The sequence below is a fragment of the Sinohyriopsis cumingii genome, chromosome 5, assembly GCF_028554795.1.
Source record: "Sinohyriopsis cumingii isolate HCF-2022 chromosome 5, ASM2855479v2, whole genome shotgun sequence".
NCBI classification, from domain to species: domain Eukaryota; kingdom Metazoa; phylum Mollusca; class Bivalvia; order Unionida; family Unionidae; genus Sinohyriopsis; species Sinohyriopsis cumingii.
The window spans coordinates 62,177,282-62,319,981 of record NC_142965.1 but is presented as its reverse complement, the minus strand read 5'-3'; the positions used below and the strand labels follow the sequence as shown (position 1 = coordinate 62,319,981).

General features: G+C 36.8%; 2 protein-coding genes across 11 annotated transcripts; one reads left to right on the top strand and one right to left on the bottom strand.

The window, feature by feature from the left end:
- Positions 1 to 38,544: 38,544 nt before the first annotated feature.
- LOC149799297 (uncharacterized) lies at positions 38,545 to 51,702 on the top strand. 3 transcript variants are annotated; one of them, XR_016421146.1, is made up of 6 exons: positions 38,545 to 38,612; positions 39,387 to 39,457; positions 41,128 to 41,445; positions 45,378 to 45,526; positions 46,010 to 46,066; positions 48,486 to 48,503. XR_016421146.1 is itself a non-coding variant. In XM_089958603.1 (5 exons), coding segments are annotated over exons 1-5 (549 nt in total). In that variant the 5' UTR covers positions 38,545 to 38,610; the 3' UTR covers positions 48,587 to 51,702. The 3 variants fall into 3 exon arrangements, 2 of the variants coding, with proteins under 2 accessions (XP_089814729.1, XP_089814730.1); XM_089958603.1 differs by lacking the exon at positions 45,378 to 45,526 and having other exon boundaries at positions 48,486 to 51,702; XM_089958604.1 differs by lacking the exons at positions 46,010 to 46,066; positions 48,486 to 48,503 and having other exon boundaries at positions 45,378 to 46,003.
- An 8,368-nt stretch (positions 51,703 to 60,070) lies between these two features.
- On the bottom strand, positions 60,071 to 127,218 carry LOC149799296 (uncharacterized). 8 transcript variants are annotated; one of them, XR_016421144.1, is made up of 16 exons: positions 127,020 to 127,192; positions 123,021 to 123,149; positions 122,521 to 122,626; positions 114,142 to 114,232; positions 110,458 to 110,603; positions 94,986 to 95,124; positions 93,542 to 93,733; positions 89,022 to 89,219; positions 86,670 to 86,777; positions 83,264 to 83,377; positions 80,909 to 81,025; positions 75,542 to 75,655; positions 70,673 to 70,771; positions 61,868 to 68,831; positions 61,731 to 61,782; positions 60,071 to 61,643 (listed from the first exon to the last, which is right to left on the bottom strand). XR_016421144.1 is itself a non-coding variant. In XM_089958602.1 (14 exons), the coding sequence occupies exons 2-14, from the start codon at positions 123,142 to 123,144 to the stop codon at positions 68,610 to 68,612; spliced, it is 1,770 nt and encodes a 589-aa protein (XP_089814728.1). In that variant the 5' UTR covers positions 123,145 to 123,149; positions 127,159 to 127,218; the 3' UTR covers positions 60,071 to 68,609. The 8 variants fall into 8 exon arrangements, 2 of the variants coding, with proteins under 2 accessions (XP_089814728.1, XP_089814727.1); XR_016421143.1 differs by having other exon boundaries at positions 61,731 to 61,796; positions 61,882 to 68,831; XR_016421140.1 differs by having other exon boundaries at positions 61,731 to 68,831.
- Positions 127,219 to 142,700: the final 15,482 nt, after the last annotated feature.

The window sequence follows — 142,700 nt, the reverse complement described above, 5'->3', positions numbered from 1 at the left end:
TAGATTGTATCAAGTCAGTAATATGCTTTATTAGTGCTTGTAGATTGTATCAAGTAATATGCTTTATTAGTGCTTGTAGATTGTACCAAGTAATATACTTTATTAGTGCTTGTTTTTTTATCAAGTCAATAATATGTTCAACCTTCCAGTGTTAATCAGTAGTATAGCTTTATTAGTGATTGTATATTGTATCAAGTCAGTATGCAGCTTTATTAGGGGATGTAAATTGTATCAAACCAGTATGAGGCTTTATTAGTAAATGTAAATTGTATTAAACCAGTATGCAGCTTTATTAGTGGATGTAAATAGTATAAAGTCAGTAATGTGGTATTAGCGCGTATATATTATATCAAATCAGTATGCAGCTTTATCAGTGGATGTAAATTGCGTCAGATCAGTAATATGGCTTTATTAGTACATGTATATTGTATCAAATCAATATGGGGCTTTGTTAGTGCTTGTATTTTCTATCAAATCAATATGGGGCTTTGTTAGTGCTTGTATATTGTATCAAATCAATATGGGGCTTTGTTAGTGCTTGTATATTTTATCAAATCAATATGGGGCTTTGTTAGTACATGTATTCTGTATCAAGTTTTGCCTGTGCCGTATAATATTATTGCTGTTTACTAAAGCTGATACCATGGACAAATTTTAAAATTGGCCACCTGAAACAGTGTGTGTGTGCTTGGATTTTTAAAGTGGCTTTACCAGTTTTATTCATACCGCTACGATGTCTGCAGTGTGGTAGTTCATAGTGATGTCAAGCACTGAATCATCATGCTGCAGACATGCAATATCATGTCCCACCCAGTCACATTATCCTGACACCAGGCCAACCAGTCTTAACACTGATCTCTTAATGCTGAGAGCCAAGCGAGGCAGCTGCTAGTACCATTTGTATGAGTCTTGGGTATGTGTCTGTCGGGGTTGGAACCCGCTTCCTCCCGTATCCGAGGCGGACGCTTAAACTACTTAACCCAACGGAGCAGTCGGTGACCAGAAACGAACGCAAAACTTAAAAGCCGTACCAAAATATACTTTGATTGTTTGTAGACACAACAAAATACCATTTTAAATGCAAAGCTCCACTACAAATTCGAAACTTTGTCATGCCTACATCGTTGCAAAATATGGGAGTATAATACCCCTTCCCCATCTTTGCTAGCCAAGGTTCCGATATAATCTTATATACACATTGACGTATCGAGTATATATTTCTGTGCTTCGGGTCTTTGAATTTCAATGTATGCGGCGGCAATCCACCGTATCCAATAAAACTTAAGTTTTTCAAATTTGAGAACTGTTTCGACATGATCGAGACGAGGAGAACACACAACACGACTGATAAATAAGCAATTTTCCACTGCCGATCTATGTTTATACAAATACCTTTCACTCAAATACACATGTAATGACTTCCCTTTAGTACGTAATGGTAATTTCGATGTTAAACTTACAAAGTACCCTTTTTAAGTCAATTGCCTCCACAAGTTTCCACCGCTGTTAAACGCTATTGGTTAGTTGGCATTATTTACTAAGGGAGGCAAATCCTGAAGTCCAATAGATATATGTACGACAAAGTACTAACATTATCTGTTTGATTCGCTAATGTGTAGATAGTGTTATTATATTATAAACCTTGGCTAGCGAAGATGAATACCACCCTCCACAGACTGGATAACGCAGCGTAAACTCTATCGCTTAGAACCTCTGTGTTCCTGTTTACGATCTCCAAACTCAGGCACGGCAGTGAGGTCGCCCATCCAAAACTAATGGTTTCCTTAAAACATCCATCCATCCATCCATCTATCCATGCATGCATGCATACATACATACATACAGACATACAGACAGACAACATACATACATGCATGCATGCATGCATGCATGCATGCATACATACATACATACATACATACATACATACATACTGGATCAAAACATTTATTCCAAACATGTTTTTGCGCAGTTTCATGTATACGTATTTCTGTGCTTCATAAATGTTATGATAAATGATGTACATTTTGTAATTGTTGAGATTAATTTTGAAATTTGGGTTACACGTGTCATTAAAATTTGGTATTGTTGCAGTTCTTAAGTTAGATCCATGGACATGCTTTTCGTACGTGATAAACAGCATACATTTACCTTTGTAAGGACCGTTGGGGTAATCAAAGACCAGAGTGTTTCCTACACGTTTGTGAATGTCTAACAGTAATATTGTACAGGGTTGCATTAGTACTAAATACACAAGAGGAATTAAAAAAGGTTCAATTATTTCGACATATATTTCAAGACATTTATCCGAAAATAGGTCAGAGGAAAAGGGTAAAACTGCATTGCACATATTTTCCAACGACGTATCTAGCCCACAGAATTTTAATAAAATATTGGCTCGGTAGAAAAGCTAATGCAAGCTATGATCTGAAATTACCTCATTTTTATGGAAATATTTTCAATAAAGTTCAACCAAAACTGGGACAGAAACAAAACTATGAACCTATCTGCACATACGCTTCAGCCAAGTGTCTGACCGACGAAGCTTCAATGGAAAATCCATGTGGGAAAAGAGGAAATGGAAGAGCTTAAATTCCTGGTTACCTCCTTTTTAAGTTATGTCCGAGGAAAAAGTGAACCCTTATGGCGCATCCACATCGATCATCAGTGACGACAAGCTTTGTCATTGACAGACACAATGGGGAAACAACAGTATTCCCTATTTATCATGAAATGGCAAGGGGGTTGGAGAATTAATGCAATTCTTCAAAAAAGAGCAGTTTATGAAGAGCTATGAAAAGCCTAATTTCAACATTCTCATGTGAAGATACGTTTTCAAGAAATTTTCCCAACTCTGGGCAGTAGGACAATGCATAACCGCATTGCGTTTCTACACCAACAGCACACATAGTCAACACAATTTAAATCGAATCCTCCAATGGGCGAAGGAAGAAAGGTGACGAAGAACTGAATTCCAAAATCACTCATTTTCGCACAAGGTTTAAAACTTGTATACCCAACAGTGAATCAGAGGAAAAAGAGTGAAACCGTATTAGACATCTACACAAACTTCTTGTTAAGTGAACAAAGTTTCAACAAAAATCCTTCAACTAGTGTGGTGTGGGCACTGAGGCGATGTCAAAAACTGAATGCCTTAAATACCTTTCTTCAAAAACACATGCATCTATCAACCAGTGTAAGAGTAAAAGTCATAATGGTCTAAATTCTCAACAATTCTCCCTTTTGCGATGTTTCCCACAAAAATTGCTCAAACGAAAAAGTAAAACATTATTGCGCATCTGCACCAGTAGTATAAAAGCGGTTTTGTATTTTAAATGATCTTGGTTAACGCCATTCTACCAACGATGTGTTTGTCCTCTCGTCACACACACACACACACACACACACACACACACACACACACACGCATACACGTGAACGTTACCCATAGACGCATCTGGAAGCGGAAAGTCATGTGGTTTTAACCTAGATCAGTACTCAGCAAAACTTCTATTATCATACTAGTAAATACACGTCTCTGAGGTGGCAGACACAACCACTTTCAACGCCCACAGCATGTACGGTACAAATACATACATAATTTGCATCAATGCTTGCTTGGTCACTATTCCAGACACCAAACTAGTGCAACAACCGGTTGATGATCTGGCTATTCAAAATCCGTTTCTTCCCGAATTTTGCTTCCAATGTCTTCTGCCATATGTTGTCCTTCTTCCCATATCTTTGTTCTATAAAATTCTATACGAGTTTTGCAATAAAGCATCCGAATACTGCTGCAGTCTTTGCATGTATTATGAGCTAACTGAATGTCTCTAAAGGATTATCTAATATTTTGGGTATACTTTTATAGAGATCTGATATTAATGATTCCATATCATCGAATCCAAGCACCACTGATTTAAAACTCTTTGTATTCTTTGGTCGGTATGAAATGTTTGTATGGACTTAATACTTTGAAATATAGGTTGTAGATCTTTATGTTGGATACCAAATATTTTTATGAACTTAATACTTTGAAATATAGGCTGTAGATCATTCTGTTGGATACCAAATATTTTTTATAGACTTAATACCTTGAATTATAGACTGTAGATCTTTCTGTTGGATACCAAATATTGTTATGGACTTAATACCTTGAATTATAGGCTGTAGATCTTTCTGTTGGATACCAAATGTATTATAGCATTTGAGAGCATTCTGTGTCTGATATTATCAAGTTGATCTGATTTCATACGTTTCTTGGACTTCTTTTGTAGGAATGGAATCATGCAGGTGTTGTATTTCCACAATAGTGAGGCGGATGGTTTGCTTGTATATGCATTTATGTTTTAAAGGGAAATTATTCTACTTGTATTGCTTGTAAAGCCACTATGGCATGGTCCCATATCTGTGCTTAGAGTTGCTAGCGGTTTTCTTTTTCAGCCAACATAGTGTCGAACCCAGTTATGCTAATTATCTTCAGTAGCCATCAACGAGACATTATTAAATGTATTGAGTCTGCTTTCTGCCACCGCGAGACTTTCTGAATAGCCGTGACGAGATCATCTCACTAGTGCCGCCAGTCACACCAATTACTAATGATATGGCTCCAACAATTCCATTTAGTGTGTTTATAGAAGTTAAGGTAGTCGTGATTCCCGCCACGCTCAGGCCACTGGTTGTTTCCGCGGCGATTCGAGAAAGAACATCTACAACATTCATGCATTTGTATTTCACAAACGGTGCGGTTCTTTTATTGATTTAATTTCGCAGCCGTTGTTCTACTTCGATTGTTTTCTCGCGAATGCAACATTGAAGGTCTGTCATTGTTCTTCTATTAATAATGTAATTGCGTAGTGCAATTGCTGAACAGGTTGGCTTTGATCAGGTGCAGCACGCACAGCAATGTCTCTGTGACCACCTGTGACGGGATGGGGAGTGTCTTGATGAGAAGTTTGCATGCCCGTGTCAACGTTTTGATGTCGGTACAGTTACAACCATAGGTTATGCTATGCACGTGCGACTATCAATATTGTTAATGTTGACAACACAAGCTGGCTAGCAGCGATACATGTATTACGTCAGATTGCAGATTTGGTGGTGCAATTTCAGGTTAATATGACTATGTTTGGCCCCAAAACTAACACTGTGAACATCTTTGCAAAACCCAAATATGTGACTGAGCGAAATCGCACACGAAAACCTCAATGAGCATCCCTCAAGTTGTCGACGCTGTAAAATGCTGTGGTTAAATTCGGGTTCTTGTTAATTATCATGTTTTCTACGTTTGTTAAACGTTGTCAGCATTATTAGTTGTACGAGGTTACTAATGTGCAGAATCGGATTAGTCCTTATGGAAAATAAACGGGATAACAGATTTTGCATCATCGTCGCTGTATCTGGCGAGCCCGATATCGTCGTGGTAATGTTAACGTTGTCAAGAATTGTTCGTTTTCCTTTCTATCGCTGGAGTAAAGAACGTTGCTGAATAAAGTTATGATGTAATTATTAAGAAATCAAAACCATTTCATGGCACACTAATCTTTCTTCTTGGACTGTATCAGTTTTCCCTCGATTTCCAAGAAAGCTTCACAGGGAATCTTATATTTTTCAAACGATTCTCCGCAACATTTTTGATGCTATCAACGAATCGCATTGCAACATGTTCAGCCATTAGAACAGCGCGCGAAGACCAGGTCGCGAGCACCTTTTGTGCATCTGTAAACGATTCACGAACAACATAGCCAAGACGAGTTCCGTAATATGGCATGTAGGCTTGCTTTTTGTTTCGAGTTGAAAACATAAACATGAACGAATATCACGTACACGTACGACTGTAATTGTATTTAAAATCAGGTCGGTTTCTAATGTATAGTTGTATTGTCAATATCTCTCCGCAAAAGTCTAGCGTGCGTGTGCTCGTCCTGGTCCACAAGGGGAAAATGAATATGTGTCAACCGACCATTGTGACTTGGAAGATGCACTGGTGTGAGAGTAATTGATATCAGATCACAGAGAGACTCAATCGGGGCAATCAAAAACAGTATATAATCCTTTGACCCCTGCGTTGGCTGACACGCTATAACTACCAATGACTACTTCACAGGTTAGATTAGCTCGATTCATGGTGGGGATTCGGACAATGTTTAGGGTGACAGTGTAATTGGTACCGTCAGGTCCTATACACAGAATTTGTTTGTCACCTGGAATATTATTAATATCTTCGGGCAAACCAAGCACTGTACTCAGAGACGACTGAGCAATATCAGCTGCGTAGTTTATATATTTGATCAAGATGCCAGAGAGGTGTGTATGGTCATCTAAGAATATGCTGCTTTGGTAGCTTATGTATCATTTGTCGAATCTCTTCCTTGATTAATTCGCTCTATTACGCACCAGGAGAGAACATCCTACAACATTCCAGGTCGTGTAACAGTCTTACGAAAATACAAACGAGTTATTCGCGGAGAATCGCCCAAATGAGGGAGAAAGAATATTGTGACAATTGCAATGAACAAGCAAGGATACTAGTGTGATCTCGAGTGCGCAGCCTTTCTCCGCGGTGATTGGTATATAAAAAGTCACATAAAGTTGCGATTTAATTGATGAGGTCATGATCAACGAGATAGCACTTGGGGTTGTGTGTTTGCAATGATATGCTGCATTACATCATTAATTTCGCGTAAAACAAGAAGTACATAAAAATTCATCATGTGTGTTCTATGTCTCAAGGGTGTCTTCAATACATTTGTGCATTAAAGCGCAAAACGTCCCTGGGTCCATTATGTCATTGGTGAGCAGCCGTTGACAAATGCATGCAGCCTGATTAAGAACTTTTGATTTGGTTTTTACCGGGCGAACTAATTGACCACGACTATTTCCGGCCGACCCGCAAGGTAGTGATGGTGACACAGTCCACAAAGCCGTCTCCTTTTTTCCTCAGGCTTCTCGCGTCTTGTCCACTTTTTCTGTTGATGTTTAAGTAATTCTCGCTGTTTTGGAATTAATGGGGAAAGGTCAGCTTCAATTCTCTGTTGCCTATATAAATGTGTGTGCAGGTACCTGCTTGTTCAGTATTTTCTATTTGTCTTAAGATTTCATATAATTGTTACAGCGTGCATGATTTATGTCCTTGCATTTGTTGGGGAGGCACATATCTTGGGTGGTATATAGTTGTACGTTGTTTCGGTATGGGTACCGAAGGTCATTGTCGCTCATGTGCCCTTCTTTGTTTCGAGCCTTCTTGTAATTTTGTCCATGTAGCCCATTCTTATTTCTGGTTTTGCCCTTATCCACGTCTTTTTGTACTTTTGCCAATTCTTGATGTTGTTCCTGTGAAGGCTGTGCATATTTTAGTTTCTGTCGGGCTGCTGATGCAGGTGCATACATTTCCTTTTCAAAAGGTTTAGGTGGAGGCGCAGGTAAATATTCAGGTGCGGGTGCAGATGTTTCATTTTGAACCGGTAGAGACACGTATTCATTTCTCCATTTCAACAGGTGGAGGAGTAAATGTTTTCGTTAGTGGATCATACAGGTTGCGGTTCGTATGTTGGTTCGCGTGGACTTGCGAGATGTAGTTGTATAAGTCGCTCCATATTTACTTATTGCACACATGTTTTAAGCATTTCGTTGCTTTCGTCAGCATTTCCGTCTTTAGCTGTTTTAAGCATTATGCAAAAAAAAATCAAATAGTTGGTCATTAACTTGTTTGAACCTAGTATGTTCCCCGGTATGCCCAGTTGGTCATATACATTGTTTAAATTTGATGATGGGTCAGCTTCAATTTAAGTACTCTTTCTATTTGGTGGGTATCTCAAGAGCGGCCCTAAAAGAAGCTTCAAAGATCCACTAACGGCCTTTTTCATAAAAAGTTTGCGGATCTGTTTTTAACATTGATTGGTACATGGCTGTGGCGATTAAGATTCTCAAGTGCTGCTCTAATGATTTCATGAAGTTCATAGGCCCCTTATTTGAATTTCTTCATCTGCGCTGACAACAATTCATTGAACCAGGATGTCTGGCAACCGGACCCACCATCTTCGCGGCTGATTTCGCAACAATATCTACATCTTGCAGTTTCATATGTGGGCAGGGCCAGCGCCAGACTATCTGGCGCCCTAGGCAAGATTAGTCTGGCGCAACCCCCCACCCGGGAAAATATCAATTTCAAAATTTATAAACAAAAAATTATTTTAAAAAATCAACATTTGAGCACAGAAATTACCCCTCTGTGCTCAAATGTCCGGACACCCCCCAAAAAGCACTACTTGATACTATTCTATTTGCAAAATTAAGACAAGAATAAACAAACATAAAGACGGACATTTAAATACCCCACACAGGTGATTTCTTTCCTTGTTTATACCATTAAAATAAGTAGTTACTCCCCTCAATTTGGTTTCCGCGGCAAACTGAAGGTTTCGTATACGGTGATTCCACGGAAAAACTCGTGGCCTATGAAAACACGCGAACGTAATTACCTCCTGAAAGTTTCGTATACGCGCGATTTTCACTCACTCATTTTGCTTGTTTCGGTCAGCCTGGTGTTTCGGTCAGACTGAATCTACCCGAATATTTGACTCTGTATGAAATTAACCAGGATAAAAAACGACCCTCAAAAAAACTGAAATTTATTTATTTTTCAAAACTGTTGTTGATTTGGAGAAATGCGCCCCCTGAAATTAGCGCCCTAGGCGGCTGCCTAGTTTGCCTATATGGTAGCGCCGGCCCTGTATGTGGGTTTGTGCAGTAGTGCAAACGTTTGTCCGAAGCCCTCTGTGAGATTTTCACGTGTCTTGACTGTCTCTCGTACCTTTGACACATTTGCGGCCAGTTATAGCATTACGAATCAGTTTTTTTTTTTGTGTTCACAAGCAGCTTTACATAATCGCTCATCATACTCTGCTATGACATCACTTGCAAGGTTCAGCATCATATTTATCTTAATTTTTATATTATCGTGTTCAAACCGGATCCATACCTGTGTGGTCCACAGGTCAATCCAATAGTGAGGAAACTGTACGGCTCCCGATTGGCCTTCGCGAACGTATTTCCAAAACTCTTCCAAGTAGTAATCAGTAGAACACCAAACCCAACGAATGTTTGCACAGCCATGCGCGTCAGTCACCCAAATATCATTAATATGTTATAGTTGTCCCGAATTACTTAAGGGGAGTGTGCGTGTTGTTGAATGATATAAATAACATCTGTGTTTTAGTGTTTGACATCAGGAGCGTATTCATGTAGGGTTGTCTTCGTGTTCAAGCATCACATCGTCGTATAGCACAATATTTCGCATGAGTCAAGGTCGTCAATAGCAGGAGCTCCAACAATTGTGGAAAAGAAATCAACGATGAAAAATTATCTTCTTGGCAACGAACGAAGCTCAACCGTAAGATCTGTGAGTCATAACGCAGTTGATAATCTTCCGCGGACGCAATTATGTACAACCGATCGCGCGTTCACCAGCTAACAATCATATTCAACAATAGTTGGTTTTACCAAATCCAGCTAGGTTGTTTTGGCTTTGTCTGCGACGAGACGTCAATGACCTTGAATGTTTTCTTTCGTGACGCCTTGTTGAATATCACCTGTTGAATAACAAATATTTTGTGCAAAGCTGCATGAAAACACATACTGTAAATCCAATGCGAGATCAAACACGTAATGGCAGAGCAGCGATCACTGTAATTTGGGTTCCATGTCGCGCAAAGTAGTTCAGGACCGTGGGTTTAAAAGCATCAGTGGTGATGTGGCTGAGTTAGCGAATCTATCGGGAACACACTGAAGTAAATACCCCGATAAAAGGCACATCACCTTAATTAATGCGTGCTGGATATTCGACTTGATTTTAACAACCGAAACTGGGAGAAGCACCATTAAATTGCGTCGATGATGCTTGTAGCTGATATGATCTTGCTTATAGAGCATCAAATGATATTCGTGGGCATCAAGGAGCTGATATAGATCTCATCAATGTCTTAAACGCGATCAGTCATACACTCAGAGAAAGAATTGCCAGATGCGTCATCAAACGAGGTATGAAGGATAAATTCTCCGAGTCTGGTACTGGTTATTGTTCACGGGATGCAAAGTAAACAAGAGCGCCGGCTCAAAACAATGATTATTTGAATATTTTACATTGATTACAGCTCTCCGCTGAATACATGATGACGTCAAAACAGACCTCAATGGGCGAATCGCATTTAATGGGGAAATATGTATCTGAACTTCTGCAAATCTGTTTACAGACCATCTTGATCTTATGCAGGTGAATTTTACCAACGTCTCAAAAATCCTTGCAAACGTTTTGTCTATTTCATCTTTAAGGACAGCGGCGTCTTTACGGGTCAGAATTCCACGAGCACCGCTATGACTCCACAGATTTATGATTTTAGATGCATTGTTAATTATCATAATCAAATGCACATTGAGAATATTTCATCTTAGCAGCGGAGGTACATATGCGCTTTTATATTGATATGTTTCCAGGACGTATATTCGCTTCTTTACCTGGCTCGTATCCAACCGACATAATTGCCATTTAATCTTGCAAATCACCACGGCTTTTATGCAACTCAAATTCAGGTACTTCTAATTGTCATGCTTTTGCGGCAGCCTCGGTATCAATTCTATGTGCAATATCGCGACAATGGCTCTTGTTAATCACCAACTATCTTTGATATTTCAGCCCGCTTGGCTCGTGTAGGAATCTTAATATAATACTGCACTGCCATTTCACCAATGTGCTTTATAGTTAACCATGGCTCCTCTGCATAATGTCCTAACATTTCAAGTATGTAATCTTTTCTCATACCACTTGGTATAAGTATTGCGAGTTGCTTTTGCCGAATCAGTTGGCGTGATTATACAAGCTTATATACAAGGAAATCATTGTATATTTGAGGAAGGTTTTTATTTAATCTTTAGCAGGATGAGAAACCGCAATAGCTTCAATCATGGCTATTATTTAATGGACTTCCGTGTCTATTTCCTCAACAAGTGAGTCGTATCTACAATATGAGATTTGGCGCGTCTTTGCCTGCGCGAGCGATAATACTCACAAATAGATCAGCCTGGTCGGTAAAGCTGATTGCGCGACTTTAGCTAGATATAGTATTTAAAGAATTGGCGAGCACCGAGACTAACACAGAGAGTTAACAAATGTTATTTACATTATTCATATGTTCCGCCTCATAGTTCGCGTTTTCCAAAGCATATAATTTTTCAATGGTTGCCTCCTAATCCCATGGAACCTTTTTTAAAATAGGTACAAAAGTGTATCTAATTGCGTAAGAACACAGTTCGATGTGGAGTATTCTCTTCATTTTTGGTAATATGCAATAATTTTCAAGGGTCCCATATATATGCAGGCGCGCCGTCAAAAGACTCAAATTAATAAAATCTTATAAAATATCGATGTTCGCCAATATCAGCTTGAATGATTCACTAAGGGCTGCACCAACTCTCATCCTATGTTAACAGCGTCAAAACTGTTAATTCTAAACGTTTTGAATATCAGATATAGGTTCAGCTTCTCTGGAATTGGAAAGGGGTTCATAAATCTCTCCCAATGGTATATCATCATACAAAACTTAAAAGTATCCTTCTAATTGTCATGATCCTAGCTACATTCATAGTGACAGGTGAAATATTCTCTGTATTGGTAGCTAGGTTCACTAATTAGTGACTAAGTTAACGTCGACGATTTAAAGTTTTCTTCCACGATATCAAATGATGACTTTTCTTGCGTTTTGTTGCATTCTGCGTCAAGTTTACGTTGCTGTTGTTCGAAGGTAACTTCTATTCATTTATCAAGATCGCCGAATACGTATTTGAAAAATCAAACAATTTAGCAGCATCTCTAACAAATCTCTGTTACGCATTTAAGCCAAATAGCGATTTAATCTCTTCTGTAATGTTAGAAACACTCCATTGGTTTGGCAAGATGATGCCAGCATTAGATATGCTAATAAATCCTTTCAAAAACTATCAGCACCAATCTGTGATTTAACTTGCATCTTAGCATAATATTATTCAGCACAGTAAAGTTACAATTTTAAGTTGTTAGCATCATTCAGCTTCGAATATTCCTACCTTACATAATTTCAGAATGTTTCTTATATTTTCTAATTCATGGTGTTTGTTTTTTGTAATCATATAATTATATATGATTTTATGTTATAGGTGTTGTCTAATGTTGTGAAGCGTTTAGACTCAGAACTTCTAAAGATTAGGCGCTAGACAAAGTCCTCATTATTATTAATTTATTATTATGATTATTATTATTATTATTATTATTATTATTATTATTATATGGATATCTTGTAGAGAGAGAGAGAGAGAGAGAGAGAGAGCATTCTTATTTATTATTTATCGTTTACAATTTCGGTCCACCTATATTGGGAAAATGACATAACTCTAATCTACATATCAAAATGCACTGAATCTAAATTATCTAATCCCAAATAAAGCCATACACACTCTTTTCACACTGATATTGATGTTAGAATTTCCAAAACTATTATTTTGAGTAGGAAATTACTTGTAAACTTTATCCTATTTGAGCAAATTAACTCAAAATTAAACTATGACTACTCAACTCTATTTTAAGCACTTTATACCTACTAAAAGAGATTCAAATTTCCCTTCAACTGGTCACTAATTTTAATGTTCAAGTATTAAAGCAAACTTGCTATAATTGATTTTAATTAGCTTTACAAACACATCATCCAACTGTCCTACTGACTCCTTTGTTTCAATTGCTCAGCACTGTAACCTGACACCATAGCATTTGAATAGCTGTTGATAACATAGTACTGACCACAAATCTCTGCCTCTAAATCTAACAGCAGACTGTAGAGTTACTCCTCTATCATAGACATACTGTTATTAAATTTTTGTAGAGAATTTAGAAAATTTAACACAAATATTTCTTCTCTTCTAGAACTTACATAAATATCATGGCACCTAAAATAACTAAATTTAGCCCTTTAATACTAATATGGAAGTAGCCTGAAGAAATATCCGGTTCCTCGTGTCACCCTTGCACTAAACTGAACGCCATACAATCGGGGATTATTGACAACTAATAGTCTCTACATGCCATTGTGTAATGACGGTCCTCCCCCTCAAACAAATATATTTATGATGCATAGTTAGTTTATAACAATTCTGACCGACTAACTTCTAATCGAGAGGTCACCCAATCACATTTACAGACATAACAATATATAACATCACTAAAACAAAATCTTAAAAGTAAATTTGGTACAGGATTATAAACACACACGCATCTTGTATGCGCTCTTAATTGGACCATTATACAGAAAATAAAACCCTGATAATTTAAAGTTTAGTCTCGGGTCTCTAGTTTGAAATTCTTGAAATTGACACTCCATTATAATTTATGTCAGTATCAGAACTTGAATGTATACACGTGCATCGACCCATTCGTTGATCTAGTCCAGTAGGTTGATGGGTGGGATAGATAAATACATGCCTCCTAATTGTAGCATTCATTCTGTATTCTTTTTCCTTTTGTTTATTCACCGGCCGTGACATAGCGAACTTGTCCTAGGGGTACCAGGCAGTTACTTTTAGATGTTTGCTCCGTAAAAGTATGAATGTATTTGAACAACAACTGAACAAAAATAAAAGAAAGTCTGGAAAGTTCAGTTGGTTTAGGCCTATTACCGGTATTGGAGTGGGGTGGGGATGAGGAATGGACGAGGGTTGGTAGTACAGATTTTCCATCTTTTAAAGTTTTCTCTTTATCATTATTTGCTTGGGTAAAAATTGCAATGCATATCTATCTACACTAGTTTGTAGAACCTCCTACTGAAATGTCATAGTCATTTTCCCCTGCGCTCTTCAAAAAAAAAAACCAAAAAAAAAAAACCAAACAAAACAAGTGAGAACGGCATGAATAAGCACGTAATCTTGTTTTAACTTTAGAAGATGCAATAATAATGTCAAAGTATGTATCCTAAATTATTTCAATAGACACGTTAACATTTTTTGGGGGGGGAGCAGAAAGTTTTATTACTTAACATCCACAGTCCCTTACCCCACCATCTTGCTTCACTCCAAAAATGAAATGGTCGTCCCTAATGTGTTGGCAGCTCAGTATACACTGATCATTACAAGCAAGAAGTGTAACTCCTGATATACCGGTTCATCATATGACAACTGATGTTCTTGCTTGTTAGATGCCCAATATGCGTTGATCGCATAAATATGAACTAACAACGGGTTTAGAATCCTTTCAAATTCTAAACGATTTTCAAACAGTGGATCGGTAGGGGAATATGAAAATAAATAATGGCCAAGACCCATTGTTACTGGTTGCTTTTCAAATTTCTTCCCGATTTCAAATACAAGGAGAATACAACGCTGTGCTATTTATTGACGTATGTCACGTGAAGTTTAGTTACAGATACTTAACTGAATGGAATGTATGTGTAGATTTCTGCATATGTCACTTACCGCAAAGAATGATCCAACTCCAAAGAATAAGTCCCATTATTACCAGACTGTACATAAAATACGTACATCAAATAGACGAATATAAGTTGTTATTCAAATAAAATTAAAAATTTATCCTGTACTGGCATGCACTTGAAAGACACCTTAAGTTACAGTTGCTTAGTCAACCAATGTGCAGTCTTTTCAAAAATTCACAACGGATGATAGCCTTGAGTTCTGCACACCTGGGGGAATATTATAGTCGTTTGAGTTTATTTAGTTTCAATAATGTGGATTGGATATAATTTGGTAGGCATGGTTATCAATGTAAACGAACGGATGTATCAATGTAGGGACGTACGTATGTACAAATGTACATATCTATTCTTAATCAGGTCAAATATATACATATTGCCTACAAATAAAATTGCCATATCTTCTACAAATGCATCTTAATTAGGAGCTGGTTATATTTATCAGATAATTTATATAAAAACAGTGATAAAAAAAATCTTATATTAGTTAAAGGAATTAAGTATACCCTTTTTGGTTTGTGAACAGGAGAGATTCTATCAGGAAAACCATTCATTTCTTTTATATCCTCCATCATTATATATCTATCTATGTATCTATCAGACCGCTCCGTTGGCTTAGGTGGTAAGAGCGTCCGCCTCGGCTGCGGGAGGTCGCGGTTTTGAACCCCGGCCTAGTCACATCAAAGACTTATAAAAAGACTTATAAAATGGTACTAGTAGCTGCCTTTAATGTTTGCAAATGTTGTATTTATACAAGTAATTCTTAATAAATAAATGATATTAACATGCAATAAATAAATACTTGCTGTGAATACTCCTCCCTCCCCCCAAAGTCACCGTCATTGCACTTTTAAACATTTGCACTGAAACGAACCACTAAAAATTTAAATCAAAATAAATTTTTACAAATATTTAAATACAAAATTGCCGTTCGAGTCTTTTTTTTGTACCAAAAAAAAAAGTAGCGACATCAGCAATCAGGCATAGAATTTCACAATACTGACCACTGTTGTAGTTTAGAAGAGAACAGAGCAGAACAGAGCAGAACATAATCTTTATTTGATATTGAAAGCTCAAGCCACAAACAGGCGGCTTATAAGAATACCGTATTGCTTAGATATGTTATATGTCAGTATGTATAGTTATTACATATTTTAAGGTGAAAAAAGATATATGACAACATGGAGCGTGAATTACTATTGCATCATGTAAAACATTAATGTTGTTGTTGCTGTTATAGGGTTTTTCAGCATAAGATAGGGTATACATGGCGGCCAGTATAAATGGTGGAGGAAAAACCCAGTTGATCTATGTTGTGGTGTTCCACAGGGGTCTGTTCTTGGACCTGTTTTCTTCATTCTGTACACTCAATCGCTCTCAAGTGTCATAGATTAGCATCCAGTGTCTCGCCAATTGTACGCTGATGACACCCAAATATACAAATCTAGCCTCCCAACTGAAGTTGATGCTACCATCCAAGGTGTAGAGAGGTACACTTCTGATGTGAAATCATGGATGACATGTAACAAGGTGCAGATGAATGATGATAAAACCAAGGCCATTTTGAACACAACAAAAAGACTTTCTCATTCACATCCTTTACCTCAAACAATAAATATCAGCAGCACCAACATTAAATTCACACAATCAGTACGAAACTTAGGTATTACTCCAGACAGTACTCTCACATTGCACCAACATGTCATGAACATATGCAAGGCTGCATATCTTGAGCTGAGACCCATCAGCTCAATTCGCAAATATCTTTCAGTTGATGCCACTAAAATACTTGTGTGTTCATTAGTACTTTCAAGACTGGATTATTGTAACTCAATTCTGTCTGGTTCATCTCAATATCTGCTCCAGAAACTTCAAAAAGTTCAAAACACACCTGCTCGGATCATACTTAGAGTACCACGATCACAGAACACCACCCCGCTGCTCTGTACTCTACACTGGCTATCCATTCGATCCAGAATCAAACACAAAATTTGTTCTACGTTTCACTGTCGGACTCTAGTCCAACATACCTATCCGACCTCACCCATGTGTACACACCAGCATGATACTTACGCTCCTCTTCTGACAATCGTATACTCATTATTCCCACTATGAAAACAAAGTCACATGGACAGCGTTCTTTTGCATACCAGGGCCAAGCAATGTGGAATGAATTGCCCACTGATCTTAGACACAAAGACACAGTGATCACATTCAAGAGTGCTTTTAAAACTCACTTATTTCGACTGCAAGAACAAACTTAAAGACCTAATAATGTTTCCTACCTTAAATATTCTCAGCATGTATTTTTTATGTTTTCTAATTTCACGGTGTTTTTTTTTTGTAATCATGTCACTATAAATGTTTTTTATGTTATAGGTGTTGTATAATGTTGTAAAGCGCTTAGAGCTTCTAAAGATTAGGTGCTATACAAAGTCCTCATTATTATTTTTATTATTATTATTATTATTATTATTATTATTATTATATGGATAACTTGTCGCGAGAGAGAGAGAGAGAGCATTCTTATTTATTACTTATCGTTTGCAATTTCGGTCCAACTAGATTGGGAAAATGGCATAAAATTTCTTTAAAACTTTTGCTTTCAATTTATATTTTTATTTATTGATATATTTCTTTCTCTTGGCAGACTGATTCTGAAACAGGGATTATTGATTTCAATCTCACCAAAATCGGATAATCATAAGATAAAGATACTCATGTATAACACGATGTAGAACACGTTTCATGTATATTACGATCTAGAACACGTTTCATGTATATTATGATGTAGAACAGGTTTCATGTATATTACGATGTAGAACACGTTTGATGTCAGGGGATTCAAAGAGTTCTTCCTTCTGTCTGTTACTAAAACTCATTCTAAAATTACTGCTGGAAATTCACCAAACTTACTTCATACGTTGTTGGTTTTGCAAATACATCTATGAGAGTAGGGGTGTATGCTGTCTGTCCGAGCTAATGAAGTCACGTATAGGACCTAATCTGATACTAAGACTTCTTAAAACTAATAGCATATTTTAATTTATTTAATATTAATTTATTTGTCTGAATCGGTTCAAGTCAACCGCAATTAAAACACAGGAATGGTGTTTTGTTAAGCGGCTGTATTGTGACATGATGTATACCCATCTGTAACATCGCAAATGCCTTTTGGGTCCTTCCATAGCCCACCCCAACCCTTCTTTTCAAGAACTTAGTTAAAAAATATTGTTTGTTTGCTTATTGTTGAGGCTTGTTTTCGTTTGTTTGTTTGGGGATTTTGTGTGCTTATGAAACACACTGGTATTGTGGCATAATTTGGACCGAAATATTCCTTGCTTATGAAACACAGTGGTTTTTTGCCATAATTTTGACCGAATTATTCCTTGCTTATGAAACACACTGGTATTGTGGCATAATTTGGACCGAATTATTCCTTGCTTATGAAACACACTGGTTTTGTGGCATAATTTGGACCGAATTATTCCTTGTTTATGAAACGCACTGGTATTGTGGCATAATTTGGACCGAATTATTCCTTGTTTATGAAACACACTGGTTTTGTGCCATAATTTGGACCGAATTATTCCTTGCTTATGAAACATACTTGTATTGTGGCATAATTTGGACCGAAATATTCCTTGCTTATGAAACACACTGGTATTGTGGCATAATTTAGACCGAAATATTCCTTGCTTATGAAACACACTGGTTTTGTGGCGTAATTTGGACCGAAATTTTCCTTGCTTATGAAACACACTTGTATTGTGGCATAATCTGGACCGAAATATTCCTTGATTATGAAACACACTTGTATTGTGACATAATTTAGACCGAAATATTCCTTGCTTATGAAACACACTGGTATTGTGCCATAATTTGGACCGAATTATTCCTTGTTTATGAAACACACTGGTATTGTGGCAGAATTTGGACCGAATTATTCCTTGTTTATGAAACACACTGGTTTTGTGCACATAATTTGGACCGTAATATTCCTTGTTTATGAAACACACTGGTTTTGTGGCATAATTTAGACCAAAATATTCCTTGCTTATGAAACACACTGGTTTTGTGACATAATTTGGACCGAATTATTCCTTGCTTATGAAACACACTGGTTTTGTGACATAAATTGGACCGAATTATTATTTGTTTATGAAACACACTAGTTTTATGCCATAATTTAGACCGTAATATTCATTGCTTATGAAACACACTAGTATTGTGACATAATTTGGACCGAAATATTCCTCGTTTAAACATTTTTGTAAATTGTTTTGTGAAATGCCTAATTTACCAAGCGAAGCTTCGTCAATAAATAAATAATAACTCTAGAAGTTAATTTTTAAAATAAATGTATTGCTAAACATAAAACAGTTATGTATCCTGAATGGATTATCATATTACTGTGTAAGAAATAATATTTTAGTTTTTCTTCAAATTGTTAACGCCGTGAACAAAGAATGAAAACTATATGAATATTGGTAAGTGTTCATTTAGTTTCATAAACCGATTAAACACTTTTGTGTCATAAATGTTTTCAAAATTTTTTTTTTTCTGAAAAAAAGAAAAAAATCTATCACATGATGCTTTTTTAATGAAATTCATGTAATGAGTCCCACGGAAATTTGACGAACTGTTTGATTTAAAATGGATGTTTTAGAGTATTATGGGTACAGGGAGTTAAATGGCTGTTTTGCAAGGCTAGCACAAGCTTATAGAACTGAAATGGTACGTTTCTGACCAAACAATGCTTCAAATGCATTTTATCAGTGCTGTTGTCATGTTAACCATTTATTTTAGCAAGGGCCTGCCTTGCTAATATATGTACTCAATTACATACACATACATTAGTAGTGAAAGGGGTGAGATTAGCGTCAATGGGAATTAGCATTAAAAACACCCCCTGGGCGAGATTAGCGTCAATGGAAATTTAACATTAACCACCCTGGGCGAGATTAGCGTCAATGGAAATTTAACATGGGCAAAAAACCCTGGGTAAGATTAGCGTCAATGGAATTTAACATTGGAGAAAGGAAAAAAAGGAAATATTGAGATTAGCGTCAAAGGCATTCGAACAATGGAAAAAAAATATCGATTCTAGGGACAAAGGCAATTGAACATGGGGAATAGAGTTTGGGTCTGTCTAGGGACAAGGGGAATTGAACATGGGAATAAAGTGTGGGTTTGTCTAGGGACAAAGGGGAATTGAACATGTTAGAAAAAAAAACTACTTTAGGGACAAGGGGAATTGAACATGGGATTCTTTTTTTAAAAAAAAATTATAAAGGGGTAGGCAATTGAAAAGTCATTCTCTTTTCGAGAAATATGGCTGGCCCTGAAAAGGGCCTTTGGTTTCTTCTTCTTCTTCTGCTTCTAATTTCTTCTTTTTCTCCATCAACTTCTTATTTTCTCACCTACACTCTTTTTCTTCTTTTTTTTCTCCTCCTCTTCTTTCTTCTCTTCCTCCTCCTCTTCTTTCTTCCTCTTCTCATTTTCTTCTTCTTTTTCAATTTTTTCATTCCATTTTCTTATTCTTATCCTTTCCTCTTCATCCTCCTTCTCCTCCTTTATTTCCTTCATCACACCACTTATCATGTCCTTTGCTTTTCTTAAGTTGTTAATCTCCATTTTTACTCTATGCGGACTATAAGAATAGTGGTCTTCATTGAGTCGTACTAGCATTTGTTCTATCATGCCCAAATTGTCAAGGACGTCTTGCAATGTTTGAAATTTATCGAGGTGGTTCGAAGCCATCTTCTCTGTAGAATGGTTTGAACGACGAATACTGTGGGTTCTTATACGAAAAGCGTGGACGTGAAGGAAAACATCCCCCTAAAACATAAAATTGATATTACCTAGATCATAACCTAACATCGTGCGGACGTGAAAGAAAACATCCCCTACTTTTCTCATTTCATGTAATATACTATCCACATAAGTGAAGCAACAATAAACTAACCCGAAATCTACTATTTACACACGCAAATCATTAAAACAAACCCAAATCTACTATCCACACAATCGTACGTGAGCTGTTACAAAACCCAAACTATACTCTCCACATACGCTAAGAAACAATAAACAAAATCCATAATCTACTATCCACACAATCCTACGTGAGCGGTTACAAAACCCAAACTATACTCTCCACATACGCTAAGAAACAATAAACAAAATCCATAATCTACTATCCACACAATCGTACGTGAGCGGTTACAAAACCCAAACTATACTCTCCACATACGCTAAGAAACAATAAAGAAACCCATAATCTACCATTCACACAAACTTACGTGAGCAGTTACAAACACAAACACACAAACACATACACTCGCACTATGAAAAAAGAGTTAGTGTTTATATTCACACTACTCTACCTACACACACACACACACACACACACACACACACACACACACACACACATTGGCAAATGGATGGTTATTTCTTTTCTAGAGTATTGGGTAGCCCTGAAAAGGGCTGTTTTTTTTTGGAACTTCATGGACACCTGGTTAATGGTGGCACCTTCCAGGCCTGGCGCCACATACACATCTTGTTCCCCAGTTGCTTTTTACTTTTTTGGGGGAGAGAGCAGAGGCAGGATATGTGGCTTCAGAATCCCAATTTTCGGTTTCTGGGATTCTGAAATTTCTTCTTCTTTTCTCCTTTTCCTCCTCCTCTTCTTTGTATCTTCTCTCCTCCTCTTCTTTGTACCTTCTCTCCTCTTCTTTGTATCTTCTTTCCTCCTCTTCTTTGTATCTTCTCTCCTCCTCTTCTTTATTTCTTCTATCCTCCTCCTCTCTCATCCTTCCTTCTTCCACAATGGCCTCCGCGGCCAGTTCGTTCAACAGGCGCCTGGCATATTCCAGATGCACATGAAGTTCCAACAGTTTCGCCAGTCTCGTGTTCATTCTGGTGTTGATCAATCAACAAGGGTAGCTGGACTGCCGAACGAGTTTCAATTTATACTAAAACTGCGGACGTGAAGGAAAACATCCCCCTGAAAAACATAAAATTGATCTTACCTAGATCATGACCAAAAAAAAAAAACGCGCGGACCTAAAAGAAACACTCATTCACTTTTTTATACTGCTCATCACTATTCTAAAAAATTTTTTCATTAATCACTCCAATATACTATTCACATACGCAAAGCAATAAAATCAAACCCCCAAATCTACTCTCCCCACACCTCCAACAGCCAAAAAAACAAATATCATCTTAATCTACTATCCACACCAACGTACGTGAGCACTTACAAATACACATTCTTATACACAAACACATAGCCTCACACTATGAAAAAAGAGTTAGTGTTTATATTCACACTACTCTACCTACACACATTGGCAAATGGATTGTTATTTCTTTTCTAGAGTATTGGGTAGCCCTGAAAAGGGCTGTTTTTTGTTTTTTTGTTTGCTATGGCAATCTTTTAGTTTCTAAGAATGCGATGTCCTCTGAGGATAGACTTTCTGGCGATAGGTCTGCTTCTTCGGAAAGAGAAGAAGAACTCTTTGGTGTCGATACGACAATCGACAAAGCCTCTCTCAGGTTCAGGTTCCTGCTGTTGTTGTTGTTGTTGTTGCTGTTGCTGCTGTTGCTGATGTCTCTGAAGTCTGTACTTCTCTGTCCATTCTTCTTTTTCCCTGTTCACTTCTTCTCTGAAGAGCTCTTCTACCAGGTCTTCAGTGACTTTTAACATTCTCACATTCTCTATCTCTTCTGGCTTCGGTATCAGACTGTGTCTGACCCTATGCAAATTCACGTAGGCTTCGTTGAGCTTAGCTAGTTTGGAGCACATCTTCGTAGGAGGATGAGTCGACAATGGATGGTTAGACTGGAAACAACCCGGTTCTTAAAGTCAAAGCGCGGACGTGAAGGAAAACATCCCCACACGGTTTTCGAGTCGCAACGTTCAGTGAGTGTCATGAGAGGGATAGTAAGAAATGAAAGAGCATCAATCCAACATTCTTATAGCTAAACAAACCACAAAGGCATTTTTTTTCAAAACACAACATTTTTAATTCAAAAATCACTTAACACTAACCAACAACAACTCTAACATATTTTAAACAATAATCCAACATTATAACATCAAACATTTTTTTCTTCAAATACAGTCTACATTAAACAGGGCTGACAACGTTGTGAATGAAATTGTGATTTCCACTGTTGGAAATCATTAGGCCATTGATGGACACTACGTTTCCTAGCTTGAGACAAAAGATAAGCATAATGGTCACAAAACCATCGATCTACTTTCACATCATTTCTAGAAGAAGAACGAGGATCAAAATGAGTTACTAAATGTTCTAAGGAATAGCCTAGGCTGCGATGATGCAGAAAATACACACAGTACTGTCCACACACCAAGGAATCTGTGCCTTGTAATTTCACATTATTGAATCGGGTGGTCTGAGCATTTCTTCTCATAAAGTCAATGATATCGTCTTCCAAAGGGGGCAATCCGTACGAATCGAAATATTCCACACATCCTTCTTGAGGAAAGTAGACGGCTACCCAGTGGGTTCCTGGGAGATGACTGTCGTCCGTGTTGATCACGTAAGCTTGATGGTCTTTACGTTTGCGATGAGGGAGTTCATCTTTAGCACAGACGACAGGATTCCAAGAAGCCGTATACGAACTGTGGTTCAAAAGGTAATAAAGTTCACAAGTATCCATTGATTTGTGTGCTTTTTTTTCTTCTTCACAGGTAATAATACGTTGTCAATTCGATCCTGACTTTTTGCTTGAAAATGTCTGACAAGTAACCGTTTCTTCGTTTCGTCTCCTCACTCTGATTCAGGAGAGCTTCGATACGATGGATCTCTTGAGTGGTTAATGGTGGACAAGAATGTTCACGCAAGTCTTTATACCACTGGTGCAACACGACTTCGTCCGAGATGAGACTCCAAGCCTCGTCCAGATACTCGTCCAATTTTTCTTCTTGACTCAACATCAGGCATTTATCGTGTTGAGTTTGACTGGGATGATCGTTTTGACATCCATAGCAATTTTTCTTGATCAATTCCGTTATTTTTTCAGCCAAGTGTTTGGCAAAACAGCACACTAAATGGGCTTCTTGTTCTGGCCATCTTGACTTCATCATGATCACTTCTTCTTTTTCCATGGTCTCCTCACATTCCATCTCCAAAGTTTCTCCACTAGGTAAAGAGGGAGAACAGTCTTCCATGGCTTCTAGTAATCTAGAATGACTTCTCTCAAACTGTTGATTTCTATGGTATTATCGAATTCTGCATACAGGATGACGTTCACCGTCTCTGTTAGATTTGTAGTAAACTGAATTTCCACACGAATCTGGCCAGATTTTATAGGGTGGAAATGTCCCTCGTCGCTGCCTTGGTCTGGAGTGAAATCGAAAGCCCACAAAGCGTAGCCTCCTGCGTAATCCTCGTACGTAATGCCGTGACTGGTGTTGGTTCCTAACTGACCAGTGGCTTCGTACAGGGACAAGTACGACCTCAAGTAATTCTTCTTGTCAAAGTTAGGTTCGAAAGGTCGGGTACACAAGGTCTTGCCATCGCGACTGACTTCGATCTTGGACACGTCAAAGTGTTGAAAGTGGAAAGGATTTTTAGCCAAAGCTCCGTTGAAGGCTGCATTCTCGACGATACCAAGGATCAAACGTTTGGGTAACTGTCCTTGGAACAGATGATCTTCGATCATGGATCGCAGCCCCGTAGGAATGGTGAAGGTTTTCACTTCCACGCGTCGTATGGGATACTTGGCGGTCGTTCTGCTCAACGTCTGACTGATGTCGTTATCCACTTTAGGTAACACTTCCACGCGTCGTACGTAGAGCCTGGCTTCCTCGATGACAGTTTTGCAAGCACTAGTACCTATCAAATGGAAAACGGCACTACTACGATTCAGTCTCAGGCGGAGATTCACTCCGTTCAGCAAATACTTTTCTTGTAACCACATGTCCAAATGCAAACGATCCATCAGTTCTAAACTTTTGTTGGCTCCCATGATTCTGTCTCTTCGTTCTACAAAGCCCGCATTGTGTTCTTTCTTTGTATCAATTTCGAATTCTTCAAACTGGCCTGCATCGTCAGCTTCCCATACCACACAGGCATTGAGATGAGTGTTCTTGGCGTCTATTCCGTACGTCAAGAGATTTTCCAGGTAGGCACGATAAGGGTAAGTATCCATGCTGCTACTGACTAGTTTGTTATTCAAGTACAAGTCCACTCCACTGAACAAGGAATGCATGAAATTGTTGACGGGAGCTATTACCTCATCACCATCTAGGGGCGTATTATCCTCATCGACAACTTTGACTTTCAGGTACAAGTAACTGCTATTCAGATCGATGTAATCTTCGGGCTGTCCTTTGATTTCAAACTCGATGGGAGCTGAGGCTGTCAAAGAGGAGACGGGGTGAAATTCCACCCACTGGGATTCTTGCATGGTCATCATGGTTGGGGGCATGGCAAACAGATCCAGTTCCGACTTGGAACAAGCGCAAGACTCTCGGTGCATCATTTTTTTCTGTTTTTTTTTGTTCTTTCTCAATAATCGAAAACGTCTAAGTCTCGAACGGTTCTTCTTTTCTTGGCCTTTCTAGCTTGAAGTCTGGTGAAAGGGTGTTTTCTTCGTCGTCTCTTTCTGCCTTGTCCTTGCTGAATGCCTGACTCGGTAGCGTGCAGGGCATTTATAGGTGTGTCTCGTCGGCCTAAAATGTCTTTGCCTGTTTGCAGCAAGACATTTTTGCCTGCCCTCATGAAGGCTTCTTTAGGGTTTTGTTTGTCGATGATGACATTTTGGAGAAATTCTTTGCCTTGCGTCAGTGCCGCATCTTTCAAGGCGTGCAATCCGCGTGTCACCATCGGTTTCAACACTGGGGCCAGCGAACGAAAGGCCGATTTTAACATATCTCCTAAACCGTGTCCTCGCTGTCGAGCAACCCCTCGGTACATTGGATACATGACTTACGAGTCGTGAGAGAACCGTTTTCGAAAATGGAGTTTCACTGTGACTTTTCCTTTGGTGAATGAAATATTTTGTCCCAAATCTCCTTTTATAGCAATGTTGACCGTGTCCAAATACGACTTGCTGACAGGCAAATAGTGAGGATGGACAAATTCGCGGTGAACGTGGTAAGTGTTTCCACCTTCCTCGTCAGCGTTCGTGGCAGAATCCACTTTGAAAGGAATGACACGCAGTAACGGTACAGAGGTGTGTCCCACCACGTTGTACTCCACCACATCGGAGTACACAAACATTAAATTCAGTCCTTGATTCATTTCTACCGGGGCACGAAATAACTTGCTAAAAGACTCGTTGTCGTAAACGATGGGTAATTCGTTTTTCTTGATCATGGCCATTCTCATGTCCATGTCTCCGCCCAACATGTCAAACAATTCAGAACAAAATAAAATGGACAGGATTTTACTCCCGTCAAATTTCATCAAGAAGCGACGAGCTGTTTTGTGGTATTCCATGGTGACACTTTTTTTGACACTTTCCAAAGCTTTCAGAAACACGACATTAAACCTGGAGGTAATGGTGCTCACCAAATGTTGACCACTAAAATAATAGCCTGGGGGAATGAACAAGTGATAGGTGGTGTACTTTTGATTTCTTATGCTAGGGGTTTTCTTGTCATATTTGCCATGGGTATCCAAGTACTGTTGCATTTGCTCGTCATAAACTTCCACATCAAAAAAGTTTTGATTGGGAAGGACATTGAGGACTTGGGTCGGGTGAATCATTTCTACTAAAGCCACTTCCCAATGGGCTTCGTGATCTAACTGGATGGCTTGAGGTAATTTAGCCGTGTAACAGCACAACGTGTTGTGGGGAAACACCTCCATGGAACTGTCACTGGGTAAGGTTAAGTAAAATTGGCTTTCGTGACTCATAATTCCAGAGTTCTGTGGCTGTCCGAGGGGTTACTGGACGTCAGAGGCGTGTCTCCGCCCAAAATGGGGTTCTGGTTGTGATTGTTGATGGAGTGGTGACTGGCACTGGCACTGGACACAAGGTTCCCGTTGTTCCCGTTCGAGGAGAATTTCAGGGAGGGATTGGGAAGCAGGTAACCGATGCAACTGCTCAATAAAATGGTCCACAATTGTTTGTCTCCTTGTTGCAAACTCAAATTGGCAATGGCTACCCCGATGACACAATACACCACGAAGATTTGGCAGAAAAAGACGATTTGCGTTTTAGGCACACGTTCTCCACACCACACCCACAAGGGTTGTTTTTGTAAATCTTGCACAGAAGAACTAGGTGAAGGAGGAGTGGTTGACGTAGCTGCGTCTGTGTGAAAGGGCATGATGGTCACTTCTTTTTATAGTCGATGACTTGCGAAGCGTCGATCCAAGAATCAAAACTGGATGGATATACTTTCCAACGTACTTTGACTTCTTTGACACGTCGTTTGCCCACTTTACGGGTTCTGCGTTCGAGAATGCATTCGATGTCGTACACGTCGTCTTCTTTTTTGGTGACACGTTGTAACTCGGGCAAATAAAACGTTCCTTTGAGCACTTCTCCGTTCATGTCTTCCAATTTATAGACGGCAGGATGACGGCCATGCACTCGTCCAGTGACACGAAACAATTCGGTCGTCCAGTTAGGTAAGTAACCTTTGTCGAAAGTGCGTTTGGTTTTGCCAATGCGCACCCAATCACCTACGGTCAACACTCCACTTTTCTTGGGACAGCCCTCGTCGGGGACGTACCAAACAGGCGCTCAACCACCAGCACTTCGTTGTCGGTAGTCACTTCTTGCGGGGCACGTCCAATGCTTCGATGGTAAGATTGGTTGTACGCTTGCACCAGGTGCGGTAAGATGTCGATGTACTTCAGAGTGTGGTGATGCGTAAAATATTTCCACATGCGTTCTTTCAAAGTGCGTTGAAAACGTTCCACAATGCTGGCTTTGGTTTCGGGATTCTCGGTGGTAAAAAATGAATGTCACGTTTCTTTAATTCTTTTTGGAAAGCTTGGTTCAGAAATTCGGTGCCTTTGTCCGTTTGCCATCGAAGAGGGTGACGACCGCTTTGTTGCAGCACTCGTTGCAGGGCTCGCACTAACTCGCTGCTCGATTTGGAAGTCAAGGGTACGACCCAGGCAAATTTGGAAAAGACGTCGATGACATAAAACAAATATTTGTAGCCACGATTGTAGATGGCCAAATGAGAGACATCGGCTAAATCGGCTTGCCATTGATGATCGATGCCTTCCACTCGGGTGCGACTTCTGGCAAACTTGCGTCGAATGGGTTTGTGTAAAGTGTAGGTAGCTTGTTATTGTAACCATCGTTGCACTTGAGGTAAACGGAGACTTTTCAGTCGCATTTTGGCAGCACGATACGATTTTTGAACTCCTGCGTAACCTGCAGGATGAGAGGGATCGTAGTAAATGCTGGCTAAGACTTTTTCCATTTTTTGTGTTTGTGTGTTAATAAGACACCCACTCTTGGAGGATGCTACTCTTTTTCTCTTGGGGTACTTTCTTGGATTGCAATGCTTTGCGTGTGCGACCGGCAATAGGTGTTGAAGAGGAGGATGTCTGAGCGGGGGATATCGGTTCTTGTTTCACTTCTGTCTTCACTTTCTTTTTCTCTTGTGATGAAGAAGGGGCGGCCATCATCTTTTTAATCCATCCAATTCTGGAGGTAGGTGGTGTTGTTAACTTGCGTACTTTTTCTGGTGGAGTTTGAAACCCTTCTTCTTCTTCTTCTCCTTTTTCTGTCTTGGTCACTGGTAGTGGTGGGACTGGTACTGGTACTGGTGATGTTGCTGGACTTTTCATCAAGGTCTTAAAATCTTTCAGAGTGGGTAGAGCTGTTTCGTCTAAAGCTTTCTGGTGAAAGAGTTGCAGTCGTTGCAAGAGTTGACCGTACTTTTGCGATTTTTCTGTTTCGGACAAATCTTGGCTATCCATTAAGGACTGCAATTCGGGTTGTAACTGGGACATCTCGCTCAAATGGGGATTGGGAGGTAAATGCGGGGCGCGTTGTTCTTGCCACCGATGGTATTCCATCCATCGTTTGTAAGGCACTAAAGCTAGTTTTCGTCCTTCCATAGGGTTGTCAGGGGTCGATTCTGAGATCTTGGGACTTCCGAGGGCCTTTTCATCTTGCTCCCACCAGTCCTCCCAACATGGTTCCCAAGAATCCTTTCAGTATGGGGCCTAACAAGAGAGGCAAAATGCCTCCACGTTGGACTAACATCTTCTTCTTTTGACGAATGGGAATTTTCTTTTGAACCATTTGGCGAAGACGTGACGATGTTTGCTTAAGCATTGTTTCTGGTGTTTGGACAAAGGGATCGTGCCTTTCAAAACGTTCAAACAACATTCGCACACGGTATCGATGACCTCTTTTGAGGCCGATTGAATGAGTTTTTTTTCGTAGAGGTGGAGAAGCTTTGGACAGGACAGATAACATATCCCCATGTTTGACTAAACGTGGTGGTAGTCCTTTTCTTTTCTTTCCTTGGGGTTTTCTGGAGGGTGACATCTTTGAGTCTTCAGGAGCACCAAAAAAACACCGATACCCCCGACTTGGTCACAGGTCTTTTTTATACTGGAACGCGTCGCCACTGATTATCTTTACGGCGTATCAGTTTGAGGACAGGCATGACACGTCGTGAAGGGGTACGCAACGGACTAAATCGAGCCAGTTCTTGCTTGGACAAATCCAGTAAACTTTGTAACATGCCCGATCTTTCATGGACTTTGATTTTAGGAGAAGGTACTTTGTGAGCAGCAGCCACTGCCACTAAATTGGAGGGTCCTGCCACTGGGGAAGTTCTTTTTGGGGTCATCAACGGAGAAGTTCTTGGTGTGATTAACGTCTCCAAGTACTCTTCAGTTCTTGGTGTCATCAACGGAGAAGTGGATGAACGTGAGGCTGCCGGACATTCGGTCACCGCCGTGGCAGGTCGTGGTTTGCGAGTGTAAGGTTGCGTCCTGGCCGAACTGCCTCTCTTGCGACTAGTTTTCTTCTGTGGACTTTTCTTTTTCTTGGGGCTTCTTTTCTTTTCCCGGGTTGGTGTCTGGTAAGAGGAGGGTCCCGCCACTGGAGAAGTTCTTGGGGACCTGGTCTTTTTCTTTTTCTTCTTGGGGCTTCGTTGGACTTTTTTCTTGGGGATAACTTTGGGGGCATTAGGATCCCATCTTAAGAGTAAGCGAATGATGACCCCTCCTAGAGTACCACTCCCTCCAGGTTTCAAAATGATTTGTTTTTTGGTTTGAGTGTCGATGCGGGGATCGGCCAGTTGGACCAAAGCGACTTTGTTTCGATCGAAAAAGCGTTTGGTTTGATGAGGAATCTGAATGATTCCTTGGAGTATTTGACGTGCCGTCACCGTGAACCATCGTAAGACTTCTTTGAGACTAGCTTCTAAGACACGAGCTCGTATTTGTGGATTTTTTTCTCGACTGATGCCATACAAGGCACGTATCAATTTGACGGGAAGATGCGACTGAAGGGACGTCATGTTCGCACTGTGAGTGAGACAGACGAAAAAGGGTCTGAGGATTTTATAGATTTTTTTATGTGGAGTGAAATGAAGTCGAGGACGGAGACGTGTACATGACAGGCCCTCCGTCTTGGCACCAGTGGTGAAACAAGTGGGTACGAAATCGCAAATCCTCGGGGGTCGTAGGTTTCAAATCGACGAGTAAATAGGCGTGTGGAGTTTGAGTGGCATCGTCGTACGCCTGAGTCAGCCAAGGCGTTCCTAACTGTTTGGCTAAGACTTGCACTTGCGATTTATCTCGAGGGCTTTTAAACAAGACCACGTAATGCGCATTGAGACTGACGGTGCGATGGGCTTTACTTTGTTGAAACAAATTTTGGGTGATGTAAACGACACTGGCATTACGGTGATGCCCTTTGCGTGTGAACCACAGTTTAATTTCTTCTTCGTCTTCTCCTAACATGTCGTCAAAAATGACCAAATGGGTTTGACGGGAGTCAGAGACGATGCCGTCGTCTTCTTTAGGAATGCCTTCCACAAACACGATGGAATCGCCTTGACTTTCTCGCAAGAGGCTGTACGTCGATTGCCACTCTTTGTAACACCACACGATCCGCTGAGGTGGTCGATCGATCAAATGATGTTTATGTTCGATCAAACGTTTGACGAATTCGGTTTTGCCTGAACCGCTAGGTCCAGCAATGAGCATGTTAAAGGGATGGCGAAGATACAAAGCCTCCCAACTGGCACGATCTAAGTGTTCGTCGATGACTTTGACAGTGGAGGAAGAGGGAGCAGAGACAGCAGAGGTAGCCATGGTATGAGAAATGTCACTTGTGACACGAAAACAAACAAGACAAGAGTTTATATACTTTTTTTCAGAACACGTTTATTGAATGTTTCAAACATGAATACGAAAGACAAAAATACATAGAAGTCAAAGGCTTAAGTATAAGGATAAAAGGCACATGATAACCATTAACGTGGAATAAACACAAGTGTCTGTACAACATGTTTTGGGTAATGTTCTAACCAGTTCTATAGTAGGGGGTAAGGTCACACAAGTGTCCTCCCGAAAGGGTCTTTCAGGCTTGTCCACGACAGTCCCGTCCTGGGTGACGGGTTCTTCTGGCACCGTCACTAACACAGGTTGAAAAGTCGCAAGGCTCACAATCGCATTCCACTTCAGAAGCCCCACACTTGAATTGTGCCTGTCTAAACTTGTTTTGTGTCTCTCTGAAAGTATTCATCTTGTTCGCTCGGTCTTGGTAGTCACAATGAACTATCGATCTTGCCTAGGGTTCCTTTTTATATACAGACCAATACCGACGTGTCCATACGGTAAGGTGAAATGATTGGGAAGTCGTACTCGCTTCTGGTACACGATTTGATAGACTTTTTCCAAGGGTCGACTGACGATGTGGCGAGTGGGTAAACGTACAATTTTGTTCGGTTGATAGGTGGTCACTTTAAAGTTTGCATCCTCTCCCGATTGCAAGGCTTCTTTCAATACCCCAAAGTTCACCACACGACTGGTACGAAAATTCAGAGTCAATCCTTTCACTTTACACGTCGTGTGCAATTCTCCTTGTGGGTTCCGGTATTCGTAGCCGTAATTTTTGGGACCGCCACTGACGAAACTTAGACTCTTGTCGTCGGGATGTTCGTCTGTCCAGGCTCCTAAACGGTCTCCTTCGATGTCAGGGTGCTGTTGACTCGGGTGATGGATGTAAATGTAACTGTCCGTGTCAAAGTACAGGACACGTTCCCCTAACAGTTCTAAAGCTTCGTACAATTTTAAACGAGCATGAGCTGTCACGTAAGCCGCAATGATGACATTTCCAAAGGGGTCGTCTTGTACAAAGTCCAGATCTTCTTCGTAATTGACCAAGATCAAATCCTCGCGAACGACGTCCACGTGTTTCATGTATTTGGTTTTGTCGTGAATCATCTGAAACTAGCGGGAAGGTTCTGTCAAATATTCCGTCTTGGGTAAACACGGTCGTTGTGCCATTTTACCCCACAAGCAATTTAACATCACTTTGGCAAACGACCGCCTGCCTTCGTTTTTCTCGATGTGGTCTAAAGAGATGCCTTCTTGTTCATAGTATTTCTCTTTGAATGTCTTTTCGTCTTCGGAAGTGTGACACCAGGAAGGATAGCCGCTGGCTTCTTGCTTCAGTTTCAAAAAGGCATCCACGTAGTCGGCGAAAATGCCTTTCTGACTGGGGTCACCCTTGTGGTATTGTTGTGTCTTGGGAAAGTGGCAAATTTCGTACACTTCTAACAGTTGGTATCCCATGTCCAGAGCTTTGAACAATTCTACGCTGACCCAGGTTCCCGTCAAGGCCCGTTCTTCCTGGCTGTGCTGACAAGGTTGGTCTTGGTTGCACGTTTCGGCACAAGTACGGCACAAGGGAAACATCAGTTTGCCTTGACAATGGTGAGGTAAGACGGGATGGTATAGGTTCGTGGGAGGCAAAACTTTACACTTGATCAAGCCTTCGTATTGTCGAATGTTTTTCAGGTCGATGTGTTCCGTGCACAACTGTGGGTGCCCTGCAGGAAAGGGACAATATTTGCAGACGTAAGGATACAACGAACACACGTCCAAGTATTTGATTTCTTCTCCTTTCTCTTCGTCGGCTTGGTACAGCAAACAGGTGGCATTGGTCCTTCCTCCGTACAAACTATCCCTCGGGTTTAGGGGGTCCATCAGCTTGCAACTTTCCACGGCACGTTCAAACTCGGGATCGGTTTTCAAACGGTGATCGTACTCGTGTTCCCACATTTCCACCACTTGGTATCCTTGCTGTTCTAACTTTAGGCGTCGCTGACAAGTGTCCTGGTACAAGTCTTCCATGGTTCGTTGTAAAAACTGATTTTTAGTGCTACGATCAGGGTAACAGACGAGACATCCGTGAAATAAGCAACCGTTAAACTCGTACACGATCTTGGGGTTTTCTAAGTCCCAGCCATCGACCGAATACGTTCCGATGGTCTTTTCGCCTCCTCCGTTGCGGGCATGCTGAATCCATTTGTCTTCCTTGTCGCACAAGTAATGTAACCAACGTAGGGCTTTGACCGAGTATTGACGTTTGACATAGTGGGTTGTTTGAGGACTGATGACAGCCACGGTGTTTTCAGGCATGAATCGTTGTCGATACACTAAGGAACACGCTTTGGAAATGGTGCAAGCTTCTTTCAAAGGATCGACCCCTCCGTGTTCCATGAACAGTTCTCGAAATTTTCCACAGCAACGCCGTAAAATGTCCACGTCGGAGCGACAATACTTTAGCATTTCTTCCTGAAAGTCGAAAGTGTCGGAGGCGTGAGTCTGGTACCAAGCGTAGAAAGCTTCTCGTTGTTCGGTACGCATGTTGTCGGGGTCGTAATAGTGAGCCTCAGGCAAATGGGGTAGAACGGCGTGTTGATTGGCTTCCGTATTGAAAAAGTGTGGAAAGTACCCTTTAGCCATTTCTGTCATTCCAAACGTTTTAGGCATTCGACTCAAAGGCATGGCCAAATAGCTCATCGAATCTTTAAACTGCACTTGTCCCACTTGCATGAAAATGATTTTGGCTCCGTTCAAAGTGACTTTAAGACGTTCGGTGCCTTGTTCCGTATAGTTTCTGAGAAGAAACTGTCCATCGTATCCGGAGAAATTGTGAGCCATCACTGTGGCATGACGATGGCAATCTCCGTAACGTTCGATGTCCTCTTGGCTCCACGTCTTGTCGATGGGATCTAAGACCCATTGGGCAAAATCGGCTAACGTGTTCGGTCCTCGAAAGATTTTTTCACGCCCTCCGGGAATCTTGCTGCAGTGAGGGCAATGACTGAAGATAGGTTCTTGAATGCACTTCTCGCACGCTCGATGAGCCACGCAGAAATTAGGAATGTGAATGCCAGGCTCTTGCATGCATTCGAAATCGAAAAAGATGAAATTGCCTTTCTTCTTGTGACCGTCCTCTTTCTCTGGTGGGGGTTGGTATTTTTGTACGTAGCATTCGTGTTTCAAGTCCAAGATGTGGTGACAAATGTGACATTTTTTCTTTCCTGAACATACGTGTGCCTTGGCATTATTGGTACGTAGGCCTTGTCGACACGTAGGGCTCAGTCTCAGCAGTTGACAAGCACATTTCTACTGTGAACCTTGCGTCTTCAGATGTTGTTGGTAACAGGCAGGGCTGACAAACGTGCGCAGACAAGCAGGACAATGTACTCTTTCTTGTCCTTAGCTCAGACAGGGTGGAGAGGCCAAACATCCTGGGCATTTCCATCCGCAATGTTTGTGTTGCTCTCGATTGTTATAGCCATAGTCACATTTCTCACAGTAATAACTGTATCCCAGGAATCCAGTGATAGTGGTAATGGTATCGAAATGGTCATCGTGATAACATACATGAATGTATTGTCCGTCCTTAAAGTCTTTCCCTCGAAACAACGGAGGCCCACGCACTTCTTGAGGGTGCACTTTCAAAGTGTAGCGTGGAGCTAGGACATCTTGCAATTTTTGCATTTCAGGAATGCCACAGGGTGTGTCTTTGGACAGGCCAGCTTGTTTCAACAGGAGTTCTGCTTCGTTTCGTTGTTTGGCTCGGTCCGATTGTTGAATAGTTTTCCAGGTTCTTTTCCATTCTGCCGTGTCGTTCTTGTTGGCATAGGTTCGTCCCACCACGATGGCTCGGGCTAAGCACATCTGGTCTTGAGGGTTGTTAATTTGGACGAGACTCTTTTTGGTGCTGCGAAGATCGTTCACCAATAACACCTTATTGCGTTGTCCGGTCCCTTGAGGAGGAGAGACGCGGGCCATTTTCAGTGTGGCTTTACCATCGGTGATGTCAAACTGGTCATTAGATTGTTGTACGTGTTGAATCTTGTCCATGACTTTGGAAGGGGTTAGTTCTGCGGGTCTGCTAAACTCGATCCAAACAGGGGATTTCAAGCTGTCGTGATCAATGGATAGTGTCAAGCTATCGTCTTCTTTGGGTTGACATTGTCGCTTGAGTGCGGTGAGCAAAGAATCCCACATCTCGGTGATAAACCCTTCTGCTTTCTCCAATGGTACGTCGGACTTGAAATCTTTAAACTTCACTGTGTAGGTGTAAGCCGTGGTTCTAAAATTTCTAGAGGAGCGCTTTTCCGTCTCTCGAATGGAATAGTACTTTTCAGGGTTAACTAAGGGTGGTGAACTTTGTTTAGAGGGTTCGGATTCTGGTTCACTCATGTCCTCTTCAAAATCACTGGCATGAATTTGTGCCAAGACTTCAGCTCTGGTACGAGGCGATAGATCACGTTTCTGCCTCTTACTTTCTTCTTCTTCTTTCTTCTCGAATGAATAGGATCGTTTCATCTTGAGTGCAAAACGTCAAATGACTCAAGTTTAAACACCATAGACTAATTTATAGTCATGACAAACCAGCGTATATAAAATGGGTGTGTGTCTTGTCCTTTCACTATTCATTTCACTCTCAAACCGAGCACAACGATGGAAGAGACTACCCAGATGGAAATTTTCATCAGAGCTTTGCGAGGGGTCATTAGAAAATTCTCTTCAGACCAGCCGACGGACTACTCTCCTTCCTTTCGAGATAAAAGACAAGATACTTGCTATATCTGTCAGAAGAAAGGGCATTGGTCTTCAGAGTGTCCAGACCGTCAAAAAAGAACAAAAACCGGGGCTAGAAAAGACAAAAGTCAAGATACCTGTTATTATTGTCAAGAAAAAGGACATTGGTCTCCAGATTGCCCAAAAAAGAAACAAGAGGAGTCGGAAGAAAAGAGGGATTCTTCAGAAGAAGAGAGAGATTCTTCAGAGGAAGAAAGCAGCCAGGTGAAGAAAAAGAAACAGGAGAAGAAAAGAAGAAGGGAAGAAAGTGAGGAGGAAGAGGAGGAAAAGACTGTGACGGTGAAGAAATTGAAAAAAATGAGAGAGTAAAAAAAGAAACAGAAGAAGTGAATGTAATTTATAAAGTGTTCTGTTGTGAATTGTGAATTGGATTGTAACTATGGAGAAAAGAATCAATTAATGATATAAGGTAAGTGTCTTTGAGTTTTGATTTTAAAATAAGAAGCTACACTCACGCACTCATACACAGACATTTACTATAAGGGTAAAATGGTTTTATTTTTTTGTTGATTTTTGAGTTATTGGCAAATTGAAAGGCTATCTCTTTTCGAGAGAAGTGGGTGGCCCTGAAAAGGGCCTTTTTTTGGTGTAGGGGTGAGTTTAAGCAATCAACTTTAACTGCCTTAAGCCTTTGCCACGGCCGAGGCCTACTTCTGATGATGATGATTGGGTTGAAATCACTAAGGGTGGTACGATAGGCTTAGTCACGGGGTTGGCGTGTTTAGCTCGGGAAGGTCGTATTCTCTTCGGTCGTGATAAAGAAGTCTGATACATTTGTTTCAGACTTCTTAACTCCGCTAAAATGTCCAACAGTACCGTAGCCGTTTGATTTTCACCCTCTTGTTTCTTTGCTGCTACTTCTTCTTGTTGTTTATTTCTTACCTCTTCTTGTTGCTGTTGCTGTTGCTGTAGGAGAAAAGCTTGTTCCGCTTCCTTTTGTCGTTGCATAAATTTCTCCAATTCTTCTTTCTGTCTCTGTCTAAAATTCTCCACTTGCGGTAATGAAGAATGAGACGAAGGTTCCGGAACAAATTCTTGCGAGGTAAGAAAATCCACAAAATCCCAATGTACCTCTTCTGAAAGTAAGTCCGGGTTCCCTTGGGCGGTCTCCACTGCTGGTGCACCCCAATGGATCGTTTTCTGAGTTTCCGTCATGTTGAATCACTGTCGCATAGATTCACAGCACACAGGCGCTAGCGAATCTATATAGACCACATGACGTCACAGACTGCTCTCTTCGGATTGGATGCGGACTGACTGAATTTTGTAACGCGTGTTCGGATTGGTGAATGAACTCAATCCGTTTCAATCCTTCCTCTACCTATAAATAAGCGCAGTTCACTGCATTGATTCACCTGTTCTCGTCGCCTCACGATGTGGACCACAGTTGAATCATCCACCCTTGTGTCTTCCATGATGTTTAGAACGGACATGCTCATGTATGTCCGGTCCAAGTGGACTGTTGTTGATAGGACAGATACTAGTCTATGGATGAGAAGAGTTTACATAGAAAGACAAGGATGCCTCAAGAGGGTACTTGTGTATGGACCTGCAGTTAGAAGGAGTTTAAGAAGAAGAAGATGTGACAGATGCCGTCTATGTTAATATTAATATTAACATAAACCCAAAGGCCCTTTTCAGGGCCAGCCATATTTCTCGAAAAGAGAATGACTTTTCAATTGCCTACCCCTTTATAAAATTTAAAAAAAAAAAAAAAAATATCCCATGTTCCATTGCCCTTGTCCCTAAAGTATTTTTTTTTTCTAACATGTTCAATTCCCCTTTGTCCCTAGACAAACCCACACTTTATTCCCATGTTCAATTCCCCTTGTCCCTAGACAGACCCAAACTCTATTCCCCATGTTCAATTGCCTTTGTCCCTAAAATCGATATTTTTTTTCTCCATTTTTTCCATAGCCTTTGACGCTAATCTCAATATTTCCTTTTTTTTCCTTTCTCCAATGTTAAATTCCATTGACGCTAATCTTACCCAGGGTTTTTTGCCCATGTTAAATTTCCATTGACGCTAATCTCGCCCAGGGTGGTTAATGTTAAATTTCCATTGACGCTAATCTCGCCCAGGGGGTGTTTTTAATGCTAATTCCCATTGACGCTAATCTCACCCCTTTCACTACTTACATACGTTACATACATGATAAGCTATACATGGCAGCGAGTGTAAATGGTGGAGGAAAAATCCTGGAATAACCAACCAGCCACGGAAAGCCTGTTTCATAAAGAAATCTACACGATACTTTACTTCACGATTTTGCTTTTATTCATGGTGAGTGCGTTCGTGCGTGCGTGTGTGTGTGTGTGTGTGTGTGTGTGTGTGTGTGTGTGTGTTTGTGTAACTTTCAGAGATAGTAGATCATGGTTTAACGTACTTCTTCAAAATTAAAAATGTACGTGTAAGCGAATGATGTCTGAGTTCATCGTTTAGTGGTAGCATTCAATGTGATGACAAATGATGAAGATGATGACGATATGGTGCATGACAGAATAAGAAGAGGTCTAATAATTATGGTTTGATGTTTTATGGCACACCAACACAAGTTGTGAAGAAGAAAACAATTACGACGAGCATTACGATTACACTGATGGTATTAAAGAGATGATGATGATGATGAAGATGATAATGACGATGAATGACAACGACCGACAATGAGAATGATTGCGAAGACGATGAGGGTGACACTTTAAAACGTGAATAACTTCGGTTTTCTGACCTATCAAACTATCGTACTATCAAATTTGTTTCTAAATGTTTGTTTATAGTTCAGTGTGTCCTCTTCAATATCGGAGTGTAAACAAGTACTTGCGTTTATAGATACAGCTCAATATAAAATCCCATTCTTTGGTTAATAAACTTATCTGATCATAAAGTTGAAAGATAACCACCAGAAAACCCACATCTATTTATATATACGATGGAAATTCCGGGGAGAAGATATGACTTATTATAAGAGAAAGTAATTCCTTATAGCATCGCCAGAGACAGCAGCATGTAAGTATGCTTCATCTAATATCTTATCTATCGAAAGTATATATAAGTGTTTGATATGAGCATCCATTTATCTAACTCATAGATTATCATAGATTATGCATACCGAGAAGTCACATGTAAAGCTTCCCTGAGTCGAAGGCAAGGTTTTAACATTATCCTGAATAATTCTCCTACTGCATTATTAGTTTACGTAAGGATAATAAAATAATGCATTTATTTTCAGTGGCATCTATACTTCAGCATTTTAACTTTCAAGATAAGTATCAATAGGGGCTCCGAGTGGTCTAAAGCGCTCACTGTTAAGATCACTGCCGTTTCACCGCTGTCTGCTAGGGTTCGAGTCTCGGGCTCGGCTAATGTGGTAACGTGAGAAAGCTTGCCAATAGCTTCTCGTGGGTCGGTGGTTCTTTCTGGAGTTTTCCCGGGTTCTTCCACCACCACTTATACTAGCATCCTTGTGCTGAAAAATGGCGTTAAACCCTACAACAAAATTTATAAATATAAGGGTTGAGGGCTTTTAGACTTGATTTGAATAGGTACAGATTAAATTATCCTTCTATTCAATTTTAAATCAACTCATAAATGACTGTAATCGTGCAAACACTCCAATATGCGTGTTGTATTTAGAAAACGGACGTTGATAAAAACAGATGCTCAGTATATACATCTGCTACAAAAGCTCCATGTTATATCCCTACTTGAAAAAAAATGTTTTAAATAAATATATTTTGAAACGACAATGTTTATCGGTAAACGTTTCTTTTCTTTATACAGGTCATCAGAAGTTGTTTACGGAAATATGTATGGATTTTGGATTTTCCTTATTTTCCTTTCACTTAGTGATGGTGAGTAACGGTTTGCTAAGATGCAAGTAGAAAATACTATGAACTGTTTTACCTTTTCCACAAGTGCTAGCTATTTTTGGACAGACAATTATGTTGGGGTTAGAGGTCTAAGAAGATCCCTAATTGATAATAAGGAGTTTGCCGAAACCAGGTGCTTCATATGTGGGGTGCGTTCTTGAGACAGAGACTAACAAAATCAATAATTATAGCATAAAATTTCTATGCATACCAATTAAAGCTTAATTTGTAAACACTTAGTCAACTGATCCGGGTAGCCCTGATCGACTAAAGAAAACCGACCTATTTCTCTATTATCCGGAGGAGTCGCAGTAGTTCAGAAGGCAGTTTCGGACTCGTATTACTCGCCCATGTCGGTTGAAGCAGTGTGTCTCTGTGAATGGCATTTAGCTCTGATTTTCTCAGTATGGTACAGGCTGCGGACGAGATAGGACAACTTGGACAAAATTCAGTGGGCCTACTGCCGATGAAAAGAAAATTATTTGTTCTATTTCATAGGGACCTACTGGAAATTTTTTTTATAGGGCCCACAAATCCTGTCCGCGGCCTCGTTATGCTATAACGATTAATTTGTCAAAGTGCCGCTAAAACCAACCAACTCTCCAGTATGTTTTAGTTCATCTAAATCAGCCACAACAATTTTCTTACTGCGCAAATGATCTATTACTAAACAAGGAAATTAACATAATACAGTTGCCTTTCAACGTTTCGTTGGCAATTTCGGCACATCTTGGGATATCCCTTAAAATTCAATCTTAGGATATCCCTTTCTACGCAATCTTGGGATATCGTTTTCAACTCAATATTGGGATATTCCATTCAACTCAGTAGCATGATAATGTATCTAATATTAACGTTGTTTGTTGGGTTTGTCGTTTTGTTGATGTTTTGTTTTTTGTTTTTTTATTAAAAAAATTGTTTTGTTGTTGTTGTTTTAAATCGGAAAGTACACCCTGATACGCTCAAATAGATTGCAGATAACCTGGGACGGTATTCCTGATGAGAAGAATTCCTTTATATCTAATGGAGAAATACAGAATGTAATCGACAAAAAAGTAACCAAAATTATAAGCACATAATTATTTATATATCAATCTTTATAACAAGCAAATTCTATTCGATGAATCCTTTTAATAATGTAATAGTTTAAATTCAAGATTATGTACTTTTGGAGCTGTCTACGAGAGTTTAATTTCCTCAAAGAACTGATTTACATCTAAGGTATATCTTATGGTTTAACGGCACGTTAGAACAACATTGGATGCATGGTACCGATTAAACGTTTCTATTAAATATTTGAATACAAAGACTAGCAACCAAACCTTCACGTTCAACTAAACTTTGTCGTTGAGGTTCACAATGACAACTAAGTGGTGTCAACATCACGGGATGTTGATTTCTGCAGATTTATAGTCTTTATTCGGCAATGGAAAAGATCGCTACCTGGAAAAGGCGGAAGGTTTTGAACAAAGCAGTCGGCTAAAAAGACAATGTGAATTGTCGCTTAACGATTTTAAAACTATGTAATTAATTTGATGTGATATTTGTTGAACAAATTAATAAATAAACAAATAAATAAATAATTATGCAAGGTTGGAAACAATGTTGCACAACCTTGGTGAAGTTCAAATTATATTATTCCTACATTGTAGGTTTAACGTCGACTGGTCCGCAAATGAATTCCTCGTCAAGGGCTATAGATATTACCTGGGGTATGGCACTGGAACCAGACGAATATTTAAGCGGCATCTCATGGCAAAAGAATGGCAAGACCATCGCTACCTATAAGGTCCATGACGAATTCAAAGCTAAACCTGAATATATTGGCAGGCTTTATCAATATGGTACATACGGCCTCAGTATACGAAACCCAACAAGTGAAGATAATGGGGGATACACCGTCTCTGTGGTCCTATGGAAGGATGTGGTCTTACAAGTACATGATGATTCATATGTTTTTGGATTGTTTGGTAAGAAACAAAATGTCGCATGGGGATTTACCTTTTGCAGTTATGGTACCTTTTCGTAACTTGATTTACGTTTGATTAATTAATATGTCCTTGAGAGAAAGTTCATACAAATATCTTTTTCTCTCTTTCTCTCTCTCTCTCTCTCTCTCTCTCTCTCTCTCTGCATTTTCTGTCAACATTAATTGTCATGCGTGGATTAAAAACTCTGACACTTAATTTTAACATATCAATGCATTAGCTCTACAATTAATATATTTGAAGGTAATATTTTCAATGTGGCGGGAGCTGTGATATCAGTGGTGAGACAACAGCACAAGCTTCTTCGCTAGCCAAGGCTCCGATGCGTTAGCCCTATCGACACATTGGCGATCCTATATTTCAGTGCCTCGTTTCCGCGATTTCATAGCATTCGTCAGCAAGCCACCGCATCCAGTCAAAATCAAGTTGTTCAAATCTAAACAATGTTATTTCATGATCATGATAAGGTGAGCGCAGAACTGTAATGTACTCATACATAAGCAATTTTCTAATGACCATCCGTGGTTGTACATATACATCCTTTCCTTCACACATACACACCTGTAATGGCTTAAGAAGTCGATTGATAATTTCGACATACGCGCTATAAAAGGATTGACGCCCGGTTCCAATTGGGGGAATCCTGTGTTTTACTAAGGTAATATCCTTTATCTTGCCTTATAAGGTATTATTTGTCTAATTATAATTTCTCAAACTGAATCTTGGAAAATAATGGGAATGCATTTCAATATAGTATTGGTTATTAATATTTAGTTTTAAAAACAATAAGGCCTATAAGGATAAAAACTGAGTCAGTCATCTATTCAAATGAGTCAGATAGCGGTGTTTGATTGGTTGAATGCCAGGGATGGTCATTTCGAAATTGGCAATTGCCTCCACCATTTTCGGAAGTTGTACAATGCACCGCTGTTACACGATATTGGTTAGGTGGCGCTCACCAGATAATATGTACTTTTGAGAGAGTGACCTATGTAAGGTGAAGTAGTTCGCATTTGAAACATGCACAGTGGAGAGAATGTTTGCATACCTCTATGCTACATTAATGTAATGTGGATGATATTTCTTTTGGATATGGTACTTTTGGAAATTTTACATGATTTAAACACACTGCTAACTAAAATGACTGCTCCCTTGTGTTAAAAAATAAGTCTGAATTAGTCTAAAGTACACTATACATAGCAGCTATTAAAATAGGGAAAATGAATTTTGCCAGACTAGACAATACCAGCTTCTGAAAGTGCAATGAATGAATTACCAAATATATAAAATGTAAAAAAAGTTATCGGCTCTTTTTTATACAATTTACCTCTGAAGTTCAGGAAGTGAAAATGACCAAATAGAACTAGCACTTTTTTTGAAAGGTGCACATTTGAGGTAAGGCCAAGCTGTATACTCTATAACCTATAGTACACCCATCAATCATACACCAAAATAACGGGAATTAAAGGTTCTTTGCATTATACCTAAGATAAACAAGGTCTTTTTTAAATAGCCAGTATAACCAGTGAGGAAAGCCGGGGAAATTCTTTCTCTTTAAAATCCTAACCCTATGGAAAATACGAAACTGTAGAGTGCCACCTTAAAACAAATATAAAAATGTTTGCAATTTTAGTTTTTTATTTTCATATAATTATGTATGATGTTCTGAATAAAATGGTACATTCATATTGATGTTAAGCATGAAAATGAGCTAATTATGATCATTTTGCTCTTGCTTACATAATTTGCCATGAGGTATGTTTGTGTGAGTAGTGACCTTAATTATGGGGAAATTACAAGTCTTAGAATATAGGAATAGAGTCAGCTTAAATTTAAAACTGTTGCAATAAGTGACAGAAATATATGGTGAAAATGTTTCTTTTCATTTATTTGCAATGAAATAAAAAAATAAATGAAGAGAAAGTGACTTCGCTACTTCCATATTAAACAATAGGCAAATATTTTACACTTTGACCTTTGACCTTTATGAACCTGATGAGTTACCTCCCTTTTCTAATTGTAAAATTCATTGTTGATATCTCAGAAATAATTCTTGTTAGTTTCATGTTCCTATCATTCAGCATAACATTGGTTGCTATGTTTACAAAATGTAGTGTGCATTCTTAAAATAGCTCACTTTTATCATGGGGGGGGGAGGCTGGACTTGTTAGAGACTCTGACACTCATAAATACTTTTCTGTGGGGGGAAAGGCAGGAGAATTATTCAAAAGGATTGTTTTGATGCTTGCGACTTAAATGTTTCAGCCATTTAAACATAATTAAACCATACAAAAATAATACATATATCTTCTTTATAACAAATATAAAAATGTTTGCAATTTTAGTTTTTTATTTTCATATAATTATATATGATGTTCTGAATAAAATGGTACATTCATATTGATGTTAAGCATGAAAATGAGCTAATTATGATCATTTTGCTCTTGCTTACATAATTTGCCATGAGGTATGTTTGTGTGAGTAGTGACCTTAATTATGGGGAAATTAGAAGTCTTAGAATATAGGAATAGAGTCAACTTAAATTTAAAACTGTTGCAATAAGTGACAGAAATATATGGTGAAAATGTTTCTTTTCATTTATTTGCAATGAAATAAAAAAATAAATGAAGAGAAAGTGAATTCACTTCTTCCATATTAAACAATAGGCAAATATTTTACACTTTGACCTTTGACCTTTATGAACCTGATGAGTTACCTCCCTTTCCTAATTGTAAAATTCATTGTTGATATCTCAGAAATAATTCTGGCTAGTTTCATGTTCCTATCATTCAGCATAACATTGGTTGCTATGTTTACAAAGTGTAATGTGCATTCTTAAAATAGCTCACTTTTATCATGGGGGGGGTGGGAGGCTGGACTTGTTAGAGACTCTGACACTCATAAATACTGTTCTGTGGGGGGAAAGGCAGGAGAATTATTCAAAAGGATTGTTTTGATGCTTGCGACTTAAATGTTTCAGCCATATAAACATAATTAAATCATACAAAAATAATACCTATATCTTCTTTATGGTGGCGCTCACCAGATAATATGTACTTTTGAGAGAGTAACGTATGTAAGGTGAAGTAGTTCGCATTTGAAACATGCACAGTGGAGAGCATGTTTGCATACCTCTATGCCACATTAATGTAATGTGGATGATATTTCTTTTGGATATTGTACTTTTGGAAATTTTATATGATTTAAGCACACTGCTAACTAAAATGACTGCTCCCTTGTGTTAAAAAGTCAGTCTGAATTAATCTAAAGTACACTATACATAGCATCTATTAAAATAGGGAAAATGAATTTTGCCAGACTAGACAATACCAGCTTCTGAAAGTGCAATGAATGAATTACCAAATATATAAAATGTAAAAAGAGTTATCGGCTCTTTTTTATACAATTTACCTCTGAAGTTCAGGAAGTGAAAATGACCAAGTAGAACTAGCACTTTTTTTTTTAAAGGTGCACATTTGAAGTAAGGCCAAGCTGTATACTTTATAACCCATAGTACACCCATCAATCATACACCAAAATAACGGAAATTAAAGGTTCTTTGCATTATACCTAAGATAAACAAGGTCTTTTTTAAATAGCCAGTATAACCAGTGAGGAAAGCCGGGGAAATTCTTTCTCTTTAAAATCCTAACCCTATGGAAAATAAAGAAACTGTAGAGCGCCACCTTAGTTGCCTTTATATATTAAGGGAGACAACTCATGCAATCCAATAGATGTTGCTAGCACAAGAATTGAAATATATGATCGATCCGCCAAAGTGTAAATGGAGTTAACAGTGTTGGAACCTTGGCTAGCGAAGATGACGAGCTTTATACGTGAGCCTTTTTAGACATTAGAGCAGACGAAACTTTTTAAGATTTGTTCTTGAATTGAAAAACCAATATATGTTTCAGTGCTTGACAACACAAAGTCGGTCGACACAGAAATAAATTATCGGCATGGATCCCAAACCAGTTCTGTTGATACCCTGAGCAAGTGTCAAGATTTAGTTATATTACTGAGTGTCATTTGCATACTGATAGTCAGAGTAGAAAAACATTAGGTAAATATTCAAAGTATATATGAATTATCTTCCATCGAACGAAATGTTTTATTCGGAATTTATGGTATGTTTTACTTAGTAAACCATATTAAAAGTACGGCTTGTGTAAAAGTAGGATGCAGATCATTGACGTTTTCATATCAGTCATTCGGTTGTCATTTACTTCGATAAAATATAGCTAATTGATGCCATATTGTTCACACCTAAATGTCAGTGTTAATATAAATAGATTTTGTCAAATACTTACTAGAATCGGTACCGTATATGTATCACACACACACACACACACACACACACACACACGCACACAAGCATCACCAAAAAGCACAATTGGATAAACCGAAGATAGAATTTAGCAACGTTTTTTGCCTCACAAACTGATGTAATAAGCAGTCATAGAACGTCTGCATACATACCTTTAAGTTCATATTTCGAGAAGATTTATCGGCTAAATCTCACTTCGCATCTTTTTTTTACTTGCAGATTTGCATCAGATCTGTGTTAGTAAAAGAAGTCTCCAAGAAATGTCGGAGACTGTTGGTGTGTGTATATATATATATATATATATATATATATATATATATATATATATATATATATATATATAGGAGATACCTTGGAAATTTGTTAGGAGAGTGTGTATTATCTTATGAACAGTGTATTTAGGTTATATCTGGATTTTTTTTTTAGGACTATGTCAGACATATAGCTTCAGATATTTACTACACCAGCAAGATGCTTTATTGATTATCGTCGTTAAAAACAATGCTAAACTTGGAAATCCACAGTAATTCAAAGAGAACGTTGTACAAACCACTAATCGTGCATATCACAACTGATACTAATATTAAGAACATGCAGGTGCCCTCTCAGCTTGGCTACATCCTGTCCCCATCATGCATCAGTCAAAACATGATAAAAGCTTAAACACCTTCCATTCCTATACTCCACTTCCCAAGAAAAACAATGTTCTATTTAAAGTTTCATGTGTTCATTACGATAAATACAGTAAATGTCCATAGAAATTTCGTCATATTGCATGTTCTTTTCCACGATCTGGGAGAAATCTGTTTGCTGTTTTGGATAGCAAATCCTGTTTGCGAATTTAATTCTTTCTCTATATTTGATAACAGAATTATTGCTTAGTAGTTGCTTCATAATGGCCCAACTCACAGTACAAAAGTACAAATGGTGTTTAAAGCAATGTTTTTTTAAGCATTAATGCGCCTTTGAAACGTAGGTTTTTTTTCTTCTCTTCCTGATGTTAAAGTTATTTTATTCGTTAAAATATTTTGAAGGTTTTGACGATTACGAAGAACATTGCCATTGAATAACATTTAGACATATGTGCATATTTTGTTGACATATGATGTGCAATCGAAGTAAGGCTCTCCACTTTTAAAATCACTCTTACTGCATAGCTCGAATGACCCAGGAGTATCGTAGCTATAAGAATTCGATGTAAGATTGAACTTAATATAACGTCGTTAGACTTCTGTCTCTCATCAAATAGGAAATAATGATAAAAAGAATTTAATAAAATTCATTCAATTTTAAGACTCGCAATAAACATCCCGTCCAAGAAAATGCGAAAATCAACGAAAGTAGAGATCTTTGGACATTTTTTGAGATTTATAAACTGCGGTATAACGATCGCGCATGCTTTCTGTTGCTGAAAACTAATGTAATGTCAGCAACAGTGCTATAACAACAAATTTCCCGCACCAATGAACTATTTTCTTTGTGCATTTGTTAAAAGAAATGGAACCTTTATAAATATGACGAATTTTTAAATACTCGTTAGCTATTAACTTTTGGGGAAGTAATGACAATGCACTTTCCCCTATCATGCTTGTTAATATTATATATATTTAGCGTGTAATATTATTATTTAAAAATTAGAATTTTTAAAAGTTAAACACTCCATTATTCCAGAATGCATTATGATCTCCAATTGTTCCATTATATATATATATATATATATATATATATATATATATATATATATATATATATATATATATATATATATATATATATATATATATATGTATATATATATCCATCATGCTAATTTCCTATTTATTTTTATTTATATTTATTTTAACAAGCTTTTATTGTTGAAATGAGCTCAATATGATGCATGTTTCATCATCGATAATTTGCAGTAGTTTAAATGTGTACATGCTGTTACTGAAATGCCTTTTGTTTTTATGTTATATATTTCATAAGGTTGTCCAATTTTTCCCGTGATGTAAATTAACATACCAAGGGCTCTATTTTATGTGTGTAATTATTGGTATAAATCTGATAGTGTAATTATTGGTATAAATCTGATAACAGTGTAATTATTGGTATAAATCTGATAACAGTGTAATTATTGGTATAAATCTGATAACAGTGTAATTATTGGTATAAATCTGATAACAGTGTAATTATTGGTATAAATCTGATAACAGTGTAAGTATTGGTATAAATCTGATAACAGTGCCTCATATTTTCATTCAGACGTAGATTTTTATTTTTATGCGAAGGAATAGCGGGGAAACATTATTTTCTAATTAATGACAACGATCTTGTCTTATTAACGATCTTGTCTTATTAACGATTTTGTCGTATTAACGATCTTGGCCTCGTTTTTTTACTGGATTTTAAACCAACTTGATCTTTGACAAGTTCGATAACCAGCAGTGTTGTCAACATTTGCAACAGTTATGGCCCTTTCTCTGTTCATGTAAAATACATCAGCATGATCTTATTTCCTGCGACAGAGTCCACAGTTATGGATAGTTTTCAACCCAGTTTGACATGACAGAGTATCTCTACAAAATCTCGAACGAGTTCGATAGCAAATTTCTATCACATTAGACAGAGTTATATCCCTTTACAGCACACTCTTGTGCCAGATATTTTGTTTGCGCTACTTCCTGCACATAAATTCAGTTGTTTTTTTTTATAGACAGTCATTGTGGTGTCACCCCCTCTGATGGTGTGACCCGGTGCGGTCCGCACCCCTCTAGTGACGCCATTGCCCAAGACGTACACATGACATCCAATTGAAGAACGCTCGGGCCTTTTGGACAATAATTGGACATCACTTAGAAACATTACCGTATCCGCCGTTGCTTATTCATTTCAGCTTGTTTACTGACGTCACATGTACATTATACACCATCACAGCGTTCTTAACGGCGACATATTGTGTGTGATGACTTATGTGACGACTTATCCTTGACCGAAACATTTCCATATTCTCTGTCACAACAATTTAAAGTGTATCCATTTCTTGGAGAAACGCCTAATATATGTTACAGGATTGAAGTTTGATATTTAGGTCGAATAGTTACGCGGTGTTCCGATTGAAATGGCCTTGTGGCGTTTGATGTATGAAGTCCGTTTATTGCGCATAAACAAAACTGTCCAACGGTCCAAAAAATTTATGACCAATATATTTTTGTGGAATGCTTTATCAAGTGTGTTCATGCATTTTATTTTCTTATTTATTTATTTATTTACTTTATATGCTTGACCAAAGCCAGTGCAATTCGTTCTTAAAATCAATGAGATGTATACATTTTGCAAAAGAGCAGTAATGTCGACATTAGCTGTCATGTTTTTGAAATGGGATTTGGTTCTGCATTTTGTCTTTTACAAGGTGTGTTTGAAGGCATTTCATGGTACATGATTCTATGACACATTTTACCAAGATTTTACCTATGAGTTTTACACTTATTCATACATTTTTTGCAATGTAGAAGTGAAAAGAAAGATAAAAAAAAAAAGAATAAAAAAAGAAAAGAAAAAAAGAAACAAGTCTCACTTCCTAATAAGCATTATTGTTAACCTTTTCACTTTATATAAAAGGAACACAGATCGAAAGTCATCTGTCTTGTAATTGCTCTTTATTAGCATTCTTTTATTAATGGTTGTTTTTCCGTTCTCAATTGTGTGTTACTGGCAAGAGTCATCATTTTAACATTCCAGCATTGCATAACGTTCTTACAATCTACCTGCATTTAGTGTAATCATATCGTGAATTAATTTTGGTACAGAAATGTGTATCAGCTCTATTATGATATAAGTTCTTTCTTAAATAGGTCAAAGTTGTATTCCCATACAATTTCCAATAATAATAATAATAATAATAATAATAATAATACATATTGACTTAATGTTGGGGGGTTTTTTACTGGCCACGCATCACCATTTTTACAATTTAGCAATGCTAACTTTTAAAACAGTTTACAACGTTAATTATGCTTTTGATTCAGAAAAGTGTTATTACAGTCTTATGATATACTTCTTAGCTCACATTTACATTATATATATGAACTATTGAACTTATTCCAGCGGCGGCGTCCGCATATATGCAAGCATTTATACGTAAGTACACTCTGAATATCGGCCATTCTTTCTTCATAGATCTTTGCAACAGTTTCAAGCGATGCGCGACTGAGGGGGTGGGGTGGGTTAAATTGGTACCAACATATACATGAGGTACGCATTCTTTATTAAATTGATGCGTTTAGCTCAGGCATTTTGCATACTATATAAATACTGCTACACCTGGAATCATCAAATTTGGTGAGGAGGTGAATCTTGACGAATCACTTGCGTCACAAATGTAGATCTCTGACCTATGGTGCAAGCATCAGTGACTGATTACACTATTAGTTTACGTTTATTTCTCAAGCTCTGACAGAATCCTCAAACTTTACGATTGCGTGTACCTCTTTTAGTATCACACTCTAACCACAAAAGAAGTCATTGTGACCTAAATTTCATATTTAAGTGACTTACGTTAATTTATTTGCGTAGAACTTATGACCAGCTAGATTATTTGCACCCTGTATGCATACTGTTATATCTGGACTCGTGACTTTGGTAACATTGTGTGGTTTAAGATTATTTCTTAGGCTCAGATTAGACTAGAATCATCAAACTAGATGATTGTATGCATTTATATTAGTTCCACACCCTTACCACAAAATAATGTGACTATGACCTATATTCTGCATTTGAATGGCTAACATTAAGATTATGCATTTAATTCATCAACACATAGGTTTTAGTACATTGCATATGCACTGTTACACCTGGATTACTTAGACCTGGTGGGCAAATGGATCTTGATGAGCACAACATTCTCGTCATATCCATTTTATTTGTTATTTTTAAAAATCAACTAAGATCATTGTAAACGTGGAAAACCGAATCAGATAAATTAGGCTAAACTATGCATGTATACAACATTTGGAACAAATATGGTCCAACATACCTGTATGGTGATCGCCTTAGAGTTTCACACCGACAGGAGCCCTGGGTGGACGAGTGGTCTACAAAAATCTCGCCTTTACCGATCACTGCCATCTCACCTCTGTCATCATGGGTTCGAGTCTCCGAATCGGCCTATGTGGGTATATGAGAAAACTTACCAGTAATTATAATTCCAGACTAAATGTGTACCAACGGCACCTTTTATTACAATGCAAGAAACGATTGGAATGCCTTATCACATAGTACTAAGAGTTCTACGGACACATATTTAAAACTACAGTAAAGTCTGACTTAACCAGGTTTAATTACTAAGAAAGGGATTTTCTTTATTGACTTCAAAAATCATAAAAGACAATACTACCAATATTTTCGCTTTCTTCAAATAATAAATTATTGAAAAATATTCCTGCCCATTGCACACCATGATCCACACTTTGTTCCATTTTCTTCAAACTTAGTTATTTACCTTTCGGTTGAAACAAGGGTCCTGTTCCACTCTGTTTATATGATTTAATCTCGTATCTTGTTTATATGATTTGTAATCTTTTGAGTGTACATTCATTGTAAATGTTTTAAATAACTTGATTATTTTCTTGTGTTGGTCTTAAACTTTTTGCCCCATAAATATTGAATCACAGCAAAGACCCAGTAGGAAATAATCCCCACAAAGGCTTTGTGGGTAATTCAAGATTTTATCCTCGTGATTTCCTTTACATTTGTGATTTATATCAAGGTTTATCATGTGTCTGCATGTATTTTATTATATGTATTATCTAAACTTGTACATGTGCCTTTCATACTGTTATTATGTTGCTTGCTGTATGTTGTATGACCTGTATGGAAATTGTATGTATTACATGTTGATTTTACTAAATAAAAAACTACCGCTACATATACAACTTCCATTTTTGTCATGCACCTGTGAATCAACAAAAGGGTCTAGTTTTGCTTTATTCATATATTCCAGAACGGTGAATTGTACATGCTTATCGAGGTTACATGTTGATTAAAAGTTTGAGACCGTGTATCACTTTCGCCATGCTCATAGGCGATGTTTCGTTCTTATTTGAATCCGCTATATGATAAAACATTGTATTGTCAATATTGTGTATTGCTTTACTTCGTTAAGACGTCCTTTTGTTGCGGCATTTAATGTGCGCGGATAAGTTTTCCTCTTTCATTGCTTTTTTCTTTCTCTCCATTCTTTCTGTCCTTCTTAAGGTTTCATATTCCATTCGAGCACAATTCCAACCTCAATCACTATTTTTTGTTTCATTTCTTTAACCTTTTATAATTATTCATTAATTCCCACCTGTGTGAAATTTCTTTCAATTTCCCATCAATATAATTTTTTTTATGCTGCTGTTTCTATTGCTTCATCCAGTTCTTAGATATTAGTTCCATTATGGTTACAGTTACATGTATTTGCTTTTTGCGCGAGGTGAAAGGGTTGGGGTAGAAACCGAGGGTCGGGGTCTATCTGTCACTGTCTTTTGCAAGGCGATGCCGTCTTATTTATCCTTGGTAACAGCTTGAACAATTTAGGTCGAATTACTTTTATTTTAAGGCATTTCTTCTTTCTTTTTCAATATCTTCGGGTTTTTACCATGTTTAACAATATCTTGTATTAGCCATATTTATAAGCAAACTAAACATAATTTGTGAAGTACAGCTTGACATTACTATCAGCCTCTTGAAGGGACTTATTCAAGAAGAAGAATAAGTCGAGTATTTGCCACTGCCTCTCAACGAGCAAGATCTATTAACATAATGACCAGAGGTTCATTGGATAATGTCATATAACGTTTAATTGATATATTAATACCAAACGTGGACAGAAAAAGCGAAAGTACAAAATGGATGTTTGCAGTGGCACAGCTGTCTCACCACGGGTCTCATAGCAAACTGTTTGTCCCCCCCCCCCTTACTGTCACCTCGGTAAAGTTCAGTGAACTTGGAACATCAAGTTGGATTTACAGAAACGCCTAATGCAACACAGTTTTGGTATACATACGACGTTGATTGAATATATTCATTTCATCGTCTCTATTTTGGTCGCAAAAAAAATCCCCTTTGTAATCTAACCGAGAACTCGACCCAGTTTTACCGCGCACTCCCACGTCTATTTACAATGGAATCCGTAATTTAGCCATGTTGGGCTGCCTTAATTATTGCTCCAATACGTGTTTGTTGCAGTATAGTTACTTCTGGAAGCTTTAGCCCGTTTGGGGTTCAGTGTATTGCATTAGTACGGAAATTCCGACCTGACCTAGTTTTGCCGCGCTTCGTCATACATGTACATCGCTCTCGACCGGTGTTTCCCAATGATGTAGGTGGAATCTCCATTCACTCACGTGTTCTTTTACATAGACTGAAATGGATTCGTTGCGGTTTTTCCATGCAGTAAACTTGATCCTCTTTATGTAATCTCGCACATATTAAAAATTCGAATAAAGCCAAGCTAATGTGAATGAAATACACGAATACAAATGTCATTTAACCTTATTTTTACCGTTTTTCTTTTGTAATATCCCTTGGGCCCAATATTTAGTCAATGTTATTATTTTTTAGCGTCGTATCTTAAAAAGGTTTTTGTGTTCTGTAGGAGCATCCTAAGACTGCAAGGTTTTAACACCTAATGTGCTTCACTATGTATCTTCTACTAAGAATAGCTCTCTTTAATTTCTGCGTGTACTCTTTAATCTCTGTAAGAATGTGGACTTCCCACTTTTTGAGATTTAACGTAATTGCTGGTTCTATCTCTGTATATATCAAATTCTTTTTTTTTAAACAATGGCTTATTTAATCACATAAGGCAACAAATGAATGTGGTAATATTAACATCAAAGAATGAAAAATTATCATTTCGATGATGAAAATATTATGCAACTACCACAATATCAAATTTATCTTGATATATCGGTTTATACCTTGCTAGTGGTGTAGAGAATGACAATACAAGACAAACACATTGCAGTCAGAAAAAAAATTGAATAAAAAAGTACTTATTCGGAAATTTTTGATTATACGGTGGGCGATAAGCTTATAAGCAAACAGACATGTGTTATGTATAGAGATTATAATAGTGAGTTATACATCAAATCAAGAGAAAGACATGGTAATTTAGTTAATTTAAAGATTGCGCGAAATGGAGGAACAAAACATTTAGCATCTACATCAACAGAGAAAAAATTCTGTGGAAACTATGTTTGAATTATATTAAATAGATCTAAAGCCGCTGACCAAACCCAGCATAACTTCCCTCTTGAATCTACTGTTCACAATTCTGAGAAATGAATTATATTTCATGTGTACAGCCAGAGGCGGCATTAGGAGTACGCGGGGATTAGGGCCGACCATGACCGCGCGGGGCCACAGTATCGGTATCTCGAATGGTATGCTACTGCAAACACTGATTATGCCTAGACTAGATCAACTTTCGCGATTTGGCGCACGAATTTAGTTTTTTCATTATTCATTAAAAAAAAATCCTGTTTAAGGACGACCTTAGGCCTGAAGTGCGAGGCCCTCTCAAGAGCGGGGCCTGGGGCGGTCGCCCCACTTGCCACCCCCAAACGCTGTTCATGTGTACAGCAACACAAAAGAAACTCGAGTATCTATTGAAACCTACTTCTGTACGAAGGTAGACAATACAAGATATACCAATGCTGGAAGAAATTTTGCATGATACAAAAAAATTAACCAATAGATTAAAACAATTAGATACTTATTTAATTAATGAATTGGTGAATTAGATGTAACTTGGAGTAAAATGTCTTCTCTTAGAAAGCTGGATATGAAGAACAAATTGACCAGAGCATAATTACCAAGGAAGGCGAAGGAGTTATGGGAGGATATAAAGAAGCTGTTGAAGTTGTCTCCTCAAAATTAGAAGCTTTCAAATTAGAATTTGAACATCATGATGAACATAGATGATGGCTTGAAGAAGAAATTAAGAAAGAAAAATATCATCGTCAAAATAAAACATTACAAAATGACATATACAAAGTCAAATTAACAGGTCAACACTGACTGGAAATGTTTTAGAGTTTGAAAGAATTTATAAGTTAAACATGGAAGAAAACCCATTAAGAAATGATAGGACATAAACTTCCTATCAGAGAAAAATTAAACTTTTATCAAAAGAAAATGGTGTGACAATAGCTACAACAATACCAATGGCAGTATGAACAGTAGCTAACTGGTACACTCTCTCCCTCTCATTTTATTGTACTAAGTCGAACACTGCTTTCCATAGCTGCGTACTATATTGTTGATTTAGTTCAAAAAGCAGCATCGGTATTGCTTGGAATAATTGGTAATATGATAAATTGCTAGCTTAGGAGTGCTGGACAAAGTGTTTCTTTGCAAACATGCTATTTTACTTTTTTTATAAATAAAAATTATATTTGCATTCTTGATTAAAGGTGTAATCAAAGCAACTAGAAGTGCAAGAGGTTTCAACGTAGTTGTTATCCATATGTGACTAAACTATTTCAAAAAGTAAAATATAGCAGCGCTAACAAGTATCCAAAGAAATATTCGGTCCTTTAGTTCATCTCAGGTTTTGTCTTTCCTGATTAAAGAATTCGACTGGTCCTTGAAAGTTCAAAAATCAGATTTAATTGGAAGGCTCAACAGTAAAGAAAACATTAGCGAGTGTCTTATAAATTGGGGTTCATGCCATAAATGAAAAATCACTTTTTTTGTACACTATTGTCACTTTTCAGGCTAAATATTATATTCTTCTAGTCTAGATCAATTCACAGCTTTGTCATAATTCAATTGGTGTTCAACTGAACGGCAAATTATGCTCACAATGACTTGTATTTGGTTAGTAGTTGCTTCTTGATGAGTCAGCTCACAGTTCTGAATGTATTTGTATTTGATGAGTCATTACTTCTTTATCAGCCAACTCACAGTACTGATGGTACTTGTATTTGATGAGTCATGACTTCGTCATCAGCCAACTCACAGTACTGATGGTACTTGTATTTGATGAGTCATTACTTCGTCATCAGCCAACTCACAGTACTGATGGTACTTGTATTTGATGAGTCATGACTTCGTCATCAGCCAACTCACAGTACTGATGGTACTTGTATTTGATGAGTCATGACTTCGTCATCAGCCAACTCACAGTACTGATGGTAGTTGTATTTGATGAGTCATGACTTCGTCATCAGCCAACTCACAGTACTGATGGTAGCTGTATTTGATGAGTTGTGGAATTTTAAGCGTTCTTTAGTTTAGTACTGATTTGCCTATCGATAATTTTTTTTTTTCTGGAAAAGAACACAAGACTTTCGTGTACAGTCCATGTCGTCACGCTCTAATATATATTTTCTGAAAAATACAATATATTAAAAATGATAACTACAGGCCTTGACAACATGACAGCATATTTATCTTGAACAGGTAACTGAACATGTCGGTTTTAGTTATAAGTCTAGTTTACAGGGGACAACGATATACAGCAATTCCTAAATGAATTATTTTCTGCATTTCTGATATTTGATTTCTTTGTAAAAATGGAGTGAACTAGTATAACCCACAATGCCTTGCAAAATTTTACCCACACAATAACTTGCAAAAATGACCAATTTGAACAGGAATTGTAATTTGGAGACCTATTTTCAGAAAATTGACAACAGTAAACCTATTTGACTATGGTGAAATTGATTTTAGAATTTATCATTTTATTCGTTGAAATATATTTACGGTTTTGATGAATACGGATCAGACAGACACTGGATATCATTTGGCCATGTGTGCATTTCCTTTTGACATATGATGTGCAATCGAAGTAAGGGTGTCCGCATTTATATAATTGACGCTTACTGCGTAGGTCTAATGACGAAACCACGACATTATGACGTCGATATAACGGCACTTTTTACCCAGGAGTCTCCTAGATGTATCAAAAATGGGTAAGATTGGACGTAAAATGACTTCGTTGTGATTTATGTCTCTTACAAAATAAGTATATAAAAAAATTGATAAGAATTCATACAACTTTATTTATCGCAATAAAATGCCAAAAATCGATGAATGTAGAGAACACCTGTGGAAATCTGTAGCGATTTTTGACTTGCGATAAATCGATTGTGCAGACTTTCTGTTGCTGAAACCAGTGTGATCTCAGCAACATTGTTATAAGAAACAAGCTACTCACCAAAAAGTTATTTTCTTTGTGCAGTTGGTAAAAAGAGTCTAGGATCTTCAACCCGTAGAAATTTGATGAATTTTTATATATTCATTCAATTTTGATTTATTGGGGAATTAGTGACAAGGTATTTTTGCCCATCCATGTTAATTATACGACCCTTACTTGGGTATGATTTAAAAAAAAGTGAAATGCCCCAACACTTAACGCTTTCTTAATACAGTGTCAACGCTTTCATATGATATGTATTTGTTATCAAGGTTGATGGATGGCATTTGGCATTATGTTGAGCAATAATGGGACTTCATTTTATTTACATCATGTTTATATATCTGCATAAAGTTCTATCTATGTAACAATGCACATTACTGAGGTGATGTGCAATGACAGAACGATACAGTGATACATGCTGTGAACGTTGAAAATGCCTTTTTTTTATATGACATGAAAATGTTATCAAAAAGTTTTACCGTGATGTACAGTATCATTTAGGCTCTATATTATGTTTCATTAATGCTATAGATTTCATAAGCATTTTCTATAGCCTAGTTGCATCATGGATATTTGGGTATGAAGGGAGGTGTGTGTGTGTGTGAGTGTGTGCACATTATTTCCTAATTAACACTCCAGTTCAGATTGATTACTGGTTTTGAACCCAATCTGATACCAACTTAATGTTGAAAAAGTTCGATAATCGGCAATATTGTCAACATTTGGCAGAGTTATGACCCTTTTTAATGTAACATGCATTAGCATTGTCTTCCATTCAGTAAGGTCCGCATGCATGGCTAGATTTCCATCAAATTTAAGATGATATCGCATTTCTACAAAATCTGAGTCGAGTTCAATAACAAGCAAATTTAGGACAGAGTTATACCCCTTTATAGCATAATTGGCACCATAATTGCATTGTTTATGCCCTAGAATCCACATTTCTTATTCGATTTCTAACTAATTTGATTATCTAAAGGTGTATGCAAACAATATTCCTGATTTCATCAATGTCTGAGTTATGGGTCCTTTTCTATAATTAAAGACACCAATAGCAATAGTGTAAATCAGGGGTCTCAAACATGTGGCCCATGGGCTGCATGCAGCCTGCCAAACTGTATCATGTGGCCGGCAAAATGATTGGCATCACAAGGTGTCATAAGAGATAAAGGTGGTGAACCCTTGGGCCATCAAAAATGTACATATGTATGTATGTATGTATGTATGTATGTATGTATGTATGTATGTAAAAGGGTTTGGATAGCTAGATGTTTAAGATTAAGAGGGGGGGTGTGTAGGTAAAAGAACTTAATTGGAAAACTTTAAATAACCATTAACAATATTCAGGTGTACATATTAATCCACAATGATTCAAACTTTCTTGCACCTGACATAGTATCGTACTGGTTAGCTTTCTTTAAAACAGGTTGACTAGAGATGAGAACTTCATCCTTTTCTTGCTAGATAAGATAGCAGACTCGTCAACTATATGAAAAACAATGAAAGCTGTTTAAAACAATTTTGATATACTCATAACTGAAAGATTTATAAACACTTATTTTATCTATTTGATTAACAGTTATCATCTAGTCACTTTGAAATCAAGGAAATGCATCAAAATATTTGACAAGCCAATTATTGAGATTGGGAATACTTATATTTATCCATACAACCGTTTGCCCAGAAGTACGTATTTGATTCCTGTAATTGTCATGTAAACACTCATAAACACTGCTTGTGGGTGCTATATTTTTGGTACATTTAGCACACTTTGATGAAATTCTACAGGTGATTATTCATCAAAGATGAGTGTCTTTTTTACCTAACACAAAGAAATCTAATAAGTTATATTATTAAGAATTATACATAACCACCTTCAAATTAGACATGTGCATCAAAACAATCTTTGACAAGCTGACTGTTTTGAGTTGGCAAGTTTACAAACTGCCCAAGACTAGATTAGGATATGAAAAATTATGAATCTCAGATACATACACATATTACAAACAAAATGCAACTGATAAGTTAAAATATATTTATTTCTTATTAGTCAAAACTTACTTTAAATAGAAAATATTCACATTATCTTGCCTGTGCAAGAAAATGAAAGACTGACCTTAACACTGACTTTAGGATGGAAATGACATATGATAGATAGAAGAAACTGAGGATGGACATGACATATGATAGATAGAAGAAATTGAGGATGAAAATGACATGATAGATAGAAAAAACTGAGGATGGAAATGACATATGATAGAAGAAACTGAGGATGGAAATGACATTTGATAGATAGAAGAAACTGTGGCCACTTGTAAGAAAACACTAAATAAAGGTGCTGACCAGTACTGTAGAAAGACTGAAGGGTACAAAGCTTGCTTAACATAAAGCAATCCAAGCAGAACATGACCCATTTCTCTCTATCAATTGCTTCTTTCACTTGTACTTGGAAACCTGAGATTGCTCAAGCTGAATTTGAGCTTGTCCCAGGAGTCAGGCAGGAGGATTTGTAAATCCCTGGCTTTGGCTTCTTGTCCCGGGAGTCAGGCAGGAGGATTTGTAAATCCCTGGCTTTAGCTTCTTGCCCTGGGAGTCAGGCAGAAGGATTTGTAAATCCCTGGCTTTGGCTTGGAAGAAATGCTGTTTTCCACTAGGTGAAACTCTGACCAGCAAGCTACAATAAGTTTACCATAAAGTTAAAACTTTCTACATCATTTGATTTATTTTGTTGTTGTTGTTGTAGGGTTTAATGCCATTTTTCAGCACAAGATAGGCTATACATGGCGGTCAGTATTAATGGTGGAGGAAGAATCCAGGAAAACTCCGGAAAGAACCACTGACCCATGAGAAGCTACTGGCAAGTTTTCTCACATACCCACATTGGCAGAATCTGAGACTTGAACCCACACAGACAGAGGTGAGATGGCAGTGATCCGTAACAGATAGCGCTTTAGGCCACTTGGCCACTCAGGGCCCCCTGATTTATTTTGCTCACTCCACTTCCAGTGCTTGGGTATTAAACTTGAATCATTAGTATTGTGTTCTCTATGCTAACAATCTGTACCCATTAAATGTTTAAAATTGAAATTTCAATAAAAAGAGAGGCAATGTTTTATCCTTTGCACTAACTTTATTGATAAAAATGCATAAAAAATAAAAATTCTTTCCATGCATTTGTGTATAAAATATAAATGAATATCAAAATTACAAAAACATACATCGGTATAATAAAACAGTTTACAACACATATATCATAATCCTCACAGAAGCCAAACTTGATGAACTGTCTTGCTGTGTCCACATGAGAGGCACAAAACTCCCATCTCCTCAGCATAACATAGCCAGCAATGTGTTGAAAGTGCCATTTACAACCATCTAACCAACTAATCAATTATACCAACAACCATCTAACTAACTAATCCAGTATACCAACAACAGTATGTACATTATACAATGAAAATTATAGTAACTGTGGCATACAAACACTCAGTTTATGCTACAGCAGCAATTTGATAATTTTATTACATGCATTAATGACAAGATACTATTTCCTATGTACTTTTTTCAGACAAATAATATGTAAATTACTAGAATGAGAATTTCTGAATCTGGCCTTGTAATTGCAAATCCGTCTGAGCAAAAAAACTGACACCCGACTCAAACTTTAAATTTAGATTTTCTATAAGTTTGCTTCACTTCTGGCATGAACTGTTAGTATCTTTATATATGTTCCACATTTCTGACATGTACTTCATATCCATATTTCAGTTAGATTAATTAACTGTTACCTTCTGTTCTCTTGGAATCAACAAGTTGGTTTTATAGACTTGATGTAAGTTGGGATAAAAATGATTTTACTGGACTGGAAAGGGACCAGTAATTTGCTTTTTAAGAAAAACACAACTTACTAAACATCTGCTTTCTCCTTTGAATACATTCCCCAATCTCATTAACGTTGCCCGAATTGGCAATACAAGGATGAAATGCTGAGCATACTATCTCTGCCATGGGCACCTTTTGAGAAAAGAGGACTGAGTTCTCCATATGAAGGATACACTGCTCTCCTAGCAAGACAGTAGCGCAATAGAATGGTTATGTAACCTGTCACAACCATACACAGGTCTGAAGAAAATAATTATTCTTCTTACTAATAAAATTTCTGGGTAAATCCAGCAAAAGCACTAAACCCATGCCGATTAAAGGGCCATGCTGACATCAACTAAGCCTGGTGGTTGTCTTGGCTGCAGCCAAAGAACCGCCAGATTCAACTCTTGTCTATGTGAAGCTAGATCATGGGGATAAAAACTTGTGAAGGTTGACTGTGCATGCCAGCCAACAACTTTTATTATATCTCAGATCGAAACATTGCAATTCAATGCAGGGATTTAAGAGATTGCTCTAATCTCATGATATAGAATCATCTTGAGGCATATCTGATCTTTTGGGACTTTGGAATATGCTGACCATATTACTCACTTCAGCCAACCATATTACCCATTTCAGCCAATCTTATTACCCACTTCAGCCAACCTTATTACTCACTTCAGCCAACCATATTCCCACTTCAGCCATCCATATTACTCACTTTAGCCAACCATATTACCCACTTCATCCAACCATATTACTCACTTCAGCCAACCATATTACGCACTTCAGCCAACCATATTACCCACTTCAGCCAACCTTATTGCCCACATCAGCCAACCTTATTACCCACTTCAGCCAACCATATTACCCACTTCAGCCAACCTTATTACCCACTTCAGCAACCTTATTGCCCACTTCAGCCAACCATATTACCCACTTCAGCCAACCACATTACCTACTTCAGCCAACCTTATTACCCACTTCAGCCAACCATATTACCCACTTCAGCCAACTTTATTGCCCACTTCAGCCAACATTACCCACTTCAGCCAACCTTATTACCCACTTCAGCCAACCATATTGCCCACTTCAGCCAACCATATTACTCACTTCAGCCAACCTTATTACCCACTTCAGCCAACCACATTACCCACTTCAGCTAACCTTATTACCCACTTCAGCCATCCATACTACCCACTTCAGCCAACCATATTACTCACTTCAGCCAACCTTATTACCCACTTCAGCCAACCACATTACCCACTTCAGCTAACCTTATTACCCACTTCAGCCATCCATATTACCCACTTCAGCCAACCATATTACTCACTTCAGCCAACCTTATTACCCACTTCAGCCAACCTTATTACCCACTTCAGCCAACCACATTACCCACTTCAGCTAACCTTATTACCCACTTCAGCCATCCATACTACCCACTTCAGCCAACCATATTACTCACTTCAGCCAACCTTATTACCCACTTCAGCCAACCTTATTACCCACTTCAGCCAACCATATTACCCACTTCTGCCAACCTTATTGCCCACTTCAGCCAGCCATATTACGCACTTCAGCCATGATGCTAGGGCTTTATGGTTTATATCCTGTTTCCCAGCCTCCAATGGAAGAAAGAGACACTGTTCCACACTACTTTTCTCCATGTGCTTCAATTAATGCTTGAGATCGATGGACAGGGTCTTTCATCACCACTTCTCTTGACATATCAAAGGGAGAGGCAGCATAAGACCATTCCTGGTTGTATGACAATCAAGTGTTATCTACAAAAACAGGTTGTGTCTTTAGGACCAAACAACAATTCATTCTGAATTGAAAAATTAAATTCAATCTTAACTGTAGATAGTTTGGATCCAACTCACTCTGCATACTGAAACTAAGACTGTTGGCAAAGATTTTTTGCCTCATAGTGAGCTTCAGGCTAAAAGCTTAAACAAACCCGAGTTATGACTTATTAGAATCCAATAAAGATTCCATTTAGCAAAGACGGTGAGAGACTCTGGCTGATTAAAGTCAAAATTGGCTAGCAAGTCTGATATATCTTTATCATAGCCAATATCTTCTCTACCATGATGCATGAAAGTGTTGGATATCAAAATAGAACTCTTTTTCTTCAAAATGCAAGCAAAAAGGTCAGCCCACTTTGGAATTGAGGTACTCAAAGGGGTGATCCTGTTGACCTTGCCCCAGTCCCTCAAAAATAACACACTGCTTTCCTCACAAGCCTTCAAAGTGGAAAACCTTCTAGTTCATGATTTTCTCCACAACTTAAGACTGAAGTCACTTTCTTTACAAGCCTCTCCTAACAAGAGCAAGGCATGAAGGATGAACCTATCTGGGCAGGAATGAAGCACCTGTGTCTGCAGCTGTCTGAGCAGGCTTTGCCTTGTTGCAGTTTTCTTGGGAATGTCCATTGCTAGATCATGCAGATTGTTCACCCAGGACTTGTTCCACCTGAAAGGGGCTGTTTAGAATCACTCTGCAATTTGGACTCTCAATTCCTGTATTAATTTTATCAAAACCATCAGGTAGTAGATATAGTCCTAACTGACTGAGAATGCATTCATTGCCCAGGCAGAACAATCCTGGAAGCATGGATGAAGCACAGCCATTGTCTCTCATTGCATCATGGTATGTCTACAAAGGATAAGCCATGAAGAAATGAATCATCAGCTGAATCAGCAGACAGCCATGTGCAAGAAATGGACTGCCAAAGCATGTGCTGGATGGACAGCTAAGTTTCTTGACAGTATGCATGACTGCTTGCTGGATGGACAGCTAAGTTTCTAGACAGTATGCATGACTGCTTGATGATCAGCTTTGAGACCAACCATGCTGAATGTGTGGTGGAATAGATGGAATAGTAAAGCTGATCCCCATATGGTTCCTCCTTCCACAGAACTGTACACTGGTATTGGCATGGCTCATAAAAGTGATGGTTGTTGTTGTTGTTGTGGGGTTTAACGCCATTTTTCAGCACACGATAGGCTATACATGGCGACCAGTATTAATGGTGGAGGAAGAACCGGGTAAAACCCCGGGAAGAACCACTGACCCACGAGAAGCTACTGGCAAGCTTTCTCACATGCCCACAATGGCTGAATCCGAGACTTGAACTGGCACAGACAGAGGTGAGATGGCAGTGATCCATAACGGAGAGTGCTTTAGACCACTCGGCCACTCAAGGCCCCTAAAAGTGATGGATGTATGGTCACTAGATAATTGTCACAGCCAGCCAAGATGGCTGATCATTAGCTCAGAAAGTGCCTGGAAAGAATAAGAGGTGAAATGGACAGACTTGATTAATCCCCATACGACTCTCCTTACCTTAGAATTAATGGCTGGGATTTGGTATGGTCAGCCAGTGTGACATGCCCTGGTTACCAGTTTAAGGTATGGTCAGTCGGACATATGGACTGGTTGATCAGTAGCCAGATAGCAATATATAGCATGGAGAGGTGGCAATATGGATCATGAAAATCCAACAAATATCCTATGTGTCTTGACTTGCTGTCCTACGGGCCATGCTCAGTCATGATGGACTAATGAAATAAGGGATGACACTCTCTCTTCAACTCCAACCTAATTTCGAACTTATAAGTTATCTGCCCTACATGTTTTACAAATATTACACACCATACCTCCTTCCTTGGTGTTGTTTTGTACAATCTGTACTGTAACAGCCATGCTTTCTGAAACTTCCAACCAAAGTTTGGCTTCTTCTTTGGCAGTTTATCTAACCTAACATGTGACATTGTTTCAGAATTATTGTCATCCTTTTGGCGAGAAGCTCCATTTTATCTTTCACTTTCTTCATTCTAACATTCACTTTGCATATTAGTCTCAGCACCAACTTGAAGTTGAAATGAATCAGCAATTTTCCATCTGGCCATGCTGACCTATAACCTCAACTTCTGGAAATGGACCAAAGTTTGCACAAGTGCAAATGTGAGGAAAGGGCATCAACTGTAGAACTCCTTTAGTACACACATTTCTGTTCTAAATAATTATTAGGCTTTCTAAGCATCCTTTTTTATTAAACAATATCTGCAATCTCTGGAATGGATAAATTTTGTATGATGAAAATAAATATTTTTGCATTTTAACCTTTGTTAGATTCTTTTTTTTTCAGTATATCTTAGCCATTAAATAAAAGTTTAATAATGTGCAGAGTGCATGCATTTTATATGTGTGACTCTGAACTAATTTGCAGAGTATTCATACTTTATTGCTTTTGAAGTGTGCAAATGCATACAATATTTCTGTGATTTGTGCAATTGCATGCTCTGGTCAAGTAAGTTTCCTTACTTTGTTTTAGATTCTAATTTTCTTCAATTTATCTTACAAGTGAAATAAACAGTTTTACTGCATAATGTTCATTTTTATACACTCAACTTTGAACTAATTTGCATGAATTCTCATGCATCAATGGTTTCCAAGTGCACATATCTGTGAAATGTTTCAATGCTTTGAGTGCCCTGGCAGCATCTCTGCATAATATCTTTATTGCTTAATCTGAAATTACAAGAATGCCATAATAATTGGAAATAACTACTTGTAAGTGTTCACACTAACAAATGAAACATGGAAAGAACATTTTGTGCAAGAGGGACACACATCACTTGCACTAAAGCACATTTCATTGTAATTTTTTATAAAAAATAACAAAAAATTAAAAATCTTCAAAATAACAAAAAAGATATATAACAATAATAACATAATAAAATCTGTTATGAAAATACATATCAATGAGGATGAATAAACAACAATGTGGATCAGCACAAGGTCCAAAAAATATAAGGCCATAACTGATAAAATTCACATGATCACTGATCAATAATCAAAGATAATGGCTGCAACATGTAGTCAATACACTGATGGAAAATCTAATACCGACTTTCTGGACAAAAGGCTTGAAATCAGAGATATTCAAGGATTTCAGGTAACCTTGCAGTACTATGAAAAGTCGTGGCAAGTGAAAGCTTAAAACTGGTAAATATTTGGTTGACTGTAGCCACCTAGTTATGGTAAAGGGAGGTGGTGAGCAAGAGTTTCTTCCCTTTGTTTATGTGGTCTGTAGATGGAAAAGACCAATTTTTTCATCTTTTAGAGAGTGCAGGACTCATGAGGTAGCAGAGGTTTATTTCCTAATGTTAATGTTAACAGGGAAAGTATTCAAAAAGAGAATTTTTATCAGCTTCAAAATATGTATTTGGTATCCGAAACTTTGTTTCATTTAAAAATACTGCAAATTTTGAAAATATGTTGTCAACAAAATTGAAGAGTCTGGATATTTAGGTTAAAGACGGTTTGCAGAGTAAAATAAATCTTAAAATGCAAGCAATACAGATGCAATGGAATCCTAATAATGATAGATATCTAGAAATCCTAGTAATGATAGATATCAAGAAATCCTAATAATGGCAGATACCTAGAAGCCCTAATAATAATAATCTAGAAATCCTAATAATGACAGATATCTAGAAGCCCTAATAGTAATAGATATATAGAAATCCTAATAATGATAGATATCTATAAATCCTAGTAATGATAGATATCTATAAATCCTAATAAAGACAGATATCCAGAAGCCCTAATAGTATTAGATATCTATAAATCCTAATAATGATAGATATCTATAAATCCTAATAAAGATATATGTCTATAAATCCTAATAATCATATATATCTAGAAGCCTAATAATCTAGAAATCCTAATAATGATAGATATCTAGAAATACTAATAATGACAGATATCTAGAAATACTAATAACAGATATCTAGATATACAAATAATGATAAATATCTAGAAGCTCTAATAGTAATAGATATCTAGAAATACAAATAATGATAGATATCTCAAAATCTTAATACTGACAGATACACAGAAACCCTAATTATGAAAGATATCTAGAAACCCTAATAATGATAGACATACTGTTATGAATATTATTAAGTAGGTAACTTATTTAAAGTATCTAACATTAATCTGTAGTTTATCCTACTAATTAGCAAATATGATTAAAAATAGCAAGTGAATCAGGTGAAAGGAGAAGTTGGTTAATGAACGGCTTTCTTTCACAGATATGGACCATAATGAAGAAGCAAGTTCAAAACATTGTCGTGAACTTAAAAGTCCCAAGTTGGCAATCAGATGTTTGCTAAGTAGGGGCAGAGTTTTCACAATTACTTCCAATGAAATTGCAGTATCAATATTTCACTAATACCAGTAGGACAATAAAAAATAGAGTTTTGCCATGGATGGCTGTTTTTTGTGAATTAATGTCTCTAGTTTTTGAAAAAGGAAATCCTGTTTTATTATGAATGAACAATAACACTCTAATATATACACATTCACAATGCAGCAACACAATACACAATGTTTTCACAGCTGCACATGTGTGGTGAAATCTCTTCTATACGTATTTTACATCGTGATTTCATTTATTCAGCATTTGACTTGTATGACTGTAAGATTACTGAACTAGTTATGTACGACAGGTATATATTCTACATAGATATTGCATTGCTGCTGTATGGTAGTGGAAATTATCTTTTTCTCTGTGTTCCATTTTGGTTCCATTCTTCAAACCAGCTAGTTGGGTAAACATTTAAAAAAAGAAAAGAATCATAATTTTAAACACAGGGTACTCTTGTGGCTGCCCGAGCTGGCTTGATTCTAATGCCCACACATTTGATTTTATGAGATTTATTCATGATGTAGGAATGACAATCACACAGTCTGCTCTGTGCAATATTCTTGGAAAGAAGAAGAAGAACTGTACAATCTTCACTCGTGTTTCAAGTCTGCAAGCAAAATATCAGAGTTTTGTTCACAGCTTGAAAAATCTGTGATATACTTTAAAATGGTGAGTAATTGCTCAAAATACATCTTCAATGATTTGTGAAACAGCTGTCAGTAATCCTGTTAAATGTTCAAACAAGATCATAAAGCTCATCTTGACAAAGTACATTGATTCCTCAATAGAAAACTCCTGGTATACCGCAATTTCTTTAATAATGCTGGCAAGGTTTGGACCCAATTAAATTAGTCCCTCAATATATCCCCCCCCCAGTATATCACAACCCCTTTTATAATGCTGGTAATGTTTGGATCCAATTATATTAGTCCACAATACAATGCACCCAGTATAACTCCCCTCATACTGGTAATGTTTGTATCCAATTAAATTAGTCCCTCAGTATAAAGACCCAAAGTGTATATATCTCTCTTATAATGCAGGTGTGGTCATGGATTTCATCAAATTCTTTGAACTTTTTTTTTCACTGGTATTTAAAGTACTTCACTTCATTTTACTTTTTGGTTAAATACTCTGTGTTTTTATGAAGCATTATGACAGTCTCGTTATAACAAACCTCATTATAAGACTCCATCACTTATAATGCTGGTCATGTTTATGACTCCAATTAAAAGCAATAAAAATACAACAAATATACTTTGTAATTGCTGGTACATTTTAAATCCCTAAGAACGTAATGAATAATTTATGACATACTTGTAACTTCAAAACATATGCAATTCCTGAGAACAGAATGAATAATCTGAAACAAAACAATATACAAATCCTATGCAAATAATGAATAATTTGTTACATACATGTAGCTGGACATGAATTTCTGGTAAGATGCAATGTGTAAAATATCAAAACAAATATAACTCAACTTTTGAAAATTGATCAGCAAATCAAATAAGCACTGATTTGTTGCCTTGAAACACAAGAGAATCCAAGGGAGTTAATCAAGCTCAAGATTTTATGACATCTTTTACTTCTAGCTTAGCTGACTTTTCACATGCCTCTCTGAGTGCTTTCTTCGATGCTGGAAAGCTTCTGTTTGCAGATTTCATGGCCAACTGGATGTGAACTTGTTCCAGAATTTCACGACTCCTCTGGAACATAATTTCTGCTGCATGCATTGCTCCAGATTGAGCCAGGTATCTTCGAGATGTCCTTATTAAACGGTGGTCCTGTGATAAAAGGTAAATGTTTAAAATATCTTGGTCAAAGATCTGCACATACATGGGGTGGCTGAAGCTAAAAATTCTTTGATGATTTAAAATGCAATATATGCCCAGGTAAGACAAGTGTCCTCTGCTCACCATTGGGCAAGGCTATATTTGAAATGAATTTGCCAATCAGGTAAAAGTTGGGCTGGGCTCATCAGTGGGCAAGGCTTTGTCAGAAACACATTTGAGGGTTGGTTTATCAATGGGCAAACATTATTAGAGACATAATTTGCCTAAATCTGGTCAATGACAGGGAAGGGCTTATCCATGGGCAATGCTTTATTACATAAATTTATCTAAATCAGTTAATAGCTGAGAAGGGCTAAATTCTGACATTGCTTTATTACATATAAAATTTACCTAAAATAGGAAAACATTGTAGGTGGGATCATCTTTGACAAGGCTTTATTAGAGATTTATATGGCTAAATCATGAAAAAGGTGGGGGATGGCTTATCATGAAAAAGGTGGGGGATAGCTTATCATGAAAAAGGTGGGGGGGATAGCTTATCATGAAAAAAGTTGGGGGGGATAGCTTATCATGAAAAAGGTGGGGGATAGCTTATCATTAAAAAGGTGGCAGATAGCTTATCATGAAAAAGGTGGTGGGATAGCTTATCATGAAAAAGGTGGGGGGATAGCTTATCATGAAAAAGGGGGGATAGCTTATCATCAGAAAAAGGTACGGGATAGCTTATCATGAAAAAGGTGGAGGATAGCTTATCATCAGAAAAATAACGTTTCCATCATATTTGTTGATGTGGGATAAAAGAAATTCCTTACAAGGGTAAACATTTGAAGGTTATATGCTATCAAAACATTTCCTTCTAAAACTTAAACTGCTAGAAACTTAATTGCAATTTTGACTGCTTTGTGCTTTCCATTGTCAATTCTACACCCCCTATCTTCCACTGTTTGATATGAATTAGACCTATGAGACCAGTAAGACTGAGATGAACATCATGACTGTTGTTATCAATGACAGAAGGAATTAGACCTATGACATTAATATGACTATGTGTTGAACATCTAGGCTGTTGTTATCAATGAAAGAATGAATTAGACCTATGAGACCAGTATGACTGAGATGAACATCATGACTGTTGTTATCAAAGACAAAATTAGAAAATGGTACATCATAATTAGCATTCTCATTACACCAAAAGTAGTTTGTATCCAAACAAATAAAACAGCAATGGAAGTACACCTAAACTGTGATCTGGAGGAATGAAATTTATTAAAAAAATCCCAGAAAAATCCATTTATAAAGAAAAATAAGCAAATAAGCCAGGATATGTGATAATACTCACTGTGCAAGTACTGCACACTAAATACACATATATGTGACCAGTGAATTTTGAAGTAATTATTTACCTTTTATTTCACGTTGGACAAATACTGAAATATGCACTTGTAAAATAAATAATACAAAAACGATCGAGTAGTTTAAAACAGGTTACTGATATGGTAACTGAACATAAGCTGGTCACTGCTGTGTGGCATATGTCAATCTTGCCAATTTTGTCCTAATGTTTTAGTGTTTACAAGTGTTGGAACACTGAAAATGTTAATTTTTTTTAGATGCTTTTAAGTTCTGGGACATAGAAAATGACAACGTTTCCTGTCCACATACCATCATTACTGTATATTGATATACTGCTTGTAATGAATCTCCTTCAAAGGGAAAATGAACTTAATATAGTCGCACATACATAGTATACATGGACATACATACATACATACATACATACAGACATACATATGTCCTTTATCATAACAAACGTGCAACAGTTTAATATATACCTTAAACTGTGCCTGAATCATATGATGCAGGTGTTGCAAATGAAGGTCCCAGTCTTCTTTATCATTGAGGAGACAGCTTTTTGCTTCCCCCTCTACTGCCTGAAGTGAAAATACTAAAGGAAATATCTTGAATATTTATATAGTAAATGACTGATGATCTTTCTTCATCTAGACAGCATTTTTTTCCATATTGACTTTATAAATTTGTTTTTGCATCAAATGATTAGTTATCTGGACAAGCAATAATCCAGATAAAATCTGTCACATTTGTCCCAAGAGGAATCAAACCCAGGCTACAAGTAATGGCACCAAAAGCCAAACTCATGCATCAGCACCCCAAACCACATGGCCATGCACTCATCCAACAAAAAGGATGTAATAATGCTGAAGGACTTAAGGTGCATGAGAACTGACTTGCAGTGTAAGCAGAGTTTAATATTCAGCTATACACAAAGTACATAGAACATGAAATTACAGACTGGCATAATTACATGAAACACTTGCAGTGTAAGCAGAGTTTAATATTCAGCTATACACAAAGTACATAGAACATGAAATTACAGACTGGCATAATTACATGAAACACTTGCAGTGTAAGCAGAGTTTAATATTCAGCTATACACAAAGTACATAGAACATGAAATTACAGACTGGCATAATTACATGAAACACTTGCAGTGTAAGCAGAGTTTAATATTCAGCTATACACAAAGTACATATAACATGAAATTACAGACTGGCAAAATTACATGAAACACTTGCAGTGTAAGCAGAGTTTAATATTCAGCTATACACAAAGTACAAAGAACATGAAATTACAGACTGGCATAATTGCATGAAACACTTGCAGTGTAAGCAGAGTTTAATATTCAGCTATACACAAAGTACATAGAACATGAAATTACAGACTGGCATAATTACATGAAACACTTGCAGTGTAAGCAGAGTTTAATATTCAGCTATACACAAAGTACATAGAACATGAAATTACAGACTGGCATAATTACATGAAACACTTGCAGTGTAAGCAGAGTTTAATATTCAGCTATACACAAAGTACATAGAACATGAAATTACAGACTGGTATAATTACATGAAACAGAAAGAAAAGCATTGTTTCTTTGATCCATAATTAAATTAAAGAAATGTATGCACAGTGACACCAAAATAATTCAATATGTATGCATACTGTACATATAAATAGGAATCCGGTGGGTTTGTCCATATAACTGACTGTTAAATTGTGTTTACTTAGTGAGTTCCTTTTTGGGGATGTGCGCATGGCCATATGGGATTAAGATTCTGCTTTGGTAGAGCCAGTTGACTGGTACCATTACTTGCAGTACATGTTTGTTTCTTAATTGAAATGAATAATAATTCTGTAAATCAGCCTGATCATATTGGTATGATTCTATATCAATTCCATTCATATAACCATTTATTGCAAGACGACTTAATTTACATGATTAATCTGGCATGTAGTTTAGATATACAATCCATATTTTTATAGCACACATGCAAGTTGGAACTGCTTAGGTCTCATCACTATGTCAGACACAGTGAATTCTAATTTGTTGTGAATTTCATTCATACTGTAAAGTTCAAACTGAAATGGTAAAAGTGGGGATATGTAAAAATTTGAAAAACACATTCATGTCTTGTTGTGAGTGTCTGAGGAAGCACCTTGTTTGATATGACTATTACATATGTCCTGGCTTGATGTATCCTGTGCCACATCAAACTCATTCTTTCAAATGAATCTTAACAAAATATGTACCGGTAGGTCATTTTGTGTATGTTTCCAGAATATAATGTGGGATTCAAGGAAAATAACATTCTTTTTTATATATATATATATATATATATATATATATATATATATATATATATATATATATATATATATATATATATATAGATAGATAGATATGTGATGACCATGTGTGTGTATAAACATATATGACCATGTGTGTGTGTATATATATATATATAACAACAACTAGAAACAGAAAGCATCAAAATAGTTTTAAGTACATGAACATGATCTATGTGTTTTTTAACATGTAGGTCTAAAAATGTGATAATGGAACAATCATGGCCATTTTATATACATCTGTGTTTTTAATGTGTAAGAATAAAAATGTGATCATGAAACAATCATGATATCTATTTTAAATGAATCTGTTTTTGTTACAAACTTACCTATTCCAATGCACATGAATGTGAGCAAATTCAAGCCACACATTGTATTAATGCATGCTTCTTTGGTACAATTATGTACTTCAATTTAATCTTAACAATCATGCCAACATTTTGGAATCCTCAATGTTGAATCTTTTTTTAAAACTCTCTTTCCCAAAGTTATAATTAATTATTTTTCCTAAAGTTTTTATACTAAGATAAAATTCTTAATTTGTTCACATACAAAAAGAGAAATACAAGAAATATGACAAGTAGTGTTTACAAGTCATATTACAGTTTCTGTGCTTTTGGTAATGATTGATATATTGGATGGCATTATGCTTAAAACTTTTAAAGCCCTTCAGGTCAATATGCTTTCTGCAAAATCTGGTAATTTTCTGTTTCTGAGTAGAAGTCCTTTACATGTTTTTCTATTTTTAGCAACTGCAGACATCTTTAATTGTAGACTGGCATCATTTGAAAGTCCTTATGACCTGAATGCTTTCTGTCAAATTTGGTTGAAATTGGTCTAGTGGCTTGGTTGAAACTGGTCTAGTGGTATGGTGTCGCGGAATTGTGCAAAGTGCTTTCAGTGGGAAAAACCTGATGCTTCCAGCACACAGACAATGCATGACAACTTTGTGTATAAATGCCTCACCATAAGATTATATCTTCACATTATGGAACGTCTTCTCAGTGAGCGGTCTACTTTAAGGATCTGCACATCTTCAGCTGTAGAGGTATGTGAATTATTACTTTCTTGTGTGTAACTAGTTATAACTATTGTACTACCACGTTTATTTTTGTATGTTTGCTATGTAGTTTCTGTTTATGAAGTGTAAAATGCAAATATTTTCTATTCTAGTTATTGACTTAGCAAGAGATTTATATTAGCAATATAAAGCTGCATTTTTAAGAAAATGTTTAGTACCGTATGATTCTTGTTGGGCACGGTTAGTTTTACTTCTGAACCTGTTTGTTGTTTTGTAATTATTGTGCTGATAATATAAACTGTATAACTTACTGTATATAACGTCATTACATTTAACATAAATGCCCATGTCATGCATAGTACATGGTGTTAGATGTATTTTCAGCTGACCAGAATGACAGGAGCGATATCAGTTATCGAAGTGATCAGAGTTGATGTGGTGCCAGCTGTAGAGCTAACCATAGCAGCTGTGAAGCTGAACCATTGCAGCTGTATAGCTGAATAAATGGTGTTGCTGGTCGAGTAGCAGGCGATCAGGCATTGCTGACAGAAATTGGTGGGTGCCGATTGCTTAATTGACCAACCTGGAATACTGACAGCTTGATTGGCCAGTGTGACTGGTAGTCAAGTGTGCTGGTGACGGAGTGTGTAACTCCATACATGTAATAGTTTAGCTGTGGACTAATTTTGGGGGTTTGTTGTTGTTGTTGATGTGGGGTTTAACGCCATTTTTCAGCACAAGATAGGCTATGCATGGCGGCCAGTATTAATGGTGGAGGAAGAACCCGGGAAAACCCCGGGAAGAACCACCATCCCACAAGAAGCTACTGGCAATCTTTCTCACATACCCACATTGGCCGAATCCAAGACTCGAACTCACGCAGACAGAGGTGAGATGGCAGTGATCAGTAACGGAGAGTGCTTTAGACCACTCGGGGCTCCGGGGGGTGGGGGGGTGTTATACCCAGTGTGGTGTTGGGACTGTAAAGATAATTTGTATATCTGTCCATTTTGTTTACATAATTTCACTATTTGAGTGAATACATTTTACTATATCAGTAAAATACTATATTTTTGTTTTACTATTTGAGTAAAACACATCAATCTTTTTGTTGTGAAATCACTGTGAATCATTCACCCCTTGTCCTTGTACAGTGTAAGGTCATTTATTTGTTGTTGTTGTTGTTGTAAGGTTTAATGCCATTTTTCAGCATACGATAGGCTATACATGGCGGCCAGTATTAATGTCATTTATTTATATTTTCATTATTAAGTCCATGCGTTTTATGTTAATTGATCCAATATTTGGATCACATACACACAAATATTAATCATAATTAATTGCTCATTCAAGTCATTAATTATTAAACATTGTATTTGTATCACCATCAAAAGTGTTCTGTCGTAAATCCGAAATCCCACCCAGTTATCTTGTTACATTTGGTTGAACTTGATCTAGTGGTTTGGTTGAAATTTGTCTAGTGGTTTGGTTCAGAAAAAGTTTAAAATTGCAAACATTCACAGACAATACATGACAAATGATACATGCTGGAACCAGGTCCAAACATATAAGCAAACTTGCACTTGTATGTCAGATGCATTAACCTGCACTGGTATGTCATATGGATTAACTTAGCGATATTAAGATTTTCAATATGTTATCTTGAATTTTACTGTCAATATGACAGTACATTATATCTGGAGAGGTGTTTGATATACGGCTTCCTTTGAAAACAAGGACATAGTGACAGGGTTAGGCAAAATATTCAAAATGTGGACATAATGACACCATTAGGCAATATATGCTAAATAGGGACATAGTGACAGGGTTAGGCAAAATATGCTGAATGGGGACACCATGATGCATTTAGGCAAAATATGGTAAATGCTGATTTTCTGATGCAGTCATGCAAAATATGCTGAATGAGGAGATAGTAATACAGTTTAATGAGGACAACATCATTTAGGTCCCATACCTCATCCACTGGTGTCAGCAAGCGAGGAATTGATTCTTCAAGCTTGTACTTGTCACACATGTGAATGGTCTCAAATGCAAGCTGTCTGATGTAAAGCTGACTGCTGACAATTGCCTGAAAAATAGGAACATAAAAATATAGTTATTTACAAGAAATGGTAAGCATGTAAAATAGAGATGAAAAGTGTGTGTGTGTCTCTGTGGCTGTGTGTGTGGTTTTGATTTTTAATGTAGCTTTAACAATTTTCAGTCATATCACTATGATGTCTGCAGTGTGGAAGTTTATAGTGATGTTAAACACTGGGGCATATACCGCAGATATGAAGCATGATGTCCCACTCAGTCACATCATCCTGACACCAGGCAGACAAGTCCAAATACAAACCTCCTAATGGTGAGCAGCAAGAAAGGCAGCTGTTAGTACCATTTTTATAAGTCTTTGGTATGACTTGGCCGGGGTTCGAACCAGCAATCTCCCACATCCAAGGGGAACACTCTAACCACTTAGGCCACTGTGTGGTGAGACAAAATATTGATTAATATGAATTGAAGCAACTTTAATAATGAGACTGTGACCTCTTGACTCCACAATACAATGTCTAAAATGACTGTTGAGGATCAATTATATCAACACAAGAAGATATTTATTAGTCACAAAAAGTACCCATTATGTTTACTGTACACCAAATTTTACTTACCTGCTTACATGTCAGCTCGATCTGCATAGACCCAGACCAGCCACACCATAATGCAATGCCATATCTGGGTCTATGTTGTAGTTGTACCCAGAATGACAATTTCAGTACCTGGGATTCAAAGTTGTACAAAGGCAAATGCTGTTCTATCCTGTATCTGGGCATCAAAACACAATAATAGGAAGGCAAATGTCAGGCTTACGTTTATTTATGCTGTGCTATGTCTAGACCTCTAAGTTAACCAAAGGTAAAGGTCAGGTTCATGTTTCTCCTTATTGTCATCGAGTCTTATATTGGATCTTTCTTGAAACTTGTGCAGGCATCCCATGTACTTTGTTTTCTCAACAGTTACACTCTGGTAGTGACCACTACTCTTCGAAAACTGGATACAAAAATATTTTTGGAACTAATAAAGTCCTCAGAGTCCAAATTAATGCAGAATCTATGGTTACAATGCTGGACTAATGAACAGAACAGTACACATTCAAATCCTACCATCAGATCAGTCCAGATGTTGTGTGTCCTACTGTCTCTCCAGATGGAAACTGTACTACAACTGATTGATATGAAAATTTGGTCCTATTGTCTCCCCAGACTGATACTGTACTATAACTGATCAATAAATAAATAGGATGATATTTTTCCAAGATGGATACTGTAATGCAATTGATTTATAAAGAAATAGTCCTACCCACCAGAAGGATACTGTATTACATGTACAACAACTGATCGATAAAGAAAGATGATTCAGGACATATTATCTTCCAAGTTGGATATTGTTTGTTGGGTCTTCAAATCTGTGGTATCAATGAAAACTGGGATCCCATGGACGAAAACAAATTCACAGCAATACATAATATTTGAAACTGTACTTTTCTGACATGTGGAATATGTGGAATAATTCCATATGCTATTCATTGAGACATGTAATGCTTATAATATATAAAATTATTATTATTAATGTCAATTTTTCAATTACCAACAAGTTCTTGTGAGTGTAGAATAGGTTTTATGCACCAAAATAGCAGCCATTTTGCCCAAAGATGTATCATGTGATGAAGTTCTAGCTGAGATCTTTTTTAAACAGTACTGCTTATATAACACACTGACACTATATTTTAAAGATTTGGTTCTTATAATTTTTTACAAGCTGTTCTTTAATACCTAAATATGGTACTATATTACCCTGATTGTGCTGATGTTCTGTAAGGCTGTACATAAATGTCTCCATATCATTCAACTAGTTAGACAAATTTCACATCAATGGATGGATGCTCATGTAAGGTCATTTATAGCACACATGCATACAACAAGTTTCTATTAGTGTTTTAATTCACAAGATGCATCACTGCCATTTGAAACAACAAAACAACTTTCCATGGAATATACAGGTATATATTTGAATTGATGGATATACATTATCCAATTTACAAGACTTGCAGTAACACAGGATTAACTTTTTGCCATTTACTGACATACTACCTGTACACCCTAATGACATACAGGTATATATTTGAATTGATGGATAATGTATATCCAATTTACAAGTCTTGCACTAACACAGGATTAACTCTTTACCATTTACTGACATACTACCTGTACACCCTAATCATATTTGATGACATCATGTGATACTGCATACTCAAAGTGCCCCCAGAAGGTGACAAGGTGCCCCTTGCAGATGTCAAGGAGCTCCTGATGTTATTTTGAGATATAATAAATAGAATAAACTGCTTACATGTTTCACTGTTTCTTCTCAGTTTTTAGTCCATGTATAAGATATATATATATATATATATATATATATATATATATATATATATATATATATATATATATATATATATATATATATTATACGTAAAAAATCATCATAAGGAAATTGATATTCAACTTGAAAGAAGGTTTACCACTCCATTAATATTTATAACCTCAATAAAAAGCAAATGACAATTTAATCTACATGTTTTGGCTTTAGAAGCAAAGAGAAAACTAAATTATAAAATGCTCTTGAAACACAATTCCTTTAATCCTGATGACATACTGCAAGGAAGAACAACATAAATCAATATTTCACAAACAGAAACCATAGAGTTTCATGATGAAGATTTCACTAAAAACATGGATTACACATTTTTCTTTAGAGCAAATAAGTGTGTATATGCATGATATTGCTCCTTGTAATGATCATTTTTTGTAACAGTTGACTTCTGTTTTTAACAAAAGGTGCCAATAAGATCTCTCCCCAGTTCCAGGATAAAGTTGGCATGTGTGTATTGGGCTCTACTTATCTGCCTGGTTGTATACTGTATGTACATAAGGTAAGCATTAACCTGACAACAATCGATGAAGAATCAAATAATATATCTGGTGTAATTTTTGCTGTGTCATCCGGCAGCACATTTCTTTCTCAACTGTCATGAATACAGACTCCATTCATATGCCTATAGCCTCTGACCGGGTGACACTGAACTTTTCTCTGCCCACCTGTTGCTGACTTATGACATCATCATCATCATCAATATTGTTGTATACCATCATAACACTGTTGTAAGTCCATGCAGTGACTGTAATTGATTGCTTCATACAGATTGTGGAATGCCCTCCATTTGGTATTTGACTCCTTATCACCGAATTTTCTTCCTATTAAGAAATGGTGGAAAACATTTAGGATTGTTGGATACAGTGCCACTGGTGTCAGTGTCTTTTTCCAGGTGTTTATAAAGGATAAAGTGGTAAAGTAGGTATCACAGTATACATGGTGATTTATTTCTCCCACCAGATCTTGTGATAGATTATAGACAACACAATAGCCCAATTCATACTTTCTTTGGAGTTCACATCAACCTTTTAATAAGGTGGAAAATGCTCATGGAGGAGGTAACTCCATCACACCTGGCTAAAAGCTTTAATCCAACTCTGGTTTGTCAGGCATGTTTTGTCACAGTTCTGAATGCCTCCTGTATCCCTTCATTGCCTCATCAATTGTAATTTCAGTAGAATGCTGGGACTACTGTGTTTAAATTAGCCAACAAAACAGCATAAACAGGTTGTACCTAGTTAACTGGATGATAATTAAATCATTCCTCTACACCTGTCAGGCTTGTGCATTGATATGAAAATAATGACTAATTGTTTTCAAACCTGTTTTTGGTAACTGTATTCATAAATCCTCTGGGCCATGCCAATTCATTTTAGCAAAAGTAGTCCTTTTAAGAGTGACATGGACAGACACCTATGTTGATATTCATGGTGAGAGAAGCTTTAATTTTGTCCCATGTCACAGGAGATTAATGCTTGTATGAGAAGATAGCTTGCTCACATTTTTGCTGTGCATATAAATTGGTTTCACTGGCTATGGTCCAAACATGCTGTCTTCTACAAACAGAAAGAAGTAGTGCATATGTTTTGCTGTGTAAAGATGAAAATCAGCTGGCAATTTAATACTGCTGGGAAGATTACGCCTGGAAACATTGTGATGAATGTCATTTTGTGCATCATAACTTTCTGTGTTTAGTTGGGTAAAAACTGACTCTGATTTAGGGTTAGATTATATCTCCTAGTCACTTGTAAATTCTCAACACAAAATTCAGATTAATAAGTATTATTTTTAATTTCCCACAATCTTTTGCTGTTCATGTCCCAATCTCCAACAGAGACAAAATCCACAATTTTCTGTATGCAAGGTGTGCATGCAAACATTTTCAAGTTTGCAATTTACAATTTATTATGTTTAAACTCTACTCCTTACCATATGTCTATTTCTAAACTTGCCAACTTTCATCACTAGGGGCATGAAGTATTCATATAAAATCATAACAGAGAGGAAAAGGGGCCATTGTTTGCAAGTAAGTGACAGAGGCATCATAATTTGTCATCAGGTTGTAGATTTAAGACACTGTATAACTTTTCACTCACATGACTTAAGATATCACATGTAACATATACTCTTAATTTGACTGTATAGTATTACATCATCAGCCTGCTTGAATAGAACATGCTTGGACTATTTTACATTGTGTCTGAGGTGGAGTTTTTGAGCTGAGTCCTTAGTTCCAAATTTCCAAATTACTATGATAAGAGTTACTGACATTTTTTGTGTGTGGGGATGATCTTGGAAGGGGTTCAGGCATTCAGTTCAATTCCTTTTTTAATCAAAATGGTACATTCTGTATTGAGGAAAACAGACAGATGGCTATCTGAATGCTAAACGAACCACTCTGATCTCAAAACCAAACCCTTAAAATATCCTGGATCCACCATTGAATTTATATGCATTAAGCTATACCCTACAATTTACCTAAAATGAGTGCATTCATTATTTAGCCATCTGTGTATGGACAGAGATAGAGAGAAGGTAGTAAATATTAGACACTGACAAATATCTACAACAGTACACAAGAACTGATGTCAAAGATAGATTATACAAAGGTCCACCTCTTGCAAGGCACTTCCCCAATACCCTTCTATATCAAAGGTCACCTTCCCTCATAGGATACTAGCATATATTTTCCATTTTGTCTCTGTGAAAGCAGACCACTCTTTTTATAAGACCAACATAATGATAACAGATTGACCTCTGTTAGGAAATTATATTGTCTTATTAAGTAGTACTCATGAATATTCTAATATAAATCTTGCATGAAAAGGATGGCAGATGAAAGAGTCCTCACATGTCTATCAACTGTCCTCTGTATGAAGTCTAGGACTTCTGCTGGTGCTGAGTCACCTAACTTGGCCTTCATCTTGCGGAATGTGTACATATTATCCAAATAAAACTCGGACTTGGCCTAAAACAAAAAATAATAATAAATAATAAGAATAAATTTTAATAAACAATATTGATAGTTAATAAGAACCTGGTTCTGTTGCTTTGCTTTGTTATTGCAAATTTCAGTCTTATTTCTTACATCAACAATTCCATATCCCATCTTTAATTATAAATCTGAAAATGTAATTACTGTCTATGTTCTAGTAATTAGTATGCCTTCTATAAATTACTGTCCATGTCTTCTACTAATTAGTGCATATGTCTTCTACTGATTACTTTCTGTCTTCTAGTAATTACTGTTTATGTCTTTTAGCAATTACTGTATGTCTTCTAGCAATTAGTGTCAAAGTATTTATGTAATTAATGTCTGCACCTTCTAGTAATTAATGTTTATGTCTTTTAGTAATTATTGTCTGTCTTCAAGTAATTAGTGTCCATTTCTTCTAGCAATTACTATCTGTCATCTAGCAATTAATGTCTATGTCTTCTATTAATTAGTGTTTATGTATTCTAGTAATTACTATATAAGTCTTCTAGTAATTAGTATATATGTCTTCTAGTAATTAGTGTCAACATCTTTTAGTAATTAGTGTGTATATCTTCAAGTAATTACTGTCTATGTCTTCTAGTAATTACTGTCTGTGTCTTCAAATATTTACTGTCAGAGTTGTCTGGATACTTTACAACAGAAAAGAATGCTTGTTATCAATGATTCTAGTGAGTGAACTGTACAAACAACTTTAAAGTGCATGTAGTATTTTCAGAAAAGTTACTAGCTGCTAAAGATAGAGAGGCAATGTTATTCACTGCCATCAATACTGTATTTAAATCAGAATACATCCAGTTCTTATCAACCAATCAAAATTCTATAAATGAAAATGAGGACTACTGACAAATAATTTACAGTCTGGAACAGAAGGATGAATGAATACAAGGACTTGTATATTGTCTGCTGTTTGAAGCAATGATATAATAACTATACCAATGCTTCCTCTCCTGGTTGCCGGATTCTCAAGAAACATTTGGGAACAATTATTGGAATCTCACAAAACTTTCACTGAAAAGTAGTAAGCAAAAATTACAACAATCTGTGTGCTGGAATCTCAGACAGACAATGTGAATTCTATATGTTCTCTACTTCTGTTTCATTTCTGACAAAACATACAATATATAACTACAGTTTGTGATGCAGATTTGTGATACACTATCAATTTTATGTTTCTGAAGTGTACAAGGGAGAAATTTTTTCCAGATGAAATGAATAATTAAAATTTCTGCATTCTTTCCTTGCACGAAATATTTCTACACATGATTTATAAATTTATGGCCCATTTTCCTTTCTTTTATTTCTTGATCCATAAGATAATCAAAACAAAACAATGGATGCATTTGCATACAATTGTACAATCACATTCTAGAATGGAATGGGAATATGGCATCAAACAAGTCTGTACTGGCGATAGCGTTGGCAAAAGTGTTATGATGGTCAGCAGACTGAGACATTATACTCTTATTGAAGCTGGGTTATAAAAACAGAAACCAAAACAAATATATTTTATATTTCATGATCTCAATAAAATTTCACAGTGTTGCTATCAATAGTGGGCACTTAATAACAACAAAGTGTTCTTAAACTGGGGTCTTACAATCAATATATAAAATCACCACCTTACATCAAAGGCATCTGGATCGCTTTGGTCTTTTCTGCATTAGCTGTAAATCTCAGCTGACTGATTAATGTTGTTGCTGTTTTGGGGTTTAATGCCATTTTTTTAGCACAAGATAGACTGTATAACATGGCAGTCAGTATTACTGTATTATTTTCACAACACACATCTTACAGCAAAACTGGAGGAAAAATATACCTTAAATTGAGCTTGTTTTCAATGTGGTGGTATCTGATTGAAGACAAGACTCTAATATTTCTCTATAAGAAAATATTTTTTTAAAGGCTTTGGTGCACTAAAGACACTGAGTTGGTAGCTATTTATTTCAGTTGGTTTTTCTTTTATTAACACTTCTGATTTTTTCCAAAACTGACCATGAGTTACAACTGGCTAACACATAAAGACATTGCTAAAATGCCCCCAGTGTGTTGCATGGTGAGATTAATGTGTAAAATGTTATACCACTTTAGTTATTAGAAATTTAAAATGACCAACTTGAAGCTAGGTCAGAATTAATTTTTTATAATAAAAAAACACAAAAGTAACAATAAAAGCTGCTCAAATACTTGAAATGCTTCAGAAATATGTACCCTCAGATAGTTCTTCATTAGTATTTTCTGTGTATCACTAATGGCCTCAGGCTGCAGTCTTTTAGCAAGGTTGACTTTCAATACATATTGTACTAAATAATCCGACAAATCTTCCTGAAAATCAAAAATATGTGAATGATTTCCATGCACAAAGAATAAAATATAAATAAAAATTCCAGGCAAAAATATTATGAAATACACTTTTTGCTATTTACATGCAAACGTCTCTTATTGTCATCTACATGTTTCAACAAAATACATTTTTTTTTTACCTGCTTAGACTGACTTATGATGAACAGTGGGCATAAAGTAAAACAAATAAAAATAAAATAGACATAAAAAGAAATCTGAATGAGGCAGTATGCACACAGTAACCATTCTACAAGCTGCCTCAGTTACAGGATACCTGGTGGGAATTTGACAAAGCCATTCAGTAAGTGTTACACATTTGTACCAAGCCTTTGTAACAAGCATTTTGATTAGTTACAACCAAACATGTGATGCAGAAAATTACAAGTTATTGGCTTATAATACCAGAAAGAAACCACATATTCATGCACTCTTTGTGTGCTCTGGCAAATACTGTTCTGTTGTTTATCTGTTGCTTCAATATTATTTCTAACAATATTTTTAATTATGATATTTCAACTTCATCGATTATGGGATTCATAAAGTTACCATATGGGTACAAAAGAACCCACAACATTGTTACTGTGACTGCTATGAACAAAATTTGGTAGAACATGTCCTAAGGAACTCTCCAACCAAGTTTGATCTAAAATAGCCCAGAAGTTTTTGAAAAAAAGTTGAATGTAGAAAAATATGGATGGACAGACAGATGGTTGTTGTTGTTGTTGTAGGGTTTAACGCCATTTTTCAGCACACAATAGGCTATACATAGCAGCCAGTATTAATGGTGGAGGAAGAACCCGGGAAATCCCCAGAAAGAACCGCCGATCCACGAGAAGCTACTGGTAAGCTTTCTCACATACCCACATTAGCCGAATCCGAGACTCGAGACAGACGGATGGTAGATGCAGGGCCATACAATAATTTCACATGGACATCAGCAAGGTGAGTTAGCAATTGAAACGTGATATGAAAAAATACCAATATTCCCCATCCCCTCCAAAGGTTATTTACTAGTTAATTATTAACATAAACAAGTCATTTAAATGTCAGAATAAAAATGTGGTACTTTTGACTTCCTTCCTGAAAAATTATCAAACAGATTGTTTCCATGAAAATCCTTCTGGCAATAGAGTCTTTGTCTATAAATAAACCTGGGCTTAAGTATGTCTAGAAATAAACCTGGGTTTAAGTATGTCTAGAAACAATCATGGGTTTAAGTGTGTCTATAAATAAACCTGGGTTTAAGTGTGTCTAGAAATAAACCTGGGTTTAAGTATCTCTAGAAATCAACCTAAGCTTAAGTGTTAATATATTTACCCTTTAATAAACAATTTTCACACCAGCTCAATGTAAAAAAATCTCTTCAACATGGCCTATATGCATTTCACGAAATACATGATACAGCTTGTGTCATAAACATTCCTAATTACTTCCCTTCTTAGTACAGGCATTCATGTTAGAAGTCATTTGTCCATAGGACATCAATGGTAGATAATCAGCCAATCATTAATTTATTGATTTCTGGAAGACTCAAACTATGTCCTTAAAAAAATCATGCAATTATTCTAACTTAGTTGCTTATGTTACCTTTGATATGCTACAGTTGTGCTAAGGTTAAATACATTGACTTCAGCTCAGCTGCCAAATCCCGTTGGTTTTGGTATTTTAGACTGGCTTTCCTTAATTTCTGCATCAACTTATCTGATATAAACTGCTTTTGTATTAAATCCACTTTTTTAATAGTTCCTAGTGCTTTAAGAGTACAACATGTTTATAAACCTTCCATTTTAAGGCTTTTTTTTAGATATCTTTTGTTTTACCAACTGCAGCAACCAACTTCAGCCTTTGTAAATCTCACATTAAAAAGAGAAAGTTTCTGAGCATGTACAAAAAAGGCAAACAGAAACAGTAAATAAAACCCAGTTGTTTAATACAGAAGACACTATTATTTGGTTAAATCTATAGTGAAGTCAGCCTCAAGGCCGCAAGTGCCGAACAGGTGAGATCTGAAAAACCTGCTAAAATTTTCTATGTATTAAACCAAAACTCTGCAGTCCACAATCAACAAAGGCCTTTTAAAGTTATAATGTAGATATGTGACCCAATAATATATGTAACAAACTTTTCCAATGAATAAAAATTCCATGGAAATGTCATCCAGAAGATGGTAAACACATTTTATCCTAGAGAGGTATATTTAATGGAAACTGAAGTTTAGTTCAAGCATAATTTCATGCAACTCCATGAGATTCCCACCAAATTAGAATCTGATAAAATGCTTCAATGATTACTTTTTGTGACAGACTTTGATGTGGCTCCATGATATCTCCACCAGTTTCTGATAAAGTGCTTCAATGATTACTATTACGGGCAGTACCTTTTATGTGGCTCCATGAGATCTCTACCTCACAAGTCTGATAAAATGCATTACTGACCGCTGTTACTGACACACTCTCATGTGGCTCCAAGAGGACTCCACCACATGAGCACATATTACATTGCTTCACTGACAGCTGTTACTGACAGACTCTCATGTGGCTCCAAGAGGACTCCACCACATGAGCACATATTACATTATTTCGCTGACAGCCGTTACTAATTGAAGGTGTTTTGGTCAAACACTGTACAAAATATTTCTATGTCCAAATTTACCAGGACAACTTTCAGAATCATTCAAACTGATATTATAAGTTTGAAAAAGCTGTCATTCAACATCATTTTGTAAACAGACACCAATGTAATTTTGTAAATTGACACGAATGCTGATGGCATGTCTAGTAAGTGTATGAGACATTCAAAGTTTATGCCAAACATTACTTCAATGAAATATTCCCTCACCTCAGCCAGTGAAATCACTTTTCCATATTTCAAGAAAGTCTTTTCCTGGCATTACACAGGAAATCACATGGTGCCAAGCAATCAGTCTGGTTGAATGAACTAAAATATTTAATAGCCTGAAATGTCAGCACTGTGTTGAAATGGTCCAGTTTCACTGAGTATACGAAGCATGAACAGTCTATGTTGCTATGATCTATTGTTATTCAATATGCCAAACATGAACCCTGTATTTTCATGGATCATTTAATCTATCACAAAGAACAATTCATATTAATAAGAAACAGTTGAGAGATAATATGTGCAAATGTTCTAGAAAGGTAAAAATGAATACAAATAAAAACTTTCAATGTCCTTTTAACCCAAATTGAGTTCCAAACCAATTTTAATCGTCAACTCCTGTAGAAATTAATATATTAGCAAACCTATTAAGACTAACCTGAGCTTTAGCTAACACTTTTGTGTTACTTATGTTCTTGCCTTTCTCATCAGTTGGTCTTGATGCCCTGGTTGTATTGTCCTCCAGGGATTCTATTATCTCCTGATACTATAAAGAAAAGAAGATAAAGAACATGAAAACATGCAGTTTCAAAATTGAAAGCTGTCATTGCCAACTCCTGCTCTACAGTCCCTATCCATCCACCAAGCCATCTCTTTCCCTAGGGCCCCTATCCACCCACCTCTTGTCATAAGACCCCTTCTGACTCACCCATCCTTTGTTTGGGGTTCCTGCAATCTTTAAAAAAATGTAATTCCATGTCCTTTTCCAAAACATTTCCAAGACCTTTTTACCAATTTCAAGAGTACCTATTACATAAATTTACGACTTCTAATACTTACCCAACACACTAATTTTACACAAAAACATATTTTACTGCTGGCTTGGGGCATGCTTTATCCTATTGGATAGGTCATTCTCTTTCGAGTTCCATGAGTACAATGATTTTGAATGGTGGTAAGATCTTTGGATGTTGTCTGACTTAAGTATAAGGGGAATCTACTCTAACAAATCCATTATTAAAGTTATGTAAGTTGGTAAAAACGTTTGCATCTGCAAACAAAAATGTTACCAGATAATGCAAATTAACTAAATTGCATGACTTTTTCAAAACCTTGAATGAATTATGACAATTTTAGAATTTTTGAAGGCCAAGTAATTGCAATTATAGCTACATTTCCTACTCATGACTTTAGGCCTGAGTCACTTCCCTTTGTCTGCTATTACTTTGATCAATCAATCATAGGATTGTGTCAAGATATCAAACATTTTGTTTTTAAATCAGATATGAAATTGTTTCCATGTCTCTTATAAAATGAGCAATCTGCTTGCCTTGCCACTCAACATGTGAAAATTTTAACATTTTTCATTTCTATTAAATTTAGGATTTTTAACGTTTCATTTATGTTCTGTTTATATTCCATCTGATTTCCATTCACCTTCACATTCATTACATTTGATTCTACAAGTGATAAGACAGAAACGTGGAATGATGTGCATTTGAACAATCAACTTCAGAGGGCTAACATGTAAACACAACATGTTTTTAATTCATTACCTTATTGTTGTAATCTGGAAAGGCCAAACACAGAATGTTTCATGCGGTGTTATAACTAATAATGGGATCCAAATTGGGCCATGATGGCTTTCAGGTTTTTTAATAAAAATTGGCCAGCCTTTTTTGGAAGTGAGACAAAAAGGAGTGACTAAAAACTGGTTTTGGCACAAACACCTGAGTCAGAATTTTGACTTCTTGTTAGGCTTGGCTTAATTTTGGTGCTTGACAGAACATCAACACAAGTTGGCTATTTTGTGTCAAGGAAATTGGAGTAAAGTGGTTTGCCAAAGATACACCAAGACAACTGGTCTGATGGTAGGATTCAAACTCTTTTGATCATGATTCAAGGGAAGCTGAGACTGGAAAACTACTGAGAGTCTGTTAAAAGTCACCAGTCAGAATCTTGTGAAGGAAACTGAGAATACTCGTAGATCTCATACAAAAAGAAATAGAATACATATTATGTGAAAGATCGACTTGTTTTCATTTCAATATCCATAAAACATAGCAAAATTCATATAAATAACAATTATACCTGCTTAAGAGCAAATCTATTAAATCAAAATATGTAAATGTAGTATAGATAATCCTTGTTTTGTTACATGTTTAAGCTTGATTGATTGTCTCGTCATTCTTCTTTTATGATCTTGGAAGTACATTAAGGATTTGCAATGATTACTTCCAACCACTGTTTCTTTATGTTTTCATTTCTCTGGAAGAAAATGGACATTTATTTGCTTAAGTCAGGTTTTCTGTTTTTGAGGGTGTTGAAGGGAGAGAACTACTTTTATATTTCATTACAAGTGTTCTTTAATGAAGTATAAGTTGCATACAATCAAAAGAAACCACTGAATTTACGATAAGACAAAAAATAACTTCCATTGCACTAAGTGTAAAATTATTGCTGAAGAGTATTTATCAGCCCAATTTTTTTATTATCTTGTACATTATACAGATACCAACACCAGTGATAATGCAATCACATCAGTGGTGGTTGCTGTTTATATCTGCCTCACTGAGAACAATGTAATGGCTTCTAAGGATGGAAAATTGTCTTTTGGTGTACAGAATTCAATCTTGGATTAGCTGTTATGTAGCTAATTGTGTTTTGTTATTATGTGATTTGAGATGTTGATTTTTGTTTATATTTTAAAGTTTTTGATTAATGATGTTTTACAACTGGAAGAAAAACTTTGAAAAGTAACTGATTTGACCTGAACTAAATTGTTTGTTACCTTTTTGAGTTGGTCACCAATCTTGTTCTGAAGGTCTGATGTTGTTCCATCAACAGTTAGAAGTTTGCTGATGAACTCTGAGGCACCCTTAGATTTGCTGCTAAGTTCTACTGCAGACAGCTGAATGTCCACTAGTTTTTCTTTACACAGGCTACAGATATGCAGAAGCAAACAAATCTCTGGTTCAACCACTGGGCACTGAAGGAAAGTTGATTTGGTTCAACAAGGAGAAGAATACCTTGTATTAATATACAAACAACCATATGAATTCATTTATTAATGTGGCTATACATTTTTATGGTTCCATAAACTAAAAAGGTCACTACTTAAAATCATGAGTTGGTTAAAGGTGTCCTATTTTCTCCACAGTCTCTGTGGATTGTATAGAGATGTCCTATTGTCTCTATGGTTGCTGTGGATTGTATAAAGCTGTCTTACTTCCTTCATGGTTGCTGTGGAATGTATAAAGGTGTCCTGTTGTCTCCATGGTTGCTGTGGATTGTATAAAGCTATCCTATTGTCTCTATGGTTGCTGTGGATTGTATAAAGCTGTCATATTTCCTTCATGGTTGTTGTGGATTGTATAAAAATGTCATGTTGTCTCCACAGTTGCTGTGGATTGTGTAAAGCTATCCTATTGTCTCTGTGGTTACTGTGGATTGTACAAAGGTGTCCTATTGTCTCTATGGTTGCTGTGGATTGTATAAAGCTGTCCTATTGTCTCTATGCTTGCTGTGGATTGTAAAAATCTGTCCTATTGTCTTCACAGCTGCTATGGATTGTATAAAAATGTCCTATTGTCTCGACAGTTGCTGTGGATTGTATAAAGCTATCATATTGTCTCCACAGTTGCTGTGGGTTGTATATAAATGTTCTAGTGTCTCCACAATTGCTGTGGATTGTATAAAGATGTCCTTTTGTCTCCATGGTTGCTGTGGATTGTATAAAGCTGTCCTATTATCTCAATGGTTGCTGTGGATTGTATAAAGATGTCCTTTCGTCTCCATGGTTGCTGTGGATTGTATCAAGCTGTTCTATTATCTCTATGGTTGCTGTGGATTGTATAAAGCTGTCCTATTGTCTCCACAGTTGTGTGGATTGTATAAAAATGTTATATTGTCTCCATAGTTGCTGTGGATTGCATAACGGTGTCCCTTTGCCTTATCATCTTGTGCGCATTTGGTGTCCTGCTGTCTACACAGATGGGTCAGATGTTCTATTGTTTCCACAGCTTGTATGGATTGTATACAAGCTTACTAGTCTACACAGCTGACATGGAATAAGTAGGGGTGTCCTAGTGTTTCCTCAAATGAAGTAGATTGGAGAAGGGTGTCCTATTCTTTCCACAGCTGGTGCTGATTGGAGGTAAGAGTCCCACTGCTTCATCAACTGGTGTGAAATGGGTAAGTGTGTCCAATTGTCTCTAGTGGTGTCAATTGGGTAATCATTCAATTCCAAGTCCTCAGCTGGTGTTGATTGGATCAGGGTGTTATAATGTTTCTACAGGTGGGGTAGCTTGGGTAAGGGCATTTCAATGACTTCTCAGCTCATTTGGATTGGAGAATGGTGTTTTACTGTCTCCACAGCTATTGTGGACTGGTAAAAGTGCCTTATTGTTTATCCAGTTGGTGTGGATTGGGTCATGGTGCATTATTATCTCCATATCAGGCATCTATTGGAAAACAGTGTGTCTCCACATGTGGCATGGATTGGAAAACAGTGACTGTGTGTCTCCACATATGGCACATGAACAGGGAAACAGTAACTGAGTGTCATTACATATGGATCACTTTTTGCTTGGGCTTTAATTTATTGGTTTGTAACAATTATAAAATCCATCTAAAAAACACTGGAACCACACAGTAATAAATTATAATACTAATAGAGTTAACAAATATTTAGAGATTTTAACAGAAGTAAATCAAATAACTTAAGTATACAAACAGTAATCCAAACAACAAGAACTCTTTCATATCAGTTTGTTTTGTGAAACAAATGTACTGACATATTGGTGAATATACATAATAATTCTATGGCATACATGATGCTGTCAAAAGGGTACACAAGCTGGTTAGAAATAGATAGGTGTCCTTTACGGTACCTTCCCACATCCTGAATCTGTCCCCCACTTTTTAAGTACAAGACCTTTCTTTCAAGACAAGATGTTCACTCATTTGTCCTCTCTACTCAAATGTTCTGTTGGAACATTGTGAAAATTAACTTGAAAAGGGAAGGCTCCATAATTACTCACTCTGGATCTTCAATAATTCCCAACAAAAGACTGTGACTATTTTACAAAATCATACAAACTGGCAACTGCAAATTTTCAAAACATCATGTATAAAATAATGTTTTTACTCATTAGTGAAAGATATACTGGTACAACTGTTACTGTAACAGATATGCTAAGGTTTTAAATACTGATTCATTGCTTTTTGTTTGATATGATTTATTATTGTTATACTTACACATATGTACACCTTTTAATCAAAAGCAGACCCAATGCTCATAAATGTTGTGCATCAGCTGAAATAAGTTCCATGAAAGAGAAGCAAAATTATTGGTTGGTCAGTTTTTGTTCTGTCTTCAGTGATAACCTATTTGTTGAGGGTATTTCAATCCTACTTCATAGGGCTGCTCGATTATACATGGCACTCAAGTAGAGACAGAAATTTATTTCTGGGTGGAGACATTTGAAACCATTTATCTCACCAATGCATATGCCTCTACTTTACTGTCCTTCTAGTGCTAAGTTCTATTTTCTTCTTCTTCCTATCCCTTATTGTTTGTACTCTTATTTATTCAAAAAATTAATTGTTACTTTACATTGTCTTTTCTTTCTGGACTTAAATACCTGATGTCATTTATACTCTCCTTTATTCTGAAAATTAACTATTATATTACAGTCTTTGTTTTCTGGATTTATACCTAATATTGTTCACATTCTCATTTACTGTCCAAAATTAACTTAAATTACATTATATCATCTCTCTATTATTTTGGGCTTAAATACCACATATTGTTTGCACTCTCCTTTTTGGGCTTAAATGTTGGCTGTATACTCATTTACTTTGAAAATCAATTGTTAAATTTAATTTGTCTCAACGCTCTATCTTTAGGCTATTAAATACCAAATGTTGATTGTACTCTCCTCAATTCTGTAAATTAACTCTTAATTTACAATATTTTTGTCTCTGGACTTAAATAACTCATGTTGGTCATATTCTCCTTGATTGCAAAAATTACCTGTTAAATTGCAATGTCTATTCTCTATGGACACATATACCCCCATGTGTCTCATTTTGGCCATATTTTCCTTGATGCTGAAAATTACCTGTTACATTACAATGTCTAATTTTTCTGGACTAGGTCACTGTGTGTCAGAGTGGTCTAAAACACTTGCCTTTACTGATCACTGCCATCTTATTTCTGTATGTTTGGGTTTGAGTCTCAGGCTTGGCCTGTGGGGGTATGTGAGTAAGCTTTCCAAGTAGCTTCCTGTGGATTGGTGGTTCTTCCTCCACCAGATATACCGACTGCCATGTATGGCATATCATGTACTGAAAAATGGCATTAATCCCACAACAACAACGACATCATCTCTCTTCTCTCTAGACTCATATACCCCTGTTCTTTTTGCTTTGCACTTTACTCTAACACAGATTAGGTTAAACAATATAATTCATATTTGGAAAATAGTATAAAATTATTTTAAATATCACTCCAGGCAAAGTCATAAACCTTTATGTATATTTGTCAGTATCATTCAGAGTATGTATGTATATCTGATACACACAATGTGTTGGAACAGTAAATTTCATGTAGATTAAAGTAGTACCAATTTAGATATGTCCAGTGCACTAACCTAATCAAACACTTCTTACAATGTTAATATTTATGTACCCAATGCAACCATATTGCTGTATTAGTCCCTGTTTGTTGGGTACATTAAATGTATAAAACATTTTCCTCTCTTCTCTCTACCACGACAATCCCAGGCAGAATATAATATTAACTGACTGTATACTGAGGTATTTAAGTTCTTTAAATGTTTTTTACATAGCTAATGTGCCAAGCATTATGATATCAAAGTCGTGCAATTAAAAATAGGTTGGTCTGCATTTTCTTGGACAACTTCTAGCTGAATTTATATCCTAAGTTTTTGTCACTGCTGAGAGAAATAGGAAAAAAAGTACCCCATCACTAATTAAATGTATCCTATAACTATCTGAAAATACATTGTCACAACTTAAAAGTACCCCATCACTAATTAAATGTACCCCATCACTATCTGAAAGTACAATGTCACTAATTAAAGTACACTGTCACTAATTAAAGTAAGCTGTCACTAATAGCAAGTACACCATCACTAATTATGTAGAACATAATAGCTGAATAAGTATTTAATAAGCTGTCAAATCTGTACTGTTTGAAAACCAGAGACTCCTCTTATGGAAAACACAAAAACGAAAAATGTTCTGAGAATGTGTCAGCATAAAGAAGACATAGGATATCTTTACCCCAATGAACTTTATGACTCCAAGCTGTGGAGTAGTCTCCCCTGGGTCCCTCTCATCAGGGAGGTAGATAAGCAGCTCTTCATAAGAACAGGACTTACAAAGAACCATACCACACACTTTACAGTGTCTCTTCTTTTTCAGCAAGGAAAATTTTGTTCTACATGATTGGCAGACCTCTGACATGTTCTCTTGCTGAAAGTAATAAAACAACCATTCTAACACATATCAAAAAGGAAGAACTGTGACATGCTATGCTGAAATGTAACAAAACAACCATTCTTATTTATAGTATAAAATAATGATTGATGACAGTTTCCTCACAATGTACAACACATCAACCCTTTGACCTAAATATGGGGAACATTGGAAGGAACACTGTCAATTCTTTCATCCTTTTGATATCCAAAGTAAAATGCAAATATTTTAATTGTGTCAATGTTTTTCTCAATTATGCTTTTGCAAAGTTTTTTTTTGAGAATTACAGAAATTACAGAACCAGTACTAACTACACTTAAATCACATGGTTTAGAGTGAAATGATTTGTTTCAAATTTCACAAACTACTGACAGAATTAAATTTTTTTGTGTGCAATTCATTTGACTTATTACCTTAGCTATCATCATCAAAACATACAAGTATTTTGCTCTAGCAAGAGAAATTGGTTTATTGGTCAGAGTTTACCTATGCACTCAATCAGGTGCTCCAAACAAATGATGCAAGGGGGAGATATATTTCTTGAGTGTTAAAAAAATAATCAATATTGACAACTTAAATTTTTTTAACCACAATTATAACTGGTACATAAAGACTGTACTGCACATATTGAAGAACAAATAAATACCTTAAAGTGATGACAAGCAATCATATGTAAAACAAGCACCTGCAGGAAAATGTAGGACTTACTGATAGAACTTTAACAAGTTGATTTAAAAGAGAATTGACTACATATTTTGCTTTCCTAGAGAACAATTTACTCTTGTTGATGATGGCAAAATAAAGATTCTGATCTTAAACAATATTGTCAAAACATACATGATCTGAAGTCAGTATTTCAAAAAAAATATAAATAATACAAAATTATGTCAATCAGTAGCATTATTTTATTTAAAATTCATTATATTTTTCCCTATTTACAAAATGATTCATGATTTTCAGTGTGTTTGTGTGTGTACATAATTGTTTTAATGTTATTCATATGGTGGTCTGAACTAACCACTTTAGGAAAATATTTGCTAAAGAAAGAAACATAAAGCTTAGTATCATATCCTAATTTCCCTTGAAACATTATTATTTGTGCAAAACTAAACAATTTTTTTTTTAATATTGTGTGTTTACATCAAATGCTCTAAAACATCCATTGTAAAGAAAGCAACACACTTTTTGAAAGTTTTATTCAAAAATTGGATTAAATAATATTGTGATAAAAAGATATTGAAGACCTCACCATCCACAGTGATGACTTTTGCCAATCTGGAGTTGTAATAACTGTTTTCAACTCCTGGAGAGTTCTCTTGACCTCCGATGTACCAATACTCTCCCAGAAGCCCATCAGTAATCTCTGACACTCCTGCTTTATGTCCAGTCTGAAATAGTCAATAGGTTTAATGACAAAAGATGCAAGGCTGGCAAAACTGTACCAATAGATAAATAGGAGATTGGATTGAAAGGTAGAGAATAACGACAGGTGTATAGACTTATCTCGCTCATGATAGTTGTCAATCTTTGACCAAGTTTTCATTTTGCGGCTTAAACTTAATCTATTTTAGGCTGAACTTCTGACTCAAAAGTAGATTTGAGATGGTCTCTAAAACAGAAGGAGCAAGAAAAACACCTGCAAATGCTGACACTGAACGAGTGTCCACTTACTCCTCTTGTTTCTCTGAGAACACTTACCCAATCTGATTAACATTAGGAATGTAAGCCTGCTACCTCCTGAATCCAGCTCAAAAGGATGAAAACATTTTTCATATGTCATGAAAACAAAGGGCAGTAAATCCTTCTTGTGCTGAAAAATGGCGTTAAACTCTATAACAACAACAACAACAACAAAACAAAACAAACAAGTTTTGCATAATTAAAAGTAATTTATTTCTCAAAATACAAGAGTGAAAGAATTAAATTAACTTACAGCATGGTGAATGAATTCCTAGTTCCTAAAAGTCCTATTAATTCCAAAACATGCAAGAAATCCGAATAAGTTCCAACGAAAGAAAAATGCCTCTTCTGTGTTGAAGTTTCAAATGTACATTAAAGAATTAATTAATTTCCAAAGAATTCAAACAGCATTGAATAAACTTAGTTAATACCATACTGTAAAGTACAGTTATTCTAGCGTGTCATGCAAAAAATAAATCTTTTCAAGAGCTAAGTCGGGAGATTGCATCCGAAAACAGGCAGATTGCATCATATTTAAGCATCATTTTCACTAAATATTCTCCTCATTTTACAATACACGTGAAATTTTCAAAAAGGACATGCCGTTTCTCCCTGTAGAGTGCCTTTTTCCCCACAACGTATCCCCATTTCATATTGTATACAATAGCTGAAGGTTAGACTTAAGCCTGTTCGACATACTTTAAAGAAACCACCTATTCTACAGTGAGTTAACGCATTTGCAATTGATTGATAAATAAACCATACGCTTTTTGGAGATCATATTTGCTTGTCAAGAAAAATTCTACAGCATTCATTCTTGGGATTTAGGAAGCAACACTATAAGCAAAGCATGTAAAGCGAAACAAAAATAAATTTCAGAAACCCCTGGCTGACAGAGATGTACTTTGTGATGCTAGCCGGGGGGGGGGGGGGGGGCATTTAATTACTGAATGCATGAAATCGACGGTTGAATTATACGTCACTTATCTTACATTGCAAAGTATGATCATAGATCTTTATAATTAACATGTCATTAACTAAAGTTCCTTACATTACTATTATTTGGAAAATAATATACACAATATAGATTTGATGAATATAGGATGTGTCTATTTTAAAAAATGAGTGAGATACTGTAGATGTCAAGAAATTAGATATTTTACATATTTGATAATGCATTTTTTTCAGGTGTCAACATTCATACCTATACACTAACAGTGATGCGGGATGCAAAGACCACGGAAGTAGTGAAGATTGCTGCTATTACTATAAGTAAAAATGCCATTATCAGTGCCATGAGGAACACTTTCTTTGAGGCTTATTACCACCACAATTATTCCAGAGCTGCACCAGCTGTGTATCATACAGGTATTGAGAATATTATATTATATTATAGCTTGTTAACTGTAATATTCTATGGATTTAAATGACAATAGCATGGGGAAAAACATGTGTACATCCTTAAAATAATTATTGTGATGTTACATCTGTAGTACACTGTGATTGCCACATTAATGCCAACTTCTTGCTAATTATATATATATATATATATATAATCAGAACATGTATAATTATAAATGAAACAATTATGGCATAAAATATTAATGATTATTTCCATTTCAGGGCATCACCCAACTCTCAAACCTTACAGTAGATTTGCACACATCATATGCATTCAACAAGTGGGCAGCCCTAAAATTGTGATGGATCATCATGTGACATTCTATAACATTTTAATAGTGCAAAACAGTCATGTAAAGATTTATTTTGTAATATTATAGCTGTATTGCTTGTTGTTAATAAAGTAATAACTATCCCATCTTTTGCAATTTTCATTGCCTATTACATTAATAGACTTTTCATTGGAACAATATTCACTACTTGTTTTGGTGACATTGTTTGAAAATTGGCGACAAAATATTGAGGTTGGTGATTTTTTGGGTGACTACTTTTTATAAGCCTGGACCATCCCTGCAAGTTTTGTGACTAATAGATGGACCATTCATTATAATCATGATCTGACTGACCCTTTCATGACACACAGTCAGCTAGACTATTGAGTCTACCAGAAATGTGTTTGATTTGACAAGCTGAATGGATCTCTTTTTGGAGCAGTTTCCAAATCTACTGGGGTATGGAAATTTGATAGGTGGCAGACTGATTATTCTTGGAGATTTCATTTTTCACTTTGACTGTCCTGGAAAACCATAAACATTAAAACTCCTAGATTCCATTAATGTTTTCAACCTCAGTCAGTTAACCAACCCATCAACAAACTTGGTTACATTTTAGATGGATTCTTCATAGACCTGATGGTAATATTCTACAGTCCTCTCTGGTATCCCACAAACTTGCATCAGATCACCTCTGCATTATATGCCATCTTGACGTACCAGTCCCTAATTCTCCACCTAAATTTGCTACTAAAAGAAACCTCAGTATGATAAATAGAACCAAACTAATACATGACATCCAAGCAAACCTAACAACTTGCTTACCTCCTACAACAGAACAGCTCAATAACTGCCTGCATTTATTACTTGACAAACATGCCCCAGCTACCAAGTGCAGAGTATCAATTTAAAAGTGTTCTCCATGGTATAGCAGTGTTAGGGACCAACACTGCACTGCTAAAAGATACCGCCGTAAAGCTGAGAGGCTTTGGCTTTCCACCAGACTCACTATTCATAAGCAAATCTATGAAGCCGCTAAGAAAAACATCACAAACATCGTCCATGCAGTGAAATTTGCCCACTACAGTACTAAGACCAGGGAAAGTTCCAGCTGCAAAGAGCTCTTCAAGATTACTAACAAGCTAATGTCAAGGAACAAATGTACACTACTTCCAAAGACTTTCTCTCAGTCAACCTTCCAGACCTGTTTGCAAATTTCTTCTGTGACAAAGTACAAGCCATGAGAGATACGCTTGATAACACAATTTCAATTGACTCGTCATCATGATACAGTTGTGATACAGACATTCAGCAGCAACCGTTAGTTGCATTTGAACCGGTCTCTATGGATTTAGTATGTACAGTCGTGACGAAGAGTGCACCAAAGTCATGTGAACTTGATCCAATTCCATCATCACAGCTGCTTCAGTGATTAGATCCACTATTGCCTTCACTAACCGATGTTATTAATACCTCTCTCTCATCCGGGGAATTCCCATCATTTTTCAAAACTGCTATTGTAAAGCCTCTGTTGAAGAATGTTGTGATTTTGATTTTTAACGTAGCTTTAACACTTTTTCAGTCATATCGCTACGATGTCTGCAATGTGGCAGTTTATAGTGATGTCTAGCACTGGGGCATCATGCCGCAGACATGTAGCATGATGTCCCACCCAGTCACATTATCCTGACACCGGGCCGACCAGTCCTAACACTAGCCTCTTAATGCTGAGCGCCAAGCGAGGCAGCTGTTAGTACTGTTTTTGTAAGTCTTTGGTATGACTCGGCCGGGGATCGAACCCACGACCTCCCGCATCCGAGGCAGACGCTCTAACCACTAGGCCACCAGAGCGGTTCTCTGTTGAAGAAACCAACACATGACCATAACGATTTAAAGAACAACCACCCAGTTTCTAATCTCCGATTCATATAAAAAATCTTTGAAAAAAATTGTTCTATCCCAACTTGTATCTCATATCTCATCTGAATTCAAAGAGCTTTTTTAGTAATTGTACAGTCTGCAACCTTGCCATAGTACCGAAACTGCTCTTCTAAAAGTAGTTAATGACATTATCTCTGCTTTGGATAGTGGAAAGATTACAGTCCTCACCCTCCTTGATTTGTCTGCAGCATTTGACACAATAATCCATGATATATTACTTCACTGTCTCCAGCATGTACCTGGCATTCATGATACAGCCATAATGTGGTTCAAGTTCTACTTGGTCAACATGACACATATTGTGTTTGCAAATGGAATACACTCCAGCCCAGTTGATCTATGTTGTGGTGTTCCAAAGGGGTCTGTTCTTGGACCTGTTCTCTTCATTCTATACAGTCAGCTGCTCTCAAGTGTCATAGATCATCATCCAGTGTCTCACCAAATGTACACTAATGATATCCAAAAATACAAATCTAGCCACCAAATTGAAGTTACCAATCCAAGGTGTAGAGAGGTGCATATCTGATGTGAAATCATGGATGACATGTAACAAGCTGCAGATGAATGAGGATAAAACTGAGGCCATTCTAATCACATAACAAAGACTTTCTCATTCACATCCTTTACCTCGAACAGTAAATATCAGCAACACCAACATTAAATTCACACAGTCAGTACAAAACCTAGGAGTTACTCAGGAAATTACTCTCACATTACACCAACATGTCATGAACATAATGCAAAGCTGCATATCTTGAGCTGAGACACATCAGCTCCATTTGCAAATATCTTTCAGCTGGTGCCACTAAACACTTGTGTGTTCATTAGTACTTTCAAGGCTGGACTATTGTAACTCAATTCTGTCTGGTTCATCTCAATATCTACTCCAGAAACATCAAAATGTTCAAAACACAGCTGCTCGGATCATACTTAGAGTACCATGATCAGAACATACCTCCCTGCTGCTCTGTACCCTACATTGGTTATCCATTCAATCCAGAATCAAACATAAAATTTGTTCTCTGTGCTACGTTTCACTCGCGGACTCCAGTCCAACATACCTATCCGACCTCACCCATGTATACACACCAGCAAGATACTTATGCTCCTCTTCTGACATTTGTATACTCATTATTCCCACTATGAAAAAGAAGTCATATGGACAACATTCTTTTGCATACTGGGCCCACCAACATGGAAAAGAATTAGCCACTGAACTTAGACACAAAGACACAGTGATCCCATTCAAGAATGCTCTTAAAACTCACCTATTTCGACTGCAAGAACAAACTTAAAGACCTAATAATGTTTCCTACCTTAAAAATTTACAGCATGTTTTTATATTTTCTAATTTCGTGGTGCTTGATTTTTGTAATCATTTCATTATATATGGTTTTTTTATGTTATGGATGTTGTCTAATGTTGTAAAGTGCTTAGAGCTTTGAAAGATTAGGCATTATACAAAGTCCTCATTATGCATATTATTATCATTATTATTATTATTTGTACACTGATATTGTTTTTGGAGCACCAGTGCAGAAATTGCCAAAACCACGCAGGCTGGTTGCATTGGTTTTCCCTGTTTTGAGGAGTCAATTCATTACCACCAAGTTGTCTGACATGATCAAGACTGCTTTCCTGCAGATGCTGTACTTCCAGAAATGAAAGGTGTTGAATAATGCCTTAAAGTCTAGAAGGTTGCCGGGAAGAGGCATTGCCTACAGCTCACATCATTAGCTGATAATATCGAAGTTTAGCAATAGGTGGGTTTACCAACTACATACTGTTATCTGTACATAACGTTGGAGCTTTTTCTGAGGATTTTCTGTCATGAGCCAACTTTGGCTCTGCTACTGGTACAGGAGTGATACTATGTCATTGGAAAAGAGAACAGGAAAGATGGCCCAGCAAAATTAGATCTACAGCTGCAATGAATAATCCAAAGAGTTGCAAAACTCTTTCACTTTAATTTACATCCTGTGGAAATGGACTCTATGAGTTCAATGATTCTAACCATGTAAACACTGTGGATTTGTACAAGAGTGGTAATTACCATTATGTCCAGCTGGACAAAATGCTGGCTGGATGATCAAACTTTTCTCAGTTTAGAAAACCAAGAGACTCCAAAGGGAGAGGAGATCACTCCTGCCCTCAACCAAAATAGAACTTAATATATATTCTGAATTATTTTGTTCAAACACTATTGATGTGGATACATTTGACCAGGACAGCATGGTGATGCAGTTAATAATCTCTTTAAATGCCCAGCACCATTTCCAGCAAATGACAGGCTATACAGTTTCAATGGTGGAGGAAGAACTCATGAAAACCCTGGGAAGAATCACTGGCACATAGGAAGCTACTGGCATGACTTCTCACATATCCACATAGGCCAAGCCTGAGACTTGAAGAGCTTGAAACTAGTAAATATCCCTTGTCGTATGGAAATAGATAAAGTTTCCATGATGCTTGGTGGATAAGTATGCACTTGTTAGATTGATTTTGCCTCCAAACAACAATGGCAACTCAAATGGTGTCATCCACAAAGTCTGGGCATGATGTGACTTAAGTGATGTCAAACATATACATGCATCTTGTCCCATATAGTTTATGTTAGCAGAGATGGTCAAAACATCTGCTATGGAATGATCTAATGCTTTATTGATGTATTTTGGACTTCAGACCACTGACTTTCTGACATGATCATACCTGATTTAAGAAAACCTCTAATGATGCTAAGTGAAACATCAATGATGCAGCTATGATATCACTGTACAAGTTTCAATGAAGTGTTATTATGACTCTAAGGTCTTAAGCTATGTAACAGAAAAGAGCAAAATCCAACAAGTTTAGTAAAATTTAGCAAGTAATTTATTTCCATAGAACAGAAAGTAAAAATTTAAGAACTTAAAATATTGTGAAATAAATCCCATATGGTCATAAAAGTTCTATAACTAGTCTAAAAGTATAAAGTATTACAAATGAATTCTAGGGTGCTCCAAATGAATTTCAGTCTTGAATGTGCTGATGTACCAAACACCAGGAGTTGTGCTGATGTGCTAACAGTCTTGATGTATCAAAATAATATAACTTGGAATATCCTTAAATGAATTTACAATAATGCCAAAATATTTAGTTAATCTGAAAAATTGCTGATCACTTTGTAATTCCAGAGAATAATTTAAATAAATAAATCCTCTCAAATATTAACTGAACACAAGTAAAATTCTGATTCCACCTCTGGACTTACAAGTCAGAATGCCATGTCTGGATATTTAGGGGTACTTGTGTCCAATGGTCTGCCCAAAAATGGTTGTACACTCCCCCATACAGTCAAAATTATCTATTGAGGTGTGAGAAGGATGTAAAGGCAAGAAGCTGTACCAGGTGAAACATTTATACCTCTAACAACGGCATAGAAGACTGCAGCAGGTAACACATCTGTACCTTTATGAATGGCACAGAAGACTGCAAAAACTTCAGCATCTTGCTCTTCCAAATATGCTGATGTAATAGGAGCAGACAGTATCATACATCTAAGTTTTGATTGGGTGTCTAATTATTCATGTATACCCATACACAAATATTACACAATGAGACACTGACCATGAATGAGTGTCCAGTTAATCATGGGAACATGACCTTGAATAAATGTCCAGTTACTTCTATGGCTGACTTGACCCCGAAGGTCAAACAGCCAAGCAAGTGAGTCATCAAATTAATTGTCTTAGCTTAATATGCTGGTGCCAACTGTGATGAGAATATATCATCAGATTTAGGAAATATATATTGTTGTATGCAAGGGGTCTCTCTACCATGCGAATTTAACACCTACATGCGTTTGGGCTGGAAGTCACTTGTTTTCCCTTATTTCCATAGACTTTTACACAACAGTTGTTGTCAACTGGACGTTTCCGTAAAACACCAAGACTATAAATAATTTGTCTCTAATCAATCCATGACAACAAATATCACAGCTTCACAATTGCATGGCATATCCTTCTTAAGATTCCAAAGCATAACATCAGTACTTCACACTATTTAGGAAAGCAAATTTTTCGTAAATTATGTTTCTCCGAGAATACTTACCCAATCACATTAACGTTAGGGATATAAGCCTGCTACCTCTCGAATCCAGCCCTACTAAAAGACGAAAATTTGTCTTTTCAGTCTATCTCATATAGACCAAAGGGCAATAACTCTTGCCCCTTACCTCCCCTTGCCACTGCCAAGTGTCACTAGTTTTTTAAGCTGAGCGATATATATTATACGTGGATGCTCGCATAGCAGGGTGGTTGGGAGGGTTTTTAAGTAATTTGATCGGGTAAGTATTCTCCAAGAAACATAATTTACTGAAAATTTGCTTTCTCCTTCAAATACGTTCCCCGATCACATTAACGTTAGGAGAATAGGTAATAGGAAGAGGGAATTCTGAGCATCCTACCTCTACCCCGGATACCTTCTAGGGAATGAAGGCTGGATTCCCCATTTGAACGATAACCCGTTCTCCTAATTTCATCAGCAACACAGCATAGGGTCCCGTGATATGTGACCCCTATATACGGTTAAGAAGATAGTTATTGAAATCTTACCTACGAAATTTCACTGGCGAATCCAGCGAAGCTGATTGTTTTAAATGGGTCTGGTGGTCATCTGGGCTGCCGACACCAGACCTACCAGATTCAAGGTTTGCCTAATCTCTGAGATAAAAACTGGAGAAGGTTGACTCTGCATGCCAGCCAACAGCTTCTATTATATCTCGGATCGAAACATTGCGTTCAAATGCCAGGCTCGCCGAGATTGCTCTAATCTCATGAGCTGTAAACTTCATGAGGCGACTCTGGTCTTGTGAGACCTCCGAGTATGCTGAGCGTATAACCCACTTCAGCCATGAAGCAAGGGCTTGAGGGGTGATATCCCGTTTACCAGCTTTGACCGGAAGAAAGAGGCGCTTACGTGTGTCCTGACACGCCTCTGTGTGTTTTAAATAGTGCTTGAGTGCACGAACAGGATCTTGCATGGCTGCTGCTCTTGACTTATCTATGGAAGAGAGCGAGCGAATGATGATTCTTTGATTGCCAATGGATGGTAACCTATTTTTGGCTACAAAGCCTGGTTGCATCAGGAGGACCACTGAACCATCTGATCTGAACTGAAGAAAGTTCGGGTCACTGGAAAGGGCATGTAACTCACTCACCCTGCATGCTGAAGCTAAGGCTATCAAGAAACATGTTTTGTATGATAGTAGCTTTAACGAAGTGTGGGCTGAAGGTTCAAATTTGTCTGAATTGAGCCATGTAAAAACCCAGGACAGATTCCATTTTGGAAACAGGGTGAGGGATTTTGGTCGATTGAAATCAAAATTGGCTAAAAGATTTGTATGCCCAATATCACATCTACCATGATGGCGGAATGTGTCTGATATCATGGAGCGGTAGCCTTTGATAGTAATTGAGGCCGACTGTTTCTCCTCGAAATGCCAGAGAAAAAAGTCGGCCAGTTGAGGGATTGAGACACTCAAAGGGACGATGTTATTGATATGGCACCAGTCCCTGAAAACACGCCACTTTCCCTCGTAAGCCTTCAGAGTGGACAGCCTTCTTGCTCTTGAGATTCTCTCCACAATCGAAGGTTTAAATTGTTTGTCTCGCAAGGCTGACCGGACAAGAGCCTTAAGCGTGAAGAAAAAGACGGTCCGGGCAGGGGTGGAACACCTGTGACCGCGGTTGTTTGAGAAGATTTGGGCTGGTTGGAATCTTCCTGGGTAGATCTATCGCTAGATCGAGTAGATCGGTGACCCAGGACTTGTTCCATCTGAGAGGGGCAATCAGAATCATCTGACAGTTCTGACCCCTTAACCTCTGAATTATTTTCGGTACCAAAACTGTGGGAGGGTAGGCAAATGCCCACAACCCCTCCCAGCTGATTGACAGAGCGTCCACGGCCCAAGCCTCTGGGTCTGGAACCCGTGAGACGAAGGTGGGCAACTTGCAATTCCACTTTGTCGCAAAAAGATCGATCATCAGATGCCCCCAAAGTGTGCAAATCCGAAGAAAGACTGATTGATGGAGAGACCATTCCATGTGAATGACTTGACCTTTCCTTGATAGAGTGTCGGCCAAGACACTGAGTCTGCCGGGAATGTGTCTGATTTGTATGTTGATGTGGAGGTTGTCGCACCAACGTAGAAACTGCCAGCTCAGAATGCACAGGTCTGGTGATTTGGTGCCCCCTTGTTTGAGGAGGTAAGTCACCACCACAGAGTTGTCTGACATAATGAAGACAGTTTTTCCTGAGAGATGATCCTTCCAGAAATGAAAGGCATTGATGACAGCCCTCATTTCTAAAAGGTTGATGTGGAGAGGCCTCTCCCCTGGCTCCCACATGCTGCTGACTGTAGCGAAGTCTGGCAACAGGTGGGCACCACAACCATAGGTACTGGCGTCAGTACATACCGTTATCTCTGCTTGGGGCATCTCCAGAGGAATCCCCGTGGACAGCCAACCGGGGTTGTGCCACTGACGCAGGAACGATCGTAACTTGGGCGTGATCATTATTGTTTGATTGAGGAGACTTGAAAAGGGGCGCCAATGTGCCAGTAACGTCATTTGTAAGGGACACATAAAAAGATGGCCAAGCGGGATCAAGTCCGCCGCCGCATTAAATAATCCAAGGAGTTGCAAGAATTCTCTTGCTGAAATCCACGTCCTGTTGGAAACGGACTCGACGAGTTCGACAATACGGATTATGCGAGCGCGAGGAAGCCATACCAGATTCAGATCGGTGAGAAACTCCATACCCAGATGGACAAAACGCTGGGATGGATGGAGATCGGACTTTTCTCAGTTCACAAGAAAGCCTAGATAATCTAAAAGTGCTAAAAGATCGTTTCTGCCTTTGAGCAGAATAGAACTTACCATATATTTCTGGAGGATGTCGTCCAAGTACACTGCCATCCCTGTAGATGAAGTCGAGCGGAACAGGGTGACGGCACAATCCATAACCTTGGTAAAAGCCCAAGGGCTGATGTTGAGGCCAAAGGGTAGGACCTGGAACTGATAAACTGCGTCGCGGTAAATGAATCGGAGAAATTTCCGTGACGCAGGGTGGATAGGGACGTGAAAATATGCATCTATCATATCTAGACTGACAGCATGCTCGTCCCACCGGATGGAAAGACGGATTGATCTCGCCATTTCCATCTTGAATTTCGATGGTAAAATGTATTGGTTGAGGCGACTCAGGTCGATGATCGGCCTCAACTTGCATTTTGTCTTCTGGATAAGGAACAGCCTGGAATAAAACCCCGGCGATTGCGGTTTTTTTTATTTTTACAATCTCCACCACCAGTTTTTCTATGAGCGACCGTATCTCCTGTTGTAGAAAGGTATCCTTCTCACGATTGGACGGTACGTCTGTGAAGAGGGGAGAGGAGGACAGGGGAGGGGGTTGGATAAATGAAATCCGAAGTCCCTCTGAAATAACCTGGATCACCCAATCATTCTGAGGAAAAAAAGTGGTCCAGTGGTCCTGAAATTGCAGGAGGCGGCCGCCCACAGGTAGGCTGTCCGTGGGTGGTGGAGAGGGTATGTCAATTTTTAGAGTTAGGAGGCTTGAAGATGGAGAAACTTTGTTTCTTACTGCCTCTGTATGGTTGCCTCCTAGCTTGATTAGACTGTTGTCTCCTGGCATTGGGTTGGGATCTATACTGCACATTCGATTGTAAGGATCCCTTGTCCCTGGTCCGCCAATCATCCCTCCGCTGTGGCAGGGGCTGAATTTTTCTAAACGCCTTCGAGGGTTGGGCCGCGAGTTGGAGGGGCAGTTCCTGAGCTGCCTGCTTCCGAACTTCTTCAATTTTTCCTCCAAAGAGTAAAGGCGACCCAAACGGAGTCATCCGTAAAGCCAGAGTATGATGGGGCTTGAGCGACGTGGACTGCAGACATGCATCATGTCGTATCAGGTCTAAGTTGGCAGAAGCAGTCAACGCATTAGCCATGGAATGGTGAGCTGTCCTGTTAATAATTCTAGCAATCTGAGCCGTCACTTCCCAAGCGTGTCGGATTTTTCTGCGAGTCAGAAAAAAAATGGCTAATGAAGCCAAGTCTAACACTGAAGACGTAGCGACTATGTTCCGGACTAGCTTTGACATGGCATGGAACACATTTTTGTCCACTTTGTAAAACAGTGGCGTGGACATGTGAACTGCTCCCATATTTTTGTCCAGGGCCGGAAGATCCGTACTGAAGGTGTCTGAATGAGTTTTGTACCAGCGACACGAGAACGTTGCTGGTACTTGGCTTTCTGAAAAGAATGCCTTAGCATTCCCCGGATCACCTATTCGTCCTGACAGATGATCATTGATCTCTTTAACTTTTTGCTGACTGGGGAAGGAGCCGGAAGGACAGCATCTCTTCCTCCCTGTCAAGATCTACAGACGTCTTAACTTTGTAGTCTTGAGTGGTGGTAGAAGGTGGAGGGCATTCTGAAGTTGCCAACACCCTATAAATTTCTTTCACTGCCGCCTTGAAGCCAAACTCAGTCCGTTCCATGGTTGGATCTGTGTACGGCTGATTTGCAGGAGTTTCGTCACCCTCACTGTGTGCCAAGTCGTGTTCTGTAATAGCTTGCATTTCTGGATAGAGCATACCAGGTGGCATAGATGACGCGATTCCGTCATCCTTAACACTGTCACTAACTCTCCCTTGTAGATAAGCCGTGAACATATGGACGGCTGGCCCTGCCAGCTGGTTTGTCCGGCTTGTGGTCGGTCTGAATGTTGGCGACGGTCCTGCTATCACCGGTACCGGCTGCTCCAATGGCCTGGCTGGACGGACAGATTTCTCACTAAAATCTCCGCCATAGTGTTGGTATGTTGCTGGCGGTACAGCTTGACGGATGGATTTATCACTAAAATCCCCATTAAGTCATGTTTGGTCGGACCGTTTTAGCAATAGGGTCCCCAAGCTGGGACAGCCGGACAGCCGGTGATGTAGAGGTCGTATAAAGAAATGGATCCAATGGATCCGGTAAAAAACCCATGCGTCCTGACTTACAGGCCCGAAGGCCATGCTCCGACATGCGGGGAGACTTACACCCACTGGGCAGCCTAAAACTGGGGGAACAATCCCCCAAAGAGTCAGAAAAAGCTGTGGAAACAAGCGAGGGAAATAAGGGTAATATCTGGCCTGATGTCAATAGCTGCGTCGTCGTTTCCTGGACCAAACAACGCATCTGTTCAAAGTTGGACTGTTGTACCCTGTCAACATTATTTTCCTCCATTGCCGCTGATGTTACTGTGGCTGACGGTTGCAAACGACGAACTTTAGGTGGAGGGGGGACCCCAACGTCCCCACAAGGCTCGCAATGGAGGCTGTCTTCGGATGTATACCGAGGACATCAATGCTATCTTTCTTTGACTTATTCCATCTATCCCTCCCTTCTGGTGCCTTCTGGACTACATCAGCCCACGTTTGCTCTGTCCAAGTATTATACACGCTGCATGGTATAGATGATGTACACTTGGTACATACAATACAAGAGTCATGGTTGTCTTCTTTTGCTTTGAATTTTTTGCATTTCATGCATTTGGTTGACATTTCTACTGAAACGACATAAGAAAAAAAAACAAAGCACAAATTATCAATTCAGCATGTTATTAATTCGCTAATACCACAACCGTTACTAATGGAGTAAGCGAAATTAGTCAGTGTCGCGTTAACTCTTAATTGACAACACGAGTTCCGTGATAGCGTGTGTAACATAGTCTTCAGTAAACAAAATCCATAAGGGTGACAAAGTCACTCAATTTTGAAAAAGAATTGTTAAAATAATGTATACAACCTGTAGAAGAATGATTGTCCAACACAATAAATCCAAATTTAACTTCGGATGGTCCAATTTAACGCTAAGATGGCTTGGATTGTTTGGAAGTATAATGTACGTGTTATCAGTACAAGTGAAGCTTAAAAACTAGTGACACCTGGCGGTGGCAAGGGGAGGTAAGGGGCAAGAGTTATTGCCCTTTGGTCTATATGAGATAGACCGAAAAGAAGAATTTTCGTCTTTTAGTAGGGCTGGATTCGAAAGGTAGCAGGCTTATATCCTAACGTTAATGTGATCGGGGAATGTATTTGAAGGAGAAATCACAACTCAAATGCCTAATACAGGGAACTACTTTCTGATTCCATCCCCAGTTCAGCTAAACACAATTCTGAACCACATTTCACATGTGCCCCTCCACCAAACTGTCTTCACAGCAACAATAATAGGCATCTCCAAAGAATGGAATAGCCCATCTCAATGACACAAAATATTAGTCCCTGTCATGAATATTTTACATTTAGACGCGAAATCAATCAACATCTTTACATTAAGATAGGACTACATGGCTTCATTCTCATTTATGCAGCTCTTACCCGATCTCAAACTACAAAACTAATGGCATCATAAAATTTCATTAATTCTGTACACTATTTCTGTTCCTAGAAACTAACTGATCACTCAGATTGAGAAATATTTCCCCAACGACTTCCTGTAATCAAATAACTAATCACTAAAATCTAACAAAGATATAAACGGAGACAAAATACAAATAGCACATGCCCTAGATTTAATGCAATATCAAATGAAAAACTTGAACAACCTTAAAACAAATTTTCTATGAGTGATCATGAATAGAGCCAGAAGGAATTGTCATAACATGTCGTAGAATGAATAGTCATAACATGTCGTAGAATCAACTGTCATGTTGTAGAATGAATTGTCATGTCATAGAATGAATTGTCATAACATATCACAGAATGAATAGTCCTGTTATAGAATGAATTGTCATAACATGTTGTCAAATGAATTGTCATAACATCATAATAATTAAACCTAAGTATGAAGAAATTCTACAAATGGGTTTAGAAAAGTAAGCAAATGAAAAATTTAAATAAAAACTTTTGTGCAAATTTTATGTGACAAAGACCTTTAACTCAAGGTAAAATGGAGCAAGTTAGTATGTTGCACACTGAATTGTTGTAGGTTTATAATGATTCATGCAAAGTATCATAAAAGAATATTCAGGTGTATAGGAAATACATGCATCTGAAAAACTGTCACAAACACCATAATAAACTGTTGACAACATTAATGATACTACTATTGCTGCCTGAAAAGTGACTGCCTTGTCTCAGTAATCCAGGCATGTTAAAAATTCCACAATGAGGCTTTCTGAGATCGAAAAATATTTAACTTTTGACCAGAAGCAGATGTGCTTATAATCCAATTTACAGTTGATATTTTGATTCCTCTTTGGCATTCTAATGGGCAGAAATGTTATTCCCACCTCAGAAGAGTAATTACTAAGGTATCATGCAATACTGACTGAATCAACTTTATTTTGCATGCTATACGTAGCTTTACTCAATATACAAGACTTGCTTTTCTCTCCACGATGAAGTGGTGCTGGCATACTCTTGACGGAATTGTTGCCCTTTAGCACTCCTCTTCAAAGCTTTAAACTCTTCAGACAAACTCCGAACACATCCCTGGCTGTCTCTGCCTTCTTCAAAGCAAGTTTGACAAACCTATTTAAAAATAATAATAATAATAATAAATAATAAATAATAATAACAATAGTCATGTGCATGACTAAGGATGAGATTATTCATCACCTAATCAATAAGAGCAGCAAACACAACAAGAGACTCAAGTGCTTATCACCGGACATGAAACTACGGTAATAGAAAAGTACAAGTCAGCAATTTACCAAGAATGTCAGGAGCATACTTCCTGTTAAAAATTTTCCAGTGCTAATGATTGCATGTCATGAAAACATTTTTCAAGGTTGCCAGTATGCTCTGCAAAGTTTGGTTGAAATTGGTATGGTGGTTTGTAAAAAGTTAAAAATAGCAATTGTTAATAGATGCACAATGAGTGAAACCAATCCAAATATCGTTACTAATGGAGTAACCTTTTATACTATTTTCAACCTGATATCCAAAGTTCACTTGGTCTTGTGACCAGATTATATAAAACATGGCATAACAAGTGTTATGTATGATCAATGTATATTATATGATTGACCTTTGTCCATGATTGCAGGTAGAGTTTGGTCCGACCTGACTAATGTCTTGATGGAGAGTTGTGCCTACCTGACTTTTATCATTTTCTAACAAGATGTTTACTTGAATCTCAATTCAAGGCCTGAACTTGTTTATGAATTAGTGAAACTTTTACATTTGAAATGATCTACATTCTGGGTATTTTATTGGTGTCTTTGATCAAGTGAAATTAATATATATATAGGATGAGGTAAACAAAATTATTCATTCTTATTTTAAGTTCAGTCTGTGGAATCATTTACTGTTGTGTTCAGATATAATTTGAGAGGAATAAGTTATTTCAAGGATTCTCTAGAATTACAAAGTGCTCAATGACTTTTAACTAAAACCCTAATTTGTTGAGTGAAAACAACGGTAAAGTCCCAAGGCAGAAGAACAGGTTAACAGCAAACATTGTTTGGTATTTCAAATCCAGCCTTATCACAGGAGGCCAGATACAAAACTGCTTGACATGGACAGGAACCTGTCAGCAATCACAGAAAAAGGTGTGCCAAAAAAACTCATGCCAGTGGGGGCTAGAGCTCAGTTACTTCCCTTAAATCTGATATGCAATACCACTAGATAATATGGTCCAACAAATAAAGAATAATAACTTGTGTCCCTGCTTTACCATCACAATCATTTTCTATCAAAGTAACATTGTTTAAATATGTTTCATGTAAACTTAAAGTATTTAAGTATTTGATTATTTATAAATGTTTCACATATTACAAATAAAGACATGGGTTTTACATGACTCCAATCATGTACTTTTTACCTTTATAATTCATTCAATGATTGATACTTATTTTAAAGCACAAAACAAATTTAATGAGGCTAAACTCTCAGATCCAATCAAAATTTATTCACAAAAGGTTGCCTTGTTTGTTTGTTTCTAAAACTAATTTAGTTTTTTTAATTTTTCGTTCCTGTGGTTGTTTTTTTTGTTGAAACTGAATCTTAAAGTAGGAAACTCGTTGAAAATAGTATAAAAATAATAACAATAACAAAGTGAACTTATTTTACTTTAATAATAATAATAATAATAATAATATTAATGGTAATTTGGCATTATTTTATATTACAATGAAATTATTATTCTTGTTATTATTGTTGTTGTTATTATTATTATTAGTGTAGTTGTTATCAGACATAATATACAGCATTTCAAACGAATAATGATTTAATAATTAGTCTAATTAAATTACTGAAAGGCACTTTACTGACATTAACAGTGGCCGAGTGGTCTAAAGCGCTCTTCGTTACGGATCACTGCCATCTCACCTCTGTCTGCGGCCGTTCGAGTCTAAGATTCAGCCAATGTGGGTATGTGAGAAAGCTTGCCAGTAGCTTCTTGAGGGTCGGTGGTTCTTTCTGGGGTTTTCCCGGGTTCTTCCTCCACCATTAATACCGGCCGCCATGTATTGCCTATCGTGTGCTGAAAAATGGCGTTAAACCCCACAACAATGACATTAACATCAGTTTCCTTTATGAACTGAATAAGTGACAGAAATGACCCTATAATGTTTTGAGTATACAAAGGATTAACTTCTACAAATGTTTCTGAAGATAAACAATTATGCTAATTAATGAGCTATATCTATTATTTAAATGAAACAAATGTAAGTTATGATCACTTTAGTCAAGCAAACGGATATTAACTATTTGGATACTATGAGTTTGCTAAATTATTTTCACTAGGATGGTGATGGGGAAGATTAGGAGAAGTAAAATTCACATGCAGGTGGAGGGATACAAAATACGACTGCAAGGAGCCATATACCAGAATCTGTGGCAGTCCTCAGAAAAGGTCAAATATGACAATACGTGGAGAGGGAAGGTTTCAGCAGCATTGGGTTAATTCCCTGGCTTGATTTTACTGACTCAGTAGGAAATATGGTTTACAGTTACTGCAAAGTGGCACACATTGTAAATTCAACCAGTGTATTTATCAGTGGAAATGACAAATTTAGGATTAAACCAATGAAGTTTCATGGCCGTTCTGAAGCTCACAAGGCATGTGCAGCTCAGTACATGCATAACACTCCAGAGGAATGGCAATTTCAAATCTAAATAAGACTGAAATCAAACTGAAGAAGACAGCTCTCTGTAAGAGGCCTACAACTTCACACAATATGGAAAACCATTTTCTGATATGGAAATTATGTCATTTGTCAAAACTGAGAAGTTAAAATTGGCAGATGCTTGCAAATGTGCAAGATTTTGTTTGTTGGCACAATCAATATCAAAACCAGCTATTTAATGCATGCAATCTATTTCATCTTGGGTTACAACACAACACTAGAACTAACCTGGCTAAGTCGAACAAGCATCTCAAAAGTCATAATCTATGGTTGCTCAATGTATGCCTAAAAATTCACATGGCAAAGCCGTTTTTGGTTGAGTGACCTGTACTTTAGCATAAGAGCAAAAACTTGATCATACAAGTGTTCTCTGTAAAAAACATCAGAAGATTAGATCATCTGAAGTACTCCTGTAAAGTTAGTCTGGTTTCTTGACCAACTTCAATGAATTTAATATAACAATCTGGATACAGACCAAATGGGGGCAACTCAATATCTACACTGTATTTTCATATTTTTTTGTTATTTTTCCATAAATCTGTCATCTAAGGGTCATTTCTGAAAGATTTATGAACAAATTGTAAGGGAAAGCAGGCCTGTTAGTGTGGACCCTGATCTACTTTAATTTATTGTTGTTGTTGTTGTGGGGTTTAACGCCATTTCTCAGCACACGATATGCTATACATGGCAGTCAGTATTAATGGTGGAGGAAGAACCCGGGGATAACCCCTGGAAAGAACCACGACCCATGAGAAGCTACTGGCAAGCTTCCTCACATACCCACACTGGCCGAATCTGAGACTCGAACCCATGCAAATAGAGGTGAGATGGCAGTGATCCGTAACGGAGAGCGCTTTAGACCACTCGGCCACTCAGGGCCCCCGATTTATAGTACAGTCTGCAAGCATCTATATCACCACACTTTAGATGACCTTCACCTTATAAGGCTTTCCTTCTGGATCAGGGTTGGCAAGAACATTTAATTTCCTCTGATACTTCAGACATGTGCTGCAGAAAACTTCACCACATCTGAAAGCAAAAGTTGTTGGACTGAAATTACACTCAGTACAAAATGTCTAACACAACATACAATTAAATATTTCTCCTGCACAGATTTATGTGACCAGCATAATCCCTGTATCCAATGAGCAACTCTAAATAAGGTCAAACTATATATATATATATATATATATATATATATATATATATATATATATATATATATATACATATATATATATATATATATATATATATATATATATATATATATATATATACATACATATATATATATATATATATATATATATATATATATATATATATATATATATATATATATATATATATATATATATATATATTGTGTTCTTGTTATAGGGTTTTATGTCATTTTTCAGCACAAGATAGGCTATACATGGCAGCCAGTATAAATGGTGGAGAAAGAACCAAGGATAAACCCGGAAAGAACCACCAACCCATGAGAAGCTACCGGCAAGTTTTCTCACATACTCACATTGGCTGAGTCTGAGATTCTAACCCATGCACAGACAGAGGTGAGATGGCAGTGATCCGTAATGGTGAGCACTTTAGACCACTCAGCCACTGGAGGCCCCCATATATATACACCTCTCCCTCAATAACTCGCGCACATCGGGGTCCCAAAACATTGACCGCACTATAAATGAGGCGCAAGTTATCGAAGGATCTATATAAAAAAAGCCAAAACCAATAAAGCATCAACATAAAGGCAAAAGGAGGGTGGGTGGGTTGGCAGGTTATAGTGTTGAGTACTCAATTTATAATCGTGCTGAGATTAACTGAATCTCTTCATAATGGTGCACTTTGTTTATTTTTTAACCATTCAGCAACATTAATTTCGGGATAAATTACAATATATTGAGGAGATCATCAAAAACATTATTCCACTTGGTTTCCGTTCGCTTAACACGTGTACCACTTCACACATTATGTACTACATCACTAATTTGTGTGTTGAATTGGATACATTCTATTTTTATTTTTTGATCCAAATTGGACAGGTTTTTTAATACAAAAGATCGACATTCTTTTCGAAAATCATTGTCAATCGAACAAACAAACAATATATATATATGATTGTCGTGGAAGTAAAATGAAAAAAAATCACAAGGGTTAATCATTACCAACATGAATTTAATGGGTCTACAAATTTAAAACAACGTAAATTTCAACATGATAATACTTGCCATTTGTGACATGCTTGACAAATACACAATGCTGTCAGGCATTTCTGCGCACTTATGGTTTCCGTCTCCAATATTGAAGCAAAAAGCATACCGAATTCGACGGATTGGCAAAAATAAAATACAGCAATGCTCACCATTTGAAAAGAGGCAATTGTCACCAGAATATTCTGTTCAAATTAATATTAGTTTTGGTCACAGGGGATACCACCCCCATGGTTTCCTAAGTTGCGTTATGTTGGCCTATTCTGCACAAAGCATTGAAAACGTGTAATGTTTATTCATCGAGCTAAAGAAATGAAAAAAATTACTTTGGACTGTTTCTGTCAGCAGTTCAGTCTAGTAATTAGGTCAGGTTTATAATTATTTTTACAAAATTTAAGGTAAAAATGCCAATAAATGGCAAGAGATATTAAGCAAACTAAACTGATCTTGTAAAAAAGTTAGTAGAGTTCAATGTTTTATAAAACATAAGCTATTATGCGGAAAAGAAACAACAATGAATAGGATGTAATGTGTTTACAATGTCTTATTGATGGTGAAAAAATTACCAAAGAATTTAGAAACAGCTGGGGAATTTCTTGAGAATTTATGTTTTAGCGGCAAGTTGACAAGCTGGGCAGCAGCCGATTTTGTACATGTGGGACAACTTCTTTAAAAACTGGAAACTTGGATTAAAATGCAGTATTGTTTTAAAGTGTACATTTCCCTCTTTTATATAATGTATTTATTTGTATGATTCTAAAAGATACATAGTAAATCAGATTTTCTGGTTTACCGGTTCCAGAAGGTCATGGAGTGGGTCTTCATGTTTACATTTAAAAATCACATTTTCATATGCATTTCGAGTCAAAATGTCGGATATTTGTGTACACTTTATGAATATCACTTTCCTTAATTAAAGTATGATCATTTTTTCCTGATACAAAATGGATTTCAAATCATTCAATGTTTGCATAAATGACGTATCATTGCGCAGAATTACCCAACAAAAAGAATTAGCAGACATGGTGGTAACTTCACATTTTGAAAAAAATCAGTTAATTGTTTTGTATTACTCCTTGATTTCTCTGCCGCCAAGAAAAATCCCACAGATTTCTCAACTGTATGATCTTTACATAGTCAACAATTTGTGTCTCCAACCACCGTATAAAAATGTGAAACCATTTTCAATTGGTCAAATAAAATGAATTTTGATAACGGTAGTGACCAAAAGAACTTATGCTCAGATTTGCATGCCTTTGAATTTTGTACCTCCCTTGCTTGATTTGATACAAAAGACATATTCAAAGTGATAAAACAACACAAGTCTCTTTTAATTGATTTTTTAATGCAACAAACACTTTCGCAAGCTGTTGACCAAAACAAAGCCAGAATGTAATTAGGTTCTCACAATAAAACTCATGGGTTTCGACGTAACAGTCAACTGACTCTTTTCATGTTTTCATAGAACAGAATATGTTGCAATTATAATGTTTACACTGAAACGGAATTAAAGGATTAGAATGTGACTTTCACATAGCAAGACATTTAATTGGTGTTTATTTCATTCTTTGTTGTCACCTGTTAGCATATACCTGAAGTTTTCATTGATTGCTATTTCACCAGACTGTTTATTTACAGTGTATTGACAACTATTTATCATAAAAAACTTACATAATATATGAAATCTTATTTAGAACTTGCAAATTTCACAGTATGGATTCTATCTTTACAGGCATTAATCATTATTTTTAATGATAAAACAAGCGATGTATCAAGGTTTAATTTGTGAATTCTTATCGTAAATTTTCACATTCATCATACATGTATTTTAAAGATATTTTCTTTGAGAAAAAAAATGGGAGCCACCATGCCGGTCACACAATTATAAGCAGGACTGCAAGTTATCCGGGCGCGAGTTATTGAGGGAGTGGTGTGTGTGTAAATATATATATATATATATATATATATATATATATATATATATATATATATATATATATATTTCTATACAGCTATGTACTTTGTGCATCCTTCAATGATCCGATTTTAGTCACACATGCTGTTCCAGTAGAGCATATACATTTTGAGACGTCCCCTCATACATCAAAATCCTTGTTACCTGTTGCATAAAATTTATACCATCTTCTAATATGATGTGAATTTTGAGGAATCAATGCACGAAGTTGTGTGTGTATTACAGTCGTGAGGTCACTTTCCAACAGCATGGTTGATTTGCATTGGTCAATCAATTATGATGCCCAACAATTCATGCTTTCTTTACCTGAATGCTTATATATGCCAAACTTTTATGTAAACAGTGTCACTGTACAAAGTAAAAGGAGAGAGCTAGAGAAGAGAGACAGGAAAGATAGAGTGGGACTTTTAAAGATCAAGCCCTTAGAATAGAGAATAAAAGATTGAAAATGAATGAGGTTACAGATCAAAATAATTTAAAAAATAGTTCATGTACAAAATTTTAATGTACAGTTTGTAACAATGAATTCGAAATATAAGTTCTCATACGCAAATTAATTTTTACACACAAATAAATTTTATATAGATATTTTGATTTAGAAAAGAAAACTTTTAATTTCAAAGAATATAATTTGCTCACATTGTATGGTCAACAAACAGGCTGAGTCTTAGGAATTTATAAAACTTTTAAAATGATCAAGAAACACCTATTTGGTTGTAATTACAGGTATATTTCTGCACTTAAAACAGAATATGTAAATTGGGCTGGAGTATAATGGTTTTTGACATATCACACTGACATAGTAAGTAGAAAAAAATATTAAATAAGTCTGTCCTGAATTTGTATCTTCTTTTGATTTTTGTTTTTTTCGTTTAAGTCCCTATTGCTAAAGTGAGTCGAAGCCCTTGCAAGAAGATGTTATTAATGTTCCTCACAGACAGTACTCTTTTAGAATTTATCCACTGCCGTCAGGCTGTTTCTACCCTGGGTTATATAAACCTTCAAATGAAACATCACTTGACCATTTCCATCAAGTCGAAAAATAACCTTTATTTATAGTTGTTGGAACACACATAAATTTGGTGAGTATGTGGACACCTCACCTATGGTGGTCTGCAATAAATATATTCTGACACATAACGTCAATTATGCTATAATTGCGACTTTCGCTCCTCTGCCACATTGTGCCAAATGAACAAATGTAGCTCTGAAAATAATTCTCAATAGCAACGAATTACATCTTAGGTTTATTTCCTAACTTGATGGAAAAGGTCAAGAATGTTCCGATTGCTAATCCTTAGTACATCATTTCTTTACATTAGTATACAATCATGCTGACTGGATGCTACATCTCCTTTCAAAGAATGAAATTCAATTTTTTTTTGAAAAAGGAAAAAAGAACCAGACTGTGCATGGCAGATCAGATGTACGTGATTTTGACATCACTGATATACCCTGACACATGCTGCATGCTACCTTGTAACATCATAAGTACTTTGTTCTAGGATTGCAAGTAAGATGCATTCACAAATTTTCCCATTTTGCATTGAAATAAATGTAGAGAAAAGTTAGCAGCAAACACAATTTAAATTAAGTGTGATGCAGTGATCAAAGCATACAATTTTTTCTTCGTGGCATTTTAAAACCAGGTAGAGCGTGGTGGCATTGGTAATGTCCTATCCAAGGGAGGTAATTCACTAAGAATATGGATGTTATGTTGAAAAGTAACTGGCTGGAGTAGGAGGAGTTGTGGCAACAACAACATAAAAGCTCCTCTATATTTAAAAACACTTATGAATCTTTAATATGTAAGTTGATACAACAGAGCTGACAATTTTCCTTTGCATACATACATATACTACCAAAAATATTTAATTAAATTCTCAGTAAATTTCAATAATTACTTTATCTCAATCTGGCATCCTTGAAACATTACACTATTTCATAATTATTCTACATGTTATTAACAAAGTTAGCAATGGAGTATGAGTAAAATAAACTGGTGCTTAGGAATTCTTTTGCCTTTTTTGAAAATCATTTAATTAATATGATCAACATCTACATGCACTATGATGAGTGTTGAGCAATTCTCAAACTTTTTTTGTTGCAGGCTACCATTAAAAGAACCAAAGAAGCCCTGTTAAAACTAAGTGGTGTTAGCTGAAATTAATTACCCCTGGTTACAACTAATTAGTTCATAGACACTTCTAGCTTTAAGACTTCCCTGGAATCTTATTATTAGTCATTACCAATACAGTAGTCCCCCTCTTGAACGGCCCCCCTGACCAGCGTCCACCCGCTCCTTACGGCCAGAATCCGTTGGCACCGACGAGTTTGTGTTCAAAAGTACCCCTCGTGAAAGGCCACCTGGCTAACGCGACCAGCGGCCAGCATATTAGTGCAATAATATAAAATTTACCCCTCACAAGCAGCCACATTTTATTTGAATATGTATCCAGAACCAGTATTTTATTCGTAACGTGTGTTAAGTAATCCGATTTCTGTTTGCCTGATGTCTGGTTTTCGTTACTGAAAGAAGTGTTGAGTAAAGTACATTTACCACTAAGGTTAATATTATATCATTTACGCCTCACGAGAAGCCAAATTTATTCCATAAAAACCGAGAAAGACTCAAATTTTAATCCAGACAAAAGGGTACGTACATGTAATCCAATTAGCCTTACTGCCGTGTTATCATAAGATGTCCAGTTTAGTCACTGATAATTGTTAAAATTACAATTATTGAACAGTAGTAACAGCTTAGAAGTGGCAGTATCGATGTACAATACCCAAGTTAGCAGGAAAATGGTTTGGTAGCCTTTATGGCTTCCCTTAGTAAGATGTTGAGCTTGTTCACTTTGATAATCAGTGGCTATTACTACCAACAATATTTGTCAAAATTACGAAAATCCTAACGGCCGCGAAGTCAAATCTGAGTGATGTTAATGGTACATATCGAAGCTGTTTTGGCTTCTCTCACTTAGTGTAAAGAAATGTATAAAAACAATAGGGTACCAGACTGCGACTAATGAATCACGTGACAAGATCACTTCCTATAAAAACACACGGCAATTTGTTTAGATGCATACAAAATTGTTTTATCAGTATTGTAGTTGGCAACATGAATAGTTTACTGCAAAAACATCAACATGTCATCGAGGAAAATAAAAATTCTCAGTTTAGAGGAGAAAGTGAAAGTAATTCAACTGACCGGGGTGGGGGTGGGGTGGTGTTCGTCGAGGATCCTTGCAGAAAACTAATGTCGGGAAGACTAAGATAAACAATATCGTGAAAGATAATGAAACAATTCTGCAGAAGTGGGAAGGTGGAATGGACAGAGAAAGGAAGATTGTCTGAGCCAGGAGACGTTTGTATCCTGATTTGAATGACAAGAAAAAGCAACAATTTTGTCAGTTGAATTGGGATATGACGACTTTACCGCAAGTAACGGATGGTTGCACAGATTTCAAGTGCGACACAATATTAAGTGTTCTGTCCTTAGTGGAGAATCAGCTGATGTTAATAATGAAGTTGTTGAAGATTGGAACAAAAGACTAAAAGATATATGCAGGAGATATGACAGCAGGGATATTTTTAATGTGACGAGACTGGTTTGTTTTTTAGACTGTTACCAACAAAGTGACAGATGATGTGAACTGTAACATAATTATAAAGACAGTTTTAAAACTATATCAATGGTTATTCACAGCATTCTTTTGAAAATGATGACACAGTTTGTTTTACATTTATTTCACATCATGCATGTGATTTTTTAATGAAAATATTAAATATTTAAAATTAAATGTACTTGTGACTTTCTTCATATGTATTTACTATTCGCATTTGTCATCCCCCTCTAGAAAGGCCACCCGCATTATAAGGCCACTTCACTGCTGCATTAGGGGTGGCCTTATAAGAGGGGGACTACTGTAATTCTTCTTTGTGAAATATTTGTATAACTTTGTTGTTAGAAAGCACAAATGTAGAACAGGTCATGATATAATGCTGTATCCAAATTGATTTAACATATGGTAACCTAAAGTCAGCATGTTAGGAACAAAATACTGTAGAAGCGCACTGGGTTCAACATATGGTAGCCTGGAATGTGTATGCTTACACCATGAGCTCCTGACAGAAGTAGTAACCCAGTGGATTCATCATATGGTAGCCATGAGACAACATGTTAGCCCCAAAAGTTCCATACACAAGATATAGTTGTAGCCAAATGGATTTAACATATACTAGCCCTCTTGCACTCCAGGCACAAGATATGGTATTAGCCCACAGGATTTATTAAGCATTAGCCAACAGCCAGTATGTTAGCCCTGAATTACAGGCATTAGATATTGTTGTAGCCCACTGGATTCATATGGTAGCCTCCTTATGTTCCAGGCTCAAGTTAAAGTAATAGCTTACTGGATTCATCTTGTGGTAGCCTACAGTCAGTATGTTAGCCCCCTTAAGTCCAGACAGAAGATATTATTGTAGCCCACTGGATTCATCATGTGGTAACCTTCTGAACTCTAGGCACAAGATATTGTTTTAACCCAAAGGATTCATCATTGGCAGCCTTCATCCAGCCATGTTAGCCCTCTCAACTCCAGGCAGAAGACTTAAGGGTGCAATGCGCTGAGTCAGACAAAGACCATAATTCCATCATATTTATTTGTAAACAGGTTAAAATCAAACCTGACTCAAAACTTTCTAAAATAAAGCTTCATATTAAACTTTGAATCCATGAAGCCTTTCAAATGTTACTGAGTGAAAAAAGAAATTAACGATGAAAGGCCAGGACAGATATAAATGGTTAACACCATATACCTCTCCACACATCTTAAGTTTGACCAAATATAAAGAAATCATTCATGGTATGTGTTAAATTGATAAATGGACTAATAGGTTGGATAGATATGACAATAGCTCATACTGTCTAATGGTAATTCAGACAGAATTTTAAAACTGACCATTACAGCTTGTGTACATGTAAGGCATCTGTATATTAATATGGTATATATTAACTGACCATTTAAATTAGGGGTCTATTTACCATCACAACCCAAGAGAAAATGACAATGTTCTGTTAATCCTTCTTTTATACCTAATACATGTATTTGTCTTTAAGCACTTACCTTCTACAATGGTGAGGCCTTTCAATTAATGAGAATTTCTGTCTGCAGGATTTAATGAAGCAGTTGGGTCGGGAGTCACTATTCTTCCAGTGTTTCTTTGTTATATCTGCAATAATGCAGAAAGTCTATGAACATAATCACACATTTTCAATCAATCAAGTAACTTCCATGGAAATACTTTATGTCATTAGGTTAATTTTTGAAAATATTATCATATTATTAGCGATATATTTTCAGCTGTTAATTATAATTTATTGCAACTGGGATGAAAACAAATAATATTATTAAACACTGAATTTATACATGTTATACAGTGTAAACTGTCCAGGTGTCAATCCAGTTTAGCACAACTGTTCTCATTACATAGCAGATCACATCTTTTCCATAACAAGATTGGCTGGCAGAACATAGTAACCTTGAATAAACAACAACTAATTAAATCTAGTAGTCAATGGGTGACATCTGTTGCTATGTCAATTAATTTTAAAAAATACCCTGACCTTTTTGCTCTAATTGCCCATCATAAACCCCCTCTGGGAGACTTATTTCAGAAGCTGAATTCAGCCAACTGCTTCTCTGTCCATCTGCCTCAGGATTCCAGTTAACATGAACATACTCAATCATTTTTCCTGTTAAAGCAAAGAAAAACACAAATTAATGTAAAAACTTGGTAATTCTTCAAAATTTACTTGGGAAGAATCTAAACAGTAATATTTTTACCAGCTGCAAGGCAAGACTGTACCTCAGAGAAGATAGCAGCATTTGGCCAAAAAGGAAACATGCGGTCAAATTTAGGTAAACTTATTTCTCCTCTTTGTTTTCATCCATAACATGGAACCTATTTCTCATTTTTAAAGAAGACAACAATAGTATTTTAGTTCTGCTAACATTTCCAGACTGATAGAAAGGCTTGAAAATGACAACAATTATTTGAGTCACTTCACAAATGTCATCTGAAATAAGCAATGTTGTAAAATCTGCCACATATAGCTCATTCACTCAAGATCCCCTGTATACAGCTTAATTGTACAAGATGCCTATATACAGCTGAATCAATACATGCATCTCACTCATACAAGATCTCCTATACACAGCTCAATCATATAAGATCCCCTATATACAGCTCAATCATTATATACAGTTCTATCATAAAGGCTCTCGAACATACAGCTCAGTCTTACAAGATCCCCTATACAGCTCAATAATTATATACAGCTCAATCTTACAAGATCCCCTATACAGCTCAGTCTTGTAAGAAACCACGAATTTGATTGTAAACTCCTCTATATACAGCTGAATGAAGTAAACTCGCCTATAAACAGCTGAACAATGAAAGCTCCCCTATACACAGGTCAATGATGTAAGCTCCCCTATATTTTGACATTTTTTTTACCAAAAAATTCTCAGTACACTGTAAACATAAATCTTTGATAAACATTTCTGTCAACAAAAATGTCACTGGTTGCAACACTTTAGGAAATAAATAGTAAAGAAATAAGTTTTGTCAAGTGAAAATCTCTTTTAGCTTTATATTTTAATTAAATTTTAGTGTAAAAATCATTAATGATAGATGCCCTCTTGTAATAAAACATGAAAAATGTGAATATACCATCAGTCATGTATGCTGGCATTTCTGTAAGAACCTATTTAAAAATAACATGTTAAGATCAGATATGTATAGGACAATGCATGTGTGTGTGTGTGTGTGTGTGTGTGTGTGTGTGTGTGATTTAGATTTTTAATGTAGTTTTAACAATTTTCCAGTCATATTGCTACAATGTCTGGAGTGTGGCAGTTTAAAGTGATGCCAGACATGTATCATGATGTCCCACAGTCACATTATCCTGACATCAGGCCAACCAGTCCTAACACTAACCTAATGCTGAGCGCTTAGCAAGGCAGCTGTTAGTACCATTTTTTGAAGTCTTTGGTATGACTTGGCTGGGATTCGAACCCACAACCTCCTGCATCCTGGGCAGACACTCTAACCACTAGGCCACTGGAGCAGTCCTTGGGACAATGCTATATTGTGGAATTCAAAATATGTCAAAAAGAAGTTAAGCATATAATATAATATTTAAAGAACTGAATGATGTATAATAATATTAAGATCATAAACCTGAAATCTTACTTATGGACTGTTGCAGCAAAGTTCAAAAGTGAGTGCTCATCTTAAGAAAATCCCTGTTTCCAAAAACAGACGCACCCACATAACATGTATGTTACCATATCTGTTCCTTGCTGCATACTGATCTCTCAATATGCAGTTCAAAAGTCATACAGTTCAAGTTCATCCATAACATCAGAAACAACTACTTTTTGTCTGGGAATGGATGACCACAATGGTGTGAGAACTCCTGTGCATGTGCTTTCATGTACATGTTGTAGGGGTTGTTTGAATCCAGGTTAGAAATGATTTCAACTGAAATTTTCTACTAAGTTGTCAAACTAACAAGAATATCTTGTTTACATGGCTGCTATTTAAGTATTTTTTACTTATTTATAATTAGTGGCCGAGTGGTCTAAAGTGCTCTCCATTATGGATCACTGCCATTTCTTCTCTGTCTGCGTGGGTTCGAGTCTCGGATTCAGACAATGTGGGTATGTGAGAAAGCTTGCCAGTAGCTTCTCGTGGGTCACTGGTTCTTTCTGGGGTTTTCCCTGGTTCTTCCTCCACCATTAATACTGGCTGCCATGTATTGCCTATCGTGTGCTGAAAAATGGCGTTAAATCCTACAACAACAACAACAACAACTTATTTATAATTACAATACTGAATTGGGGGTACCTCTCGTTGTTAAAATAATTACAATACTGTAATGGGGATACCTCTAGGAGTTAAAATAATTACAATATTGTAATGGGGGTACCTCTAGAAGTTAAAATAATTACACTGTAAAGTTTATCTTTTGAAGTCATATGGCCAAAATATTTGCATAATCTCTTCATCCAAACATGCACCTTAATTATGAATACACAGCATATGAATACATAATACATTCATACACTTACAAAATTTGTTTATAATATTCATATAACACAGACTACCCATCCCCACATAATCAATATCAAAATCTTACGTCTTATATTGCAGGGCTAACGTTTTGTCTGTGTACTTAAATATACTTCAAGATAATTTTTAAAATTCATATCTGTGAGCAGGTATGATGGTGCAGCTTGAACAAAGTTGGGGTACCAATATTAGTACTAATCTGTGAGAGATCCACATGTAGTCCTACAATGTAATACACCTCACCTGGTATTTATGTATTTGGGTCGCACACAAAAACATAATTATCAGGTGAGGTGTTTCACATTAATTTGTAGGACTAATCCATACCAAGAAGAAACTAGCAAGTTGCTCACATCTCTTTAAAAGAAGAAGAAGGAGAAGAAAATTCTGACATTATTGGGCACAGACTGTACATCGCTATTGGGCTTTTCTGCACACATAAGGTTTCCATCACTAATATTGATGCAAATGCATATTGAATTTGAAATATTGACAAAAATAAAATACTGCAATACTTGAAAAGAGGGTAATTGTCACCAGAATATTAATCTTGGTCACATGGGATACCACCCGTGTTTTCATGACTTGCGATATGCATGACCATTCTGGGTATAGTTTTTAAAAGATATTTTTATGCATTGGGTTAAGGAAATGAAATACATTACTTTGGACTCTTTCTGTCAGCATTTCAGTCAAGTAATTAGGCCATTTTTATAACTGGTTTTACAAAATTCAATGTAACAGTACCACTAAATGGCATGAGATATTAAGCAAACTAGACTGATCTTGAGAAAAAATTAGTAAAAGTTCAACATTTTAAAAAAAAATAAGCTATTATGTCGAAGAGAAACAACAATGAATAAGATGTAATGTGTTTACAATGCCTTGTTTATGGGGAAAAAATTTACAAAAGAATTTAGAGACAAACTATAGGGGGGAAATTTCTTAAGAATCCCATTCTAGACACTGGCAAGCTGACATAATGGATAGCAGACAATCAAGTTCATGTGGGACAACTTATTGCAAAATCAGAAACTTGGATTAAAATGCAGTATTGTTCTAAGGTAAACATTTCCATCTATTAAATAATGTATTTATTTGTATGATTCTAAACGATAAATATTAAATAGGTTTTTCTGAGTTACAGGTTCAAGAAGGTAATGGAATGGGTCTTCATGTTGACATTCAGAAATCACATTTTCATATGCATTTAGAGTATAGAAAAGTGTCATATTTTTGTGCACTTTATGAATATAACTTTCCTTAAAGGACGATCGTTCTTTCTCGATACAAATTGGATTTTCGACCAAATATAACACGTGATCCAATGTTTACAGAAATGACGTATCGATGCGCAGAATTACCCGACGCGCAGAACTGGCTGACATCGTGGTAAATTTGATAATTTAATAAAAGTAAGAAAAACAATTTGTTGGCCTACATGAAAAACTTCTTAAGAAGTGAGCCGAGTGGGCAGTAGCCTCACCGAAAATTTGGAGCAATATGTCAAATTAAGTACAACATTCTTTGTACTGATTATCGCTTGGTGAACCATAAACTTCTTCTAAAACTAATTTTTTAATGCCAGTGAAAGGACACTTAGAAAAGAATCTTCTATCTTTTACCAGTTTATGCATAACGAATGCTCATGTGATTACATTCCTTTTATATCTTCTTCACTAAAGACTTCTTACTCATAATATCGAAAAATCAAACAATTCTGAGATCTCTCGACCTGAACTTAGTCATTTTGAAATTAGGCAAGAGCAGAAGTTTCACACATGCAATTTTGTTTTCTTCAGAAAAATGTGAACAAAATATTATAGTAGCATAACCTGTTGAATTAAATATATAAAAAAATCAGTTGAAACTTAAAGCGACAATACTGGTTATACTTGTGTTCGCCCACCCTCCCGTTTCTGTGTACCCACTACCTATTCTAAAAAGAGAAGTATCAAGGACATTAAAAAAAATAATACCCTGAAGTTAGCCATTTCATTCATCAATTTACATACAGTTTCTAACCTGACTGTCGCCAGGGATCCCAAACACTGTCAGGATGTGGCCGTATCGAATCAAACGGTTTTTTTACCTGTGGATCCCACCGACTCAAGCGTTTAACTATCTTAGCTATTGTCTTTGAGGTGTCCCCCCCCCCCCACCCCAGCGGCGTCGCTAGGGTTGGTGTCACCCAGTGCGGTAAACTCATGGTGTCACCCCTCCAGACAAGACCGAGCAGTGTGTGCTCTGTAAAATTTGCAATTTTTCATTTTGGTGTCACCCCTCTCAGATGGTGTCACCCGGTGCGGTCCGCACCACCTGCACCCCACCCACCCATCCCCCGTCAGAAAGTTTGTAATGGATTTTATATGTGCACGTCTCCCCAAAGGTCTGTATTTGTGGCTTTCATAGCTATAAAAAAAACCCAACAAATCAAGCAGAATTTTACTGGGCTTTCTCTTGTTTTTCTATGAAAAAAAATGACAGGTTTGTACTCATTCGGGTTCCCGTTCTCGGGTCCCCTATATTTGTATTATCTCCCGGGTCTAAAAAGAGATATAAAAGGTTTTACTCCCTTCCTCAGACGATTTTGCCTATAGCTCGTTTCATCCCCATTTTTTCCCTGTTGTGATCTTCGTCAGAGATCATACGTTCCACATTTTTCATCAATTTACAGTTTCTAACCTGTCACCAAGGGGTCCCAAACACTGAATGCTTGTGGCAGTTTCGAATCAAACGGGAGGTTTTTTTTAGCAAACCGGTCACCATAATTGCGTGGGAGAGTCTGTTTTCAAGCGATCTATGGATTAATCGTCTCACAACAGAGTCGGCAAATAACGTTCTCCGTAGTTAATGGGGTATACCGTAGGGTCAATGGGACTTCCATACTAAAAAGGTAACAAGGAATATAGGGTCAGTGGGAATTTAACATGGGGATGACACTTGGGGGTCAATGGAAAATTAGCATGGGTGACGTCAAGGTACTGGACACGAAAAATGGCAACATTGTAATAGTGGCTGACCTTAATCGGGCAGAACTTAGTAACAGTAATCGAGTTGACCCCACTTCTCACTTATTTCGTACATTTCTAACAGTTGGTATCCAAGTTCCAGAGCTCAAAACAATTCCACACTGACCCACATTCCTATCCGAGTGCCTTCTTTCTGAGTGTGTTGACAAGATTGGTCTTGGTTACAAGTTTCGGCACAAGGACGGCACAAAGGAAACATCAGTTTTCCTTGGCATTGGTAAAGTAAGACTGGATGATACAAGTCGGTAGGAGGGAAGCAACAGAGAGGGTGAACAGACCAAATTATCCGAGCAAAAACCATCTTTTATCAAAAAAACATCCGTGCTCGTTCATATAGGTCATACCACGTCTACAATTATTGTTTGTCCCAAACAAGATTGTAGACGAACCCTCTCTGCTGCTATTCATGTTGTAAAAGAAATTTTTACCACCATATCAAGTTTGATGAATATTTCTCAACACGTTCTTTTTGTTGTTTCTCCTCATCTGTTTCATCTTTATTTGTTTCATCTTTATTTGTATTATTCTTCAGGTAATATTCAAGTTCTGTTGGTGGTTTTTCTACTTTTGGGTTTATTCTTTTTCTTTTTCTGTAATACGCCATCAGACTTCTGTATCGATCTCCATCGCAATTTTTGCAAATCTGATATAATCCTCTAACGCCCTTGTTACATCCAACACAATGTCGTGAACCAGCATGAGAATTTTTTGATAAAATATAATTATGTCTCCTGCAATATTCTCCATGGCACCTTTTGTTGCATTTATCTGTTGTTCCTTGAATCAACCACGTATAATTGTGCATATATTAATGATATCTGTTTAATTAAATTTATTAATTTATCCAAATATTTTATCAAGATCCACACGATATCTTGTTCTTGGATCATGTAAATTTATCGTTATAAATCCATGTGCAACTTGAGCTCGTGAAAAGAAATTTCTGAATTTATTATAATCCATGTCACCACCACACCAAGTTTGATGAATATTTCGCAGCGTATGTGTGTCTACGCCATTAAACACAACTAAAATATTACAGTCATCTCTGATCACTTTTGGAATTTGTGTGTATCGTTGAGTAACATAAATGACATCTGTATTTTTATGTCTGCCACGAGAAAATATTCTGGCTGGATTGGATTGTTTGTCTAGCATCACATCGTCGTCTACAACTAAATTATTAATAAACCCATCAAGATCATCTACGGACGGTGCTTCTTCGATATCTGTTATAAAATTAATAATATTTTCACCGTCATTTATTAATCTTGCATTTTCGTTAAAATCTTTTAATACTTCATAACACCTCTGATCATCAACGGATGGTGCTACCAAATAGAATTTGTCCCATTTCAACCATCTCATTATCAAATTAAGTAGTAATTGCGTCTTACCCGATCCAGATGGTCCTATGATAATCATTTTGATGGAATTTGGTAACGCAGGGTGGTGTTTAACTGGCTGTCGTCGCCGAGTTTCTGAGAAATCAATTATATCCATGTATTTTATATCATGAATCTATATTGTTTACGTTGCAGATCCAAAACTCCAACTACTGATCTAGCTACGGTTACAACAAAAAATAAAAAAATAGCGTATGGTGGAAAATGTTCTGCATGCGGTAGAAAGAAATTTTCGTTTTTACCTAATAAGCGCGGTGGTGATATTGCTAATTTGATGTCAAAGTTTCCAGATACTCCATGGGCTAAATACCCAGGAGAAAAACATCTACCAGGATATAATTATTGCGGTCCTGGTACCAGACTTGATATTAGACTTGATAATCAGGATCAACCAAAACCAGGCGAGGAACCAATAAACACTATTGATCGAGCTTGTCACGCTCATGATGTTGCGTATAAAAGTAAAAATCTACAAGACAGGCATATTGCAGATGTGAAATTAATTCACGCGCTAGAATCCATAAAAAATAAAAATATCAAAGAAAAATTAGCTAATTGGTTAGTAAGATCTGCGATGAAAGGTAAATTAGCGCTTGGGGCTGGTAATATATAATGGAATCAATATATTATAGTCCAAGAGGATACTGGAGAGGCTGAGCAGCAATTAGTAAACTTGCTGATGCAGCAGCGGTTAAACATTCTATTACTAAAGCGTGGTTATCCAAACAAGCAATATGGCAAATTTACCTACCGCGTCCTAAGAAAATTCAGTACGCGTATTTCGATGTTAATGTTCCTAATGAAGTTCATCAAGCAGATATTTTATTTTTACCACAATGATACTGTACGTAGAAAAACATACAAATACGCGTTAACTGTTGTTGATGTTGCAAGTAGATATAAAGATGCAGAACCGCTATCAACGAAAACAGCATCTGAAGTAGCCGATGCGTTTAAACGAATTTATCAACGAGGACCATTACGATGGCCAAATCTATTACAAGTTGATCCTAGCAAGGAATTTCTTGGTCCAGTATCTTCGTTGATGAAGCAACATAATACCAAAATACGACGAGGGCATACTGCAATTCATCGTGATCAGGCAATTGTTGAACACTCGCTGAGCGGTTATTTGGATATCAATACGCAAAAGAATTTATTCAGGATACGAGATCTCGTGAATGGGTTGCAAGATTACCAAGCGTGATAGCAGCGATAAAAAACGAGATCACTCGAACGACCAACATGAAACCCATTAATGCAATTACAAAAAAAAAATATACCAATACAACGACGTGATTTAACACAGCCAGTGCTAGGTAATATCACTGTCAGGTATTTATACGAGCCCGGTGAACTCGAAGGTGGTAAAAAAAGAGCGACTGATCCTATTTGGAGTGTTACCACACACAAAATATCCACAATTACAAGATCCCCAGGTAGACCCGCAATCTACAGATTAGATTCGGCTGCTCCTCAGCGTGGATTTGTACGTGAACAATTACAAGTAATTCCCGAGGATACACAACTACCACCGCGATCACTTAACCAGCGCCGCGACGTCGATTACACTCGAGACAGGTCAACATCACATTTTCTCGTGTATGACCGCGACTAGTATCTTTTCTCTCTATCTTTTCTCTCTACGGTAAATTGTCTTGAATCATTATTCGAGTACCTCCATAGTATTATACAATTACAACTTGCGCAATTATTATTCTGCTGATGTTTTAACTCAATAATAAATTCAACATCAAGATCAAAGTCGCGTTTATTTTTTTTATCAGATTGCTTGTATTCTGTTAATTTTTTTCTTATTATATCACTGTTGATGATGATGCTGTTTTCATTAACGATTTCAGGAATTATAATTCTCCGTAGCTGAGATATTTTTTTAACCCTTCATACCGCTAAATAAACTAAATTTGACCACTCAATACGATCGTCCACAATCCAGACTCGTGTATCAGAAATAGTTAAACCCTGAGATGAGTGGATCGTCATAGCGTATCCCAACACCCATGGAGATTTGTTAGCGCGTAATGCATCTTCGACAACACTGATATCAACAGCGACAATATCATTTAATACGAGATTTTGTTTTCTCAGTCTGCCCTGGAATATCAACATTAATATTCTGTTTTCGTGTATCTGATGGTCTATAACATAACTGGACGGGCAATTCTGAGTATTTTTCTTTATGTAGCTGAAATAACTGCCGTTGTAAAGCATCTCTGATTTTTTCCTGCTTGCTACTATTAAATCGTTGGGTCTCCATAAATTCAGAAAATCGTTCATTGAGGTCTCTGAGATCACTCCGCGTATTATTTCACACTGAATTTTGTTTGATTGTTATCTGATTAATTTTTTAAACTCCTTTAAATTTTCGTCAAGAGCTCTATGATCATCATCTATTTCTTCCTAATAATCAAAGAAATTTTTTAACCAATCATGTGAAGATGGTCCAACAAAAGGCGGCGGCTGACCATGATCGCCACACATTATTATAGCGGTATTTTTCGTCAACAACCAATCAAGAAACGTTTTTAATGTATCCAATGACACCGTACATATCTCGTCCCAAATAATTATTTTAGGTATATATTTTTCTCCCATTCGTTCAGGAGTCCATGTATTCCCGCGCCACCGAAAGAAACTATGATACGTGCATGATTGTACTTACCGTTGTTTCATCTCTCGTGCAAGTCTATGTGTGGGTGTCAGCACGATCATATCTGAATTTCTGAAAACATTAATTGCTCGAGTCGTCTTGCCGCATCCACCAGGTCCATTGAGATATACTGTCTTATATCTAGTTATTGGATCACTCACTGACGGCGCTTTCGACATTTCTGATATTTTATTACACTTACGATAAAATTCTCTCATCGGAACATCTGCTGATTCTGTATATCGGTGTAATATTTCATTTTTTATTCTCCACGAGCTCCATCGTTCATCATTACTTGTAAATTACATAACAGACTCTAAATATTTACTCGAAATATAAAACGAATGTGTTGAGACCCTGACTGCGGTCTCAGGAAATCTATTAATCATCGATAATAAATTTATAGAAACATAAGCCAACATAGAAGATCTTAGATGAGTATACTGTGGGGAGACATCATTTATGTAACTAACGATCGTACCCAATTTTGTTCCGTCGGATAAATAAACACTTTCTCGATTTACAAATATATCTCTCTGTTGTATCAGCAATTATAAAATCGTATGCGGCATCATCTAGAATTAATCGTGCGTAATGTCTTTTATGATCATATGCACCACCCTGAGTAAATTTACCTATAATTCTTCTCCGAGATCTTTTGCGGTTTTTTCGTTATTTTTAAGTTTAATCTCGAGAATTTTAGGAGCTTCTTTGACAATATCATCTTCGGAAACACCAGGACATTTTTCCTTAAATTCCTTAATGACTTCATCGAGACTGATAGAATCTGGCATGGGCAACCAAACTTCGGTCTGCGCGTGATATGATATAATTGCCTCACTGACAATCAACGATGTCAGTACTGCACAATCTAGCATATATCGTAATAAAACTATAGGCACCCAACGTTTTTCACAAAAATGTCTGCCAAACCAAACATAACAAATTTGGTGGAGATTTTCGTTAAACTCGAATGATTCAACACAAGCGAATCCAGTCAGATCAAAATCAGGTAATGGTCCATTAATTGCCACTCGCGTCATCTCGTTTGTAGGGTGACCAAATCTTTTAAAGTACACAGAACAATCTCCATATCCTATAAAACTTCCCGGATAACATGCAACCATATCAACCGAAATAACATCATTGTAATTATACTTGGTATTCCATAATCAACCATGTCCGTATTCGACACAACTTGCGCGTACGTCCTCGAGTAAATCAAATCGTGTTGGTTTCCATAAATTTTTTTCTCTAGCAAAATGAGCCGCAACAGATGGAACGGTAAAACAATTAGTTAGTAATTTGTATTTTCCGTGAAAACTTCTCCGCGAGATTTTTCATCTCGTTGTGGAGAGATTCTGTTCGATATATTTCACCGTTCGGTTTAACAAACTGATCAAATTCACCTTCCTCATCACTTTTAAATAATCATACCGATACAGGATCGGTTTTACTTATTTTGTTAATAAAATCAAACATACCTCCCCCAGAATTATCTGGTGGGTAAAATCTAACAGTTCGATCACGTGGAAATATTGTTACTGCGCTGGTCCATGCGTGCGCATTATGATCAATAATATTTATTGGAGCTCCTTTCGATTTATATTTTGATTCGTATAATATTTCTCTGGTTATCGTTAATATTGTTATTGGAAATTTTAATATTTTTCCTAATTCAGCAACATCTTTTATTGTAGCACCGGTATCCTTAACTGAATCAGCCCACGAGTTTATTTTTACACGTCTTAAATCAGTTAATCCGTTTTCACGCATCGGGTTTGTAAAGTGTTCTATTAAGCGTTCGGCTACACAATTTAACCTTGAAAATTTCATTGGTGCCAGTTAATCAACGCTGGGTTTTTTATTTATCTCATAGATTCCATAAATAACTGCTGTTACAGGGTACGCTCGCTCATAATACGGTTTATCAATACCAGTCAATAGACCCGGTCTGGATTATTTACTTAATATGACAGTTTTATTATTACCAAGGACAGGATCATATTAATCACGGATAATCCAACTATCTGTTTCTGTTAACACAATAAATTTTACTCTGCAGAAATATTTTTGATCGCCCTCGTACTCAGTGATGTAGTTAATAATAGTTGCCGCTCGTTTGTCATTCATTGTAGCATCAACAACGCTGTCTTTGCGAATAATCTTGAACGTTGACCATACATGAGATGCACCATCTGTGTAAAATTCTTTCTTGGCGTCATGAATTTTCGAGATCAAACTTTTATTTTTCGGATCAACCAAATCTCGTACTGGTAAGTCAGGAGATAATCTGTCGAGACTAAATTTATATTTAGAAGGCCTAGTTTGGGATAATTTCTCGAATTCGTTCATATAATCAAAACAAGTATTTAAATAAGGAATATTATATATACATGATGAATCAGTGTATTTGGCTCATGATCGGCTCAGTAAATAGCTGCAACAAATCCTGTAGAGGTGAATTTTGTTGGATGCACTTACAAAGTATACGGCGAGGAAGTCTAGGACCAATACCGTGTCTGCGATGTGGTGTAGGAGTGCGAAGAAAAACAGGTTTATGTGCAAATTGTGGTGCAAAACGGTTCAGAGAACTTAAGAGATATTATGACCAAAAAAAAATAACAGTGAAAGAGTTATAAAATCCGTGGAGGATTATATATCAAGATTTCAGATAAAAAATGATTTAAAAAAATAATATTATTGTATAATGGAGTTTGTGAGACATCCTGTCATAACAAACTACGAGGCAAATCGTAATGGTGTCATTAGACATTGCCAGAAAAAAGTACCGGTTGGTACTGTTACTAATACTGGTTATCTTAGATTTACTGTTGGGAAGAAAAGATATCTCTGTCATCGATTTACGTATGAGTGTTTCTTCGGAGTGATCAAAGATGGTCTTGTGATCGATCATATTGATTCAAATCCTCAGAACAACTCCTTATCCAATTTACAAGCTATCTCACCAAGTGAGAATAATACACCTGGTAATACTGGTAAATGTAAGACCGTTTCTAGAAGGATGGTTGAGTCTACAAATATGGAGACCAAAGAAAAAATAATATTTCAGTCCATGAGTGCTGCTGGTAAATATTTTGATATTTCCATGTCTTCAGTACAAAAAAGTCGCAGAAAATATAACCAGATCTGCTTTCTCAAAAAATATAAACAAAGAATCACCTTCCAATATTGTTAGTGAGATAAACTATCAACACTACCTCGAATTATATTTTTTAACTATTTTTTTAATTTGGGTCGCAGTAATTCCCCATATACTACTTATTTTTTTACTCATACGAAAGGGAGATTACTTCTGTATGTATATATTTATTCGTAGATTTCTGATTTTTATGGTCGTAATTAGTCAGCTTTAACCATTTACGTCGTAATTAATTACTCGTAGAAGTATATTTATGGTTTTTAAATATATAAAAGTATTTCCCATCATCCAACATAGCGGAGTTATTTTTAGATCTGTTACGAGAAATCGAGGCAGAACACGCAGTTTTAATGCAGATATTTACAATCTGTTTAGGAACCACTGTTATATAATACAAATCGATCTGTAGGTAATAATAATGCAGTGGTTGTATATAGACAAAACACGCTGTTTGAGTGAGATATTTACAATCTGTTACGAAAAACACGCTGTTTATATATTTACAGTCTATTCAGAAACCGCTGTTTATATATTTACAGTAAATTCAGAAACCGCCGTTTTAATATAGAAACCGCTGTTTTAATACAGAAACCGTTGTTATAATGCAGAAACCAATGTTTTAATGTAGAAACCGTTGTTTTAATGTAGAAATATGTACCGTAACTATATATTAATTTCTAAAACATATGTTTGTAAGAAGGTTCGATAGCTCCGCTAGTAACGTATTGGACTCTGACGCTCGCGGTCAAGGATCGAATCCACATGGCTGACAACTGTCGGTGGTACGCATAATTGCGATTTTATAATAATTGGGGGGCTCCGCCACCCCCCCCCCCCGCTCAGCAGAACCCTCCAACCACAATCACTGGTGGTTGATACATGTTTTGTATCACCCACGGGCTGATTATTGGGTGGGGGTTTTCTGCTGAGCGTACATTGTTTGTACTGTCCTTCATTCATTGTATGTTTGTACTGTCCTTCATTCATTGCATGTTTGTGCCGTCCTTCATTCATTGTTTGTTTGTGCCGTCCTTCATTCATTGTATATACTCATTCATTCATTGTATATACTCATTCATTCATTGTATATATTATAAATACTACGTGTTGTGTTCCGTGTATCCTCTAAACTTAGTAGAATGCGGTGGCAAGCTACAAGTTATGGGGTTGTAAATATGTAAATACTACGTGTTGTTTCGTGTGCCCGTTGAACTTGGTAGAATGCGGTGGCAAGCTGCGAGTTTAATGGGGATTGTCTTCACCCTTTTGGGCCTCTAGACCGTTGTCTGATGGGTTAGGGGCTCTCATAGGGGGTAGTGTTTCGCATGCCCGTTGAACTTGGTAGAATGCGGTAGCAAGCTACGAGTTCTGGGTTGTAAATATGTAAATACTATATGTTGTGCCGTCCTTCAAACATCCCTCCGAACTCGCTAAAACACTCGATAGGGGTTCCATAGGGATATATTTTTTATTTTAGAGATTTATATATTATATAATGAACCATGAAAATATCAAAGACATTATTTCTGCTATTAAAAATTAGAAGAAAAAGGAATTAATATACCTGATGATCTAAATCCTGAAAAAATAATATCTGATTTTGAAACGTTAGAAGAACTTAAAAATGAAAATAAGTATGTTCTATCATGTCAGTATAAGTTCATAAAGCGGATTCAGGCAGCTATGTTCCAGTCACTAGCTATGGTGAACGATGATCAAGTAAATGAATTTATTCCTCGTTCTGTTGCAGTAGAAAAGGTCAGATCGGGATTATCCAACGAGTACGAAACGAAAAAAAAAACAATCAGTACCCGCATAAGATACTTAAGAAAAATTATGTCAGCAGGTAACGAAGTTACAAGTTACCAAAGCAACCATTCTGAAATATAAAATCTGATTAATTGGCAAAATGTTAAGTACCAAACTACAAATCTGATTAATTGGTACCAACTACCCTATTAGAATTAACAAATTGATTGATTTACACGAATTTGAGTACCAACCACCCTATCAGAATTACAAATCTGATTAATTTAGACAAATTTGAGTACCAACCACCCCATCAAAATTACAAATCTGATGGATTGGTACCAAATCACTCTTTCAGAATAATAACAAAATATTTCAGAATAATAATAAAATATTTTTTTGTAGTATTTTTTTGGAAAACTGATTGATTGGCATACTTTTAAGTACCAACTACCCCATTAGAATTGCAAAATTGATTGATTGGCATAATTTTAAATACCAACCACCCCATCAAAATTAATAAACAGATTGATTGGCATAATTTTAAGTACCAACCCCCCCCCATCAAAATTAATAAATTGAATTGATTTGCATAAATAACAAAATATTTCAGAATAATAATAAAATATTTTTTGTAGTATTTTTGGAAAACTGATTGATTTGTATAATTTTAAGTACCAATTACCCCGTCAGAATTAACAAATTGATTGATTTACAGGAATTTGAGTACCAATCACCCCATCAGAATTAACAAATTGATTGATTTACACAAATTTGAGTACCAATTACCCCATCAGAATTAGCAAACTGATTGATTTGTATAAAAAAATAAAATATTTCAGAATAATATTTTTTGTAATATTTTTTGGAAAACTGATTGATTGGCATAATTTTAAGTACCAAGTACCCCATCAGAATTAATAAATTGATTGATTTGCACAAATTTGAGTACCATTTACCCCATCAGAATTAATAAATTGATTGATTTGCTTAAATTTGAGTACCAATTACCCCATCAGAATTAATAAATTGATTGATTTGCATAATTTTGAGTACCAATCACCCCATCAGATTGATTTGTATAAAAAAATAAAATATTTCAGAATAATTTTTTTGCAAAGCTGATTAATTTACCCATCAGAGTCGAATTCATCAAAAATAAAATATTTCAGAATAATAATAAATTGTTTCAGATTATACAAAACTGATTGATTTGCATAATTTACTCCATCAGTGATTAATTAACCCTATCAAACATACAATCTGATTAATCTGCATAAGCAATAAAATTTATTTATTTATTTAGAAATATTTTTTTAAGTTGATCGAGTTTAATACAGGAGTGTGCATAATTTAGAATCTGATCTCTGTTACAAATGATCGCGATAATATGTTCTCGACGGAGCTCATCTAACTGTTTTTGTGTTAATAAGAAATCCTCGTTTCCGTATTCATCAATAACTAAATTAACGTTAAATTGCTCTATGTTTGGAGGTTGTGAAAACGCTGTTCTGATGGCGTTTTCAAGTACTTCTTTGTCATGTATAAAAACCCTCACGTGCTGGTACATTATATAATATTTACCTGATTAATTAAGATTTCACATACAGATTTATTACGAGCTCTTCTCCACGTAGGTCAATTAAGCAATTAAGGTGGTCTATGAGCATAAAATTTATTCGTGTTAACACATTATTGTGACACCGCAAATACACAGGATTAGTTGGTTCTTGCACGATTAAACTTCCAGGGGATACTTGTGTTGTAAATGTGTATATAATATATCCCAGTTGAGCCTGATTTGATCTTCCGAGATCTATTTGATAGCTACCATCAATTACGTCACAAACCAGATTGACCACGATCGTGCTCGTTATATTAACGATTCCCGGAGATACGTGTCTGCCGCCGCCGTGTGGATCATTATTATATCTGAGAACAGTTGGAGATGGGGTTATTTTTTCCACGCATCGAGTATTTTAGGAAAGTTTTCATCAATAACATCATTGACAGATTTTTTAAACTCATCTACACTATACCGGGAAATTTAAAATTTGGTATATCGGCTTTTGTTAATTTATATTTATCTAACCATTTTTTTATTTGAAATTCTTCAGAAATTTTTGAATTAACCATCGCTTGAACTATTCGGTTGTTAAAATATTTCATATCTGATACAAGTTGATTTAATATTTCCACACGTGTGATGATTTTTTCACGTGATGACGCTGATATGTCAAAAATATGTTCGTTAAAATATTGATTTAGTTGATCTAGTTGTTTTTTTACATTCTTGATTGATTTCCTGAAAATATTTAATAATGTCATTTCGATAAAAACCTAATGTAGCTATTTCCCCGGAATTGTTAAAAATCCATACCTCCTCATCGTAATTGATAATGATAAATATGCTAAACAGTGATTTACTTTTTAATTTACGTAGTTGTTCCCGGTATGATGGATTAATTTCATGATATGATTGCCTATCCGTGACATAATCAGACTTTTTCGGTTCTGGTGGTATCGGTGTTATCGGTGGTGATATTTCAGGCCAACCTAATACGGATCTTATCGTAGACTGAAAAATATCACCGACGTAATCAGGAGAATGTATCTCAACCGCAGAAGATAGCGTCGGTTCATGAAAGTTAATTGATATTTTCGCTTCTTTTCCGGTTATTGATTTCATTCTACGCTGAATTTCCTCATTAAGTTCTTCATTCTCATAACTACCAGTCGGTATTCCAACATCTATCCAGTCAGGAGTACCATCTGGTTTGTTCTTGTCAGCAAATACAAGTGAATTATTTGCTGGTGTACCATTAAATGATTTTGATCTGATATTTGGCCAGCTGTAATATACCCGTAATTGAGCTAGTGCTATTTCCTTTACTGGAATTGCAGTAGGAAAGTTAATACTAAATTCAGGATTAGTTGAACTTACCGAGATCATCGTTATCTTTGGTGGAGTTGTATTAGTCACGATCTGCTGGAGTAATTCTGTCATTATTAGTACTTGTATCTTTAATACCGATACCTTCGTGATATATTTTCGTCATCATTGAAAATTCAAAATCAGATATGATTCCATCACTGAGACTTGCTGATAACAACGAGGACAATTTCGAGTATGCTACCGTCGTTGTGTGTAATTTTATTATGTAATCGGATAATTTTTCATTCATGCAGGTGCATATTTTTTTTGCAATGATATTGAAAACACCTGCAATAGTTGTTGCTGCTGAAATACAAATAGTTACGGCTACTGGTGCCATCATTGTCACCGCTGATAATATAACACCTGTTCCAGCAACAACAGCGGATACTGAATAAACAATCACATCAACGATAACTAATCGTCTTCGATATTTCTTCACTTTTACTGTATGCTGTTCGACTCGATCTTTTAATGCTGCCTGCCATTCACGCGCTTGATTCTACCTGTATTGTGCACCGTCCATATATTTTTATGCAGTAACCAATTGAGGTGTTTCAGCTACAAATTCCAAACACCACCAGGAAGATGTTGCGGTTAATTTCTTATCAGCTACTTCCAGAATAAAAATTTCTTCGGTTCCGCTATTTAATATAACAGATACAACCCCGGAAAACTTATCAGTTGAATGACGCCATGGATACGTTGTAAATATTTCAAATTTTGCAGCACTGAACACAGACAACCTGTACACGCCAGTGACTGTTGCAGTATATTTGATAGTTTTATTTTGCTGCGACCATGTTGCGAATCCCGATGATACTGTGTATACGATGTTAGTAATATGCCCGGGAGTTATTCCGGCTGAAATTTTAATCAAATTGGTTTTATTAACGATCTCAGGAATCTCCGCTACGATGTCTTGCTGTGTTTGTTTGATTGTGTCGATGTTCGTCTTGATATCAACGAGATTTATGTCAACGGAGTGCGGAGTGCCGAAGAATTTATCTATGGATTCGTCGGTTTTTTGAAAATTTCTTCGAAATCTTCCAAAAGCGCCCACGTGAACGTCATACTCGGCCCGCAACGTGGATAGTTTACTGTCTACGGTGTTGTAGTTGACATCAACGTATTTTTTTGTTGCTGCGTCTTCGTCGGATGTTGGATCTCATAACACTACTATCTTATTCCCGTTCATGCTGAGTTCACCTGTCATTGTGTCACCGGTATTTTTCACGCGATTAGCAACACTTTTTGCAATTTCATCTCTGATGGTTTTAAGCGACATACTTGAATCCCTGATTTTGCCGCTGTCAGTAAACACAGGGATATTATCCGTGACCGCACCGAGTACTCGTCGAACTATATCATTCTATCTGATGTTGCTCGTTTTTAGTTACCATATCGATCTTGAAAAATAACAACCTCATCTGGATCAACTCCAGCCAGGTTCATGATATCAGCAAGTTCATCTTTAGTCGCGTACTTTGACAGATCAAAGTCGCCGAACTTTTTCTCAACGCGTGAAGATCTTCTTCCGTAAATATCAACCATTATAATCTAAGACCTGTTTAAAACGCTTTACGCGTAACGAATCGGTTGCTTGTATAATCATGCACGACTTTATGTGGCGGTTTGGATAATTTTGATATAGCGTTAAATACATTAATTACTTCACGGCCGCATATTGGCGGATCTGTCATTGTTTGTGTGGGTAGCGTTGAATACCAAACTTGCGCGTGAAGTGGTGCGACATACTTGATAAATTCACGCGGTGGAGCTAACCCGTATGAATAAAAATAAACGATTCCACGTGGATCCACCGCGTATGATACCCAATGAGTACCAGGTCCTGAATTCGAGTCGAGATTAATAATACCTGTTTCGAGTTTGTTCGGTTGTTTCGGTAATTGATCTCGCATAAAAACACCTCTAAAGTTTTTATTTTTATTTTTAATCGTTTAGCAGCATCAAGTAAATCAAAATTTGATGCTGGAACATCTAACGTGGAAGCCTCAGACCTCTTCCCCAACGAGATCCCGGTAATCTTAGGCCGCGTCCCTTTTTTGTATCCACCATTTCCTGTTGCTTTCTTTAGAGCCATTTCAGCAGCTGTTCCAACAGCACCTAATGCGGCTGCTTTTGCTACAGCTGGAGCGGCAGCAACCATTAACGCTGGAATAACGGCGAAAAGTGGAAATATACCACCTG

Excerpts from the sequence above, each read along its gene's own strand:
- LOC149799297 (XM_089958603.1), top strand. Across the intron at positions 41,446-46,009 it reads ATATGTTTTTGGATTGTTTG|ATTTGCATCAGATCTGTGTT; the intron begins GTAAGAAACAAA and ends TTTTACTTGCAG. Across the intron at positions 46,067-48,485 it reads AGAAATGTCGGAGACTGTTG|ACAGTCATTGTGGTGTCACC; the intron begins GTGTGTGTATAT and ends TTTTTTTTATAG.
- LOC149799296 (XM_089958602.1), bottom strand. The coding sequence starts at position 123,144 with ATGATTGAGTATGTTCATGTTAACTGGAATCCTGAGGCAGATGGACAG. Across the intron at positions 114,233-122,520 it reads AGGCCTCACCATTGTAGAAG|ATGTGGTGAAGTTTTCTGCA; the intron begins GTAAGTGCTTAA and ends TTTTGCTTTCAG. Across the intron at positions 70,772-75,541 it reads TGCTGACACCAGTGGATGAG|GCAGTAGAGGGGGAAGCAAA; the intron begins GTATGGGACCTA and ends TTTTCACTTCAG.